This window comes from Zalophus californianus, chromosome 7 (genome assembly GCF_009762305.2).
Source record: "Zalophus californianus isolate mZalCal1 chromosome 7, mZalCal1.pri.v2, whole genome shotgun sequence".
NCBI lineage: Eukaryota > Metazoa > Chordata > Mammalia > Carnivora > Otariidae > Zalophus > Zalophus californianus.
The window spans coordinates 159172-301357 of record NC_045601.1 but is presented as its reverse complement, the minus strand read 5'-3'; the positions used below and the strand labels follow the sequence as shown (position 1 = coordinate 301357).

The 142186-nt window shown below is 47.8% G+C and overlaps 3 protein-coding genes and 1 long non-coding RNA gene across 10 annotated transcripts in view; 1 reads left to right on the top strand and 3 right to left on the bottom strand.

The window, feature by feature from the left end:
* DLL1 (delta like canonical Notch ligand 1) overlaps positions 1-8749 on the bottom strand; it is a 9016-nt gene extending 267 nt beyond the window's left edge. The window contains exons 1-11 of the mRNA XM_027603738.2: positions 7791-8749; positions 7289-7585; positions 6494-6554; positions 5998-6255; positions 3937-3997; positions 3306-3436; positions 3031-3200; positions 2703-2919; positions 835-1636; positions 543-660; positions 1-419 (exon numbers count right to left, since the gene is read on the bottom strand). The exon at positions 1-419 is cut by the window's left edge and continues 267 nt beyond it. Coding sequence (XP_027459539.1) covers positions 414-419; positions 543-660; positions 835-1636; positions 2703-2919; positions 3031-3200; positions 3306-3436; positions 3937-3997; positions 5998-6255; positions 6494-6554; positions 7289-7585; positions 7791-7844 — 2175 coding nt within the window. The 5' untranslated portion in view covers positions 7845-8749 and the 3' untranslated portion in view covers positions 1-413. The remainder of the gene's footprint in view (positions 420-542; positions 661-834; positions 1637-2702; positions 2920-3030; positions 3201-3305; positions 3437-3936; positions 3998-5997; positions 6256-6493; positions 6555-7288; positions 7586-7790) is intronic.
* A 14365-nt stretch (positions 8750-23114) lies between these two features.
* Positions 23115-122086, top strand: FAM120B (family with sequence similarity 120B). 7 transcript variants are annotated; one of them, XM_027602032.2, is made up of 11 exons: positions 23166-23233; positions 34047-35789; positions 42471-42651; positions 54255-54356; positions 61942-62114; positions 65749-65841; positions 92175-92381; positions 93747-93855; positions 95529-95621; positions 100009-100060; positions 120869-122086. In XM_027602032.2, exons 2-11 carry the CDS (start codon positions 34068-34070, stop codon positions 120879-120881), a joined length of 2745 nt encoding a protein of 914 aa, XP_027457833.2. In that variant the 5' UTR covers positions 23166-23233; positions 34047-34067; the 3' UTR covers positions 120882-122086. The 7 variants fall into 7 exon arrangements, 6 of the variants coding, with proteins under 6 accessions (XP_027457837.1, XP_027457833.2, XP_027457835.2 ...); XM_027602036.1 differs by lacking the exon at positions 34047-35789 and having other exon boundaries at positions 23115-23233; XM_027602034.2 differs by lacking the exon at positions 54255-54356.
* On the bottom strand, positions 84441-87618 carry LOC113926726. The gene is made up of 3 exons (XR_003521407.1): positions 87518-87618; positions 85218-85295; positions 84441-84654 (listed from the first exon to the last, which is right to left on the bottom strand). It is a non-coding gene; the product is annotated as an uncharacterized LOC113926726 (long non-coding RNA).
* On the bottom strand, positions 113849-114279 carry LOC118357184 (60S ribosomal protein L36a). The gene has a single exon (XM_035728510.1). It carries the CDS (start codon positions 114225-114227, stop codon positions 113907-113909), a length of 321 nt encoding a protein of 106 aa, XP_035584403.1. The 5' UTR covers positions 114228-114279; the 3' UTR covers positions 113849-113906.
* Positions 122087-142186: the final 20100 nt, after the last annotated feature.

Genomic DNA, 142186 nt, shown 5'->3' with positions numbered 1-142186 from the left:
AGAAAAAACACATTTTAGTATCAAAAAGGACGATAAAGGCAGTGTTTGTGATTCTAATTCAAGAAAAGACTGGCTCATCAGAATCCAAGATATACACTTCAGGCAGTGCATGCTTCTTATGCAGTAATTATGTCCATTCATTTAAATATATATTTTTTAAAAAGCAACTGTCCATAGTGCAATGGAAACATCCTAAAAGGCAGTGCAACAGGCCCCCTTGGACGCTGCCGAGCTGCAGCCCGCGCCGCGTCCCCGGCCGACCTCCGGGAGGGAACCGGCTCCGTCCGAATCGGTTCTCAGCAGCAGTCCGTGGGTCTCCCTTTCCTCTTTCAAGCAGCATCCGTTGGGGCATATATCCTTGGAATTTTATTTATTTTTAAGAGAAACGGGAATTTTGCCATATCACTTCCATTTTACACCTGGAGGGACCCACGAGACAGAACGGGAAGTTAGCTCCAGAGAGAGGTCAGCATCCTCCGGCCTCACCCGCTTCTGTCCCAACCAGCCCCAGAGAGCGGCAGTCCCTCGCCCCACACACTGACCTCAGTCGCTATGACACACTCATCCTTCTCCTCGGAGATGACGTACACCGACTGGTACTTTGTGTCTTTTGAAGCAGAGTACACAGAGTCCGGCCTCTTTCTTTCAGATGCTTCTCCGCTAGAAGGGAAAGAAGAGAGAACCACGATACACAGGAGAAAACAGTTCTGAAGATGACCAGCACCGGTGGCAGGACGCCCGTGGGCCCTCCTGCCCAGCCCACAGCACCCCAAGCGCTGGGCACCCACCCAGGCGGGCCTTCCCACGCAGCCCCTCCCGGCCCACCACACGCACCCCCTGAGCGTTGGGGCGCTCTTCTCCTCCCCTGCAGAGCCCTGGATCTGGCACTTGGTGTCCCGCTTGCTGTGAGGGTCCCTGACGGCAGCAGCAGCGTCACCCTTGAGGTCCTGCACCAGGTTATAGTCCACAGCAGGGTAGCGGGCCTTGAGGCCATTCTTATCAGCCCCGTGGTCCCCGTGGAAGTCGGCTTTCTTGTTGGTGTTCTTGATCTGCGTGGTGCCAAGGACGCTAATGGAGATGTCCTTCTCACGTTGGCAGTTGGCCAGGTTGTTCATGGTCTCTGTCTCCCCACGGCAGGGCTCCGCAGGGGGCCGGTCTTTCTGCAGCCTGAGCCGCACACAGACCACCACGGCAGCACAGCCCAGCAGCAGCATGAGGACCAGCACCACGCCGGCACAGACGGCCACCCAGGGGAAGGGCCCAGCCTGGCCCTCCACGTACTTCTCGGTGAGATCCACCACCACCGGGCCTGGGGGGGGCTCTGGGAGCAGGAACTGGCAGTTGGGGCCCCCGTAGCCCCGGGCACACTCACACAGGTAGCGCCGGTCCCTCTCGTGGCAGGTGGCCCCATTGTGGCAGGGTGCGTGCTCACACCTGCTGACGGGGGCACTGCAGTTCCTGCCTGTGTAGCCCGGGGGACAGGTGCAGGAGTACTCATTCACACCGTCCCGGCAGGTGCCCCCATTGGCACACGGGGAGGAGGCACAATCGTCCACGTTGTCTTCACAGTGCCTCCCGGAGAAGCCAGCCTGGCAGCGGCACAGGTAAGCGTCGCCAAGGTCCACACACTGTGCACCTGGAACACAGGACACATCTGTGTCTGCCCCTGTGTTACACCCCAGAGATGCAAGATAAGCCAGACCGCCTGTGGCCTGAACAGGGTGGTCGCTACTTCAAACACAAGCCCAGGGGGAGGCGTCTGGTCTAGCTCAAGAAACGGTGACTAAGACAGCTAGTATCTCTTGAGCAGTTATATTTCAGCAGCACTGTGCACAATGTTTTGGCTGTATTACTGCACTCACCTTCACAACATCCCACAAAAGGCCCAGTATGCCGATGAGGAAACAGAGCCTGAATGAGGCTGATGTGCTTGCCCATGGCTCCACAGTTAGTGAGAAGAGCAGGGTTGAAAACAGAAAGAAAAAGGAAGAAAGGAGGGAGTGGGAGAGACCTCTGTCTTTCCAAAGCCAAGTCTGCTAACCCTCCAGCTACTCTGCCTCTAAAATAAAGCGTCCGGTGCTTCTGATGGTTCCGTGGGTAGAAGCAAACAGGAGGCAAAGCCCGACCGCGCAGGGCTGCCACGCCTTCCATACAGCCCATGGAAAGCGAAGCTACAGTGGTTCTTCTCCATCAATTACCGTGGCCCAGCCTGTCTGGGGCCCAGCTTCGCTCCTCTACCCACTCACACAGTAGCAGGGGGCCCATCAACAGACCACACTTCCGCACACACAGACACACCAGACGGCGATGTTTGGGTAACAGAGCCCAGCCGGGCTTCCCTCCAGAAACAAAGAGGCTGGGTTGCCATTGGAGCACGATGTACTGAGTTATGGCCCAGACTCGGGCACCTGAGCTGCCGTATGACCTTGACAAGTCATCTCACCTCTCGGCCTCAGGCTTTCCCCGCAGAACGTGAGAATCCACACTCCTGCCTGCCTCTCTTGCTCCCTGAGCATTTCCAGACTCAAGGATAAAATTTCTGTGAAGAGTTTCTGACTGTTTAGTTGAAAGCCTCCATACACTCAGGGTAGCTTGCAAAATGAAGTGCTTGGTTTGAAAGTAAACGCATGTGCTTTCTAATGCGTTCTTATCAGTGCCGACCACTTTACAAAGTCTCAGAGCGGACAGGGCTGCCCTCCTACCATTAGAACAGGGTGAAGAGCTGCAGGGATCCACCTTCTTCTCACAGTTGAAGCCAGAGAAGCCCACGGGGCAGCGACAGGTGTAGCCTCCCTCGGGGTTGTCTGAGCACCGCCCCCCATTGAAGCAGGGGCCATCGGCACACGCCATGGCGCTGAGCTCACAGATTCTGCCGTAGAAGCCAGGCGGGCAGGTGCAAGAGTAGCTATTCTCAAGATCCTGTGTTGTGGAGAAGAGAAAGAGCTCTCAAACATTGCTCCGAGAGGCCCACATCATCCATATCAAACCCAGGCCCCCGTTCAACAGGAGGGCCCACTGTGGCTGGCTCACCGTGCAGCTGCCTCCGTTCCTGCAGGGGCTGGTGCCACACTCATCGATCTCTGTCTCACAGTTGGCCCCTGAGTAACCAGGCCGGCAAGAGCAGGTGTAGCTGCCCTGGCCCGTGTTAGTGCAGGTGGCTCCGTTCCTGCAGGGCTTGTGATGTGTGCAGTAGTTCAGGTCTGCGAGGGGCAGAGACAGGAGGAGAGGGCAAGTCCTGGGTTAAACTCAGGGTCCTCGATAAAGCCAGGGAAGCCCAGGGCTGCCAGATGGGGAGAGGGGCTCACCCTGGTTGCAGAAGAGGCCACCCCAGCCCTCCTGGCAGTTACACTGCCAAGGCTGCTGACAGGTGCCGTGGAGACAGCCTGGGTACCGGATGCACTGGTCACAGTACCGGCTCTGCCAACCCACTCTGCACCTAGGAAGACAGCAGGACAGTCAGGCGGACACTTGGCATCCCCAGGCTCACAGTGACACACCACCGACTCACAAGACACTGTCTTCCAGCAGCAGCAACGCTGCTGGCTCCCAAACGAGACAGAACACTGGAGTCTCCTTGGCTTTCCAACACCCCAAAGCCTCAGAGGGTCTGACTTCTGGGTATGAGGGCCCTGGGACAGCCTTTTCAGGGACTCCCCAGGTGGTCCTAATATGCCCAAACATTTGAGAATCCCTGAAGTGGACTCATTTTCTATGTCAGTTCCCCGCAAACTGCTCTCCGTAAGTTCCCATATCCCCTGAGGAGCTTAGGTGGCTGACACCCCACGACCCTACATGTTTCGATACATATACTAAGGAGAAACACCAGAATAGCAGCTCCAACCCAGCCAGTCAGCTAGTCTGACCAGCGCTATGTTACAAGTATTCTGGGTGTAAAAGGATAACCAGAAAAGGGAAAAAGCACTTTTGCACACTTACTTGCATTCCCCTGGCTTGTCACAAAACCCATGCTGCTCATCACATCCTGGCAAGCAGATTGCTACAAGCAAAGAGAGCACACAGGGTCAAGCCCCACCCCAAGTGGCTCCCCAACATCGCAGGGGTGGCTGCCACACGTGGGTGAGACAAAACTTGTGCAGCTCAACTGGTGAACCCAGCCAAGTTCATCTCCATCTGTGGAGTACTGAGGGTGCTGCCTAGAAACTGCGGACTCACTCCGCCCTGGGATGAGCATTCTTCTTAACACGGTGGCTCCAGGACAAAAGAGCACGGAAGCCCCCACCCCCACCCCACCCCCTTTTCTTCTGAGAGGGTCAGAAGTCCTTCCCCTCCTCCTCCCCCACTTCCCAATTCTATGCACAAAGCTCCACCTCTTAATACCCAGAAAGTGTGTGTGTAGATAAGGGTGGACAGCTGGTATGCAGAGTACCAGGGCAAGACAGCTGCTCCATTGTCTCCGCTCCCCCGGCAGCTGCCCCAGTGCAACAATACCGCCTCCCCCGCCCCCTCGCGCCCCCACACCCCCGGCGTGTACACACGCGCGCGCGCGCACGCACGCACACGCACAACAGACACACGCGCGCACACACACACACACACACACACACACACACACACACACACACACACAAACGCGCGCCCGCGCGCGCCCCCGTGCGCCCTTTCCACCAATGGGAGCTGGCGTGCGTTCCTGCCGCCTATCCCCAGAGAGATCTAATCGATGGCACGCGCTAGCTGGGGGGCGGGGAGAGACTCCAGTGTTTGAATAAGAAGGAAAAAGTTTAAGTTTATGGCTACCCCGCAGCGAAGAAGAGGAGGGAGGGGAGCACGGATGCAAGGCAGCAGGCAGGCCAGAGGTCCCCGCGGGGGTGGGGGCTGAGGTTGAGCTGGCTTCCTTCACTGGGTTGTGAAACTCATCAACAAGCTGCTCCGCAAGTTTCTAACACTACAGAGCCCGCTCGGGCCCAGGCGGAGCTCAGAACAATGACGCTGAAGGTGAAGACCTACCCTTGCCCCCAGGCACGGATCAAAACTGAGAAACTGCATCTCCCAGGCAAGTCCCTACCGAGAGGGACTAGAGGCTCACCTGCTACAGGGCAGGACAAGGAAAATTCCCAAAGGTTTCTGGGGAGCCCCAGGACCCACTCCACCCCTGACTAGAAGGAAACCTGATACCCAGGTGTGTGAAGCTTCAGCAGGCTGGAGAGAGAGGCCTACAAACCTGAACCGGGCCCAGGAGCCAGCGGAAACCTCAGGTCTCCTCCACTCTAGGGCCTGGCTTCCTGCAGCCTGGGCAGCCACCCTGCCTGCCTGGAGAATACCGAATAATGGGGCTGGCAGGGCCTATTTCATTTTTGTGAAGGTATTTCTCTGACAGGCAGGGTGCTGTGTGAGCACCCACCCAAACAGATGGGCACAGCGCCCAACACTGGCGGGTGGGCCCCTCCCCCTCCCCCTCCCCCTCCCCCTCCCCCTCCCCCTCCCCATGCAGCCCTGGCAGACCCAGGCCTCAACACACATTCTCTCCTGTCCACAGACCCCACAAGTGAAAATGTCAGTAATGATGTGTGTGCACCACACAGAATATTTGCAAATATGCTCACTCTTTGAAGAAGCCAAGCACACCAACTCTGGAGAGAAAAATGAAGCACTTTTCCAACAAGACACTGTCACAGCAAAGAGAACTGGTTTAAAGCATGCCCCCACACACATAAACTCTCCTCTCTGTTCCTCCCTTCCTTCCTCCCCTCCCTCTCCCTCAGGCTCACTTCCTGACCCCTGGCCCTGTCTCCAAAATCCTCCCTGATTAAGAAAGGCAGCTTCCCATAGCGGAAGTTAAAATGTCTGAGTTGACCCCAGCCCTGCCACTGGCTAGCTGTGAGGTCTTAGCAAGTTTCTCCAGCTCTCTGGCCTCGGTTTCCCCACCAGAGCCGTCCTGCAGCGCTGAAGTCCCAGGATCCCAGCAGCTCACAGAACACTCCCCCACTGCCCAGGAACTCCTGCCTGGAAGTGGGTCAGGGCAGGGAAGCAGGAACTCACGTTCAGTGCAGTACTGGCCTTTCCAGCCAGGGTTGCAGACTTTCTCCCCTCTCTCCCCGCAGGTGAAGTGGCCAAAGGCATCATCTCGGGGCCGGCAGAAGACAGAGCAGCCCTCCCCGTAGTAATGCTCATCACACACAAAGCGGTAGGAGTACTTGAGGTCTGTTCGGCCGCTGCTGTGCAGGTCCTGAGACCACTCCTCACCCACAGTCAGGTGCCTCTGCGTGGCCAGGCGGCTGATGAGTCTTTCTGGGTTTTCTGTAGGAAGAGGATGCTCCCATTGGTTCCTACTAAGAACCCAGAGGCTGGGGACACTGGGGGAGCGGAACTGATGTGTAATGCAAGGGCAGGAGGCCAAAGATCCTCCATCCTGAACCTCATGCAGGACTTTGCAGAATGAAAGGTATAGGAGCTTGTTTCTGGTGGAGATAGGAAATCAAATACATACTAACTGGGGAAGCAGTGAGTAGTTTGGGGGGTTTTGGTTTGTTTTTACCTGTTGTGAGGTCATCAGGAGAATCTGTGTGGAGAGCCTCAATGATCAGGGAAAAGGTGCCCTGGAAGAAAGGTTGGGGGAGCCATAAGATAAAGCAGAAATGTTTAAAAAACAAAACCAAAACTGAGGTAACTGGGGACAACCCAGTCATTAAGGGCCTCCCGTGCAGATCTGTGTGTGCAGTGTGTCCAGAGGGGGGTCTCTGTACAACTCCTGCCTGTTTTCACTTTCCTTAAGGAAATGGAAGAACTTTTTACAGAGTGGCTTCCTGACGTGTTTTTTCAGCCTGTTAGTACAGGATACCACGTTTAAAAAAAAAGAAAAGAAAAGAAAAAAGGCTGCGCAGGAGCAAAGGGCTGGAGGGGGTTGTCATCAGTCTCAGGGAGTGGGGGACTACACAGGGCTAGGGGTTGTCAGGCTAGCAGGGCAGCTCGACACCCAACCCGTCTAGGGACAGGGAAACGAGAACTCGCCCACGTGAAGGGGCTCATTCGACTTGGGGGCTAGCTACCGAGGCCGGATCCCGGAATGTCCCAGGTCCTCAGCCTCACGGCACACCGGATGTCATTCTTCTGCCGCCTGAGGGGCATTCCGGGCGTGGAGGCAAGGCTCTAGGCCTGGCCCCTTCTGCCGCCGCCCTGCAGACCAGGGCGCCCACCTGCCCTGGCCAAGCCCTCTGCAGACGCCTCCGGCGTCCCCGGACGGTTGCGCGCCACCACTAGGCCTGGAGCGGGGCTGACCCGCCGCCCGCTTCTCCCTCTCCTCCCCGCACCGCCCCCCAGGTGCATTGCTCACCGGCCAGGTGAAGCCGAAGGGGAAACGGATGGGGTTGCTAAAGGTGGGGTCGGCGCCGGCTCCATCGGGCAGGCTGAAAGAGTCGACGCCCAGCACCGGCGTGACAGCGCTGCCGTAGGTGCAGGGCGGCTCGGGAGACACGCTGGCCTGGTAGTGCTTGAGGCACACGCGGAAGAAGGTCCTGCAGGCGCACGGCGGCGGCCCCGCGCCCCCGCGGCAGCAGTTGCGGTTTCCCAGCAGCCCCTTCTTGTTGACGAACTCCTGCAGCTTCAGCTCGAACACGCCGGAGCTCCAGACCTGGGGGGAGGGGGGTAAGGACCGGGACGTGAGGGCGCGCGGAGCCCGCGCTCCGGGGTTCGCTTTCGGGTTGACAGCTTGCGTCGCTGGCCCTGCTCTCCACCGCTCTGCCCGCGCGCGGCCGGCGCCCCAGGTCCCCTCCGGGGTACCCCCACTGACAACCTACCTGACAGCAGGGCCCTGGAGACCCTACCTCACAACTTACCTGACACAGCAGGGCTGACACAACGGCGAGGGCTAGGGCGCACCGACGGCCCATGGTGCACCGCTGGACTCGCCCAATCTTCTGTGCCCCCCCTTTCTCGTCTTAAAACAGCAGGGAGTGCAAGGGGGTGGCCGTGCCCCAAGGAGCGTGGGCAGAAAAGCGCCGCCGCTTGGCCCCAGGCTGGGATAATCAGGACTTCTTTCTTCAAGACCTCGTCTTTCGGAGGCTGCGGTTCTGTAGATCCGCCCTTCGGTGGTGACGGTAACTCTGGGATGCACGAGAAAAAAGGCTCGCTCGGAGAGATGGCTAGTGGAGCGCAACTTTCGGTTTTCCTCCTCTTTCTTCCAATCCACGAGTAGGTAAGGGTCCTCTGCTTCCTGGTTTTGTCTCAAGCTTCTTTGAAGGAAAAAAAAAGGGGGGGAGAGAGAAAGCGTCCAGATATTCAGCTTAATTCCCAAAGAGCTGCCGAGGCTTCCTCCGAGTCCGATTAGAAAGCCGCGGTCTGGAAATCCCACCGGCGAGGCGATAATCCCGGGGCCCCAGCGGAGCGCGCGCAGGGACGCCCGGCGGCGGCGGGTGTGCGCGGCGCGCCCTGCGGCTCGGGCCCTTGTCACTCGGCGGCGGCGGTGGCGGTCGTTCCGGGAGCGTCCTGAACTCGTGTCCCCTGCGCCCCCGCGGAGACACGCGTCTTTCCGAAGAACCCAGCCGGTGCCATCCACGTAAACAGCACGGGGTCCGAGCGCAGGGTGGCGGGTGGCGGGTGGCGGGCGGAGGCGCTGCGCCACGGCTACGCGTCCTCTGCGCGCTCGGCCCGGCCGCTCTCCGCGGGTGCGCGCCGAGGTCTGCGCTCGCCGGCGCCGGCTGCCCTTATATCCAGCCGGCCGCCCGCATGGCTAATGAGATGCAAATGAGCAGCCCCCCAATCTGGCGAGAGCTGTCACAAAGGAGCCACTTTTCCAAACCCTCCTCTCAATGGATCGCCAAATGGTCAGTGAGCTGTAAAATGTGCAACCTCCTCCCCGCCCCCACACCTCCCCGCCCCCGGCCCTCCTCTGCCCCCGCCCCCAGCCCCCCCGCCTTCCTCCGCACCACACAAAACGCGCTCATTTACATTCCTGCAAAATGTTCGCCGCAAGAATCCTCTCCGCTCGCGAGGCGGGGGCCACCGCCCCGGCCCCTTGGCTCTCCCGCCGGCCACAGGCTCGCAGAGGCCCGCGGGGACGCGCGGGGACGCGCGGGGGCGGCGCTGCGCCTACAGCCCCGCCGAGTGCAGCCCGCCTGGAGCTGCCGGACGCGGCCTGGGAAACTCTCCCGGCTGCCGCGGCGTCCGCCCGCCGTCTCCCCGCGCGGGCCGTGTCCCGGGGTTTGGGGCGCCGGGGCAGCCCCTTCTCCAAGGCAGCCTCTTCCTCCGGAGGAGCCTCGGGGGGCGGGGGCCGGGGGCACGGTAGGAAAGGGGCGGGCGCGAGCAGAGGGCAGAGGGTGGCGAGCGCAGCGGCAGTTTTGGGAAGTTTGGGAAGGTGTGACACCGACAAGCCCTCACCGGCCGAGGACCGCGACTCTGCGTGCGGGAGCGCAGAGCCCGCATGCAGGGCAGGGCTGGGGGCGAGCGCGGCGCCCCCGGGGACCCCGGAGTCCCCGCGCCCACGGTGTCCCTGCATCGGTCCGAGGCCGCTGGTGGGGGCGGGGTCTGGGAAGCGATTCCCCCACCCCCACCCCCACCCCCAGCAGGGAGATCCCGACGCCTCAAACTAGTCCCCCCACCCTACCCCGCATACACACACACACGTCCTTCCCGAAGTGATTCTCGGCCACCACCACCTTTCCTGGGTGTCCAGCCCCTCTCTCCTGGGTATACCCCCTCGGCCTCCCTCCGCTTGGTAAAAAGTGAGTTTGGTGTGTGTCGTTCGCGTGGCTGTCATTAAGGCACTCTGTTATTGTGCGAGGCTGAATCAGTGGCTCTTTGTGCGCTCAGCTGTATGGTAATGCAGACCGCACCTGCTCCCCGCACAATGCCGAGAGAAAGAGCTCCCCTCCGCGCGCGCCGCGGCCTCTACAACAATGTCCGGCACATGTTCTAAAGACCCTCCAGCCCGGCCCCCCCAACCCGAAATCTTTACACAACCATCACCTTATTAGGTTTTTACACGTCCATCAGACACTAGAACTTTTGTTTTCATTTTTTTAAAGGGAAATGAGTTTATTGGGAGGGCTGAGTACACACGTATCACACAATGAATTATCTAAATTGCTCTCATGCTTTTGGGCTCAAGGCAGAATTAAGGTGGGGCATAGACTCCTACTCTGCCATCCAGCTTTATGCTGGCCACACTTCGAGGTCTCTTTCCCAACCCTGTCTGCTCTTCCTCAACCTCCCCCAACACCTATGGCAGCTTCGTTAGGATGGAAGGTGTGACTGTTGGAGTGGATGTCACTCTCTTTGTGGCACAGCCCCAGGGTGCCTGGCCACAATGGCCTCGCTGCAGGTGTGCTAAAGCCACCTTATTGGTGGGAGCTGGCACTGTCCTGGCAAAATGTGATTTTCATTGCAGCAGGTGTGGAGATCGCACAGTATCATGTCATGCACAGGAAGAGGGAAAATACCGAATAAAACCACTGTAAACAGCAACCTAAAAATCACTTGGTGAAGTCAGCCATGGCCATCCCTCTGGCTGTTAGGCAACAAGAACCTTGAATCTTTGGCTCACATATACCTGCAAAGTTTCTGGATTGACAGATCTGTACACTTCAGGTTTTCCACTGCTGCCTCATAGAGAAGCAAAGAATTAGTCAAAAGTAATGTGCAGGGTGAGGTGAGAAAGGCAGGCTTGGACTCCACCAGAACCCCCTACTGTTTGGTTCAGAACAAATGGAGACTTCAAAGGTACTGCACCCCCAGGATGGTGGCAATCCCAGTGTGGCCACCCTTTGCGGACTTTGTAAGGATGTGCTACATCCCCACAGGGCTGGGTCAGCATGAATCCTAATTTAATCTTGCCACCTAGTGTCAGCATCCTTTTTTCACTACGTCCATGTTTCCTCTGAAAGCTAATTTCTGAGAACTTTGCTCTGTACAGCATAGAAGCTGGTGTGTGTGTGTGTGTGTGTGAGAGAGAGAGAGAGAGAGAGAGAGAGGGAGAGAGATGGGGGAGGTGAGAGGGTTCCAGGAGCAGAGGAGCCACAAAAGAAGAAAGGAATGTGAGCTCTAAATCCTCTGTGCCTCTGAGACCAAGAGCAGATTTCAGTAAGAAATGAAATTTCAGGAACCTTTTAATTAGAAAATGGAAGTGGGAAACAGTCTCATTTGAATGCCTGTTTAGAAAACTGGAAATAAAAAGTTCCACGCGTAAGGGCTTAAACCTTGGGGGGAAAAGACTTGCCCCAAATCTTTAACAAACCCCCCTCAGTATCAAGTATTTGTTAAATTGACGTGGCACAGATTTCTCGATTACAGCGGCAAAGCGGAACTGAAAGGCATCGTAAAATCCATCAGAATCCTGCCCAAAGCGTTCATTCTTTTCCAACCTAATTTATGCCGCGCGATTCTGTGCTGGGGAAATCAAGCAGAAAGCCCCTTTCTTCCCCTTCGTCCTCTGTTCTTTCCTCTTCTTTCTTCCTCCCCTCTCCTCTCCTCTCCTCCTCCTCCCTCTCTCTCTCCCTCTTCCCCCACCTCATGCTGGTCCCTCTCCCCCTCTCCCTTTCAAAGCTGAGCTAACGGGAGACTGTTTAACTTCTGTGTTTCTGTAGGGGCCTGTTGTAGTTTAACTCCTGCACACCAGTAGCTGAGATGAACAAAGGAGAGACTCGAGGTCCAACTATTCATCCTTTCTTTGCACTTTAATTTTCATTGATTGGGAAGACAAGGGGAGCCCTTAGGGATTCAGGCTGAAGGGGGATGACACGCCTTTAGACGCCATCAGCCCCCTAGCCAGCCATCTGCTCAGAACCAAATGGCGTTTTTTCACTCCCTAACTGCATGTCTCTATACTCCCGCAACGAAGCACTCTGAACCCCCTAAATGCAGGAGGGAGCTTAAGCTAGAGTATGTTAAAAGGCTTGCCTCCACGTTGGCCCTAGCAGCCAGATTCCCTCCTCCCTGCACACCATAAATCCTTACCTTGCTCATTAGGAAAAAGCAGGAAACTTTCTTTTAAATACTTTTTGATTTCTCAGCAAATTTACTGTACAAAGTGAGGCTCATTAGGGCTTAGAAGGCACCCAATCCATCAGACACAGGAGAGGACAGAGAGATTTGCCGCCTGGTGGTGGTGTTTTATTTTTGCCAGGCTTGCATAGCTCATAGCCTAAATAACCCCAGTGGCTAGGGTAGGCTCAGGTTGTATGATCAGAACCATAGCCACAACAGCTACAGATAAGTTCTGTTTACTGGAGACCCTGACTGTTTTCCCCACTTTTATTAAGCCACTTGGGAATAAAAGCTCACAGCCTTCATTTTATAAATTTTATAAATTTAAATATGCCCATCCTCAGTAGTGGTATGACCAAATACTGGGGTCACCCAAAGCTGATTCAATCCCCTTTGCCCAAAGAAAGGTTCTATTCTCAAGGTATGTGTGGAGTGGGGGTTGTGGGTAGAGGGAGGAGGGTCAGGGCAGATTGCAAAAAAACAATGCCCAGAAGAGGCTGAAGACTCTAAGCTAGCCACAGGTTCGGTTTTCTGTGTAAACAAGTCTGGAGACTGGAGTGGTGTTTGTGTTTTCTTAGACCAACTGAATACTGTATACCCAACAGAGAGGTTCTCTTATTCCTAAGAAGAATTAAGGTCCTCGTTCTGAACAACAAAATAAAAAACTTCCAAGCAGCAAATCTGGTGTTGATCAAACAGGCCAGGTCACCTGAAGAAGAAAGGGGGTGGGAGGAGAGGCCTAAAACATGTTTATTAATCAGTATCACATCCTCCACCAATACACCCTAGTACCACCCCTTCTCCATCAGTCACAGTTTGGGAATCTTTTTTTTTAACCATGCAGTACCTATTACGGTACCATTGACTATATTCCCTGTCCAGTACCTTTCATCCCCCTGACTTATTCCACAGCCTCCCACAACAGTTTGGGAATCCCGAAGTGGTTACCATCGCAGGGGAATTGACCAGCTTGCTGTGAATATAGGAAGCTCTTCCAGAGATCTACAGTAAACCTCTATCTACGGTGTAGCTATTATGGATATTTACTTCTTATTTCTTAAGTTATCTTGAGGACTGCATCCCAGAGATACGTGAACATTTACAAGACACACACTGACCCCAATATCTGCACAGATTTGTTTAGCCTTGATGGAGCTATGTGTGGATCTCTCTAGTTGAAGATGCATGCTGAGCTAAGCCACCATTCAGCAGGGAAAAAGAAGCGGGCGCGGGCGCAGACCGGGCTTACATTTAGACACTGGAGGCTTCCCTGTTGCTGGGGAATACACACCACACCTCAAACCCAGTGAGGCCCCATCCCATAGCCTCCTCTGACCTCCTTGCCGGCAACCCCCTCAAAGCAGAGCTGGCCCCACAGACAGCCAGGACAGCAACTAGGGCCCCAGGTTCGTGTGGGGTGGGGTGGGGGGAGTGGCAGGAGGACAGAGCCCCAGCGGGAGAAGCAATGGCCCTGACAGTTTCTCAGAAAGCTTTCCTTTCTAAGCGCAGGCTGGGCCGCTGGAGACCCCGGGACGGTGGCCCGGCTTTCCCTGTGGGGCAGGGTCATGGCGTGTCATATAACCTTTCTTTTCTAATGGGGCCGGCGGCCGTGGCGCGGAAAGGGAGGAATGTCCCAACCCCACGTGGTTGGTTTGTTTCCTTTGGTTGTCGGGGTGCCGCGCACGGGGGACACCCCACCTCCGCGGGCGCGGGGGCGGCGGGTGGAGGCCGCAGGTCTGCAGCAAGTTGCAAAGGCATGTGCTGATTTGCATGAGAAAGGGCGAGTCGCGTGCTCAGCTGGCGGCCCCGGCGCAGATGACGGGTCCCCACCCCCCGCGCCGCTCCCCTCCCCCGCCCTGGGCCGCGGCCGCCGCTTCCCGAACCCGCGGATCATCTGCTCGGGCTGTCCCGCGCTCATCTCCATGACAAAGCGCGTGTTTACCTGGCCCAGCACCGGCGGGCACGCCTTTGTCCCGGATCGGATGACCGCGCAGCTGCTCCCGCCGCCGCGCGCCCGCCCCGAGTGGCCCCTCAGAACTTTGCAGCGATTGAGCGCGCCAGGACCGGGCGGGGGGCGTGGGGCCCGGGAGGGGCTGTGCCGGACGTTGGCGCAGTGCCGGAGGGCTTCCCAGAGGTGGTGGCGGCGCCGGGCCGGGCGATTGTTCCAAGCAGTGTCTGTGCGGGGTCGCAAGCGCCAGGCGGGCATGGATGTCACCACCCCCCCTCACCCCGAGCCACTGGCAGGTGCGGCGCGAGGGGGCGCAGGGCCACCCCGCGGACCCAGGTCGCCTTCGGGACGGTTCCACGCCAGCCGCGTCCCTGCAGCCGGGAAGGGGCCCTTGAGGCCACCCGAGGGTTGGCGGGGACCACGGGGTCTGCAGCGGGGCCTTGGCGCGCCCTTTGTGCACTCGCGGAGGGGTGCGGCCCTGGGATCCTAGACGCGGACGCCGGGAAGCGGGGCCAGGCCGGGAAGGCAGGCCGCTCCCTGTCACCTGCATTAATGCTCGGTCCCGGGCCCAGGCGTCGCACCTGGAAACTGCAGCCTAGGACTCTGCAGACAATGAGGAGAGCAAGAAAAGGCGTCGAGGGGCGCCCTCCGGCAGGGCCTCTCCCCAGGCCTTACTCTCCCAGGACGCGCCCCCGCCCAGGGAGGTCTCAGGCACCTGTCGCCTGGTCCCTGGGGCAGCCCGTCAATCACCCGGCCGGAGGGGGCGGGGGCGCGCGGGGGCTCGGCCCTGCGCCCCAAGGCTCTAAAACGGAGCCGCCGGGAAACGTGGTGCGGCCCCGGCCCTCAGCACAGAGCGTCGCCGCCGGACCCGCGCAGCCCGGGGCCGCGGCTGAGGAGCCCTGGGCGAGGCGCAGCTCTCGAGCACGCTGTCCTTCCCCGGCCTCCCCACCTCCCCTTTTCTGTGAGCATCTGCCCGGGGAAGAACAGATGTGGGCACCTGCGGTGACAGGCCGCATATGTTCCATCCTATTCACAGGCATTCAGACGTGGCCACAATGAGCAGCCTTTGTGCGCACAGTCACTAAATATATTAATCTGCACTCCCCAGAGCACCGGGCTGTTTAATTTTTCACTAGCAATAACATCTGATCTAATCCTTAAATCGGCTCCCAAAAGCCTGCCCTCCCGCCCTCCTTTTTTTTTTTTTTTTCCTCTTTTTCCCCACCCCCTCTCCCGAAAAACGTGTGAAGCTATTCAACCTTCCACCTGTTGCCTGCTGAACTGGGCGTGGGTTCTCGCAACATCTGATGTTGGTTCGGGCAGGGGGTGGGGGGTGGGTGAGAGCGACTGTGTGGGGGACGCTGTTGGGCCACATGGGCATAGCTTGGGTATGTTTATCAGAAGGAAAATAAACACAAAGTGCGGAGTGTGGCTCCCCAAATGTTGTGCAAACAAAGAACGATAATTATTAAACAGCTTCCAACCCAACCCAGCATACCCACCCTTTCTGTGGAAGCGCCCTTAAAAATGTACATGAAGTCCCCATTTATCTTTTTGTTTATTAAACTCTAGTGGTTATTATAAACACCGGTCAATAGGCCACACAGCCAAAAGGTAACATAAATCTCAGATGTAAGACTTAGATTTTTTAAGCAATTTTGTTGCATGACTCTTTTATCTTAGCATCCCTTATTCTGTTTTGATTTGTTTTCTGCCACAATGAGTCCTTTAGTGCCATTGTGGGTGTCACAATGCAGACGGACATCAGGCTGTGAATGAAGACAGAGGCAGTTTAAACAGACCGGGCTCTTTCTTCCCTTCCCGTCCATTGTGATACGAATGGGCCTTCTGCACTCGGCTGCTAGGAGACCGGCTTTGCAAAGCCCTACTCCAGCAAACGGGCTGGAGAGAAAGGGACCCCAATAAACAGCCTAAGTATTGGAGAAGAAAAAAAGAGGGGACAAATTTAGGCAAATGTCTTTTCACCTTCATATCGGCACATTTCTTAATCTCAAAATGTAAGGCATGCCTTCTTGAGCTGCATTCCTTGCTTTTCAAGAGTTTCCTCCCTGCGCACCATTAAATTATTAGTCCCTCCCCTGTGCCACCTCCCAGGAAACAGAATGGGGACAGCACTGGCGCTCCATCAAGGTTTGCTTTCAAAATACTATTTTCTTTCAAAATGGGAACAGGGCGGTGGCTGTTTATCAATCATTATCACTAATAACTAATGAGTGCAAAGTGCTTTCAAATGTATGCTGGTTGTTGCTGGTAGGTATGGAGGGGCATGATTGGTGAGTTTGGATTTTTTTTAGGAATAATAATAAACTTTTGCTTTCTTTTAATGGCAGTTGGAACTGTTCCTATTTACATTAGTAGGTTTATTGAGGCAAGAATTACAGCTGTTTTCAGGTTGTTAAGGGCCCAGTGTGTGTTATGAATGACCCACCAAAACCTTCATTTCTCAGTGGCTAGAACTAAGTCAAAGGCCACCACTGAACCAACCACAGTCAAGGCAAATGGGAAAACCAAGATTGGCTTATGGAAATCACAGTTCAGGGCTGGGGCCATGGTCAGACCCACTTGCCCAAAGCACATGGCATTTATTCATTTATTCATTCATGCACTCACCTGTCTTAGGGGCTGGAGGTCCAAAGTCACGTTAGACCTGCTTTCTGCCACTGTATGCGTTACACAGTGAACAGAGAAGTCTTTTATTTTCAGAAAGAGTTTGTATAGGATTAATATGTCTTCCCTAAATGTTTGATAGAATTCACCAATGAGGCTGCATGGGTCAGGAGTTTTCTTTGTTGGAAGGTTTTTACCTGGAAACTCAATTTAACAAATAAATATATGGTTTTATAAATAATATGGTTACTCAGATTTTCTTTCTTTTTTTTTTTAAGATTTTATTTATTTGACAGAGAGAGAGAGCACAGCAGGGGGAGCAGGAGAGGGAGAAGCAGGCTCCCCGCTGAGCAAGAAGCCTGATGTGGGACTCGATCCCAGGACCCCGGGATCATGACCCCAGCCAAAGGCAGTGGCTTAACCCACTGAGCCACCCAGGTGTCCCTCAGATTTTCTATTTCTTCTTTGGTCAGCCTCAGTCATTTGTTTGGTTCAAGGAATTTGTCCATCTTACCTAAAGTTCAAATAGTCTCCTTTTAACCCTTCAGTGTAAGTAAAATCTGTGGTCCCATCTTCCATCATTAGTATGGGTGATCTCTGTCTTCTCCTTTATTGTGGTCAATATGGCTATCGGTTCACCTGTTTCATTGACTTCATCAAAGAACCAGGCTTTTGTCTCACTGATTTTCTTTGCTGATCTAGGCAGAAAATCAGGGCAGTCACTGGGCTTGTTTTCCTCCCTTCAGGAATCTCCATCCTCTGCTTCCTGTTTCTACTGTCTGAAAATAGTAATTTCATATATTTTGTCTAGTTTTCTAGTTGTTTAAAGTGGAAGGACAAGTTCTGTAGGAATTACCCCTTCACGGGCAGAAGCTGAAACAGGATACTTTCAGCAGCAAGTAACAGAAAATCCTAATTCAACACTCGTACCTATAAGGAAAGGACATCTTCAAATAGAATTAAGAGGAGTAGTCTCAGTGTTAGTTCATTTTTGGCTCAACCACACTGTCCAGGCACAAGGAGCCCTCCATCTTTCTGCTCCACTGTTCTCAGATTATTGACCTAAATGTTGGGTTAGCTCCCTTCCGCCACTGCATGAAGGCTGCTGGGGCCCAGAATTCACAAGTAAACATAATGACCAGTAGAGGAAGAGGCACATTTTCTTTCTGTATGCCATTTTTACCAGCAGTAAAACACTTTGGTAATATTTAAGGTGGATCAACCATGTAGAAGTCAGTATGTTGTTATGGTTGTGGCTTTTTTCTTTCCCAATTTTTGGATGGTGAATTATTATTCAAATAAAACCACATCAACCCGGGGCACCTGGGTGGCTCGGTCAGTTGGGCATCTATCTTCAGCTCGGGTCATGACCCCAGGGTCCTGGGATCGAGCCCCGTCTTGGGCTCCTGCTCAGCAGGGAGCCTGCTTCTCCCTCTGCCTCTGCTCCCCCCTTGTGCTTGCTCTCTCTCTCTCTAGTGCTCTCTTTCTCTCTCTCTCTCTCTCAAATAACTAAAATCTTAAAAAAACACACACACACACAACCGCATCAACCCATGTTGTGGCATTCAAAGAAATTCAGTTCAGCATTCAATTAAAATTAAAACTAACTCCAAATAAATTTTGAAGGCTATTTGTTACCAAGAGAAACCTGCCCTAGTCCCGTCCTTCCCAAACTCATTTCATGCTCCATGTTTCTTCTCTTTCTCACAGTTGATGTGAAGTCTTTCTCTTCAACATTTTACTCTCCCTTAATTCCCTTCTCCCTACTTTCAACCTATGGTTTCTTTTTTCTTCTTTCCTTTCCTATTTTTCTCTTTTACATAAATCTGCCATCCCATTTTTAGATTCTCCCCCAAACTGATGTCTGTTCTCTCTCTCTCTTTCCTTCCTTCCTTCCTTCTTTCTTTCTTTGAGAGAGGGGCAGAAGGGGCAGAGGGAGAGAGAGAATCCCAAGCAGGGAGCCTGACGCGGGGTTCCATCTCACATGACCTCGAGATAATGACCTGAGCCAAAACCAAGAGTTGGACACATAAGTGAGCCACCCAGGTGCCCCTCAAGCTGATGTCTGATGTGCACAATAGGGCATGGGAAGCATTTATGTGTGGTGTCAAGCAGGAGGTGGGGAAAGGATGTGAATAATCACACATAACTTTTTTGCTTCTGTTACACTGATACCCATGTTCAACTTTTCTTCTAGTGCCCTGGAAAGGAGCCTGCAAAATAATCTTTGGCTTCTCCTTTCTTTCACTGTTGTGCACTGTGGTTGTAAAAAATTTTTAAAAGCCTATAGAATTTAGACAGATTTGAGTTTGAGTAATAATTGTGCCACTTACTACCACTTGTACTAGTTACTTAACAACTTTTTAAAACTTGAAGTTAAAATTTTTTTCTTTTATCAAAGTAATACAGATTTTTAAAATTCAAATGGTATTTCTAGGTTTATTTTTTTAGATTTATTTTAAAAAATAGCAATTGCCCATACCAAGCATTCCCATTTTCAATTCCTTCCTCTAACTTAACTCTTAGCTATTTTTAAAAAAATTTACTCTCATATTTCTTTTATTTAAAGATTTTATTTACTTATTTGACAGAGAGAGCACCAGCAGGGGTGGGGAAAGAGGGAGAAACAGGCTCCCCACTGAGCGGGGAGTCTGTGGGACTTGATCCCAGGACCCCAGGATCATGACCTGAGCTGAAGGTGGATGCTTAACCAACTGAGTCACCCAGGCGCCCCTACTCTTATATTTCTTAAAAAAGAGTCTCTAATGCTATGTCTGTCTTTTTCACTTGCATATATTGTCTATGGACTGCCCAGCTCTAGTGGATGAAGATTTAGCTCTTCCACTGGACTTCCTACACACACACTCTTATGAACACATATGTTTACCTCCCATTTTTTCAAAAAGTAATTAGAGTATTCATTTATATTAAATTACCATTCTGTATTTACCTTATTAAAACTATGTAATTATTCATAGCTGAAGCATATGCTGTGATTACATTTTCTTTTTTGTACAGTTTTTTGTCTTTACTGGATTCAACAATTGCCTAATTTATTTGCTTGTTGACTTTTCTATGTACCTATTGCTTACCATCACCAAACTCCAAAGATCTTCTTTTAAAATATTTAGACACATCAGATATTCCATGGGGCTCACCTTCCAGGAACTATGTCTCTGGGAGGCCTCCTGCTCCAAATTAAATGGCCTCTAGCTAGGACTCCTCCCCTCTCTCCTCACTTGGATTCCCTGCTACCCAAGCCCTAAATATTCCTCTTTCCTGACTTCTTAGTTTTGGAGAGTATCCTTCAGCAGGTTTCTGAATAAAGTATTTGGTAGATAATATTTTTGAGCTGCATACCTCAATATATCTTTATTCTACCCTCACACTTAACTAATATTTTGATTGAGAGAATTCCACTTTAGAATTATTTTCTTCAGAATTTTGAAGTTAAATCTCCATTGAATTTCAGCTTCCTGGGATTCCGTTGAGAAGTCCCATGCCCTTCTGAATTCCAAAACTTTAAATGTGACCTTTTTATTTTTCCCTATGGAAATGTTTAAGATCTTTTCTTTAACCCTGGTGTCCTGAAATCTCATGATGTGCCTTAGTGTGGATCATTTTAGGTTCATTGTGCTGGGCATTTGGCAGCACTTTTCTTTTTTTATTTCTTTTTTATTTATTTATTTATTTATTTATTTATTTATTTATTTATTTATTATGTTCAATTAGCCAGCATATAGTACATCATTAGTTTTTGAGGTAGTGTTCAACGATTCATTAGTTGTGTAGAACACTCAGTGCTCATCACCACACATGCCCTTCTTAATACCCCCTTCCCCTGAAACCCTCAGTTTGGTTCCCGGAGTCCACTGGCGCTCATCTCCACACGTGCCCTCCTTATTGCCCATCACCCAGTTACCCGTCCCTGCACCCCCTCCCTTTTGTGACCCTCAGTTTGGTTCCCGGAGTCCACTGGCAACCTTTTCAATCTGAGAACATGTCTCTTAGGTCTGGGAAGTTTTCTTGAATTACTTGTTGAGTAATTTCTTCTTCATTTTCTCTGTTCTCTTTCTTGTGATTCCTATTTTTCACATGTCAAACTTTAATCTTCTAATTTTCTTATGTTTTATCTTTCTCCATCTCTTATTCCTTTTGTTCTAATATCTGAGAGGTACCATCAGATTTATATTTTAACTTTTTTTTTTAAAGATTTTATTTATTTATTTGACAGAGAGACACAGCAAGAGAGGGAACACAAGCAGGGGGAGTGGCAGAGGGAGAAGCAGGCTTCCCAGTGAGCAGGGAGCCTGATGTGAGGCTCCATCCCAGGACCCTGGGATCACGACCTGAGCCGAAGGCAGACACTTAACAACTGAGCCACCCAGGCGCCCCTATACTTTAACTTTAAACTTTTTAAGTTTATCATTTCTTGTATAATTTTCAAGAGCTCTTATTTTTGGAATGTTCTTTTATATACCACTCTCTGTTTCTCTGATGAATATATTATCTTCAGAGACTGCAGATAATGTTTTTAATGTTTTTTTCCCCCTAGTTTGTTTTCTCCTTTGTTTCTGTCTTCCTCAAATGTCTGTTGATCCTTAGTCATGTGTATCTATTTAGGAGGGAGGCAGAGATGCTTATTGAAAGCTCTGTGAGGTAGATAAGACTGCCAAGTGGTGGTACTCACCCAAGCAGTCGGGGAGGGCTTTTGTTTGGCCTGTTGCCCTCTGCCTCCTCAGTGGGCTCTACACAGCCCGTAAGTGGTGTCCCTGCCTGCCCCTTGCACCGCCTCAGTTCCGACCTCCGTTTGTTTCCTAGGTGCTCCTTCTGCCTGCAAGACCTTCCTCTTCTAATTGTCTGAGATCCCACTTCCTTCCAGGCTCAGTTCACACGTTAGCTCCTTGCTACCTTCTTCGTCCAATGCTATAGACTTTACATGGTTTCACTTGTTTCCTAATAATGTATGTTAATCTTTCTTGCCTACCGCAACGTGTGCTCCTTAAGATTAGAGACCACTTCACATCCTTCTTGGTGTGGTACCCAACCAGTAGTAGGTGCTGAGCACTGTTGATTTTACTCAAATAAATAAATAAATAAATAAATAAAGTCAACAGGAAAGGAGAGCTTTGTATGCTGAGCAGAAAGACTCCTTCCCAAAACTATATGTGTGCTGTCACTTCAACTTGGTAATGCTTTCTGAGTGCTTGATCTGTCAAGTGCTTTGCAAGAGATTCTGAAGAGAACACTATTTGGTCATTTTACTTCAACTGAAGCCTCTCGCTCCCTGGTGCTTACAGCAACTCTACTGAGATATGTTGTGTGTACAGACAGGTTTTGAGATGCAGCTTAAATAAATTGGTATTATTAGTAATTTTACTTTGTCAGTAATTTACTTAAAAGTAGATTGGTTTAAAGCCTATTCTTCTGCCATCACACTTGGCTACCAGTGAGGGCAAAGGGTGTCGCTGCAGCTAGAGGACCAGGTGGTGGGTACAGTCTGGACTGCCTGATATCTGAGCCTAAGGGTGCATGTCCTGAACGTGAACTTTACCGACCTGAAAGCAGTTTCAGAAATAAAGTCGATATGGTGGCTTACAAGCAGAGTCCAAGCTCGTTAACATGAGACGGAGACACTGCATGACCAGGTGCTCCTGCTCACCATCCAGTTTTATCTGCCACCACTTCCTCACGACTACATTACAGTCACCGAAATTTCTCCAAAGCCTCATGCTTTTGCACCTGTCCTTGCTCATCCCAACTATCGCGCACTCCATTCAGACTGGAAAACCTGCCCAGTAAAAAAACGTGGACTGGAGGGTAATTATGATCATCATCACAGCAGCAATACCAACAAATGGCCAAAACGTGCGAAGTGCTTACTACGGGCCAAGCGCTCTGCTATAGCCTTTCTAAGCACTGCCTGGGAAGTCCCGTTATTGTCCCAACTTCCAGGTGAGGAAGCGGAGGGTACATTAAGAAACTTGCCCAGGGTCACACACCCCATTCCGTATTCCCACCACCTCTCCGCATGCCTCCCATGGAAATGGGCACATTCAGAGATGGTAACGGTTGCTACCCCACTTCCATTTTAGGAAAGCTAACCGCAAGAAATCCGAGGAGGATTTTCGTTTACATGAAAAAAGCCATGACCGCACGAAGGCAGGGCTTCGCTTTGCGCCGTTCGGACTTCGGAGGGTTCCGCAGAGCGCTCTGCTTTCGGACAGCGCGGGAACGGCCCACAGCCCTCCGGGACAGCCGCGCTCCAGGCGAGCCTGACCCTCTCCCGAGCCGGCCGCGGCGCTCCCCTGGGCCTCCGAAGAACTGGCTCCGGGGGCTCCGGGTCACCGTCGGCCCCCACACGCCCGCAGGCGAACAAGCCCGGGCCAGCCGCCCGCAAGCCACCCTCCAGCCGCCAGCGCAGCACCCCCGGGAAGGAGGGCAAGGAGGGCAAGGAGGCTGCGCCCTGCCGACGCCCACCAGAGGCCCGGGGACCACGCGACGCCGACCTCGCAAGCACCGCGCGATTTCCGAGGCAACGGGCGCGGCGCCTGCGCAGCTCGCTTCCCCGGCGCCTCGGGGCCCGACCACGCAGGCCCCGCCCCCCGCGCGGGGCGGTCCCGCGAGCGGAAGCGTTCGGAGCGGAAGCGGAAGTGCGCAGACGGCTGCGGCTGGGCCGAGGGCGGTGCGGGCGCGTCTGTGGCTGTGCTGGCGCATCTCTAGGTAGGGCCGGGCCTGGGGGACCAGCGCCGTCTGGGGCCGCTCTCGGCTTGCCGGGCTCGGCTCGGCTCGGCTCGGCTCGCTGCGCTCGCGGGTCTGCGCCGTCGCGGGTCCCAGGGCCCGGGTCCGAGCCGTCCGCGGCCCTGCCCGCCCGCAGCCCCGCCGCCCCGCTCCGGGCACCTGGGACACTCGCCGCCCACCGCCTTTCCCCTCCTGGCCCTCCGTCCTTGTCACCTCACTCCCTGGCCGGCGGGCCCCCACAGCTCTGCGCCTCGCTTCCTCCTCTTTGGCGTCATCTTGACCCTTCCCTTCCCTCCCCTCCCGAGATGGTGCCAGTTCCGGGGCCACTCTTCTCGGCTGCCCGGCCACACAGCTGGTGTGATCGTCCCCAAAGAGGCGTCCTCTCACCTCAGCACTCGCGGCTCAGAACTTGTGTGCCTTTCCCCCCAGCCATCCCTGGGCTGTCCTGAACTGGGGCTCCAGGGTCCTTGCGGAAAGGAGAAGACGGGGTTCGCTGGCGGCAGGGACCTTAGACCAGTGGAGGGGGAGCGGAGAGGTCAGGGAGGGTCCGGGAAGTTTCTGGGCAGGAGGGGGGATTTGAGCAGACTTTTAGAGAAGCAGGAGTTGGGAGGTGAAGGAAGGGCAAGAGGCCGTTCATTCCTGCAGAGGAAACCATGTTTGAGACCGTCTGAGGAAGTGGAGAAAAGACACATTGCTTAGAGATGGGAAAGGGCAGGAAGCTGTACAGAATTTGGGGCCAGGAGGTGATTGGGTCTTACCGTGAAGAGCGCCTGGCAGGTGTAGGATGATGGTGTGGGGTCAGTCTGTCTGTAGGTCATGAGCAGAGGGCTTTTGCAGTCCTGCAGGAAAGAAGTTTTAGAACTGGAAACCCGAATATAGTAGTGGAGAGAACTGGGAAAGACAGGAGATGTTGGTGTTTCTGATGACTTACAGATTTTTGGCTTGAGCATTTGAGGAAATGATTCAGAGAGTGAGAAAAGCTTGGGGAACAAGTCTGCAGCATCAGGTTCCTGACCGATCACGTATGACGTGTGTTGTTTGGTCTGCAGCAGTATTCCACAGTTTTCTCACGGGGCCTCACGTCTTACACGCTCTTTGACCCGTGCATGCGTAGACCTGGCTGCTAGGGGCTCCCCCCTCTGCAGCAGCACAGCCTGCACCCACTCCCTGTGTTCTGGTTTCCTCACCGCCCCATCTCTTGCCATCCCTAAGCTCTGCCATAGTGGTTTTCCCCAACCTTGTTCCTGTCGTCTCTGAATGCCACTTGTGCTCTTACTAGTAGTGTTCGTGGAGAGCACCGACAAGACCTTCGCTGGGCCAGGCCTCTCCCTGCTCACCTCTCTACGTACTATTTCTTGACCATCTTCTCACTTCGTGTCATTTTCAGCTACCTAATCTTGCAGACAAACGGAGATCTCTAATCACTTCTGGCCAGCTCTGTTCTCATCTGTAAAGGGACAAGACAGCAGTAGGTGACATCTGAGGGCACTTGTAGGTTTTCATATTCTGAGGTTCTGCCCCATCCCTGAACCTTAATCTGGGTGTCATTTATGGGGTAGATTTACTGTAAAGCTAATGAAGATCGGGCGTCAGGGTCCTTCCCTCTCATGAACCCCTTCCAAGGCACTGGGAAAGACCTCAGAGGTCTTCTGTTTATAATTTGTATTTTTTAAAAAGAAGGATCTCAAATGTGTAGATTTGAGGCCTTACACAACTTGGATCCCTATGAAACTGGCCATTTATCTCATCCTGCTGTCTTTGTATTTGCACTCTTGTCCTTCAGACCTACCCCTTCATGTGTGTGTTCATTATTGAGGCTTGGAGGGAAAATAGGAACGAGTGGAGCTGACCAAATTTCTGCTGTAACCTGGCTTTAGTTTGCCCTCAGGGACGGAGATGCCACAGATTGACATCTCAGTGCATTTGGCAGAACCTTTGCAACAATGTATGTATTGATTTATTTCACTGCTGGGTTCCTACCTCTTTCAAGAAAAGGTTAATGGTAAGAGGGAAAAGACCACTTAATTGAGGTCATAAAAGCAGCTCTTAATCGCCATAGAAGCTAGAGCTATACACTAGAAAATCAGAGGAATTCATTGCATGCTTTCTTTTATTAGTTTGAAAATGAGGCAACCCTAATGCCATCAGTTATTTTTATAAAGCATTATAACAGGTATAAATTTATTTTAATTTGCTTTCAGATATCTGTTTCTTTGTAAGGTGTTCTGTTGGAAAAATTTTCAGAGACTAAAAACATGTTATTTAAGGTTTAAGTTATTTATGTAAAGTAAGATATTTTTAAAGGATTTTGTAGTAGTAGTTTAAAATCTACCAAACTGAGAGGCAGATCATCATTTAAGTTTTACCAAAAAGGGAATCAGTGATCTATAAGGAGATTAAATGATTTGTCTTCAGTCACAAAGTAAATCAGAGCCATTGCCAACCAAAAAAACGAGCTCCTGAGCACCCTTTTCATTATAAACAAATATTACTCAGTAAGTGGGAATCCATTGCTTTTATTATAGAATGTTTACTGTAGTGTAGACTAAATTATTTTATCCATCCTTCAGCACGCCTGTCTAGCTGCAGAGTCCCACATGCACGGGAAGTTCCAAGAGAGTGTGCAGCAGTATGCTGTTCCTGTTCATGCTTTAGCCCAGAGGGTAGTAAGTTACTCTGAAGTCACTTACAACAAAACCACTGCCAACCAGGATAAGAGAAAAGTCTCTTTGAAACAGCGGAGTTTTCGGGATAGATGAGTTTTGGGTTTTTGCCCATTAAGCACCAAAATCCCCCATCTAGGATGGCAGTCTTTCTAAAATATATTATTTCCCTGCTTTCTTAATAGAATGTGCGGGATGTAGCATAAACTTTCTTTAATGACCTCAAGTAAACATTTTAAACATAATTTGTTATGTTGTGATGTAAACAGGGTGGGACTTGTTGAGGCACGGACAGCTGTTGCCCTGTTATTTGTTTGGAGTTTTTGTGTCTGTCAGGTTGTCTTAGTTTTCCTGTTCTTTTGCTTTCTCCTGGTCAGCTCTCAACAGTTCCTACTGCTCTTGGTGTCCATGTGCCTGCCTCAGATGCCCTTTCTATATTTTTCTCTACTGTGGATGTAGGAGCTCCTTGTTAGAGTGGAATAGAAAAGAGTCCATAGGTAATAAATAAGAGCCTGAAGAAGTTTCTTATGAATAAATTGTTTTAGCCTTAACTCATGAATTTACAGTGGATTCTTATCCTTGAATTCTGGATAAACGAAGCATAAATTTTACAGGCCTACATGCATCTTTATCCATGTTCAGTGAGTGACACTGGTTTTCACATTATGTGTCATTGTCCTTTAAGGGGTTTTGTAGAGCTTTGGAGAGTTAGGGAAAGGCCCAGTGTTCTGGATTGCCCCTTCGATCCTGATGATTCTGTGAGTACCCTTCCGACTGGGAGAACCTTCGGGAAGAAGAGCTCTCTGGACTAAGGACACCCACCGGACAGTTGTGCAGTGAGTGGTCTTTCTAGCACTGGAGGCAGCAGCAACCAGACTGCTCAGATGGGGCAGTTAGGTGGGGGTGGAGCCTAGTGAAAGGTACACGGGCTTTGGAGGCAAGTGGGTTCAGATCTGGGCGTCATTGTTAGTGTGTATGACCTCAGGCCGGTGTTCTAACGTAGCACACCCTGCTGGCTGCTGCCCAGCACCAGCTCTTTGGCCTTCTTTGCTGGTGCAGCATGGCATGTCTTTCATGAGTCTGAACAAACTGATCCTGGCCCAGTGGGACTAGAGATGGCTGCTGTGCGCCTTGTAGAGTAAGTGTACAATATCTCGCATTTTGACACACGGACACACTGCCAGACTTCCTTTTCTGACAGACCCTGTGCCTTTCACTCCCATTCTCAGGGCTCATTTCTTAGTCAGGGACTTTGGTTTATTGCTGTGTCCGTAGCTGTTAGCACAGGGCCTGGAGCAATTTACTGAGCAAATACGAGAATTTAGAACTCTTGTCTTTGGTAGGTGTGTGGGAGCCAGAAGAGGGTCTCTACCTCCTTTGTCTTTGCAATAGGAATGAGGACTCTGCATCCCTTAGGATTCTTCCAAAACAGAGGTTTGGATGTTGGGCAGCAGAACAAGCAGTGCCAACCAGAGCCCCTCATTCATCTCCAGTCTCGCCTCTCCACCCTCTCTCCACAGAGTCAGGGCAGTGTTTCTAAGATGTATGTGCTTTAGAGCCTTGACCAGTATCTCCTTTCCCCTGGGGTGAAGTCCAGATACAAGTGGGTGGCAGGCCCCTTCACTGTCTGGCCCTGGTGCATCCCCATCTCCTCGCTCTTCCCTTAAATCGGGGTTCTAGCCATACTGAGAGTTGGTGGGTTTTTTTTTTCCCTGTGCTTGTCCTCAAGCATTTATAATAAAATACACTTTTATAATATAAATAAAGTTGCAGGTTAAACTACTTAGTAGAACAGGTGTATGGTAAGCACCTTAGAAACATCCATTTACTGATAAAAAAGATATCTTACAGGCTTTAAAAATCCTCATTCCTTGTGACTCTTGTGCCTCCCATCTTGCCTGCCAACTCATCATCTCGCTCTGGCTGCACCTGTGCCCCCTGCTTTTTGTCAGGCTCACTTCCACTGCCCTTACTCAGGACAGCCATCGTGGACCCTGGGTCTGGGCTGGGTCTCCCTGCTGAGCATCCCCCCTGTCATCCCTCTCCCCCAGCTGCAGCTCTGCCCCAGTGACTATTGTGGGTTGAATGTTTTCCTGCTGGAGTGTGAGTGCAGGGCCCTGTGTCTTGGTCATTGCTAGTGTCTGCTCTTGTGAATGACCTAAAGGTACTTGCTAAAGGAGTAAACCAGATTCATGTTTAAACAAGATCACCTGGTATTGTTGAGGAGAACCGAGTATTAATGAACGGCAGCTACAAATGACATCCTGTTGAAGAAGAAAGGACCACCATGTGCTCTTACTTTGACTCAGCAGTTTCATATCTAAGATTTGTCCCAAGGAAATGCTCAGGACATACTCAAAGATTTATATACAGAGATGTGATACACACTTACGGCACTGTGTATCCATTAAAAATAACACTGCAGGAGAAGGTTAATACAGTGATTTGGGAATATATTCATGGTAAATTAAGACACAAAAGTAGATTACAGAAAGGACAAGAGTATCCCAGTTTTTAAAAACGAATAATAAAAATTAGAAATATGTACTCTGAAATTGTCGTTATCTTCGGAAGATGAGATTGTAAGTAGTTTCTTTTTTTTCCTTTGTGCTGTCTCTGAATTTTCTCCAAAGAGCATGGCTACTTTTAGAGACAAATTTTTATAAATAAATACATTCCTGATACTAAAGTAAACTAGCTTGAAAAATCATAAATACAGTAAAACCTCATAAAAACTTGTATGGCTTTTTTAAATTTTGAAGTAATTTAAGAATTTTGACTGGTGCTGGGCTGATTTTACTAAACTTCAGGCAACTGATGGCATGTTTTATGAATAAATTTGTAATATAAATGAAATTGCATCACAGTTTATGAAGTAGGTCTTATAAACCTCTCTAGAGATATGAAAAATGAAGCTTATAGAATAAAGTAACTTGCTCAAAATTTTACTGCTATTAGGTGGAGGTTAGAATTTGAACTCACTAGAGCCTTTCCGTATATCAGCTGTACTGTACTGCCGAGTTTCTGTCACTTCTTCCTAGGACACAGCTAAGAGGGGTCATCCTACCAAGTACGGAGTGTCTACATCAGCCATGCACCAGTTTTCTGAATCTTGGCATCAGTGGCCGTGGCCTGACTGTGTTCCAGAGGGTCCTCCAGAACATCCTGAGTCTGGACATCTACACCTAGACACACAATGTACATCATAATAGCTATATAGGCTTTCCATTTCTCATTTGAATAAGCTTCTTAGAGATGCAGTGTTGAAGAAGAAATATACTGACGCTTGCTAAAACAGTAACAGTAAACTTAAGACTGTTGCATGAGGGGAGAGAACTGGGGCTCAGCTTTGACGCCTGGGGATTTGTAGCCTGCCAGCAGAGGGAGGGGGTCCATGAGAACCAAGGGGATGAAGCCTTTGATCAGATCTTGAGGGTGACCATCTTATCAAGGGTAGGGGTTTTCTCCAGACAAACTCAGCAGGACTCGTGCTGAAACTGGATTCAGCCAGAATGTACATGGAAGCTCAAGGTTGAGGCCTAGTTGAGAGGAGGGCCCAGAGGACCCTGATTGAAATCTGGTCCAGGAGAGCGTCTTGTCAGTAGTTTAATGAGCCCTGGGTGGTGGTCCTCTGAGGCATATGGAGACCAACGCAGGTGGCAGCCACTCTTAGCTTACTCATTCACCGGGTCTCTGCATTCATAAATACTCAGGAAACACTCTGAGCTAACATGTTCCCATATGCTGGTGTGGGGTAAGCATTCATTTCTTGGGAGTTTTTAGTCCCTTGTCTTGCCTTGCTGTGTGAAGGGGTCCCGTACGGTTCTGTTTGTAGGGGAGTTAGTGGGGAGGCAGGGAAGAAGAGCAGGCCTCAGATGCTCCACCATCAAGCCACAGGAGGCCCTCCCTAAGGGCCCAGGTCCAGCCAGCGTGTTACCAGTGGAAGAAACATTATTTAATAAGACTTGTAAATGAAGCCAGGGAAAAGGACTGCATGTTTTTATGTTGTCACTGTCACATGGGCCATTGTTCAACAGAGTCACCCACGGCTGTTCTGTCTTCCGACCAAATGTAGCTCTCTGACTTTGCTGGTTACTCTTGATTAGAGCCCAGACCCTGATGTTACATGCTAATTTGTAGATTTTTTTTGTCTTGTAGAGATGCAAATTATTTCTGTCTGATAAAAATAAACCCAAAGGTTTTGATTTCATTCCTTTGTAGGACTTCAACCTGATTCGTCTCCAACTGAAAATAGCTTATTTCAGTCAACTACAGCTTTTCCAAGCCCTCGGAACTACCTCCCCATCTCGGTGGCTCCCTCGTTAATTTATGTGTGCATGGGTTGTGTTTTAGCTTTTGAAAATTATGTTTTAACACTGTCGTATGCTGGGTGTGCTTTAGGGTGGTCACTGCTGTTGCTACCGATTGTCTTGCAAACACTGCCCTCTGCACCCCCCTTCCATCTGTGGGCTGTCCATGAGTCCATTTGTCCCTGTGTCCAGAGGTACTTTGGCTCCTTCTGTCCGTGGCAGACAGGTTGATCTGTCTGCTGAGGCACAGCACTCTTCCTCTCTCTAAGTGTTCGTCAATTGAAAGGTTGTGAATAAGGGAGCTTTTGGACTTCTCTTTCCCCCTTTTCTGGTAACCCAGGATCTTGGGATTGGTCCAGCTGTATAGAAGGGAGCTTTTCCTAGGAGTGCGGCCCCTTCCAGCTGTGTGCTTGTGTGCCTGCTGGCTCCTCCTCCATAGACTTTCCTGCACTGAATGCTTTGTTTCCCAAACCAGTCTGTCAGCTACTTGATTCCTACTCTTTCTTTGCCTGCGGTTGGAGTCTGTAAACTTGTTGATTCCTGATTTCTCTTTATATACCTGCCCTTCAGTGCCTTCACTTATTCATTCATTCACAAGTACTTACTGGGCCCCTGCCATGCTGGACACAGTGCTGGGTCTTGGGGCTATGGCAGAGTGATGTCATTTGCCCTGAGGAGGCCCACATTAATGGAAGTGATTCCCAGATTCCATTTTGGGCAGTAAGACTCCTCCCTAATGAGACATCTGTTTTCTTTCTAAACAATAATTATCTAACTAATGAAAATTGTGTGTATATGTACATGTGTACATACGTATTTGCCATGATCTTTAAAACTACCTTTAAAGAATGAAAAACCTCAGTGGGGTTGACTCTTCAGCAATGTGGAAGTTAGGGGCACCGACCCCTTCACACAGCAAAAAATCCACAAATAACTTGTGACCCCTCAAAACTTAACAACTAATAGCCTGCTGTTGATGAGAAGCCTTGTTGATAACAGTCGATTGACACAGTTTGTGTGTTACATGTATTATATACTGTATTCTTACAATAAAATTGGCAGGAGAAAAGAAAATGTTATTAAAATCACAAGAAGGAGATAACGCATTTACAGTACTGTACTATATTTATTGAAAAAAATCCACGTGTAAGTGGACCCATGCAGTTCAAACCCATGTTGTTCAAGGGTTAACTGTATATGCTCTTAGCAATATTAAAAAAACCTTAAAATTGTTCAGGAAAGGTAAAACCCACAGAACTTACTTTTCTAGGCATTTCGTTGTACAACACACTGAGTGCATTGAGGGGTGGGTGGCGGGAGCACTGGACGCCTCGAAGTGCCGCAGTACCGGAAGGCATCATCCAGTGTCACAAGTTCCCAGGTCTTCGCTCATCCAAATTTGTTTTTGTAAATGCCATAGAAGAGCACATTGTAACGTAGCATTCCTGAAGTAATTTGTGATTCAAAATGTGAGAAATTGGCAGTGTGAAAGAGGAAAAACCAGTACATGTTTAATTATAATAGTGTGCTTTTCACTGCTGGGTGGGAAAGGAGAAAAACATTTGAATAAAATCAAAGCAGAGGCTGAGCTTGACTTCTCCCAAAATAAAGAGGAGAGTGTTTTGAGCAACTCAGTGTTGTCACTTGCAGTTTTAGTAGAAAAATGCTTGAAACAAAAATCCCTTTTTATTGGTGAGGGAAGGCAGCCAACCCAAATGTGGCAGAGCTGCTGCACAAATGGGAACCCACGTCTGTGTGGGAGCTGGGACTGAAGGCAGGTCCTATTTTGCTTCAGCTTTATCTTCACGTGTGTCTGTAGCCAGCCAGGGACTAGCGAGGAGGTGTCCCACTGGCCACTGGTGGGCTTGGTGGGCGGATATCCCCAGGCGCTGATGGTGAGCTCTGTCAGATGCTTGGCACCCACTGGGGAACCTGGGAAAGCAGTGGAGTCTCATCTCACCATAAAGAGTCCGAATCAGGAATATTTGCCTTTGGTCTGTTCATCATCAGTACACCCTGCAAGCCTGCTTTTTTCAAAGCTAGGCATAGAATAATGGCCTAGATAGAGTTTGTGAAGTCTAAGCATTGTTTTTTTAATCCACTTCGACCCGCCCTTCTTTGTGCTCTTCCATTCTCTCTCCAAACTTGTGCCAAACTGCTATGTTGGAATCTCATGAGGAAAACTGGCTTCAGAAATACAACGTCACCTTAGTAAACGTAGGATCCATACCCGGGGGCCCAAACTGTAGAACTACCTTAGAGTTGAAATAATCATGTTATGAAGTCCAGTTTCTGCTTCAAAAACTCATACCTTGGTAATGTTCCCAAGGTAAATCCTTTGCTAGTGATAGCTCTACAGTGGTTTGGGGTCTATGGATTTGTGTATTCCATTGTATTTAATAACAAGCAAGATTTCTCTAAAGTTCAACATAAATGTGTGAAATTTATGTCCACTCCATGTTTATGTATTTTCAATATTAATGGCTTTTAAGTAGATAACTTCAAATTTTTTTAAGGGGCCAGTGTCCATTAACAGGCAGTAAGTTCTTAAAAGATAGTCCTCTGTAAGGGTACCTTTTCTCAACGTAGTAAATTATTTACAGTTTGTTCATTTGTGAAATGGAGCTTACAGCTTTTTGCCTGTCAGAGTTGTTTTAAAGCCTGGAGATGTTGTGTCTTGAGTGCCCAGTGCTGTCTGGTGAGAAGCGCACATACCGTGAGGCCAGAGTCCTCATTCACGGATGTGTGTCAGCAGCTGATGTCTGCCTCCCTTAGCCCCAAGCCTGGAGAGGCTTCGTTTGTTCTCCTAGAGCTGTCTGTGTAATAAGGACTTTTTGTTTTTTATCAATGGACATGAAGCCCTGATGAGTCTTAAAACCAAAGTGAAAACCATAGGCCATTAAGATCAAAGACGTCATCATGGAATTTTTTCTGACCAATGACATCTAAAGTACTCTGCTTAGTTTTTTTTTTTTTCTTTCAGATTTTGAGTTCTAACTCTTTGAACTACCATGTTTCTGCATTGCAGAGTGGGCAGTTTTCCATTCAAAGTCAGTCAGTCACCAACTCAGATGTTACAGAAATTGGGCATTGTGAATCTTTATGTATTTTTCTTTTTGATACCTTTATTCAGGTATACTTGATAGATAGTAAACTGTACTTTTTTACAGTGTATAGTTTGACAAGGGTTAGCATGTCTTCACCTGTCCAACCATTACCGCAATTGAAGTAGTGAAGATACCCATCACCCCGAAAGTTTCCATTGTATAAACCCCTCCTGCCTGCCTCACACCAGACCACCGCTGCCTGCTCTCTGGTTCTACCGATCAGCCCCACTCTCAGTGAATTAGAATTTCATACAAATGGGTCCTATTGTGTGTATGCCTGTTTGGTCTACCTTTTTTCACTCAGCAAAATTATTCTGAGAAACATGGATATTGTATGTACCTATATATGTTTTAGGTTTTCAAAATTAACTTCTGAGTTCCTAGATGGGAAATAATACTTTTTTGAAAACTGTTGTCCTGTTTTTTAATTTGGTTGAGAAATCCCTTGAATAAGAGTCTTCATACGAATCTTAGCAGGTTGCTACACTGTGTGGCCCTCGTGAAGGTGGGCTTGGTGACTCGTGCTTGGGTAAAGTGCCTCTTTGTCTTCAGTGAAAGCTCTTTGGGCTCCTAACCAGTATGTCATGTTCCATATCTTATTAGTGACTAGAGTGTTTTGCAACTAGAGAGTGAATATTAAATATTGTCTGTGTTTGCTTTAAAAGGTGTATATCCAGTGGTAATGCCATAATTACTAATTTATTTTCCTTTCCAGATCCTTTCCAGGAGTTCAGTTATGGGTGTGAGAGGTTTGCAGGGGTTTGTGGGCAGTACCTGCCCACATATATGTACAGTAGTGAATTTCAAAGAACTGGCAGAACGCCACCGAAACAAGCACCCTGGAGGTACCCCTACCATTGTGGTTGACGCCATGTGTTGTCTCAGATACTGGTATACTCCTGAATCTTGGATCTGCGGCGGCCAGTGGCGGGAGTACTTTTCTGCTTTGCGGGATTTTGTTAAGACTTTTACAGCTGTTGGCATCAAGTTGGTATTCTTCTTTGATGGCATGGTGGAGCAGGCTAAGAGAGATGAATGGGTGAAACGAAGACTCAAGAACAACAGGGAGATCTCCAGGATTTTCCATTATATCAAGTCACACAAGGAGCAGCCAGGCAGGAACATGTTCTTCATCCCATCGGGGCTGGCCATCTTTACACGATTCGCTTTGAAGACTCTGGGTCAGGAAACCCTGTGTTCCTTACAGGAGGCCGACTATGAGGTGGCATCTTACGGCCTCCAGAATAACTGTCTGGGGGTTCTTGGAGAAGACACTGACTACTTAATTTATGATACTTGTCCCTACTTTTCAATTGGCGATCTCTGCCTGGAGAGTCTCAATACTGTCATGCTCTGTAGAGAGAAGCTCTGTGAGAGTCTGGGTATCAGCCTGGCAGACCTTCCTCTTCTGGCCTGCCTGCTTGGCAATGACATAATCCCAGAGGGCATGTTTGAAAGCTTTCGGTACAAATGCTTATCTTCCTATACCTCTGTAAAGGAGAACTTTGACAAAAAGGGTAATATTATCTTAGCTGTAGCAGACCATATATCTAAAGTTCTTCGCTTACATCAGGGTGAGAAAAAGCTAGAAGAGATGTTACCTTTGGGACCAAACAAAGCTCTTTTTTATAAGGGTGTGGCATCATATCTTTTGCCAGGACAGATATCTCCGTGGTTTTTCCAAAAACCCAAGGGTTTAATAACTTTGGACAAGCAGGTGGTATCCATGAATTCAGACCCTGAATCTGAGCAAGAAGTTCCCATGTGTACAGACCCTGAATCCAAGCAAGGAGTTCCCATGTGTACAGACCCTGAATCCAAGCAAGGAGTTCCCGTGTGTACAGACCCTGAATCCAAGCAAGGAGTTCTCATGTGTACAGACCCTGAATCCAAGCAAGGAGTTCCCGTGTGTACGGATCCTGAATGCAAGCAAGGAGTTCTCGTATGTACGGACCCTGAATCCAAGCAAGGAGTTCCCGTGTGTACAGACCCTGAATCCAAGCAAGGAGTTCCCATTTGTATAGATCAGGAATCCAAGCAAGGAGTTCCCATGTGTACAGACCCTGAATCCAAGCAAGGAGTTCCCATGTGTACAGACCCTGAATCCAAGCAAGGAGTTCCCATGTGTACAGACCCTGAATCCAAGCAAGGAGTTCCCATGTGTACAGATCCTGAATCCAAGCAAGGAGTTCCCATGTGTATAGATCCTGAATCCAAGCAAGGAGTTCCCGTGTGTATAGATCCTGAATCCAAGCAAGGAGTTCACTCTAAATCTAAGCAAGAAGTTCCCATGTGTACACACACTGAAATCAAGCAGAAGTTACCTCTAGGGGCAGATCCTGAATTTGAGCTAGAAGCACCCATGTGTACAGACCCTGCAGTTAAACAACAAGACCTCATGAATATGGAGCCTGAAGTCAAACAAGTAACCATGGTTTCAGACCCCGAAATCTTAAAGGTACGTAGATGTGCCGAGCCAAATCTGGGTGTCATGATTGGGAAAATGTATCAATCAATTATTGACTTCTTGTTGTAGTTCAGGCACTGTGGGGGACACACAACAGGGCCCTAGCAGTGTAGTTGAGAAGTATGACATACGCATTGGAAGCTCACATTGTAAAGTATGCTCGATATGGGTGCATGCCTGTCGTAAAAGAGAGCTCTTGGAATTTGAAGGAGTGATCGCTGTGGGTTAAATATAGAGAGATGTTCCTGAAGAGGTAGAAGTAGAGCCAGACCTTCATGGGAGCTGAAATTTATAACAAATAGACAAATATCTGTTGCCTTGGGGCACGAGGTAGAACAGTAGGCTGGAGTACGGGGTCTGAGGGGAGATAACAGGGAGAGAGGTTGGAAAACGTGGAGTGTAGCCAGATTGTGAAGATTATTAGATGCCCCACCAGGAGTTGGGACTTAATTCTGAAAGTGACAGAGAGTCCTTGAGGGTTTTTCTGGAGGGCTGTTTATGAACCACCTGTTATGTGTGAGGTTCTGTGCTAGGTGGGTTACACGCGTTACCTCTCACCCACAGGCCTTCTGTTGTCCCTAACAGGGTCCCCATCTTCCATCCAACTACACAAGGTACAAACCTGGGAATGCTCTCTCCTGTTTTTCATAACTATTCTCCCCCCGTCTTGTTACTTGTACCTGTCCAGTTAGTCTCCCACCCTAGTGTGAGCTGCCGCTTTTCTGGGTTACCCAGTAACTCTTAAACAATTCTTCTGTATAGACTTGTGCCCCTTCCAATCCACTTATCATGCTGCATGCAGAAATAAAGCCCTTTATTTGCGTTCATAACTCTTCAAAGAGTAGGAACAGTAACCCTGAGTAGACTACAGCCTGCCAGCACCTCACCACCTCTCCAGCTGGCCAGTCCCTAGTCTATCATGGCCCTCCTGGAAACCTCCCCTGCCCCTGTGCTAGTCTTTTCTGTAAAGCTGGGTGGTCACCCACTCAGAGATGGCCCCTGGCCATCCACTGTGTGGCACCTGCTGTGGTGCACACCTCCCTGGGATTTCGTGCTTGTGACAGTGCTGTGAGGGCAGGATCTTGTTTGTTTTTCTCACTGCTCAGCCCCTTTTGCCTGTCCCACTGTGTCTCACAGTAGCTGCTCACGAAGTCTTGAAGGCAGTATTCCCTTTCTCTTGTATCTTTAGGGCCTCTCCTTTAGTGACATCTTCCCTCCTTCCTGTACAACTACATGGGTGGTCCTGTCTTGAAAAGTTTCTCCCCTCTTTCTCTATTACATACATTGTAGCAGAGAAGCTAATTTACTAACATAAAAAATTACAGTCCTAAGGAGGATGTGGTACATACATTAAGAGAGTTACAGGTGAAAAAATATTAAGGGGTTAAAATTATCCTACCTGGAAGTGTCCTTAAGTGCTTCATAGAATGAAATGAATGTGGGTTAAAAATTGGAGGAAGGGCAGAATCAGAGCTCCAGGTGGAAGTGTGGTCAGACAGTCGGAAAGAAGGACGGGGCAGGGGCGGCCAGGTCTCAGCAGAGGACTAGACATCGCCTGAACAGACTCAAAGTCAGGAAGATGAACAGAGAAGAGCTACATCTAACTTGGCTTAAATTTATTTGGTTTTATTATGAGGTTGGATGTAGGAATGCTAGTTTAATATAGACCATGCAGAGATGATTCTCCACTGGTGACCAGAGGGTATTCTTCACCTTATTTCCCTTAATCATCACACAGTTCTGATCCTAGATGTGCTTGCCTCTGTCACCACATGAGGACATGGGTGTGGAAAGGCTAAATGACATGGTCTGCAATCACACAGCTAGTACTTGGCAGAGCCCGGGTTTGAACCCAGGCCTCTGCAAGTTTGACCCTTTATGAGATGGCATCTGCGTTCCCTGATGGCACGTGGAGGGCTGAGACAGTCATGGTCGGTAGCCTCGAATCATGAGCATGGAGGAATTTATCAGGAAGCCACCCTGCTCCTAGACTTATGCCTGGCTTCCAAGGTGGCACATGATGTAGACCTTGGAGCCACTCCAGCAGTTTGCCTGAAGGACAGGACAGGGAAAGACACACAGGCGGAGGAAGAGCAGAGCAAAAGGAGAGCATGCAGGGTGCCTCACTGCCTAGAGGAGGGCAGGGCCTGCTTTTCAGCTGGCCCAGGACTCCAGTCGAGCATGAGGCAGCATCACCCACCAGCATGCACAGTACCACTCTGGGCCCTCTGCTTTTTCTGTTTTGACCTGGCCCCACTGGTTCCCAACTCACACCCATTTCCCATTGGTGTATGGCCTTGCAGATGTCCTCTCTGGGCTTGGGCTCTTCACAAACCTTGACTTGCATTCGCCACACCAGTAGGACCCAATCTTGGCCTTTGCTCTTTTACTGGACACCCTGGTCATCTCACCCAATTTCCTGCAGAGAGTTCTGACAGATTGGGTGACACCACAAAGGGCAGCATGTGTATCATGAAAGAATTTAGGACTTAGTTTTTATACACATTGAGAAGGTATTAGATATCTTTAAGTAGGGGTGTGATGTGATCAGGTATTTGTTTTTTGAAACATTGGTTATACTGCAGAGAATGGACTCATGTGGCTGTTGCAGAAACCAAGGTGGAAGACAAAAGAGCTAGAATTAAGACAATGGCAAAGGGGAGGAAGAAACATTGAAAAGTAAGTCTTGCTGTGGAGGTAGGGGTCCTCCTGTGCTCTGGGATGGGTGTTGCCATGACTTAAGGATGGGCGAGGAAAGGTTTGACACAGAGGATAGCTATAGGGAAGACCATCTGATGCTTAGAAAACAGGCCTCAAGTCCATTACTCGGCAGGAGACAGACATCTGGAAGTCATGCGACTGGACGTGGTAATGGAAACCCTGCAAGGAGAAGATTGAGCCTTCTGAAAACATGCCCTGGGAGAGGGCTGGTCAGACAGGGAGGGGAATGAGGAGCGGTGACCCCAGCAGAAACCCAAGGAGGCAGGTTTCAAGAATGAGAGGAGCAATAGCGAGGACCGTCAGGTGCTGCGGAGTAAAGTAGAATTGGGGCTAGGTGGCTGTTAGGAGGGTTTCATGGCCTGAGAGCCACTGTCGCACAGGGGCCTGGTGGAGGTCAGATGGCCAGGGTTTGAGGAGTACCTTGGAGGCAAAGGCTGGAGCTGGGGAGTGCTGCTACTTCAGGAAGTTTGGCAGCGGAAGAGCCTTGGATGGGGAAGAGGGGAGGAGAGCGGTGGGAGGCCTGCCTGTAGGGGAAGTTGGGCCATTGTGGAAGGACAGATCACGTGTTGTCCACACTCTGACTCTCCCATTGATTGGACTTCACGATACCTTTGAAAACAGTTGCGTGAAGTGCCTTCGGTTCCCCTTACATTTTCCTTTAAAATTTGTTTGCAGTGGAGTCTTCTATCCCTATCAAATAGGTAACCCCAATTCCAACGTGTGTGTATTTCAACCCCACATAGTCCCCTAGAAACCCGTAGGTAGAAGGCTTTAGTGCACAGCAGTTATCCTGGGCACATACCACAGCCAGATATCTATGTTTTCTCCATAACAGAATATTTTGGAAAATCAGTTAAATTTTAAGCATAAATTATTTGGTTCCATAATGTTGGATAAACTGAATTATTATGTTAGAATTTTAGATTAGGTGAATATGTTAAGGTTTTTCCAAGTGTAGAGTGCTATATAGATCTATAGTTAAGAGCAGAGGTAAAAGGTGCTTATTAAATGATTCTGATCCCATTAGTGAATTAAAATTCTAATTGTAGAGAACTTACCCGAAAAACCCTGTATACACCCAGAAAACACATCAAATTCTGTACAGTTGCCAAAATTGAAGATTTCTTGGTAGGGCAAATATAATTTATTATAACTTTCTAGATAGATTTGTTAAAATACCATCTCTCTTGAAATGAAAAAGAGTCAGGTATGGAAGAGGGAATAGGAGAATAAGTCAGAAGCTATTTTGCCTCAAAAGGATCATAAAAAACATAACTATGATGTTTCTGATGGATTCAGTATCAAAAGGGGCACATAGAGAAATAGTTCACTTTCCAATGATCTTCCATTAGAGTATCAAATAACAGTCCTTTAAAAAATATTTTTTAACCTTACTGGCCTTAAAGTTGCTAGCTTGTCTGCCATCCTGCTTTCAAGACATTTCAGCAAGGAGATAGACATAACGTGTAGGCTCGTGACAGTGGCGACACTGGGGACCATGCACTATGTGCCAGGCCTCATGTGCAGAGCTCTCGTTAACCATTGTGTTGACCCCTTTAATCCTCAGGATAGTTCTGTGAGGTTGGCACTTTTATTAAACCTACTTTATATCTGAAGAAAGGGAGAAATAGAGTAAGACTCAATTCTACAGAAATGAATCAAAATAACTAGAACTACTTAAAAGTATATATAAATAGAACACCGATTTACAGAGTTTTTGACATTCCAGGTTGTCCTAACACCACATTTTTTTTTACAGATGAGAAAACTGAGGTTTATTTATTTTTTATGTGCATAAGTTATTTTATTTTTTAAATTTTATTTTATTATGTTATGTTAGTCACCATACATTACATCATTAGTTTTTGATGTAGTGATCCACGATTCATTGTTTTCGTATAACACCCAGTGCTCCATGCAGAGTGTGCCCTCTTTAATACCCATCACCGGGCTAACCCATCCCCCCACCCCCCTCCCCTCTAGAACTTTCAGTTTGTTTCTCAGAGTCCACAGTCTCTCTTGGTTCGTCTCCCCCTTCAATTTCTCCCCCCTTCATTTTTCCCTTCCTTCTCCTAATGTCCTCCACGCTGTTCCTTATGTTCCACAAATAAGCGAAACCATATGATAATTGACTTTCTCTGCTTGCCTTATTTCACTTAGCATCATCTCCTCCAGTCCCATCCATGTGGATGTAAAAGTTGGGTATTCAGCCTTTCTGATGGCTGAGTAATATTCCATTGTATATATGGACCACCTCTTCTTTACCCATTCATCTGTTGAAGGGCATCTTGGCTCCTCCCACAGTTTGCCTATTGCGGACACTGCTGCTATGAACATTGGGGTTCAGGTGCCCCTTCTTTTCACTACATCTGTGTCTTTGGGGTAAATACCCAGGAGTGCAATTGCTGGGTCATAGCGTAGTTCTATTTTTAATTTTTTGAGGCACCTCCACACTGTTTTCCAAAGTGGCCATACCAACTTGCATTCCCACCAATAGTAACACCACTTTTTTTTTTTAAAGATTTTATTTATTTATTTGACACAGAGAGAAGGAGATAGAGAGAGCACAAGCGGGGAAGTGGCAGGCAGGGAGAGGGAGAGGGAGAAGCAGGCTCTCTGCTGAGCAAGGAGCCCGATGTGGGACTCGATCCCAGGACCCTGGGATCATGAGCTGAGCCGAAGGCAGCCGCTTAACCGACTGAGCCACCCAGGCGCCCCAGTAACACCACATTTTAAATGCCTTTTGTGGCAGACTGTTTGGATTGAATTTTGAGTAGTAATCTGGGTAAATCACTTCCTACACTAATAAGAATGTTCTTCACAGAAAAAATAAAACCTGTGTGTAGGTTATTATAGGCCTCTGATCTTAGCACTTTTTTTTTTTAAAGATTTTATTTATTTATTTGAGAGAGAGCATAAAGCAGGCAGAGGGAGAGGGAGAAGCAGACTCCCCGCTGAGCAGGAAGCCCGATGCACAGGGCTTGATCCCAGAACCCCGGAGATCATGACCTGAGCCGAAGGCAGAGGCTTAACTGAGCCCCCCAGGTGCCCCTTAGCTCCTCTTTTTAAGGAGAAAGTGGAATGCAGCCCTGTGCCTCATCACCTACCTTGTGCCAACATTGCTGGTTGCAAGGCAGAAACGGGGTGTGCAGCACATGTGTTTTGCTCAGTAAGGAATTACTGAACAGGTGAATGTGACACAGATTCTGATCCCAGGGAAGTTTAGTTGACTAGGGGAGATCAGACCAGGTAACTATCGGGTAAATGTGGGATGAGCCCCATTAGGCGAGGGGAGGTGAGTTCTGGTTGGGAGCAGAAGACAGGGTGGGTGGTGAGCCCTGACGAGAGAGGAGCTTATGAAGTGGGAGGGTAGGAAGGCCCTGAGGGGGTACCTTTCCTGGATCCCAAGTGAAGATGGAGAAGGATCGAGTGTTCCTGAGGAGCAGTGAAGGTGTACTGTTGTGACTGGTTTCTGTGAGGTGGATTGGTATCATGGGAAGAGCACGTTGGGGCCTTGAGTGTTAGGGTGAAGATCGTGGTAGTCATTCAGATGCTTTGAGGAGGGCAGTGACTGGACCTATTTCTAAGAAGACAGGGTGTTGATGCTGTGGAGGGTTAGGGTTGGAGAGGGGGGAAGTGGGTTAGGTTCCGTCAGAGTCTTTCATAGTGATGCTTCTCATCGGGCGGACAAAATTCCGAGATGCCGCAGAAGTCAGTGTGGTAAGTCTGGTAGGCGGTTGGCGATTGGAGGTGCAGGAGTAATTGACAGTTTGGAGCCTAGAAATGCCAAGGAGAGGAAACAATGCCAGCCCGATGTCATGAGTTTGAGGGACCATCACTCCATTTCTGAGTGCCTAAAAACACTGGCATGGGATAAAAAGGGTTGGTTTTTTCTTGAAGATTACTGTTTTGTTTTCAAGGAGAAAGCAATTGTATTTCAATTTTGCACAGGTTGCTCGAGCACAGCACGTCCAGGCAGAGAGCTACCTGGTGTACAACATCATGAGCAGCGGAGAGATTGAGTGCAGTAACACGTTGGAGGACGCCCTCGACCAAGCTCTGCCCAGCCAGGCTTTTGTTTACCGCCCAGTGCGGCAGCGCGTTTACTCCCTCTTACTGGGGGACGGCAGAGGTGAGCTTGTTGGTCTCTCTTAGCAACGGTGCTATTTGGAGTTGGATTCTGAGAAACAGACCAAATGAAGTAGAATGCATTCTTTCAGGACACGGATACAATTAAAAAGGGTTTTGTTTCTCTGTAAAATCTGTAATTGAGAATACCACTCACATCTGTACAAGATTAAGGGTAAATGCCATGGGACATCTCTATCTAATTAGCAAACAGTTGATCAGTATTCATTAAAAGAAGAGTGCATTGTTTTTATAAAATGTTATACTTTTATTCCTTAAAAGGATTTGTGTTTTCTGAAAAATGTGAAAACCCTTTCCTTCTGCAGGAGTGTAGGGTATGTTTATTATTAGAAGACAATGTCTACTTATTCTTCTTCCAAATGTGATTTTCATAAAATAATTCCATAAAATCTAGTACATCATATTTTAAAGTATAAACAAAATTTTCCTTTAGAGCGTTTGTATTTAGGTTTTTCCCATCTATATTTTCCTTGTGCAATAACAGCAAGCATGTAGGGAGAGGACTGTCAGTGGCCAGAGCAGGAAAGTTGGGGGGCCTTCATCACCAGTTGGAAAATGAATTAGGCCCTGCTGCTCTCTTTTCAGGGGAGTTGGGGGGCATTGAGGGTAGAGAAGAGCGCTTCATAGTAGAGACTAGTGATGCTTCACACATGCAGATACCTCTTGGGTGAGGTCCTGCTCGCCTGCAACTGGCCTCCTGGGACACTGGTCTGACTTGAGAGCAAACAGGGCCGCACACACTCTGACTGGGACGGACACAGAAGCAGTAAGATCCCGAAGAAAGGGTGTCTGCGGTCCTTTTGCCTAAACTCCGTTATTTCCGGACGTACCAATATTGGTATTAAGATCACTCTGTTCTTCCGGAAAGTAAGCATTTCTTAACTTACAGGTGGTGATAGAATCCTCCGGTTAAAATGCTGTCATGATTCTTTGCTTTGGCAGGGTGTGGAGTGGCAAGGTTCTTCGAATCCAGTTTTTATTGGATTCTCGGCATGTACTGCCTTTTCCCACATGTGCTGCCAGAATCCAGAGGCTTATGTGCCCTAAGGAAGACATGAGAAAGATGTTTACACCAACTGAAAAACAGAAACAAAAGAACCTATGGAATAAACTTTGGGACCAGATAGTATTTAAATAATATTTTTCTATTTCTTTTTCTTATGTGGTTCTCTTTCCATATTCTTTCTTCACACAAGTGATTTCACATTGATTCTAATGATTAAAAAAAAGACATCTTAATCATGAAAAAAATTTTACATTGTATAGTATTTGCCTGGAATTGTTTTTATTTTTTATTTTTTAAATTTTTTTAAAAGATTTTATTTATTATAGAGAGAGAGAGAGAGCATGAGTGGGGGCGGGGGAGAGGGAGAAGCAGGCTCCCCACTGAGCAAGGAGCCCCATGTGGGATTCGATCCCAGGACCCCGGGATCATGAACTGAGCTAAAGGCAGACGCTTCACCGACTGAGCCACCCAGGCGCCCCTGCCTAGAATTGTTTTTAGAGTAGCTTATTAAATGAAGTCCAAATATATGAACTTTACTAACTTAAATTTCATACTTTGTTAATGCAGATTATTTACAGCCATATTGGTAACTTGATTACTTAACCACAATAACAGGAATAATTACTCAAATTGAACTTGTCTTCACAATTGATCTTTACTCTCTTCTTTTTCAATTTTTTGGCTTTCTCCATGAAGTTTACATTTTTAGGATGTGAACATAAAATGCTGCTATTGCTGGTTTACTTGTGGTGGTAATGAGGCATATTTTGCGTTGCTTGCTTGGCTTAGCTTATGATCCATGTGTCCTTGAAAATGATGTATGTTTACAGTTGCTGTTCTAACGTGGCAGTTGGGTTGACAGGGCTGTTCAAGTCTTCTCCCCATCTCCTTTTGACTTGTAATTAGTTCTGGAGAGAAGAGTGTTGAAGTCTGCAGGTGCTCTTGTGGATGTTTTTATTTATTCCCTCAGTTCTGTTAGTTTGTGCTTCAGATATTTTTGAAGTTCCATTGTTAGGTGCATATACATTGAAAATTGTCCTGTTTCTTAATGAATTGACCCTTTTAACATTATGAAATTTCCCTTTAAAAAAAAAAATCTGGTGATAGTCCTCGTCTTGAAGTTGGCCTTGTCTGACACTAACGTATGCACTCCAGTTTTCTTAAGATTAGTGTTTGCGTTGTGTATCTTTCTTCTGTCCTTTTACTTTTAACTATTTCTTTATACTTAATGTATGTCTCTTTTAAGCAGCATATCCAGTTTGACCATCTTTCTTTTATTTAATTAATTTTTTTTCTCAAGGCCCCAGTGTGGGGCTTGAACTCAGCTACCCTGAGATCAAGAGTCAGACTCTTAACCAGCTGAGCCACCGAGGTGCCCCTGATAATCTTTCTTTTAATTTAGTCTTTAGATTACTTACATTCAATGTAATTATTGACATGATTGGGTTTAAGTCTTTCATTTTGCCCTTTGCTCCGTTTTTTTCCTTTATTTTCTCCTTTTCTGACTTCTTTTGGACTAATTGAATAATTCTTAGTATTTTGTTTTATGTCCTCTTTTGGATTATTAGATTTACCTGTTTTTTTGTTTTTTTTTTTTTTAGTGGTTCCTCGAGGGTTAATAATGTACATCTTTAAGTTACCACAGTTTGCCTTCAAATAGTATTATAACCACGTTGTGTGTGATGCATTGTAGCTGCGAACTTTCATTTTCCCATCATTTTTGCTATTGTTGTGTATTTTTTAAACTTTTAATTTTGAAGTAATTACACACTCATGGGAGTTGCAAAAACAGTCCATAGGCTTTCCTGTACCCTTGCCCCGGGCCCCCGCACAGACGACGTCTTGGGTAATAAAATACAGTGTCAGAGCCATAAATTAACATTAGTGCAGTTTTATTAACTAGATTACGGCTCTTAATCAGCTTCATCATTTTCTACATTCACTCATTTATTTGTGTGTGTGTGTGTAGTTTTATGTATTCTATTCGATGTCAAGATACAGAATTGGTCCATCCCCACGAAGGAGCTCTCTCATGCTGCCCCTTTGTGTCCTGCCCTCCGGCCCTGTCCCCTGTTCCCTACTGGTTTGTCCTCGATCTCTGTAACTTGATTTCTGCAAAAATGTTACATACATGTTTGGTCATGTCAAGAATGTTACATACGTGTAATTTTTTGATAGTATGCATATGTTTTAAATCCCATAATATTCTTATTTTTACTTTAAACCAGGGGCTGGCAAACTTTTTCTGTGAAGGGCCAGATGATAATAAATATTTTAGGCTTTGAGGGCCCCTCTTGTCTGTGTAACAAGTACACTCTGCTGTTGCAGTGTAGACACGTCTCTGTCTGTCACAGGAGCGAGGCTGTGTCTCAGTAAAGCTTAATTTCCTTTTCCTATGTCACAATTCCCATGAATTTTATATAATCTTCCTGTGTCACAGAATATTCTTTTGATAATTTTCTAATCATTTAAAATAACGTGAAAAGCATTATAGCTTTCAGACTGTATAGCACAAGAAAGTCAGACTTGGCCCATTGGATATCATTTTCCAACCATTAATTTAACCAATCAGCTGCCTTTTAGAGGAGTTTACAAATGAGAAGGCTTTGGAGTGCACCCTTGCTGGCGCTCTCCATTTCTTTGTGTAGATCCAAATGTCCTTTGGTATCATCTTTCTTCATTTAGAGAACTTGCTTTTACGTTTCTTATGGTGCTCATTTTATTTCCTTATTTTTTTTCCCTGAAAATATCTTTATTTCAGAAGTGTAATTTTGCTGTATATAGAATTTTAGGTATTTTTATTTTTTGTTCAGCACTGTAAAGATGTTGTTATGTTGTCTCTAGCTTGTATTGGCTGTCACGTGGTGACCGTGGTCCTTCTTACTGTTGTTCCCCATCTGTAACAAGTGTTTTTCCCTCCAGCTGTCCATAAGGTTTTTCTCTTGAGCGCTGGTTTTTAGTAATTTGTTTAAGCTGAGCTTTGGAGTGATATACTCAATGTTTATTCTGCTTGGGATTCCTGAGCTTCTTGGACCAATGAGTTTACATTTCCTATCAAATTTGGGGAAAAAGTGAATTTTATTTCATCAAACATTGTCTCCTCTCTCTATTGCTTTCCCCTCTCACTCTGGGCCTCCCAGTTCCATGCTTGACTTATTGCTCATGGTGCCCATTATGCACCCTGGCTTGCTTTAAGCCTCTTTTCTCTGTGCTTCAGTTTGGGTAGTTCCTGTTGCTCTTATTTCAAGTTTATTGAACCTTTCTTCTGCAACATCTAATCTGCTATTAACCCATCCAGTGAAATGTTTGTTTTAGATATTGTGTTTTTCAGCTGTTTTTTGTTTTTTTTTTTTTAATCTTCCATCCCCTGCCCCCATCTTCATGTTTGCCTTTAAATCCTTAAATTTATGCACAGGACCTGTTTTCAAGTTCTTGTCCACTAATTCCATCAGCTCCATCATTTCTGGGCCTGTGTCTGTTGATTGACTTTTTCTTCTTGTAAGGGGGCCATGTGTTTCTGCTTATTATCCTTATGTATTTCTGCTTATTTCCATGTCCACTGTGTTTTGATTGTAGCCTAGAAGAGTTTGGATCTCTGAAGGGTATTGACTGTGTTCTATCAGGCACTTAAATTTACCAGATCCTTTCAGGGCTTGCCTTAAGCTTTATTAGACTTGGTCTGAGAGGACTTTCACTCTAGAGCTGGAATGGCCCTGCTCCCGAGGCTTGGCCTTCCTGGGCTGTGCCCTGAGTGCTAGGTGTCTAATGAGGGTCTCTGCACATTGGTTGGTAGGACTCTGATGTTGTGGAGCTCTGTAGGGTCCGCTGGTTGCTCGGCGGGGCTGGTCTGTAGTTGTCCTGTCCAGCCTCCCTGAGTTTTGCCCTGGACATGTTAGAGCTCACTTCTCAACTAGGACCTCAAGGGCACCTCTGTGCAGATTTTGGAAGCTCCTTTCTGCACAGTGCCAGTGCTGGTGTTCTGTGCTACAGTCCCTTGACTGTTATCACAGTCTTGATCTGCAGACTTTGCTTGTCTCAGAGACTTTCTTGTTCTGGTAGGGCTCTTGCTCCCTAGGCTGCAGTCTGCATAGTGCCTCTGTCCAACTCAACAATGCGGTGGCTACAGAAATTTGTCCAGAAATAGAGGTGTTGGTGGGAAGACTGGTCAGGCAGCTCTGCCCCCATCTTGGCCATCTCCCACCCTACTCCGCCCCTGCTGCAGCCCCTGCTCTCTGCCAACCCCCATGTGTGGGAGGCCCTCACACCGGGTGTGACCGTTTTACACCCAAGTGGTCCCATTTACTTGCATTGCTCTAGAAACTGTATCCATGTTGACAAATACAACTTGTATTTTTTCTGGCTCAGGCCATTCTTCTGATCAATTCTATTTGTCCCTTATGAACTTAAAAACTAACTCCCCCCGAACTAACTGCTTCCTCCCTATTTCTTCATCAAAAGTCAGTTCTTCTCTGAAAGAACCATGTGCTTTTCATTCATAGCTTATCACAGTTTGTTTATGTGCTTGTTTGATGTCCCTTGTCCCCACTGGCTGTAAGCTGAACTAGCAGAGATTAGTCAGTTCCAGTATTTCCATTTAGCAAAGCTTTCCTCAGGAAAGGGTAACTATAACAGTTGAATTGCAGACACAGGAGGAAGAGCGATGATCTGTCAAGTCCTGAGAGGTGAGCAGCCTTCTCCGAGCCCAGCCTGACTGACAAGTGGGAACTACTTGTTTAAAGTGAGGTTTTTTTTTAGAATCAAAGGTGTCTTTAACTCCGCGGGTGTAGACCCTGAGTCCTAGAACCAGGCTCTTACACTTGCACCGCTGTAGACACTGGAGGTCTGAGCCAGAAGGCACTGGCACTGGACTAATCCACTGGTGCTCCAGAGTCCCTCATTACGGGTACACGTTGGAGGGCTCGTCTGATGATGTTGGAGTGGTTGGCTGGCCACACTCCCACGTGTATTTTGTCTAGAGGCATGTGCGCTATTTCGATGGCCGGGTGGTGTCACGGCCCAGTGAGGGGAGAATCTCTCCAGTCATCCCCCCTCAGCCCACCTTGCCTTCACAACAGTGCTTACTTTACTTCAGATCCTAACTCTGTCTCCTCATGAAAATCTTAGCTTCCTGTGTCACCGTGAAGCCGTGTACATTTTAGGAAAGAGGAAAAAAACTGGGAAGATGCCGAAGTGTATCCTGCTCTTCTCCTTTACGTCGGTGCAGTTAGCAGGGCTGGGGGCGCCGGTGCGCACAGGCGGCTGTCCGCAGGTTGTGCTCTCGTCCTGCCCGCCGTTCCCTCGGTGACACTCGGGGGCCCTCACGCAGCCGGGTGAGCCTGGTGGTCTCATGCTTGTGTGCGTTGCGGTCCAGTTGTGTGGCGCCTTCACAAAGCGCCTGCAGGCCATCAGCACATCAAGATCCGAGATAAGTCCATAGAAAAACATATGTGTGGGGAGTCTTTTAATATTTTTCAGGACTAAGGCCACATATAAATACAGATTAAACCAGCCATATAAAAATACTACAGAACCATAAGGACAAATATTGTTCTTTAAAAGCCTGAGGGATGGTTTATTAAACTTAAAAATCCCAGCAACTGAGTGATTGTAATTGACGACTTCTCCTCACTCTCGCCTTGCCTGCCCCGAGAGCACACCCACAGACCCTCCCGGCCCCTCCAGGCCAAGTGAGAGTGGTCAGCATAGGCTAGGTGGAGTTTTCGTGGGGGAGGGGCTGCAAGTGTGGACAGTTTCCCAACTTTGCTCCTGGAGAACATGTCTTTGTTACATACAGAAGATTGTACAGAGTGGATCGATATGTCTGTCCTTTGGGAATAACAGAAGACCAAATTTGATTATGTCATTTTCCCATTTTCTATATAAAACGTTACAGCTTGAAGGGAGTTAAACTAGCAAAGAACTTTTCTCAAGTTCTTTACTCCTTTGAACGTAGAGCCTAGCATATTGAAAGTTTGAGAAAATCAGCCTTTTCTTTTAGGAATTGCCAAACGCAGTTTTCCTCTTTTCTTTTTCTTGATTTTTAGGCATTTAAGATTATTTCATTCTAATTCAGATGAACCAAATTGTTGCAAAGTGCATGCCAGGTTAAAACCTTTGATATTTTGTTTTTCCTATTTAGGCAGTTTTATTTTTAATTTTTTAAATTTTTATTTAAAGTATAGTTGACATACAATATTATATTCATTTCAGGTGTACAACTTGGTGATTCGACATTTGTATAAATTACAAAACTCGCACCATATTAAGTATGGTTACCATCTGTCACCATACAAACCTACTCCAGTATTATTGACTACATTCCCTATGCTGTACTTTTATCTCCATGCCTTGGTTATTTTATTACTGGAAATCGGTACCTCTTAATCCCCTTCCCCTATTTTCTTTTTCTTTTCTTTTTTTTTTTTTTAAAGATTTTATTTATTTGACAGAGAGAGACACAGCCAGAGAGAGAGCACAAGCAGGGGGAGTGGGAGAGGGAGAAGCAGGCTCCCCACTGAGCAGGGAGCCCGATGCGGGGCACGAACCCAGGACCCTGGGATCATGACCTGAGCCGAAGGCAGACGCTTAACGGACTGAGCCACCCAGGCTCCCCACCTTCCCCTATTTTCATCCATTGTCCCACCACCCTTGTCTCTGGCAACCAGCACTTTCTTCTGTGTATTTATGAGTATGTTTCTGTTTGTTCATTTGTTTTGTTTTTTAGATTCCGCATATAAGTGAAAATATATGGTATTTGTCTGGCTTATTTCACTTAGCATAAGACCCTTGAGGTCCATCCATGTTGTTGCAAAATTTCATTCTTTTTTATGGCTGACTGATACTCCTGTGTGTGTATGTGTGTCAGCTCTTTATCCGTCCATCAGTCGATGGACACTTGGGCTGCTTCCGTATCTTGGCTATTGTAAATAATGCTGCAGCAAACATAGGGGTGCGTATATCTTTTCCAAATTTGTGTTTTCATTTTCTTCAGGTAAATGCCCAGAAATGTTCATGTGGTAATTCTATTTTTAATTTTGTGAGGAACCTCCATACTGTTTTCCAGAGTGAGTGGCTGCACCAGCTTGCATTCCCACCAACAGTGCACGAGGGCTCCCCTTTCTCCACATCCTCCCAACACCTGTTGTTTCGTGTGTTGTTAATTTTAGCCATTCTGACAGGTGTGAGGTGATATCTCACTGTGGTTTTGATTTGCATTTCCCTGATGATGAGTGATGTTGAGCCTCTTCAGTGTCTGTTGGCCATCTGGGGATGTCTTCTTTGGAGACATGTCTGTTCGGGTCCTGTGCCCATTTTTTATCAGATTGCTTGTTTTTTTGGTGTTGAGTTATATAAGTTCTTTATATATTTTGGATACTAATCCCTTATTGGATATGTCATTTGCAAATATCTTCTTCCATTCACTAGGTTACCTTTTGTTTTTTTGATGATTTCCTTTGCTGGGCAGAAGCTTTTTATTTATTTAAAGATTTATTCATTTATTTGAGAGAGAGAGCAAGAGCGAGAGAGAGCATGAGCAGGGGGAGGGGCAGAGGGAGAAGCAGACTCCTCGCTGAGCAGGGAGCCTGATGTGGGTCTTGATCCTGGGACCCAGGATCATGACCTGAGCTTAAGGCAGGAGCTTTGACCAACAGAGCCACCCAGGTGCCCCGGGCAGAAGCTTTTTAGTTTGATGACGTCCCAATAGTTTATTTTTGCTTTTTCTGCCTTTGCTTTTGTTGCCTCAGGAGATAAATCCAAAAACAATATTGCTTAGACCAATGTCCAAGAGTTTATTGCCTCTGTTTTCTTTAAGGAGTTTTATAGAAAAACCTCTGAAATTATGTGGTATCCCAGAGAATAGGCTAAACTCTAGAATTTTTCGGCAATATCTGTTTATTTTAAGAGGATCTCAGGTAACACTTTGCAGCTAGCTCTGGGTTTTGAAGGACTGGTAAGTTTGTGTCTGTAGGAGCGGCAGTTTGGATTAAAAGTGAAAATGCTGCCATCTGAATATTTGGATTTGGAAAAGTCATTATCCAGACTATTAAACTTATTCTTTGTAAGTGTTCACACATTTTCTAGCCACTGTGTACTGCCCTTTTACCCTCCCGTGGCAGAGGAAGGAAGTGAGGGCACACTGAGGGTGCCCATGTTGCCCAGCAGCTCACAAGGGGGAGGGCAGAGTGCCAGAGAACCTGCAGACCCTGCATAGTGACCTAGCACCTTTCCCTGCCCTGCACCTCAAGAAAATACTCATCTTTCATATCTCCGTCATTTCCTGCATCCTTACCCATAAGTTCAGATAAAATTTCATTTAGGGAGTAAAAATTCCAGTCAGCAGGTCGGTTTTACCTTTCATCCTCTGGCTAGTTAGTTGATTTCTTATGTGATAAAAATTACAGGTTTTCATATTCAAGTCTCTGTTAGTCAGTAGCTGTTAGGTACTGCATTTTAAGCAGCAGGTGCACTCTTGTTCTGTGACTGTGTTGTGTGGTCCTTGAAACTCATTGGAATTAAGTCAGTCACCTTAAAAGCAAAAACTTTTGTTCTGTTGTTAATTAGGAGAAACTGTAGTTAATATGGACTTAACCCTCACTGGTCTAAATGGTGGAGAAAAGAAGGAATTTGCTATCTGTGCTGATGTAAATTTTGGAGAAAGGGGAAGTTGGTGTCCATGCTGGTCTTCAGCCCAGTGTGTCCCTTGCGCAGAAGCGGGGTTTGTAGATCCTGGTGAGGTGGTCTCAGTGGGCAGCTCTTTCTTCCGAGGTTGTAGCGGAATAACTGACTAGTGTGTGGCATTGCCTTTGGCATATTTGTCCAAAAACTGACTGCTCTAGGTCTTAGTAGGAAATCTACCTGGTATTGTCTAACAAACAGTAGCAGTGCCTTCTTCCTAACATTATTCAGAACTAAAGCTCTGAGAAGTCAACCCCAGGCCCCGGGGTTTAGAGGTTTAGAACAGTTTCAGTTGAAAGATGGTATAAAATGCGGTTTTGTAAATGTTTCAGTGATTTCCTAGGGAGGCAGCTGGCTGGCTGGTGGAGAGCTATCATCCGTGAGGTACGCAACCTAGTGAGGTCTGTCTTTGGGCATGAGAGAATGCTCTCCTTTCAGAAATAGCAACTTAAAACACCATTCACTCAGCAGGCTGTTCTTTAGTGTAATGAATACCTATAGGCCAAGAGGATCACATAGTGGATGTTGCTGTTGTTTTTAACAAGTACAAGAATACTTCTCAGAATTTTCTTTCTTTTTCTTTTTGTGTGTGTGAAATTTAGGTTAATGTGTTCATTAAACTTAGGGTTAACAGGCGTCTGCCCTGGGCCTCATGCTATAGGGACTGAGACTGTGAAGAGGTCTCAGTTCTGGTACCAGGAGCTCAGTCAGGTGGTCAGTGAGGGGAGTAAGTAAGCATGTGCAGTGTCAGCAGAAGTGCCCAAGTGGACAGCACGGAAGTCTGGGCATGGAGAGAAGCGGGCCTGGAGTGCGTGGAGGGAAGGGATTCTGGGCCAAGGAGGTGAGAAAAGGCATGGTGAGTTTGAGGATGTGAGGTACTCCAGCCGAGGAGCAGGATGGGAGCCAGAGCCAGGTTCCCTGGGGACCCAGCCCAAACAGTGCATATCCTGCGGACTGGCGAGGCGAGACTCAGGGGCCCTCCAGTCACTGTGTGCGGGTCTAGGAGAGGGTGCTGGGTCAAGCAGCGTGCAGTGGGGTGGGAGTGGGGGAGCTTGGCATGCTCCCAGGTCTGCACTCTGAGGCTGGTACAGTGGGCTGCTGTTGCGGGATCTTAAATTAGGACCAGCAGCCTGGTCAGGTTTTCATTGTAAAACAGCAAAAACCCAAAAGCTCGAATTTACGTGGAAAATGCCTTGGATGGGGTGAGTCGGAAGATGGTCTAAACAGGGCTGGGCCCGTGTGGGGTAGGAAGCCAGGTCCCAAAGGGCCCGGGGGTGGTCTTGAGTGCCCTGGGGGAGGGGAGGCAGGGGTTTGGGTGCTGGAGAGATGGCAGCCTGATGACCCCAAGCTAGGTGAGCATGGTGGGTAGGAGAGCCACCTTCCATCTTTGCTCACTGAGTAGATAGAATGGAAGAGAAACTGAATCTTTAATAGCAATTAACAATCCAACATACAGAAATGCCTTTGTTCTAGATTATCCCTACTAGCTTTTTGAATTGTCTAATGTCATAATAGTCTTGATGGTTACACAAAACAGTGAATTAAAGAAAGGACTGTCCTAGTACCGGTCTTCCCTAAGTGTTGTGTGCAGCAGTGTGAGAGCCCAGGAGGAAGGACGTCGTAGGAGCCACATAGGCGGGGATCTCTGTCCCCCGTTACTGTTTACTGACCTGGGTTGCCCTGCCGTCTCCCCATCCCAGAGGTCGTTGCTCTTGTTGAAGTGAGATCAGAGGGTAGGGGTCTGACTGTTGGGCCTGAGGCCCCTCTTAGTGTCCTTGGATGTGAGACCTCACCGTACTCACCGCCTTGCAGTTGGCCCCCAGTGGAGCTGGGTCTGTTACCGTCAGCCTGGTGATGAATGTTGGTAGTCATGTGCATCTATTGATCCTGCTATCTTTACTCAGATGGCACCAGCACCTGCCCCACTGTCAAGGAGTGGTTTGTGTACTCTGGGAACCCACTGAGGCACCCGGACCTCGTCAGGCCTCTGCAGATGAACATTCCAGGTACAGACAGTTTTGGTTTCAATAAATCACTCATTTGTTCACCATATGATACAAGTCCAACAATGGATCCATTGTGGAGACATGTTTTTTCAGAACTGCACATATACTAATTTTCATGTCAACCCTGGGCCCACAAGGAATGTACCTGTCTATTAACGTTCTGAAACAGCAAAGGAATGGGCCTTTGTTCCACAGGTGGACCCTGGGCCAGTCTGCTGTCTGCTCTGCCTCACTCCGCCTGGGCCCTTATTCAAGGTCTACATCAGGGGAGAGCAAGGCCAAGAGGAGTACAGCTGTGGGCCCAAGCCCGTTGCCGCCTGACCCCAGGGCCCAGTGCCTCGACTTCGCTCAGTAATTGTCTGCCAAATCAACAGGGTTGGATTCTTGATACTCTGCTCGAGTCAGTTCTCCTTCCTACTACTGAGAGTATGTTTTGATGAACTGGAAAGGGAAGATAAAGGAAAGTTATTTCAGCTGGAAAAATAAGTTTTCTCTTCATGAGTGTTATCTTAAAACCTATAAGGGGAGGGAACAAAAAACAAAGTTCACCTAAAAATTAGCTGAAGTCCTTTGTCCTTTGTTCCTGCGAGTTCTTAGTATTTGAAAAAAGTCAAGAATTTGAGTGGGGGGTAGTGTTGTACATAAAGGCAGGTTAAAGATGAGGAGGGTGGTGAGGGTTTATTTTTAGTGTTCCTTGCCATTGTTTCAGAGGACAAGTATTTTTCTAAAACTTTGATATTCCATTTTTGTATGCGTTAAATTCTCTCCTGCCACTGTTGTTCCCATCATGCAAGTCTGCAGTTTACCAAATAAGGGTGTGAGCACTGCAAAATAATTTTCTTAAAAATGGAATTGTATTGGGAGAGGTGAGGAAAGTTACTATAGGGAATATTTCCTTATTCTCTCAGCCAGTGATATATTCAAACCTAAAAAGGTATTTATCAAAAAAAAAAAAAAATGAAGATGAATTAACATCTGTTTATACAGCAAGAGATATTTTTAAAGGATAGCCAAAATAATTTTTCAGAAATGTTTTATTATATATGTGATTTCTATCTTATTGTATCTTTCCAAAAATAATATGAAGAGGGATTATAGTTTTCTTCATGGTTTGAATTAAAGAGACCGTTTGGCTCATCATCATATTATGAGTTAGTTTTAAAGGCCACTCCTTGAAATGTTTTCATGAACTCTGGCAGCCATATCATGATCACAGAGACGACTTCTGGGGCTTAAGCAAGCCTCCTCCTTGGCACTACCGGACCCACAAAGTTCTGCGTGTGGCTGCGCGGGCTGCATGTCGGGGCTGGGCTCCAGAAGAGCTTGCATGCAGGGCTTCCATCACTGGAAGACTCGAGTGGAATCCTGAGCTTTTGGTGCTGATAATTTACATGAATGACTCTTTGTTTGTGCTTATGTTAATAAAGATATGAAAATGACAGGATTTTAATATTTAAATACTTTATCCATGAGGAAAAATGCCAGATGGTTTTTCAACTAAAATGGAGACAGACCGTCCTGTTTGTGTCACGGGCATTTTCCATTGCTCAGGCAGCGTGTGCTGAAAACCGTGGCGTCCTCTGACGCCTGCCGTCCATACACCTGTCTCAGGAAACCTGATGCGCACAGGTGCCTCGGCCCGGGTGCAAAAGGCCCTTGTTGCATCATGGGAGCTGTTGTTCCCACGTGAGGCCAGCGGTCCTGTCGGTAGAAGGGGCGTCACCTCAGGACACAAATCTGATTTTCTTGTTCTCCTGAGAGAGTTTCAAGCAGGTTGATTTCATAAATGGTGTGTTTCCAGTGAGTCTCCTGATAGAGTGGCCAGAGTGTTCTTTTTAAAAAGGGCTTTCTTCTAACAGCACATGTGATTTAGCTTGCTTTCTTAAATAGTAGAAATGTAGAAACAGAAATCACAGATATTTTTCACAAAATGGAAAGGAAACACAGGGGAGCAGAAAAATTACAGATTACCTAACAATTAGGAGGGAGAAAGAATTAAAATTGACCAGGCAAGGAGCAGAAAAGTAAACTTCATTACTGGCGTATTTTATCACATCCCTGTGTCCACTCTGTGCTCCCATCTGTGGGTGCACACGCCGCTTACAGATACACGTCCGGATGTGCGCACTCGTGAGCTGTAAGCTGCCGTGCATGTGTCTCATCTGTGTGCGTGGGTGCTCTTGCGTCTCTCACCTCACCAGTGTCCTGAGACGCGATGTTTTCGACGATGCAAGAAGGTTGTACCTGGAAATTGGGCTTCCTTTCCCCAGACACAGCTCTTGAAGGGCCCTCGAGTTGTACACATACGTGCTTGTTTATTCTCAGCACACACAGCCCCTCTCTTCCTCCTTCCTCACTTACTGGGGCTCTGCCTGTTGTGGAGTGAGTCTTGGACCAAACCAAGGCAGGCATGTGGAATAGCGTCTTCTCCCCCAGAGTTGGAGGTTCTTCTTCAGACGGAGCAGAAGTGGTTCTTCCTCTCCTCAGTGTCAGTTTTCTTGTCATCATAAGCATTCCCTCGTTTCAGAGACCTAAGACAGCTAATTAGCCGTATATTTCTCAGCTTTATGAGGGTGTTTGACTCACCAAAATCTTGCAGGTCGTCTCAGAAGACTCTTACAGCCTGAAGTGAGACGAAGTGATACCTTTCCTGAAAAGAAGGTGCCATGTTTGACCCAGGCCTTCATTTGCTGGGGCTGTTGTGGTGGAGCTTTCTTCTGTGTGCTCTCAACAGTCTGTGTATGGATGTGTACACACGTGTACAGGTCTAGAGAGTCTTGTCAGGTCCTAGCAGTTTCTGTGGGTGGTAGATCCAAGTCCCCAACTGCTGCCCAGGTGCACGAACGCACACGTGACGAGATGATGACGTGACCGCCCGCCTCCTGACCCACCCACCTGACATCATGGGTCAAGAGAAATGGCTTCAAAACCTCAATGCCGGTTTTCTTTCCATTTGTAAAAATAATCTGAAGATTTTTCAAATAACTGTGTTACAAATACACATTTGAGTCACAAGCCAACAGTTGAATTTCACTTTTTAGAGCCACATTCACTGTATTTGGATTCATTAGGAGGAGTGGCATAACAGTGTCATTTTGCAAGCATGAAATGAGACATTCATCCCTGTACACTTAGAGCTTAATATATCGAGATATCAATGCATTCTCCTCTGTTTGTACCTGAATGAAATTTTTTTTTTTTTTGCTTATAATAAATAGGCTCTTGAAGTTTACCCAGCCAGAGTGAAGATTCAGTTTGGAAGCGTGGAGTTGTCAGGGTTTTTAATTTTGTTTTCTTTTGGCCAGGAATGCTCTAGTAAACGAGAGAATGCTAAGTAAAATATTCATTTAAATAAAACTTATGAACTAAAGCTTTCACAGGTAAACTTGAGACATAAGATACATGCACGTTAATTTCGAGAACTCTTCACCAGTCATGTCCTGACAGTGGACACAAGCCAGACAGGTGGGTGGTTTTTCTCACCCCAGCAGTGTGCAAGGGAAACAGTCATCAGATTAACTCTAAAACCCAACTATTGAAATATGTATTTCCATATAAAAAGCATACAGAATTGCTATGGTCTTTATTCACTCACTTCTGTTTATTGTTGCAAAAACACAAACAGAAACATTACTTTATTGCTTTGTTACTTATGAGGTGCATACAGCAACCCTCTGCCAGGGGTGGATCCTCCAGGTATCTCTTGAGAAGGGCCTCAGAGATGTCATTCACAGAAGTGACTTCCTTCCCTGCCCCTCTGCTCCTCCATCTGTGGGCTCAGGTCCCCCAGAAGGATCCTAGGCTTTCCTGTCCATCTGGTCACACAAAATCTTTTTCCAAGGTATGTAATTAGGTTTTTGAAGCCAGTGTGTTTTAGATGTGATGCTGGTTGGTGACCTAGAGATGAGATCGATTGTGTAGGTCTGTGGCTCTTTGAAACATCTCAGCTGCCCCTGGCGCTCTGGGGGAGTATAGGGGCCGTCCTTTCTGGCAAAGTCTTATTGATCCCCAGGAGCAAGGGGTGTCTGGGGGGGGGGGGGGGAAGAGAGGAGCTCTGAGCTGATCTGCCTTCCAATTCCGATCAAAACAGGTTTCTTTTCTTTATTTTGAATTTTTCTTAAAGATTTCTGTATTTCACAGACAGAGCACAAGCAGGGGAGGGGGAGAAGCAGGCTTCCCTCAGAGCAGGAAGCCCGATGTGGGACTCGATCCCAGGACCCTGGGACCATGACCTGAGCCGAAGGCAGATGCTTAACGACTGAGCCACCCAGGCGCCCCAAAATAGGTTTCTTTTAAGCTGAAATTACTAACGGTGTTCTTGGTGTTAGGTAGGCTCAGCCCTCTTGGGTTATTAACACCACGTTTAAAAACCATTTCATCTAGGGGCGCCCGGGTGGCTCAGTCATTAAGCATCTGCCTTCGGCTCAGGTCATGATCCAGGGGTCCTGGGATGGAGCCCCACACTGGGCTCCCTGCTCAGTGGAGAGCCTGCTTCTCCCTCTCCCGTTCCCCCTGCTTGTGTTCCCTCTCTCACTGTGTCTCTCTCTGTCAAATAAATAAATAAAATCTTAAAAAAAATAAAATAAAAACCACTTCGTCTAGAGTGAGTTTACCAGTGGAAGAGAACTAATCTAAATGATCCTTCAAAGAAGTTCACACCTTCTGGCTTAAGATGATGAAATCTATCAACTGAGAAGTAAATCTCCGTGGACGGTACTTAGGAAGAGAACCATCCTTATAATTAAGGCCATTATGAAGGATCGTCAGAGGGTCTCTGTGCAGCCTAGCAAGTACTACGTGTGACAGAAAATGACAACAACCCAAGAATATGTTGTCTTGTATTGAAGGCAAAAATCCTCAGTTTCTGGAGAAGGCTGCAGAGGTGTCTTGTCTCTTCTAGTAATATGCATACAGGTGCTCAGTACCGAGTTCTTGACTAAATAAATTATTGATTGAATTTAGGATTGAAATTCTCTGATTAAATTAGAGATTTTTGAAGATGTGGTTTTTCAAACTGGTGGTTTTCTCTGATCTATTTTATCATTAGCCCTCAAGAACCAATTTCTTTATTATTGGCGAGAGTTATTCTTTTCTTGTCTGTGTAAATGATTTCTTAGCTGTTTTGTGGAAGAATATTGAGTGGTATTCAAACTCTGCCTGTGTCCGAACCACCTGGAGAGCATGTTACAACAGATTGCTGCTCCCTGACCCCTGGAGTTCGATTAGTGGGTCTGGGGTGCGGCCTGAGAATTTGCAATTCTTTTTTCTTCTTTTTTTAAGATTTATTTAATTATTTTAGAGAGAGTGCACACAAATGAGCACAAATGGGGGAGGAATAGAGGGAGAGAATGTTCAGCTAGACCCCACCCCCCCACCACCGCTGAGCACGGAGCCCAATGTGGGGCTCAGTGCAGGGCTCAATCCCACACCCCATGAAATCTCAACCTGGGCTGAAACTCTAGAGTCGGATGTCCAAAGAACTGAGCCACTCAGGCGCTCCAAGAATTTGCAATTCTAACAAATTCCCAGATGATACCAAGGCCAGGAGTGATGGCCACCAGCATGTCACTGTTCGTTCAGGATATCACGTGTTTGTTGCTGCCACCGTACTTGACTCTCAGTATATCTCATGAATCTCATTCTTTTTTTATTAAACTCTTCTGTGTAAGCAAATGAAGTGCAAGGTGTACAGTCTTTCCACTCTCCATCCCCACACACTCTAATGGGGACTTGGCCTCTCAGCTGTGTGCATAGATGTTGTATATGCATTGAAAAAAGGACTAGAAGCTATATTTTAAAGTATGGCTATATGTGGGTGGTGGGATTATAAATGTTTTTATTTTCTTATGCCTTTTTTTCCTTAGTTTTTTATAGTGCGTGACTTTTAGAGTTAGAAAAATTGTTTGTCAACTACTTGAGTATATTTAAGATAACTGTGATAATGGGACATTCATCACTTACCTTCAATCAGGGCTTGGCAGCCGTCTATATTTTAGGCTTTGGGGGCATTGTGATCCCTGCTGCAGCGGCCCAGCTCTGCACTTGGACTGCACGGGGGGCCACAGACAGCACACAAATGAGCCTGGTGCCGTTGTGCTAACACTTTATTTAGGGACGTTGAAACTGGCATTTCACATACTTTTCTCACATTGTGAAGTACTATTTTTCTTTTGATTTTTTTTCAATCATTTAAACATGTGAAAACCATTCTTAGTTTATAGGCCTACAGAAACAGGCAGCGAGCTGGATTCAGCCCATGGGCTACAGTTTGCTGACCCTACAAGATGATGATTTTTCTGAAAATATGTGTTTCTAAGAAGTCATGGCTGACCCTTGTGAAGATCTTGGAATGATATCTCCATCTTGTTAACTGGTGCCATAGATTTGTTTTTTGCCACTTGTCTTCACTATTTTCTTTCTTTCAAGAGAAAAATGATTTTTTTTCTCTCCAAAATAAATAATGAAAAAATTTTTTGATGGAGGAAACACTTCAGCCATTTCAGAAATGCAAATGACTTTTGCTGTGTTGTTTCACTTTCAGTGGTGGGAGATATATGGTCAAGAATATTAAATGATACTGTGAGAAATGGAGAAAAAATGGAAAAAGAGGAGAGCTGCTTCTATGAGTCCTTTAATTCTGATACCGTGTGGTTGCTGAGTTTTGTTCCATAGTAGACATGTGGGACAGTCAGACCTCCGCCGTCCTGGCTCTTGAGGCGTTGACCCTGCAGAAATCACAGCTGCCATCTGTAGCGGGACCTGGCTTGTCCCGGGACTGGTCTGTGTCTGTGGGTGCTGGCAGGACCCCCCACTTTTCCTCCAGACTCCCGGGGCCATGTGTTGTGATTTAAGGAAATGAGGAAGGGTTGTTTTTTTTGTTTTTTTTTAACTTTAGTAACTTAAATGTGTATATGAAACATAGAAATGAAACACTAGAAATTACATTTTGGGAATTTCTTTTGTTTGACAGTTTTAGGGACATGACGTCCAAAGCGTGGGGTCCAGAGTTGCCCTGCATCCAAGCCTCTAGGTTGTGCAGTGCAGACTCCTGGTCATCATACCTGGTAAAGCGGGCTTTCTGCATGCAGAACCCGGGACAGTGCATTTTTTACAGTCTCTGCAGTGGGTTCTTTTTACGCTGAAGTTTGAAAACTGCTGGTCGAGGGGAATAAGAGAGTAAGCTAACAGGGGAGGTGGCGGTCTTTGCACCAGCATATTCCACTGTGGCCGTGTTCTTTCGCACACTCAGAGACAGGGCCTTTTAAACATACTCTGAAAAGCATTCTTAGCAATGGCAGAATGCAGCACAGGTAGGAAAAAAGCCCTAGTTTCCCTCAAAACATAGTCCTTAAGAAAAAGAATGTTCTCAATGAAGTACATATATACTGGCCTTTGAGGGTTTGTTTCTTTTACCAGGTAGGTTTGTTCATGTTTACTTTCTAGTCCTTTACACCTTAAAGCCCAAGGGTGTCAGAAAGAGAAGTTGTTAGTGTCTTTTATTCTTCTATTATATTTCTGTAAGAAGCATGTTATAACTTGCTGGTACAAAGAATAATGGTAAATGGACTTTTTTTTTTTTAACCAGGGGGAACACCTAATTTGAAATTATTGTGGCTGAACCAAGAGCCAGGAATACAAGGCCGGCGCTTGGATGCCCTCCTAGGCTGTTTCGACCTTTCCTCCTCAAGAGAAGAGCTGCAGGCGGTAGAAAACCCCTTTAAAGCGTTGTGCTGCCTCTTGATCTACCTCTTTGTGCAGGTAACCTCAGCTCCTCGTTCTAGGTCCTGCATTGGCTCCTCGCTCCTGCCCTTGCCTTTTGTGAGGTGTGGCGCTCTGGGGTCTGGCCGTGGGCCTGTCCCCATGTCATGCTGTCTAATATCTGCCCCATGAGCATGAGTCCCTTGCAGCTGTGTTCCCTGTCGGCACACGTGTTAGACGCTCGTCTGTGTCAGACATAGAGGCTCGTAATGCATGTAAGTGTAGTAGAGGCGTGGGACACCGTGCAGGTTTGCTTCTGCTTTCCAAGCACTTTGAACCATGTAGTGCCTCCCCTGGTGCCATCACCGTCCAGGAGGTTGGTCCTGTCGGGGGTCCAGTGTTGTGGTGAGAAGGCCTGGTGCTTCTGGCCGACGCCTTCCAACGTCACTGCTCTAGCAGACGTTTACTGAGACTTCCCTTCACGTCTCAGTCTAAGACAAGGTAATGGGTACCTCCTGGGGTTATTGGGGTGTCGCACTGTGGAAAATACGAAACGTGCTTCGCAGAGGGGCCCCATGATAAGTCTGCTAGGGTCATCATCGTCACGGCCTGTGTCTTCCTTGCCTGATTAAACCAGGGGTTGGAAGCCTCACATGAGGAATGCAGTGCCAGGCCCTGATTGATGTCCCTCAACAAGTTAGGCAGTTTCTGTTTCATTAGTTTTACACTTAGGTTATGTGTGAAAATTATAAAGGCCCATGAAAGTATTTGTCTTTTTAACAGGTGCCCGTGTGCAGGGTAATGTTTGGAAACCTCAGCAAAAGAAGGGCCAAATCACCCCCTCTTCCAGCCTCTTTCCTCCCACTTCTTTCCTTGGCTGTATTATTTTTAAATGATTTTGTCTCACATTTGTCACAACGACAATAAAAGAAAAAGTCCTTTGCAATCACGTCTCTGTTGTTTTTAGCCCATCTGGGCCTCCTGTCCTCTCGACACCTTTGGGCTGCCTTCTGCTGTAGCCTCTGTATGTGCTGGATCTTGGGACTCGTTTGGCATAAACATCAAATTTTCATTTGCCTGGAATAGAGAGTTAGGTGACTGTTTCTCAGGCCTGAATTCACTTTATGAATTATTGATTGTCTTTAAGAAACTCACTCTTACCGTGGAATTACATTTCAAGGGAGCTTTATAATGATTCGTCTTTTCCTCTTCTAAATTGTTCTTTTGGCTCTGCCAGTTTATAGCTAGTTCTGCATTTTGCATTTTGTAAAAATGTGGTATATATAGCTAAATAACTCTTAAGAGATTTTATTGCTTCAATATTGGTTTCACAAGCACCAGTGTAAACTTTAGTTTTTGCTTTCCTATTTTGAGTAGAACATTTTGTTATTGGTACCAGACTTAGCAATATAACTGAATAGAGGATGGATTTTTAAGTGTAAAACTGCCTTTCTTTTGATACCATTTACTAAATATGCAAGCATGTATCAGTTAATGTTTTCTGTCCAGTGTTCGTTAGTCTCCAGGTGGCCGAGATAGGGCCGTCATGGGGATTGGGAATGGTGAATAACCAAGAGCTGAGGTTTCTCCTCCAGAAAAATAAGTGTGTTTTCTTCTGAATACTGTCTGCATGCATATGAACAGTCACTGCTTGGACACACATTTTGAATTGCTCTTTCCAGTAAGAGGGTTGTTGAACCTGTTGACAGTCGCTCATCACAGCTCTGTGCTTGCCACTTGTGCAGGTGACTTGTCAGTTACAAAAATCCGTGTCGAGACCACAGAACAGCAGCTTTCCATCTCCAATATCTCTATACACCTGAAGCAAGACAAGCGTCAGGAGGAAAATTTCCACCTTCACCTTCTTTCTGCTCACACTAATGGTTACCTTTCAGTAAAAATCTCTTTAGTGTGAGTCAGCATAAGGCAGACATATGATGTTGGTTTGACTTAAAGAGCATATTTAAATTGGAGCTTTTTGAAACCGAAAAACAGTGAATCAACACATCAGTGGCATCTCTGAGATTAAGAAGGAACTGTAATATTCACAGGGTTAATATTCTCTTAGGGTTTCATAAGGCTAAAAAGATAAATTTATGAAAATCTTACACTTTTCTGTGGTTAAGCTTAAGTTAGATGTTTCATTGTGCGACGTGGGGTACAGAACCTGTAGAGAAACGAAATGCTCTCATAACCTCCAAGTCAATAACAACAACACTTTTTACTGAAAGCTTATCTGAGAACATTCTCTGGAAGGGTAAGTGTACATCATAGGAAGTGTACGTAGTTTTTATAATCTCTAGTTGAGCAAATGCTTTAAATAGTAATATCTGTTCTGTAAAACCCTAAAAAAGCACCCTCTGTGGTGGTTTAGACTGTTAACTGCGGAGGCGGGCTACCTGTGAAAGCAATGGTACGTGAGATAGTTTTCTTTTCTCGTAAGTTGGTGTTTTAAAATCAGCCTTCTTCAAAAGTTGCTAATGGCAAGAAGTAGAATTACATTGCAACAAACCCAGTCTAAATGGAGAGAGATGGGGTTTATGGAATAAAAAAACGTGTTCTCTGCTTGGTTTTGCTTCTGTAGACTGGGGTCTTTTTTCTTGGTCATGAGTACTACACATCTGTGGACTTTTTTGTTATTCCCTGAAATAGTTACAGCTGTCATTTATACAAAGGCAATAAGTACCTCAGAATGGAGCAGGGCAGGGTAGTGACGGGGTTGGTGCCTTCCGCAGGGTGGAGTTGATGAATGCCAGAAGTATTTGCTTTTCCAGGAGAGGTCAGTGGGTCCTGGCCGTGGAGAGCAGGAGTCCCCAGTGAATGAACTGTCTTTCTGGTTTATGGTGGCGTCATTTTTATTAGGAGTAAACATTAGCCACTTTTATCACTGAGGAAGAATCAAAATTCTTACTCATAGGTTTGTGGTTGTCATCCTGATTTTTTCCCTTCAAGCCTTTACTTGCCACAGAACGTATTCCTCTATAGAAAGAAGTTCTCGTATTCTTATGATGGCGGTGGAAACACTGAGCAAGGGAACTGCAGTGCTTTTCTCTGGCTGGCAGAATTTGGTGGCTGAGCTGGAAAAGTCACCACCCCCTAACCTGGGAGAGGTGGTTCCCTAGAGCAGCCCGCTGTCCATGGTGCTCCCCGGCCCTGTCCTCATTCCCATCATTTTCTCGAGACCCAGAGTTTTCCCGTCTGTCTCTCCAAATCCCTGCCCTCCTTGTTCTTGCTCACACTTTGGTTGGACCCCTTGATTCCACAGAAGATCGGAGGGTCTCATATGTGGGGGTCCTGAGATATGAGTATGCAGGTTTCATCAGGGCTGGCAAAGGTGGAAGCTTATCCCAGCCTTGATCACCCCAGCTCATGCTGCAAACCCCTAAGTTACCAGCTGTGGGAATTGGTGCCCAAAACAGTCACCTGTGTTGCTCTAAGACTCAGGCCTGGTTGTGGCTCATGGCCCCTCCCAAGCATTCTAGAGCTTCCCCCCTTGCTGCAGAGTGACCAGGGCCCTGTCCAGCTTGGCCCTGGGCATCATGGACTGTGGGATCTGGACAAAGAGGCCCCGCTGACCTCCGCCTCTGCCTCGTCTACTGCCCCCAGTGCGTGCCTGTCTTTAGTCATTGAATCCACGTGCACAGTGTTGGATTTTTCCCAGAGCTGATGCTGCTTCTCTCTCTCTCCCTTTCAGGTGGACACTCTTTGCCTGGAGGATCTGCATGCTTTTATTGCTCAGGCCTTGTGCCTCCAAGGAAAGTCAACTGTGCAGCTTGCAGACTTGCAGGTACTGGCCTGATTGATTGTCACAGTTCTGGAGACCCCCTGCCTGCCCAGCCATTCCTCCTGTTGTGTTTTTTTAAGTTGTGGTTGGTGTTTCACAGAAAAGGTATGAAGGCATCTATAATCAGGGTGTTTTTATGCTGCTGTGGTGTGGCTTCATCTCTCACAGCAGAGCCCAGGGTCCTCCCAGGTTAGTGAAGTTCAAGCAGAGCTGTGGACAGATGGCGTCCCATGTTCCAGGGAAGTGGCCCTCTAGACCTCAGTCTCAGCTGGGTCACGTGCTCACAAGAGCTGCCTGATTCCAGCGCTGGGAAATGTGTCGTTCTTAATCCTGTCTCAGTATTGTAGTAACATGAGGACACGAGTCGGTTTGATCCCTGATAAGCCTTGCTAACTTTGGGAAAACAGGACGCCTTTTTCTGGTGTTCGTGATTTTGGCCCATACACATCCTGTCTTGCCTGTTTTGTCCATGGGCCTGGCCTCCCAGACGTCAGGGACTTGCTCTTAGGGGCCTGGGCCATGTCCCACCTGCCCTGTGTCCTCTCCCAGTGCCTTGCTGGTGGAGTGTTTAGTAAATGGAGATCATGCGCCCGTGTTGCTCTCATTCAGATGTTGCCACTCACAGGCGTTTTATTCCTTTAATTTCATGAACAAGCCGTTGGCCGCTGAGCCTGGCTCCTCTCCTCTCTGGCCACACCCCGTTGGGTCCCATAGCTGTTTTGTAGAGGAAAATCTGAGGTCAGGTCAGTTGTTGGTGGGAACTGAAGACTTTGCTTTATAAATGCCATTGGATAATGATGAGTTTTATCCGCAGATTCTAGTTAATTGAATTAATTTTCACTTGTCTTTCTAGTGAAAAAAAAACTAATAAATTTAATTTATGAACAACTTTTAATCTAATCCCAGAACTCTTCCGTACCACGTTAACTCCATGAACTAATTCTCATAGCAGCCCAATTAAATACAGTCAGGCTGTGTGTGTGTGTGTGTGTGTGTGTGTGTGTGTGTGTGTGTGTGTGTGTGTGTGTGAGCAGTTTCAAGTTATATTTAGAGGTGGATTTTTTCCTCCTTTTGGCAAGACACAATTTTAAAAAGTGAATTTTGGGTTATTACTAGGTTAATGCTAATTCTTTTTTTATTGAGGTATAATTGACACACATTATATAAGTTTCAGGTGTTCAACAATGATTCAATATTTGTATATATTGTGAAATAATCACCACAGCAAGTCTAGTTAGTATCTGTCAGCACCCATAGTTACAGAATTTTTTCTTGTGATGAGAACTTTTAAGATTTATGCTCTTAGCAAGAAGGGCCTAAATCTTAGCATAAAAGTTGCTCTTAACAACTTTCAGGTATGCAACACAGTATTATTAACCGTGGTCTCCACATCCTGTGGCTTATTAATGTTATGCACTGGACTGGATGTGTATGGGCCAAAAATCACAAAGGAGTCTGTACCTTCTGACTCCTTCCCCCATTTTAGTCACCCCCTATCTCCAGTGACCACCAGTATTTGTACAGTATTTGTCTTTCTTTCTCTGACTTACTTCACTGGCATAATGCCCTCAAGGTCCATCCACGTTACCACAAATGGCAAAATTTCACTTTCTTTTTTTTATGCCTGAATAATACTGCATTGTGTAGATATGTCACATCTTTTTATTTTTTATTTTATTTATTTATTTTTTTTTTTTTTTAAGATTTTGTTTATTTGCTAGAGAGAGAGAGAGAGAGTGACAGCACAAGCAGGGGAAGGGGCAGGCAGAGGGAGAAGCAGGGTCCCCGTCGAGCAAGGAGCCCGATGTGGGACTCAGTCCCAGGACCCTGGAATCATGACCTGAGCCAAAGGCAGACGCTTAACCGACTGAGCCACCCAGGCGTCCTGTCACCTCTTTTTAATGTATTCATCAGTTGATGGACACCTAAGGTGTTTTCATGTCTTGTCTGTTGTGCGTAATGCTGCCTCAAACAGGGGCTGCACATACCTCACAAGATGGTGATTTAACTTCCTTCAGATATATCCCCAGAAGTTGGATTGCTGGATTTTAGGGTAGCTCCATTTTTAGTTTTTTTGAGGAGCCTCCATCCTCATTTCCGGAGTAGCTGCCCCAGCTTGCATTCCTACCAGCAGCGCAAAAAGGTTTCCGTTTCTCCGCATCCTGGCCAATACTTACCTTTTGCCTAATGATGGCCCTCCTAAGTAAGTGTGGGAAATTAGTTGACCATATACGCGTGAGTTTACTTTTGAGCTCTCTCTATTCTGTTCCATTGATTTTCGTGTCTGTTTTTATGCTAATATTACACTGTTTTGATTACAATAGCTTTGTAATACAGTTTGAAATCAGGGAGCGTGACGCCTCCAGCTCTGTTCTTTCTCAGGACTGTCTGGCTATTCAGAGCCTTTTGTGGTTCCATACACATTTTAGGATTGTTTGTTCTATTTCTATGAAAAGTGCCATAGGAATTTTTGTAGAGATCACATTGATGCTGTAGATTGCTTTGGATAGTATGGACATTTTAACAATATTTGTTCTTCCAACCCATGAGCATGGAATATCTTTCATTTGTTTGCATCATCTTCACTTTCTTTCATCAGTGTTTTATAATTTTCAGAGTGCAGGTCTTTCACGTCCCTGGTTAAATTTATTCCTACCTATCTTATTCTTTTTGATGCAATTGTAAATGAGATTGTTGTCTTAATTGCTCAGATAGTTCCTTATTAGTGTATAGAAATGCAACAGATTGGGACGCCTGGGTGGCTCAGTTGGTTAAGCATCTGCCTTCAGCTCGGGTCCTGATCTCAGGGTCCTGGGATCGAGTCCCATTTTGGGCTCCCTGCTCAGCGGGAAGCCTGCTTCTCCCTCTCCTCTGCTGCCTCCCCTGCTTGTGCTCTGTCTCTCTGACAAATAAAGAAAATCTTTAATAATAGTAATAAACCTTAAAAAAGAAATGCAAAAGATTTCATGTATTGATGTATCCTGTAACTTTATTGAATTCATTTATTAGTTCTGACCATTTTTTGGTAGAGTCTTAAGGGTTTTCTATGTATAGTATCATGTCCTTGGAAGATAGTGGCAGTTTTACTTCTTCCTTTCAGTTTGGATGCCTCTTCTTTCTCTTCCTTGCCTGATTGCTGTGGCTAGGACTTCCAGTCCTGTGTTGGATAAGAGTGGTGAGAGTGGACGTTCTTGTCCTGTTCCTGACCTTAGGGAGGAAGCTCTCAGCTTTTCACCATTGAGGATGTTAGCTGATTGCACTGAGTATGAACAACTGAGTATGAACAACACAATTTTTAAAAAGTGAATTTTCAGTTATCAGTAGGTTAATAAAACTCTTACTAGGTTATAGCCGAGCTGTGTGGCCCCCCCGGCAGCCTGCGGTGCTGCTACCGTGGGCCCATCTGTCCCTTGACTCTCACCTGCCTCCTCTCTCCAGTCCTAGTAAAACTAAGCAGACAGACAGAAGGAGGAGGGGACTTGGAGGTGGTGCTGTCTCCGGCCTCAGTGTACAGTGTGGGCAGCAGAGCAAGGTGGGGTTCGGGGTTCTCGCACTTGGTAGCTGCACGACATTGAACAAGTTCTTGTGAACATACAGCAGAACATAACTTCTCTCTTTCATAAACATGAGGGGACGTCTTCTATGCTTGCTGACGGGATGGAGGGTGGCACCGTGTGGGATGTTCTCTGTCTCTGTGGAAATCGAGGCCATGATCCCATCCCCCCCGTGTCATTGGCAGAGCCAAAGTGGGATCGGCTCTTGACACCCAACCAGTGGTCTTTGCTGTGAGACAGTGCTTTTCTGGGAGGAGGGGGCCTGAGGGAAAGCGCGAGGTAAAAGCGGACCCCAGCAGGAGCACGCCTTGTTGTGTCCTCTCGCGTAGGCCCCACGCTTGCCAGTCTGGCAGATGCCGGCAGACGGGTGCCTTCCACAGGCTGGAGCTTCTCCAGCAGAAGTGGGGTCTGTACCGGCTGTTACTGACATTGGTTCCCTGGGAGGCCTGTAACTGGGCAGCTCATGTTCTCCTCACCAGAGCCCTGTGGAGAGTGTCCCAAGGAGGATGTGGGTTTTTACCAGCAGTGGGACTGAAAACAGATGCAATTTCAGAGGCCTCTTGGCTGTCCTGGTTGATTGGATTGGTTGTGGTGATGCCGTGAGGCAGGGAGGGGAGGGGCAGGGTCCCCCCAGGGTCTCCCTCCACTCCCGCTTTCGAGGAGCAACTCATCTGGGACTTAGCTGTGGCTTTGGGTCCAGACCCTTATCTTCACCATAAGCTGCAGGTGAGCTTGGTGTCCCTGCTCACTGGTGCTCGTGGGGAATTTTTAAAATGCCCAGCATTATTTTTCTTGTCCCAGCAGCTCAAATACAGCTTTAAAATGGTATACAGGTTTACATTTTTATTAAAAATCCAGGTGATTGGATTATTATGTACAGATTATATCCCATACTATATATACACACATACTCATTTACAGACATAGAAGTCTGCTATCTATGATAAAGAATACGAGAACTCTTAATCTGCAACAGTTCTGTAAGAAAAGAAAGATGAAGGGAAGCAGGATTAGCTGTAACTAAGGAAAGACAGAGACAGCTACTTTCATCGCACACCGAGGGCAGCCACACGGGTGACAGGGGACGCTGGCCCCTCAGTGCCGGAACACGTGCGAGGAGCTGAGCCGTGCGCAGGGAGTAAGACTGTCTGTCTTCCGGGCTGGAGCCGTGTCCTCTCTGAAAGCTGGTATGTGCTTGCTCTTTTCCTGCTTGTGTGTGTGACTGTCCGTAAGTGCGTTCTAGGGGACCCAGTCTGTTCATGGTGCTTCACGTAGCTCATGGGGCCCTTTGATACTTGGCTTGTGCAGCCCCTGTGAGAACACACACAGAGAAGGGGGTGCACACAGGATGAGGGTGGGATGTCTGCATGGTTAGGTGGGAAAGCCAGCTAAGCAGTACACTGAGTCACACAGTGAACAAGCAACCCGTGAAGCTTGGGTGCTCGCATCTGTTGAGTTTAAGACAAGCTTGCAAGGGTAGAGGGATAGTCATGTGCCATGAGGTGTCCATGGCGTGTGGCAGGGGGAGCCCGGGGCGCCCAGATCCCCGGTTCCTGATGCGGGCATGCATGTACTTGTCTAGGCATGTGCAGGGTTAGCATCAGCTTCCTCACTCACCCAGTGGTGTTTTGTCAGGCGCGGGTGCATGCCCAGAGCATTTTGCAAAGTCCTCTAGAAAATAAGAGGTACTGGGGTTGTCACCCTGCTACTGCTGAGCCAAATAGGGTGCCCAGGAAGCAGACCGGTGCCTGCTCTCAGAACCTTTGTCTCCCCCCACCCCACCCCACCCTGAGCAGGGCAGTTCCTTTACATCCCTCTTGGCGCTCTTTTTGGGCAGAGCCAAAGGAACCATCGTAGTCTCTTTGCTCATCAGTTTCTCTGCTGTGTTAGGTCCCCCCTCCTGGCTCTGACTCCAGCCTCCTCTCAGATGGAAGGCTCCCCATGTTTAGAACATTCTAGATTTCTCTGTGAGGAGAGACTAGGGGAGTCAAGGACTTGGGGAGCAGTGTCTGAGCGCCCGAGCAGCATCTGCAGAGCCACCTTCTCTGGTACTCATCACCACTCATTGGAAAGTGCTTGGTCATCTTTGATGGGGAGATAAAAGGAAAGAAATATGAGTTAATGGAAGGAAAATTCTATTATGAAATCCAAGCTATACCCCCTCAGAGAGTGACGTGTTGTAAGCATCACATTTCATTGCCGCTGTGAGGACTTTTCAGGATCTACTGGACGCATGGTTCTTGGGGCACACTCGCTGTGGTGGTGTCAGTGTGCACCGTGGGTCAGACCTCATACCAGCCCCCCCGGCATGGTGCGCATGCGGGGAGCACCCCCGGCACGGTGCATGCGTGGGGAGCATGGATTGGTCCCTGGTGGACAGGGAGTCTCAGACGGGTGAGTTGTGTGCACGGTCCTGGAGCGTGAAGGTTAGTCAGTGTCCATGCCAGCAGCAGCTTCTGGTTGAAATATCCCCCAGAGGCCTCAGGCAGGACCTGACTTCGTTACGACTTTGCTTGTTCTGGGCACTCACTACCTGAGTGGCACCTCCACTAAGACGGCGGTTCCCACCAGCTGAGCGTGGCACTCACGGTGACGGTCCATCATCGTGGCCCCTCCGCACCACACTCTCCGTCCCTTTCTTTCAGGGTCTCTGTTGTGTGAGTTAGAACAGCCAGCCACCCTTACCTCCAAGACTCTTAATAGTCTGAGTCTTCATGAACTCCTGGTGCAGCATGTAGGTTTTCAGCTTCCATACTTTAATCATTTAAGTTGTGAAAACGTAGAAATAATTTGGAAGAGTTTCCTTAAGATGGCTCTACTGTCCACAGCAGGTGCCAGTGCCACCCTTTGCCCTGGGGCTTCCCAGCGAGGCCTGTCTTCTCCGCCAGGGCCTGGAGCCCATGCCCTCTGCCCTTGCTGGGGGTTTGCTGTGCTCATTGGCTCCTCCCTCTGTCTTGTCTTCAGCTTCATCTTCTGACTTTAACTTGGTCTCTTTGACTGACTCTGTCCTCTAGTGGATAAAGTCAGGTGCCCTCCGCTGGAAAATACCGAAAACTTCTGCGGTGAACATTTCCAGCCCGTCGCTTGCTGCAGGATGGAGCTGCACGTTTGCTCGGTCTGCTCCCCGCCTCGCCTCTGGCCCTCCAGTAGAGTCGTGCCTACAGGGCATGAGGTCCCCGAAGCAAAGGTTAGAAAGCACTCGGCCGTCAGCCCCACCGGGCAGCGGGCCTTGTGCTGCCTTCTCTCCCACTCTGAGCCTGAGATGCACCGCTTCCTTATCTTTGCTAGGAAGCAGTCCCTTTTCACGTTCTAGACTTCTTCCACATACACTTCCGGAGCCTCACTCTGGCATGCCAGCGTTGGTAGCTGGGGAGTGGAGCCCAGGGCAAAAGCTGTCGTGCTGGGGACCTCAGTGGGAGAGCTGCATGTCCTGTGTGGGGGTTTCGTGATCTTCTTCCTCTGCGAGATGAGGGCCTCCCTGGACGGAGAGACAGTGCTTTTTTCCCGTTTGCTTTCTAGTGCCCAGCACCCTACCGACATGACTAGAGCCTGCTTGATTCAGCAAAGTGGTTGTGCAGGTGCGGCCCTTGTGGGGAAGCCCCCTTTACAAAGCCCCCTCTGGCTCTGACACATCTCCATGGAACTCCAGCAGAGCTGAAGAGGCGGCTATGGCGCGTGGTCTGCCCTGGGCTGTCCTCTTCAGGTAACTGGCGACTTACAACTTAACCGCTGTGGCTTGTAGTCTCTGGTGGGTGAGCCAGAGTCATGGAAGCCACAGCTCCTATGCGCACGTGGGCGTGGGTGATTGTGGAATGGTTTGGGATTCACGTGATTAGCTCCTGGCTTGAAAAGCAAAGCTAGGACCCTACAGCTTACAGCATCAAAGCAAGGAAGTAGAGGGTAGAGCAGGAGTGGCAGAGAAGGTGGACGCAGGAGAGAGGGCTCCGTGTCCGTCCCGTTTCTGCCTCATTTGCTGGGAAGGCCAACACCACACCATTACCTATCTCCCGCGGCTCCTACCTGGTGCCCGTTCATGTGGAGTTGAATGCATATATTTGTTTTTGTGAAGCTCTTCACACTCTGCAGCCATTTGGATCTTCTGAGACTAAAATGTGATCAGCCAAAGCTAATGGGAGACTTCCGTCTTGATGTTTACATCTGAATGGAGACAGGGATTCAGGTTGAACGTCAGAACTCGCCAGTGGTGGCAGACCAAAGAGATGTCCACTTCCCGGCCTTCTAGACTGTTCCTCCTGCACGAGGTCTTCGTCACTCATTCTCGGCTCGTCTTGTATGGGAGACATTTGTTTCCACAACTAAATTGTAGGCTCTGGGAGGCTGGGACTGTATCTTATTGTTTGTAATCTCCAGCAGCTAGCTTAAAACAGTGCCCAGTAAAGGCTTGGTGAAGTGCCTCATGGCAGTGATTAAGGATTTTTGTGGAGCAGATCTACAACATGTAATTCTATCTATGCATTTCTTGTATTTTAATATGAGGCCATGTCATCTTGCTGGAGCACTGTCTGATGTTTAACCAGTAGAATATGAATAAAGAAATACGGCATTTTAGCATTTCTGCAGGCAGTTTTCTGATTCTGAGTTGGATCTTGGACTTCATCCTTTGATCTGTTCCTTGTTTTCCAAATAATGTCCATCTGAAAAAAGTTTGTAAGCAGTGTTTTAAATGATAGCAGGTGCCAAACCATGAACCCACGGAGGAAAGAATCCCCAAAGATGAGGGCCTTGATGTGTCTGTTTATGAAACGCAGGCCTCCTCGGAGGGAGCCCAGGTCAGGGAGCTGCCGGTGGACCTGGGAGGGAGAGCAGGGTGGGCCGGGATTAAGGGGAAACAAGCGCACTCACCGCCCCCATCAGAACCTCAGAGCATCTTCACTGTGTAGTTCCCGAGCACGTTCTTCTGTGGTCACCGTTTGTTGGAGTGACTTGTGACAGACTCGGCAATACTGCCCAGAAGTAAAATGGTGACTGATAAATCCAAGGACCTGTTTCCAGCAAAGGAGCAGGAAATTTCTTGCTTTGGTAATGGTGATGATCCATCTCTGGGAAGAATGTAGCCTAAATCAGTTAAGGAAAAATAAGTAAATAAAGGGTAGGTTCAGTGAAGTGCTACCATTTGGTGATATATTAAGAGCCCAGATTGTTAAGATAAAATAAAGCCTCTCCACGACTGTTAGGGAGTGGCACTAAATTACTTTTGTTGGGGAAGAGGTTCTGACCTGCTGAAGGTAAGGTACACTCACAGGATGAGACCTGCAGTCTGATGGGCTCATTGTGGGTGGTGGGAGCTGCCTGCACTCTTGCACGAAGGGGCTGATGAGCCGCCACTCACCAGGCTTCTTACCAGAGTCAGCACTTGCCTTAAAATAGAGGGTTTTGTGGACTTGGAAAGGGGAGGTTAAGAGTGGTGTCTGCCTGGGGGTGATCTGTGCTCCATGTGACGGGTGGTACGGGGCAGGGCGTGGGGGACAGAGGTGCACACAGCAGCCTGCATGGCTCCTGGCCACCTGCACCTGTTGGGAAGCCCATTCACTGTTCCCCAGAGAAGAGTGTGGGTGCCTGGGTGGAGCTCCGAGAGCCAGGGTGCTTGCGGCTTCCACATGGAGCGCCTCGGCCTGGGACCGAAGCTGGAGTGCGAGCTTGCTGAAAAGTCAACAACCAGGGTGAGGAGTATCCTCGAATTGCAGGGTTTTGAAAAAACATTTTACACACACAGGTAACTCATGAAACTGAGTCCATAAAATGAACAGTGTTGCCGGGCCTCTCCTCTTGGGGCGTGGTTGCTGTGGATGTGTGTCGGAGTATGGAGTTCTCACAGGTCATTCGCTCCCCCCGACCCTGGGTGAGCAAGCGTGCGACTCCAGCTGTTCTCACTTCCATCAGGAGAGTATCCAAAAGTTGGTCTATAAACCTGGACTAAGCCACTGTTAAGCTTGTTATTTTGACAATTCTGATTTTAAGCAGGAGTTGTTTTTTAGGTTATAGGGAAGCTGTAAAGCTTACTGTATATTTAAATTTAAAATCAGTCTGTGCCGTCGACTCTCCAGATCACGTCTTTATCCTGCCAATGAAACTTGAAATGCACTCACTCTGCCAAAAGCTCATGCCCAGCCTTAGCCAACTGCAGCCCTTAGGCCAGATCTGGCCCGTCACCTGTTTTTGAATGGCCTGGGAGCTCAGAACAAGGTCTACATTTTTAACTGGTTAGGAGAAAAGTCTCATTTCATAACATGTGGTAATGATAGGAAATTCAGATTTTGGTGTCTAAAGTAAAGTTCACACCATGACAGCAGAGTCGAGAGCTGTGACAGACACCGTTAGGCCCCCCAGACCAGAAGTAAGTCCCTCTGGCCCTTTGCAGAAAAGCCTGCTGGCCCCAGGCTTAAATGAGCAGGCAAGTCTGCAGGCTTTTCTGTGAGAAGGAAAGTCACTGGACAGTGCATCTCTTGAGGACAGAGACCATTCCACTGCTGTTTGTGCTGGGCCTAGAACACACTCTGAGGAGTAATGATGGTAATAATACCTTGCCAAAATAGGGTGGTTTGTGTTTGGTTTGTTTTCGGTTTTTTTTTGTTTTTTTTTGTTTTTTTTAGAGAAATTAGGAGGGCTTCATAAATATTATACAGTTAATTTTTACAGCATTCCTTTGAGGAAAACAAAAGTCCTGTCTTGTTATGTTGTTAGAGAAATGAAGACAAAGATTGGTGTCTTGGCTTAGGCGCCTTGAAGGGGCTGGTGAGGATGCACTGCTCTGGAGTCTAGCCCACCCGTGATGACGTCCGGATTTGGGGTCTTGGTTGGGGGGGAGTCAGTGATGGTGGCTTGTTCCTTGTTGGATCCTCTGTGTCGCCTGCTGGGTGCTGTACGAATGTCAAATGCTCGGTAAGTTTTAATACTGAAGATGATGTCGTCTGCTGGAGCCGGAAGGAATGGGACCCTGGAAGTGGTGCAGGCAGGCTCCGGCAACAGGCTGCAGTCTGAGGGTGGTTTGCCCGAGGTCAGGGCACCAGTGCGTGCCGCTTCCACGTTGAGAAAGCTAGAGCTCCAAGAGATAAACCACAAGTCGTCATGCTTCGTGCCGTCTCCCCAGACAGCCTCCCATGTGAAGAGTAGACACCGCATGTGTAGAAGCAAATGTAGAAATCTTCCATTAAAAATCTTTAGTCAGTATTGCCACTGCTGGCGAACCATCACTTTCCAAATCAAACCCTTTAAATTCTGGTGTAAAATAAAGATGCTTCAGGGATATGCTGAGATCACACTGTTATAGCACATCGAAATAAAGCCCATGGACCAATGTTTTACTGCTTACACAGCCCAAGAAAAACAGCATTGTGTAAATGTGTGTTAAAAGAGATATTTAGAAAAATGCTTTTATAATTAGGCACTCGAAAAGTTAATGAATGAATGAATAGTAGATGTAGAGTCTATTCAAACTGCTAGTAGACTTTTAAAGTTGACCTCTAAGCACAGAAGATGACGATGGACTCCCCAGATGGAGTAAAGGGGATCAACATGCCAAGAAAACAGGTGCAGACCTGGTCTGAGCCTCAGTCTTATCCGTGCGCACACATAGGACTTGGAAGTGCTCTTCCCCAGCGTCTGCAGGCAGAAGGTCATCGTGCGCCTGGGAGGAAGAGAGGATGCTCTCTGGGGCCCAGCTGCCCCTCCCAAATCTGACAGCTGATGCCCGTGTCACTTCCTGTGCCTGTGGCCCTGTGATCCTGGTTACACGTGTCACACTGTGTGTCCCCGGTGTGAGATTTGGAGGATATGAGCTCCAGTGAGCAGGCACATTGTGGAGGAACAGGAGAGGGCTCTCGTGACACTGGAGAGTTGCAGGCCACCGCCTGACCCGGGCATGACTCTGGTGCCTTTCCTGTGCTTTGTCCCTTGCACTTAGCAGAGCCCTGAGAGAAGTCCTCGAGGCCCACAACTACCCTCCAAGTTGTTCTGGGAACCACATTCAGTGAGGACACGTTGGTCTTGCTCAGGATAGCAGGTGGGATGCCTCGTGGAAGTTCTCAGGGGCGCTCTCTGACTCCAGAACGATTCATGTGCCCTGCCGGATGCCCCACAGCTGACTTGCCTTTGAGGAAGAGAGTGGCATGAGTCACCTGCAGAGTTGAAGCATAGAGCATGGCAGGCCAGACCTGGGCCCCTGCCTCCTTTGTCAGTGACGCTGCTTGGTGCGCAGCCTTGCTTGTCTGCCCATGTAGCGTCCGCCAGTGCTGGCGGGTGGCCTCGGGGTGGAGCCTGGTTGCTGGCCATGGGTCTACACAGACGCTCACGCCAGCAGCGCCCAGAGGAGGCTCCTGTGTGCGTTCGGGTACCATTCGCAGCTGTGGAGCTTCAGATCGAAAAGCTGTGTGCAGGTTTGGGCTTCAGTCCCCTCCCTTTGTCCTCTGCTGTCGCTGCACTTCTCCCTGGGACTTTGAAACTAGCCTCTGGCCTCCCCTCTGCCCGTCGCTTGCAGCTGGGGCAGAGGCGAAGGACTGGCGCCTGGAGGTTTCACGCTGGGCCGTGGCCTCACTGCCTCCTCTGTAAGCCTTCCACAAAGGGATCCCTTTCCCCACTGGAAGGACCTGCACTTGCTCCTCGATACCCACATGTGGCCGTTACCTGCGTGCCACGGGACGCCTCACCGGTGTCCCCAGATCTGCTTCAGGGCCCGTCCCCTTCCTCTCCCTCTGAGCATCCCTTGTCTTCTGCTTGAGGACGCCTGTCCCCTCTCCTGGGGTTTGCGCTCCTCAGGACCACACACTTGGCCTCACTCACACTTGTATCTTCTCTGGTACCTGCACTTTCTGGCAATTTAGCAGGTCCTCAGCTAGTGTTATTTCCATGAATGGAAATATATCCACAGTTACTTGAGGGTGGAAACAGAATCTTTTATAACTTTGATAGAATCTTTGCATTGTCAGTACTCAGATGTTGATTTGCTTAATACTTTCATCAGTCGCTGTATTTATGTTTAGGCTAGAGTGCTTGTAGAAGTATTCTGCCTTCATGAATAAGACTCTTCAAATAAAATTTATTTTTCTGTAGCAGAAACAAATCTCAGGATATGATTTCCACCTTACTTTTCTTTTTCAAACCCCCTTCCACAGGTTGGCAGGAGTGCACCAGGGCTTGGGGGGAAGGGTGTCCCTGAGATGTCATTGTCGCACTCTCTCTACCCCTGGCCCCCTGCTGCTCCCACACCCACAGGGCGTGGGTGTCAGGTAGAGCTCATGCACTGCTGAGGGTGCGGGGGCCGTCTGGGCCCCTCTTCTTCGTGACCCAGGGGGTCCCGTCTCCTCGCTCTTGTGCCGACGCTTCATGCCTGTGGTAGATCGGAGCCTCTGAAGTTCTCCCAGGGACCAGACTTAGGAAAGTCAGGAGCCAGAACTTGATGATTTTACTCTGTTGCTCAAGTGTATTGATTGTGGGATGTCTTAGGTGAATTATGGCTAATAGTTCAAATATTATGTCACTAGTTTCTTGCAAAGATTAGTCTTTTTATCATTCTTTTAAACCTGGTTCTTTCTGTCATTTTACACTTGTGAGCAGAATCATATAATCTCGTGGTGGTTGTGGGTCTGATGGGGTTGCCGCAGAGGCAGACGTGCTGCCCTGATGTGCGATGCTCTAGGAGGGGCAACAGGTGGCAGTTTGGCTGAGCCCATCTTTGGAGCCGTAGGATGGTGTGGGATGCCCTGCAGGCTCCATGGCTCAGTCTGGAGAGGGGACGGGGTGAGCAGAGTGGTCAGTGGTGTTCTTGCCCGTGGCAGCAGGAGGCCGCGCCGCAGGACGCTCACGTGCTGTGTGGTTCCCATAATGGTTTCCTCAGGCACCTGAATGTGTTCCCGTCGACACAGCTCTACACTCAGTTGTGCTTTCTCTCCTGTTCTCTGCTCTTGGGTCCCTTCCATAAGCCGTCAGAAAACATAGAGAAGTTGTTCTTCTTGTCTGCTGTACATGATGGTCAGTTCTGAACCTCAGGTGCGTGTCAGGAGGGCAGCACGTGAGAACGGTTGGGCCCGAGCCAGGTGGAGCTTCGAGCCCCCAGACCTGCTGACACCCGCACTCCTAGGATAGCAGCTCAGCAGGGTGGAGAGAGTATTTCTCTGCAGGTTGCGTCCAGGGTGCTGCCGCCAGCCAGACCCTGTGCACGAGAGCCCTGGGGCCCCGAGCACCTGCTGTCCTGCTCTGTCCTGCTCCTCTGTGCAGACGTCTGTGCACGTCCAGAGAGCACCTCTCACACAGTGATGGGACACGAACGTGGCCCCGGATGTGAATGTACGTGACATCTCAAGACAGGCACCGTGGAAGGGTTGGCCCTGCTGCTGTCCCCAGCACAGCGTTCATTCTTCCCACCCCTGCCCTGTGCATTGGGGGAAGCAGGCAGTCTCCATGTATCCTCATTTGTTTACATGTAAACTCAACAACTATTTTTATTCTTTTTATTGAACCATAACTATAGTTTCAAGTGTATAGTCAACAACTGTTTTCAAAGTCCCGCCGTGTGCACGGTGAGTGGCCTTGGTGACAGGTGTCACCACGCACAGTGACAAGCCTGACACACTGAACCTTCTCTGGGTTCTCAGAGGCTCCCATGTGGGTCAGGCAGACCTGGCCGTGTTTCCAGGACCTGCCAACTGTCCCAACTCAGGAGGGCCGAGGAACAGCTGGGCGTGAGTGGATCCTGCACCTGCCTGTTGAGGTTCACGCAGTGCCCCTGAGGGTTACTTTGTACAATTATGCCTCACTGCAACCAGGGGACCTTACCAGTGAGCATAGAACCTCTGAAATCTGACCTCCAAACTTCCGTTTCTTGTCGTTTTGTTTACTAGTGCTCTCCTCACCCTGTTTGGGATTCCACGTGCTCATGGGACAGTTGCTCTGGTGAAGCCCTAGCTGAAGCTGAGTTTAAGTTGGCTCAAGGGCTGCAGCTTGCCAAGAATGGTAGTTTTTGTTCCATTTAAATGCATTTTGCATAACTGCCAATAAGCCCCAGTTAATGGACCTTCTTTGGCATTAAGACGAACACCATTCAGTTGAGCTGTTTACCGTTCAGTATTTCCCGTGAAGCTTTGGAACATTGGTACTGGTTTTTCCAGTTTCTGAGTCCCCATCAGATGCTTCATCATGTGGGCAGGAATCTTGGAGGGCTCGGCTCATCCTTTTCTTAATTCCAAAGCACCTAACTATTTCTAAAATATGGGTTGCTTGTCTTTGGTAAAGCTGCACCTGTTAGCCTCATGGAATTGGTTCCTGCTCACCGGTGACTCCGAGCCTCGAGCCAGACCCAGCTTTCTGCCATGCCGACTGGGGGTCCCCCGGGTCTCCCCTCAGTGCCACTTCTTTGGGGGAGAAGAAGAGCTGCTATTGAATTTCTCTTGCTAGAAGATAACCTCAGAGCTTCAGATGTCAGTCCTATAGCCTATGAACATGCTCTGCTTTCCCCTGAACCCAGTTAGCATAAATTCGTGGTTTTCTCTGTTCACTGAGTGACAGGGGAATTGATCTTGGTCATCAAGCTTCCACAAGCCCCAGTCTCTCCATTCTGTTTTCTGAGTGTCTTCAGCCAGCCTCTTCCTTAACAGACTTGTCAAGGAGGAAAGTTATGGTCTGTTCTCTGAAACCTTACATTATAATTAGAAAAGTAAAATCACAAGGTGGACATGGCTGAGAAATACTATTTTCTGTCTCCCGGACACAGAGAAGTGCAGGGAAAACACCTAACATGAGCACATTGCTAGGAATGCATGTGGTGTTTGCCCAGTCGAGTGAACTAGCCAAGGGTCTCAGGCCCCAGCACCAGCGCTACCTGTACCTCCAAGTGCTGTGTGCCCCTTGATCTCCCGGGGTTTTCTACCCTTGCTTATATTTAGAGCCAGGGAGGGCGGGGGGCGCCTGGGCGACTCTGTCAGTTGGGCGTCCGACTCTTGATTTTGGCTCAGGTCGTGGTCTTGGGATCATGAGATCGAGCCCTGTGTTGGCTCCATGCTGAGTGTGGAGTCTGCTTGGGATTCTCTGTCTCCCTCTGCCCCTCCCTCCCTTCCAAAAAAAAGAGAGAGCGTGCATGGTGGAGTTGGGGGGTGGGGGGAGAAGAAAGCTATGTTTAGGAAACTGAATTAATGGCCCCACAGTTTCTTGAACTAAAAGTTCCCTAAAGCACTGGCGATGTCACTCCATCCTGTGACCCCAGGACAGCATAACTGGGCTCGAGACCAGATTCCTGCATTGGTGGTTTCACCTGCTTTGGCGTGGTTACATGTTCACTTCTCCGGGGTGGGGCAGTGAAGGGTGAGTTACTTGGAAGCTGTGAGATGGGGCACAGCATGACCAATGTAGCTCACCTGAGCCTAAAGGGGGAAGTCAGTATATTGAGGAAGTGGGGTGAACCAGGGGGGCCCCCAGGGGCTCCGTTCCAGCTACTCACTTTGCCTGAGGTGGGACGCATTTCCTCAGTGGCACCACCAGGACCTGACAGGTTCCCGACTGTCGCTGACAGGGCCACTGGGGATGGTGTTCGTAGCTGAGGCTTTGTTTTCACTTAAAGAAAATGCCGACTCTGAGTTCAGCACATTCTAACGTCATTTAGGGTTGTTTATTTTTCAAGAGCAAATGTTCTGGTTCCCATCCGTCAGTGCATAGTGCCGTGTGTCTGGACAGTGGGACCGAGTGGTCTCCGGGAGGAACTCTGCCGGATAGCACCGTGTTACCTTTCCTCTCCTCTGTCCTTGCAGCACATCGTGACTTTTCAAGCAGTTAGAGAGCTTTGCTTTTGAAGGGCTTTTGGAGGACATGAGTAGGTCATGTTCTGGTGTAAATTCTGTCTTTATTCCGTTATACTTCAGTTCCTTGAGGGCAGGACCTACACGTCCGCAGTGCATGTGCAACTCATGAGCACCCAGCGAGACCACTGGGCCCCGCAGAAGGTACACGATGGTTCACAGTCCCTTGGCTGGAATGGCGGACTCCCAGCTTTGGCTCTTCCTGCAGCAGCTGCGGTACCTGGGCCACTCCTGAGCTGCACTTAAGCTGTTAGTGTGGAGCCTGTCCACTGTGTGGCCATTGCTGTGAGCAGTGCCCCGGCTTGGAGTTTGCTATTTCAGCATCACTCCAAACGGGGAGCTCACTGTGGAGCACTCATCGCGTGCACACATATGGACAGCAGGGTCTAGGTTCTAGGTGGTTCTAGATAGTTCTAGAATGGCAGCTGGTACACAGCTGTCAGGAGTGTGCGCTGGTCTTAACAGCGTGCGCCTTGGCCTGGGCCTACTGTGGCCTCGCGTGTATGGACCCACAGCGTGCCCTGTGTCACATGGCACGTACACAGGAAGGCCATGATTGTGTCCTTGTACATGAGCATCATGCTGTGACATGGAGTCAGCCCACTCCCCTAATAGAGACCCTCTGCCCGTCCGTTTGAAGGGCATCAGCAGTTGATGGAGAAGTAAATACACTGTATATGATGTTCTGGTATTTAAGCAGCAGACTCACTCATTCAGTAGCAATCAGAACGCTGACTCTGTCAGACCTGTCCTGGGTGCTCAGGAAAGGGAAGGAGGTGATCCCAGGAGGGTGGGTTCAGCGGGAGTGTGACTGTGGTGAGCAGGCCTCCTGGGGTGGGAGGGCATTCCTGTCCCCTTCTCCTCCAGGCATTTGCCCCTGGGCTGGAATTTGATGGAACTGAGGTGAGAATAGGGTAAGGACAGGAGTGCCTCAGAAGGGAGCAGAGAAATTAGCTGGGGGTTCATTGTGCAGCTTAGAGACTGAGAAGGTGGCTCTGGTCACAGCTGGGACTCCCCTGCATGTGTGTGTGTGGGGGGCCCCCGGCAGCAGAGTGACAGGCAGCCCTCCGAGGGCCACATGTGCCGGTCCAAACAGGTCACAGAGTGGGGACGGACTGGGTCTGGCGAGGGGCCTAGCACAAGGGTGCGGGGGCTGCCACAGGAAGGTGAGACGTGTCCAGGAGGCAGGCTTGGTAGGGTTCAGGGAATGCTTACAGGCCGAGGTGGAGGACCCAGGTGTGGGGATCCCATCTTCCTAGTTTGGGTGTCCGAGGTGAGACATAAAGAGCTCAGTTTGGGGAGGGTCCCATGTGCGATGTGTGTCTGGACAGTGGGTCCTACAAGCCGGAAGCTTGGGGAGAGTTGGCATTGGAGCTGGATTTGGGAAACATGAACCCATTGGGATTGTAGCAAAAGGAAGTCAGCTAGGAGTCCTGAGAACACCCTCATGAAGGATGGCAGAGAGCTTGGAGAGGAGGCGGGTGCGTAAGGGGCAGAGCGCCCAAGCACGGCGGGGCCGTCCGGAGAAAGGGTGAGGACATTCATGTTGGACTTGAACCTAGAGCAGCTTCTGAAGAGAAGCGGGGCAGCACTGAGGCCAGAGAGGGTGAGACACCCCTCCCGTCAGGGGTGCCTGGAGGGGTGGGGAACATGGGGAGGGAGAGGGACGGGGGCTGTTCACAGGGGGACAGTGTGGCTGTGGGCACCCCAGGGAGGAGAAGGAAGTTTCCTACTTCAGTACCACCTGCTGTGTGCGCCGTCTCTCAGGGCTCACGTGGCATTTCCTGAGCCCTCACGCCAGAGGGCATGGCCCGTTCTGGGCAGCAGAGAAAGCCCTGAGAACAGAACAGTTAACCTCGAAAGTTGGAATCCAAAGGGACGTGATTGTGTTTGAGAAATGAAATTATCTACACATCCAGCCCTTCAAGACACTGACTTTATTTCTGGTTTATTGTGTTTTTCTTGGTTTAGAGTTTATTTTTAGCACCTGATAATTAAAACTGTGCTAGCGGTTCCAAAAGTGCCCATGTCTGTTGGTGGGAGTACCCTCAATGAACACACTTGGCAAACCCTCCTGCAAAGACTGCCTGAGTATAAGGAAAGCAAGTGCCGGTCTCAGGCTTATGGCCTGTCTATTTAAAGTGCTCACCTGCCACCGCGCGTGTTTATTTTTGTCATGCCCAGAATTGCTGGTGTACATGGGATATAATTGTAAGGATTCTTGAAATGAGAGTGTATGGACTGGAACAGGAAAAAATACATCTTTATTTTCACCAACTTCTAACTGAAATTCATCCTTTCCTTTACAAGAGAGTCCACAAATCCTAGTAATAATAGCAGCAGCTGTGGCCATGTCACCAGTAGGGATCACGGAGGATCCGATGTCACCTCACAGTTGGAGAGATCCGTGTGTGTCCTTTCCTGTCATCCTTGTCTCCAGATTAGTTACTACACCCGCTGCCCTATTATTTAAAGATATACAAAGAAGTGGGTAAATTCCTATATCATAAATTTATGATTTTTTAGGGGCACCTGGGTGGCTCAGTTGTTGAGCGTCTGCCTTCGGCTCAGGTCATGGTCCCAGGGTCCTGCGATCGAGCCCCGCATCGGGCTCCCTGCTCTGCGGGAAGCCTGCTTCTCCCTCTCCCACTCCCCCTGCTTGTGTTCCCTCTCTCTGTGTCTCTGTCAAATAAATAAAATCTTTAAAAAAAAAAAAATTTTTTTTTAAACTGTACTTCATTATAATTAATTCTTTTATAAGCCTATTATTTTATTGTATCTATTTAATGTTATTCAGAGAAAGAATCCATAGGTTTCACTAGACTGCCACAAATATTTATGATATGAAAATGTTGAGACCCCTGGCTGAGGAGACAAAGTGTGCTGGGGCTGCCTTCAGGAGTGGGAGACTGAGGTAGTCCAGATGGATTTTCATGTTGAAAACAAAAGAGAAAACCTAAAAAATATGTTTAAAAAAAATAAATCTCTTAAGTATCAGATGGCTAAAAGGGTCATAAAGAATTACAGAGTCAAGACTGTAGAAAACAGAAGTCCGGGAAGGTTAGCCAAGCATTGGGCACCACTTTTGCTCCAGCGTGTTTGCCTGGTAAGAAAGGAGAAAACATAATTGGCCACAGTCAGGAGTAGACAGGGTGTCGCCGCAGACCCTGCGAAGAGCACAGGGGTCAACAGAAAGCTTTGCGCACACACAAATTTGCACACACACAAATTCAGCCACTTAGATGTAGTGGACTAGATCCCCCCAAAGCACAAGTGGCTGCAATCCACCCATTATCTAATAGATTTTAGACAGCTAGATCACCGTTAAGGAAGTTTCATTCATAGTTTTTTTTTTTTAAACTCTCCAGAATACACCTGTAACCCGGTTGGTTTCCCTGGATCATTTATCAGCATTCAAAGAATTAATGCCAATTCTACACATTGTCTTCCAGAAAATATAAGAAGATGAGACCAGTATTACCCTGATACCAAAACCACATAAATGAATTACAAAAAAAAGAACATGTCAGGCCAGTGTCCCTCATGAACATAGATACAGAAATCCTTAACAAAATGTTAGCAGATCAAACCAAGCAGTATGTAAAAAGTATACACCATGACCAAGTGGGATTGTTCATTGCCGGGATGCATGGCTGATTCAGAATTCAAAAACCTGTCTATGTAATTCTCTCATTGGCTAATGAGGAAAAATCACAGGATCATATCAGGTATTCGGAAAAAAACATTTCACAAAATTCAGTACCCATTCGTGATGAAACCTCAAAGAATAGGAATAGAAGGGGCCTTCTTCAGCTCGATAAAGAATATCTCCAAAATCCCCTGCAGCTGACATCATGCATACCAGAGAAAGGCTGCATGCCTCCCCCTGAGGCGGAGACTAAGGCCGGTATATCTGCTCGCACCACCCCTCTCGAGAGCACGGAGCCAGCAGGTGTGGCCTGTGCCCTGAGGCAGGGAAAGGAACTAAAAGGCCTGCAGATCACCAAGGGACAGAAGAGGGACAGAAAGACGGTCCCAGTTTGCAGATGACATGATTCTCTAGAATCACAGATAATCCCAAGGAATCCATCACAAAACTCCTAGAGCTAGTAAGTGTTCAGCAAGATCTCAGGCTGAAGATCAACGTAAAAACAAACAAAAAGACCACAATTGCATCTCTATATATTAAGCTTAAAAGATAACACCACTAAAATTGTTCCACAAAAATGAATTACCAAGGTATAACCTAACAGACAGGTATAGTATCTGTGTGCCGAGAATTACAAAGTGCTGGGGAAGGGAGTCGGAAGAAGCTTGAGTTCATGGACAGACAGACACGTCGTGCTCACGGACTCCCAAGTCTCTACACAATGGAGAGGTCCCTTCTCTCCAAACCGATGGACAATTCCTAGCAAAACCCCAGCAAGGATTTTTGGTTGCTGCTGATATGACAAGATTATTCTAAAATTTGTATGGAAGAGCAGAAGTAGTAAAATACAGCCAAAACAGTTCTGAAGAGAAGGAATGACACGGGAGGAATAATGCTGGTTAATATGGCTGATAATGTAGCTTGTTACGGAACTAATCGAGACTGGATTGGCCGAGGGTCGGACACACGCGTCAGTGGGACGGAGGCAGAGGACCGCACGGGTTCCGCCCCCCGATTTTGATGAAGCACAGAAGTCTTGTCAACAGGTGGTGCTGGAGCAGTTGCACAATCACAGACAAAAAAAGGACTCTTAACCTTGCCACTCATGCAAAAGATTAACTTAAGTAGAACACCCAGCTAAATGCAAAATGTACCACTGTAGAACTTCTGGGTAAAAAATAGAAAACTTTGGAATCTAGGGCTACGTAAAGGGTTCTTAGGTTTCACATCAAAAGCATGATCCATAAAAGAAAAAAAGTAGTAAGTTGGACTTCATCAAAATTAAAAACATTTGGTCTGTAAAAATGAGGAAACAACAAGCTACTGAATGGGAGAAAATATTTGCCAACATGTCTGACAAAGGTCTTGTAAGTAGAAAATATAAGGAGTCTCAAAACTCAGTAGTAAAAACCAAACAGTCCGCTTAAAAAGTGGGCAAAAGACGTAAACAGACATTTCACTGAAAAAGATGTTTGGCAAACAAGCATGTGGAAGGTTGTTCAGCGTTCATTAAAGCTGTGGTGAGGGGCCGGGTGCAGAGCAGCCCAGACCGCACCCCGTGACAGCGGCAGGCCCCTCGAGGAGGATGGGTGCTTGCACACCAGTCTCCTACGCGGCGGTGGGAGCGCTTTGGCTATAGGTGCGTCAGCTCCCTAGGAAGCTAAGCATGCACTTACCGCATGCCTCAACAGTCCCCCTCCTGGGCCTTTTTCCCGCGGAAGTGAAGACTTCTGCTCACCCCAGACCTGGACGTGAGCGTTCCCAGCAGCTGCACATGTGACAGCAGGAGCTGGGAACAAGAACAATGTCTTTAACTAGGCAAACGCTCACACCAGCTGGCCCGTCCACACTGTGGGGTGGGGCCAGCCATGAGAGGGAGGGCCCGACACACACAGCAGCATGAGCAGATCTCAGGGGGTTGTGCTGAATGAGGAAGCCAGTCCCCACACGGCTACACTCCCAGAATGCCACGGTTGGAGAGATGGAGGCTGGGGCAGGGCATGGCTCTGCACAAGGGAGGCTCCGTATCTGACGGTGGTAGTGATGGTTAGCCAGGTGGTGTGTGTGACATCACACATGTCCGTGCATGTGGAAGGACCCGTCTCCTGGTCTTGATGCTGCACTGTGGAATGTAGGATGTTAGCACTGCGGGGGATGAGGGTGCATCTGTGGGACCTTCCATACAACCTTTGCAGCTTCCTGTGGATCTGTTGTCATTGCAAAATAAGAAACCCGAACCAACCACGTGCTGCCTACGAGACACACGTCTAAGGTGGAGAGACGCCAGGATGCTGGAAGATGAGGGCAAGGTGCACTGTGCACTCACCCTAAGGAGCCGGTTGTGACTAGATGAGAAAAAGTGGACTTCCAGTGGGGATCCTCACTAGAGAGAGGGTGATGGTCAGCACCAGGAGCGTGCCAGTGACTCTCTAACTGGGTCAAGTGTGCATGGGCAGCTTCAGAAATATTTGAAACGAAGATTGGCAGGATGGCAAAGAGAAACCCTACTGTGGCAGACTTGAGAACAGGGCTCAGCACACAATGGCCCTGTGGGCCAAATCCAGCCCACAGCCTGTTTTTGTACCGTCCTGCAAGCTAAGAATGGTTTTTATATTTTTAAAGTGTTGTTTCTAAAAAAGAAGAACATTCAACAGAGACTATACAAGGCCAGCAAAGCCTGGCATATTAACTGTCCTGTGTGGCTGAGTCGCTTAAGTGTCCGACTCTTGGTTTTGGCTCAGGTCATGGTGAGAGGAGTCAGCATGGAGACTGCTTGAGAGTCTCCCTCACCCTCTGCCCTTCTCCTCACTCATTTGCTCGCTCACTCTCTAAAATAAAGAAAACAATTTTTTAGGGGCACCTGGGTGGCTCAGTCGTTAAGCGTCTGCCTTCAGCTTAGGTCATGATCCCAGGGTCCTGGGATCGAGCCCCGCATCGGGCTCCCTGCTCTGCGAGAAGACTGCCTCTCCCTCTCCCACTCCCCCTGCTTGTGTTCCCTCTCTCGCTGTGTCTCTCTCTGTCAAATAAATAAAATCTTAAAAAAAAAAAAAAAAAAAACTTTTTTGAAAAGAGAGAATCAGAGGATATTAGGAACCACACTATACCAGTAAATTTGGATGGTTAGGTAAAATGAACATATTCCTTGAAAAACAACATAATAAGACTGAAATGAGAAGATAGAGAATCTAAATGGTTATAAATCTACTGAACACATTGACTCTGAAGGAAAATGCAAATCCCAATGGCTCCTGGCCAACAGCCCTAAACTTCAGGAAGAAGCAGCATCAGGGTTATTAATCCAGCTTGTCTTAACAAATCCAGCAAAACCTTGGTACCAAAGACAGAGAACACATGAAAATTAGAGGCCATTCTGTTTCATGAAAATAAATTCAAAACTTCCAGACAAAAGTTAGCAGATTGAATCTGGCAATACATAAAATTGATAGAAAGTCGATTTAACATTTGAAAACCAGTGTGATTCGGTATAACACAATAAATAAGAAAAAGTGTATGTTTTTGTTAATGGGTGCAGAAAAACTATATGGTTAAATTCAGTACTTGTTCATGATAAAAACTCTCAGTAAACTCAGACTAGAAGGCAACTTCCTTAATGTAGCAAAGATTAAAATCTATAGCAGAAATTATACTTAATGGTGCAATATTGAAGGATTTTCCTCTCGAGTGGGAGTGAGTCAGGGGTACCTTCTTTCAGCACTTCTGTTGAACTGGGAGCCTTGGCAAGAAGAGCAGTCTGAGGAAAGAAAGAAAAGGCGTAGGGTTTAGAAGAAATAAAACTTATCATCATTGACAGATGGCATGATTGTATAAGTGGAAAATCATGTCTACAGAGCACAGCCCTTAGAATTAGTAACCAGACTTAACAGGTGCTAGATACAGAGTCAGCATATACAACCCAAATGTATTCTATAGAACAATAGCAAGTAAAAATAACCCTGCAGTTTTTTTTTATGTTTACACTAACAGCAAAGAAAGAACATGAAACAGCAAAAAACAAAAATCTATACAAAATCTCTCCAAGACAGGCACAACATTTCTGAAAGAATCTACCTTAAAGAAGACTCCCCACTTAAAGTTGTCCGTGATCCCCAGAGTCACGCATAGAATCCCAACATTCGCTGTGGAAAGCCCGTGTGTGGTGCGTGCGCTAGGACAGCGAGGGCAGCCCTGCTGCTCACAGTGTGATGAGCCTCACGAAGAGTGTCCCCCGAAGAAGCCAGAGACAGCAGGACACACGCTGCCTGATTGGTTCCTGTAAATTCACAAGCGTGTAAAACCAGCTACAGTTGGAGTGGTTAGAGCTTACTTTTCGGGGGCAGTGAGGGTGACAGGGAGGCCAGCAGGGGCTTCTGTGATACTAGCAGCATGTGCTTTGTGGCCTAAGTGGTGGTTGCACGGTTCGTGAAAATTCACGTGGTGCACATGGGATCCATGCTTTGGGGCTGGTATACCTCCTTTATAATTTACTTTAAAACAGACAGGTAGGTACAGAAGTGATGAACACAAGACAGGAACAAGAATTGATTCCATTACAGAAAAATCTACCAAATTAGAGACGTGCCCCCAGCGCGCGGAAAAAATACGTCACATCTGTTATCAGGGCGCCTTTCCCACAGGCTGGTCTGACACCGAGTAGTCACTGTGGTCTGAGCGCTGGGGCAAGGGCCCACAGTGATGGGGCCGGGGTGGGGAAGCTCAGGGCTGCTTGAAGTTTGCAAGGAGGAGGTAGAGAAGATGGGACCTTCTGGAGTCCAGTTATCCCGTGGTGCATTGTCCAGACAGGAGGGCTGAGCCACACGTGACCCTGAGCCCTAGGACGGGGCAGTTCTAGACAGTGACAGCACATGTATAGTTGGGGAAGTGCAAGAGCTCGATGCACAGTGAGGTGGCAGAGAGTGCTGCAGGGCCAGAGGTGGGGCACGGAGCATGATGGGGAGCGGCCAGCCAGCACAGGCCTCACCTGCAGGTGCCTGCAGAGCAGAAGGAGTGAGGACATCCACTTCTCATCAGTCAGCTCCCCCTCAGCCTCACAAACCTGTTTCGTGGTTGCCCTTTTTAGGACAGTATAAGAAGCTGTGCTGTACAACAAACACACTTTCATTAAACCTGGGGGGCTCAGTCAGTGAAGTGTCTGCCTTGGGCTCAGCTCATAATCCCAGAGTCCTGGGATCGAGTCCCATGTCAGGCTTCCTGCTCAGCGGGGAGCCTGCTTCTCCCTCTGCCCGCCGCTCCCCCTGCTCATGCTCTCTCGAGCTCTCTAAATAAGTAAAGTCTTTAATAAAAAAACAAAACAAACCTTAGATTAACTCTGGGATAATCACAGTTCATGATTACTTTTTTTTTTTTTTTTTGAGAGAGAGAGCACAAAAGGGAAGAGGGGCAGAGGGAGAAGCCGACTCACTGCTGAGCAGGGAGCCTGATGTGGGACTCGATCCCGGGACTCCAGGATCATGACCTGAGCCGAAGGCAGTCGCTTAACCAATTGAGCCACCCAGGCGCCCTCATGATAACTTTCTTTAAATGATGATCAGTTTTATTTTAAGTGAAGTGAACCCTTACTTATAAAGGGGATAAAACGTCTGTGACTTCTTTCATGGTTTATTTTGGTTTTGTAAACTGTATTGGATATGCAGTGACATTTAAAATAGCCACTATTTAATTTGAGCCGTGGTGGTCAGCCAGACACCGAGAGATTCGGTGGACACATGCTAGGTTATCCGTTCACATGTGGGCAGTCAGCATGGGCCCCACATCCCAGAAGCGGACATGGCTCTGTCCACGCACAGTGAGAATGTGTGATGTCAGGGTAGATTTGACAACAAAAAGAAATACTTTATATTTGCATGACTTAATTTGTAAAACGTTATCCACTCATCAGCCCTCTGAGATAATTAATACTTTAATTAGAACAACTGAGTGTGCTTTTTAAGAATACAGTGAGCTCATCAGTATCTCAAACAGTACTCTCTTGGCTTCTCTTCCTTTGCTTTGCTTTTAAAGAAAGTTTTTCCAGGTACACCTGAAGCAGATGAACTTGCAGTATTTTCCTGGTGGACTGCAACTTTGACATGTGAAGGGGCAGTTCTGAGTTGTACACACAGGCCTGGGCAAATGTCTGGGGTGTGCACGGTGCATGTGCACATGAGCGTGCACACTCGTGATGCAGCTGCCCCTCATGTCCCCGTGGTCAGCGGCGCTCCCCGAGGGGGCTGGTGGGCACAGCACCAGGTGGCTGCCATGCGGCGCCGAGGTACAGCGTGTCTACATCCCCGTGTGCATGACTCCTCCTTTTCGTTCTCTGTCTGCACCCCACAGCTTGATTACATCGACCCCCGAGCTGTGCAGCTTGGCTCCCTCCTGGTCCGCGGCCTCACCACTCTGGTCTTGGTCAACAGCGCGTGCGGCTTCCCCTGGAGGATGAGTGACTTCATGCCCTGGAATGTATTTGACGGGAAGCTGTTTCATCAGAAGTACCTGCAGGCGGAGAAAGGGTATACCGTGGAGGCTCTCGTGGAACAAAATGTGAGTTCACGGTTTCTTCACGTTCACGGACAGTAGGTTTGAGGTCAGGTGCCCAAATGCATCCTAATGCTCAGAGTCCTTGGCCAGACATGAGTTCTCTCTGTCCCAGCAAACAGTCTCCCAGAAACATCCCAGTGGAGGATGGACATGTTCCCAGACTTTGAAATTTTACCCAGTTTACACTCACTGTTGATTACATGGTTGAAATTACTGCTCTTTTGATAGATGGTTGCATTATTCCAGGAAGGCAGAAACACAGGTTGGGAGGCCGAAAGCTTCAGCGTCAGCATATCCCATAGCTTCTCACAAAATACTGCCATAGGGCTTGAGTCCCCAAACTCCTGCTGAGGGATGGCAGGGAGCACCCCACCCAGTCCACCACGGCCCCCTCTTGAAGTGCTTTCTCTCCCTTACCCTTCCTGAATCAAGAAGGAATGTTTCCCCAGAGGTGCCTTTGCAGACATCAGACTAATTCAATAGGAACAATGACCATGTATTTACTTGAAAATATCCCCTGAAGGCTGCTGGTTTAGTTGGGGTTGTTGGCTATGCGATGTCCAGGCTCCATGATTCTTGGGCGGTTTCCAAGGAAGGCTCCCGCCAAGCTCACTTGGAGCATGCTGTAATAGCTGCAAGTATGCGCGAGACCCTGCGGCCCGCAGAGCAGTCACCATCCATGAGAAAAAAGCATCCTGAGCTTCACATCAGACAGAAAACATTCAGAGAGAAACAAAAACCAAACAAAAACCCAGGGTGTCCTTTGGGATTTAGGAGCAGCTAGTATTGTGTGTAGACAGCGGCAGGGTCATGAGGGAGGGTGTTGCTCAGATCGGGCTTGTCCCCGTGTTCGGGAGTGGGGAAGGGTCAGAGCAGAGCAGACTGCAGTCACCACCTGCAAAGCCCCAGTTGTGGCCCCGTGTCTGATGTTCTGGCCACGGACAGGGTGACCTCAGGTTCAGGCAGGTGGGGCCACGTGTCAGCAGTAAATGAAGTGGCCCGGAGGGGCAGGTCCATCCCTTGCCCCGCGGCTGCTGCTTCTGAAGTGTCACCACTTGAGGGGCTGAGGACCCAGATGACCGGCCCAGGTTTGTTTGGAAGGACTGTGTGGTCGTGGCCCAGATGTCACCACAGAACTCGGAGATCTTTTGGAAGTGACTGTTTAACCTGCAGAAGACCAGAAGGGATGTAGCACTAATGTTATTTCCCTGGGGACTCAGGAGAATGTCAGTTTTCTGAGAACCTCTTGTTTAGTTTCAGTGTTGAAGGAAACACTCACCCAGTGTCCTTGGACCCCATGGCCACTGTTGTGTCTCCTGAGTGCATGCACAGGCCTGCCACTGCTCACGCCGTCTGCTCTGTTTGTAGAGGTCCCGGCTGACCAAGTTCCACACACTGAAGTCGGTCGTGTGCAAGGCGTGCGTGAAGGAGAACAGACGCATCATCAGCAGGCAGCTTTGGCGCTCACACCAGCCAGGTGGGCATGGCATCACGGGCCCCCACCCCTGCCGGGGCTGGCCTTACAATGCAGGACAGCCCGGGAGGTTGGGATGCGATGCAGACTGACCACGCTTGCTGCTACCTAGCAGTTTCAGTTCTGGTCCCTTTAGGAAAAGTGTCTCCCAGAGGGCACCCCTGCTCATCCTATGCCGCAGAACTCCCCCGTGGGCTCTCTTTCTTCTCGTAATAAAATTTAGCATAGAAAACAAAAGGAAATAGAAATAACCTTTATTCTGTCAAGAGCACAAATGTGGACAGGTAATGTGTGTTTGCACTATTTTTCTGTGCTTTTATCTCTTCGTGATGATCTCCTGTGCGATTGTGCATCCTGCTTGTCCATACTCCCCTCCGACAGTGGTGTGCGTGCGTATGCTTAGTACTCCAGCTCGGAAGTGGCTTCCATTTTTTCCCATTTTATGTACATTATTTCCTTAAAACAGAGCACCATAGTTTGCAAACTACAGGTCAACATGCAGTCAAATTTAGATAAATGTTGCCAACTTGTTTTCTAAAAACCTTCACCTCTACACCTTCACCAGTGATGAGGAGCTTCTGTTGCGTTCACCAGTTAACTAACATGTGAGATGAAACAGTGTATCTTATTGACCGGATGATTCTTTATTCCGGAAGTTGGCTGTCTTAGAGATCAGCTTGTTGATGAGTTGGATTATTTCACATCCTCCTTTGTTAGGGTCTGTGCCTCTCACTGTAGCAGCTCCCTCTCTCTCCTTGGAGGAGTTAGAGAACGCCCCCTGATTCCTACCCCCCACACTGTCTTCGGGGGCTCTGCTGGCCATTGGCCGTGCAGGTCTCATTCTGAGAGACAGTTTGGGGCCTGCCTGGAGAGGAGAGTTGCGGGGTAGGAGCGGGGCTCCCTCCCTGCTTCCCGGGGTCACAGGCTCCCACCTCATCCTGCCCTTTTGTCTGCCCTTTAGTTTTCTCCCGCCAACTGAGGGTAGGCAGGGTTTGAGACCCCAGAGCAAGAGCTTGTTCCTTGCAAAATGGATGTGCAGCACTCTGCCTCTGTTGCCTGTGCCCAAACTGGGCTGGCGGCCTGTCCTGCGTGCCCAGTGCCTCGGGTTCCTGAGCAGAAGCTGCAGGCAGCAGAATGCAGGCTGCTTTCAGCTGGCAGGAGCTTAGTCGGACTTTGTCATGTTAAATTCTAGTGGAGACCAAGGGGTAGAAGGTGTCAGAGCTCAGGAATGTCAGAGAGGAAACTTGAGGGTGGTTAAGTGTGTGGAGAGTCGAGGGGAGCGCACACCGTGGTCTGGCTCTCAGAGTCCCGGGACCCCTGCTCACCCAGAGCCTGAGCGCTGGCGGCGTACAGAGTCGGGCCCTTGCCCTCGGGAGGCAGGGTCAGTCAGAACTGACGACCACGGGCCCTGCTCTGGCCCAGCGTCCTCCAGGCTGCTTGTCTGTCACCTGCACGGGTCCCCTCTGGGGGAGCATGTTCAAATTCAGACGTGCACCCTCCCATTCCAGCTGTGGCCCCTCGGTCCACATTTTTCATGGGCTTTTCCTGTGATTTAAGGAAACCGAAGCTTGAGAACTGTGGACCTGGTGCCGCCTTGCTACCCTCTTAGATGTAATGTGTCACTTGGGGTTAGGCCTGTGGTAGCCTCCTAACGTGCTGATCACGTGTCCCCACAGGCAGGTGGGGGAGGCAGGGATCTGGCTCCCACAGGACGAGCTCCGGGTACAGCCGGGCAGGCCAAGGACAGCACTGGAGGGACCAGGGACCAGGTAAGAGGCCAGCGGCCATGGACTGCTCGCGATGCTGTTGTCTTGGCACCATGCTTCTGCTGATACTCTAATTTCATTGCTGAGTGAAGTAGAGGCAGAATTTCCAAGCTCCGTGCTGGTCTATCTCTGCTCCTTGCCACTCTGTTTTCTGTCAATCCATTCATCTGTTCAAGACCCTATTTTTTATGATTTATTCAAAGAAAGGCTCTTGTAAAGTTTTCATGCAATGCATCCCTCTAATGAAAAAAGAGTATTTTGATATGTTCTGTGATTTGGCTTTTGTATACATAAGACCCTTTTGGGTGATCAAGGAAATAAAATGAATTCTTTACTTCTTGGGTGTGTAGTACAGATGTCTGGTTTTCATGCATAAAGCTGAATTTAATGCATAGTAATTTACATTTTAAATACAGAGAAAACCTCATCAGTATTTAAATTCAAAATTCCTTAGTTTTCAAAGCCTAACTGTAGAGACTTTTATATTACCTAAATTTACAATTTTATCCTTGCAAATACATACAAACCTTTAATTTAATTTAGTTTTTTGCAAGCCCTGAAACGTGTAGAGATTTCACAGAGTACTCACATTATTACCCTAAAGCACAGCGAGTCTTTGTCATTAAGCAAAGCTGCGTGTCTCGGTCGCCCTGTGTGGTGGCCACTGCATCTCCTCACTTGGGATGTTGCTACAGGGAATCTGAGCCTCTCCCGGTCGGTTGCCTCTTGTTCTGGCAGAAATCTGGGTGTCCACTCTAATGCCCAGCCCTGGGGGACAGAGAAGAGCTCTGTAAGATTTACAGCTGCTGTAGGTGTCCCTGCAGAGTCCACCTAGCCAGTCCTGACACCACTGTCACCTGAAGCTCCTCAACGGTCAACCCGGGGCGCGGAGCAGCGCCCCCCCATTCCCACCTCGTCCAGCACAGACACGCGGTGACTCCACCCAGATCTGAGTGTTGCTAGCTCAGCCTAAATTAGATGAGGGCAAATCCCTTCCCCATCCCCTCAAGCATTTTTGAGATTGCTTTTAATGTAGAAGGAGCTGTGGTTTATTGAACTAAACTGCAAAAGGGAACCCAGAGGCCACAAGAGGGTTTGTCAGCTTACCTTGAATCATACTGCGACAGCCATTGCTGTGGGTTCGCATCCACACGGTGAGTGGGTATCTGAGAGGGCGGCCTCGGGGTGCCTAAGGGAGGGGCGTGCGCAGAAGGCAGGGCCCCAGGGAGCCGTGTGTGGCTGGAAGGGTCAATGGGAGGGAGGCTCATGGGAGGTAAAGTTGGGCAGACAGCAAAGGAGCAGACCTTCCAGGGCCTCACAGCATTGGTCAGAGCCCTGGAGTTCACTCCAAACAAGATACTCCATGTATCCGTTCTGAGTAGGTATTCCCGTAGTCACCAGCCCGCCCCGTAGAGCTCAGAGCCCGCACACCTTCAATACAAAGCTACTATTTTGTAATACTAACAGGGTTTGAATTTAGGTACCAATACTGTGTTTGAAATATAAGCGTGTGATGGGCGCAGAGTCGGGTCCCAGCTCTGTCTATCTGGATATCCCATCCCAGGTATGTTTAAGTAGCAGGACCCTGGGCACCTGTCACCCTTGAAGCTGCGGTGTCAGACACCTACGACCCTGGCCCCTCTAGGTGAGGATTAGAAGGCACCCACCTAGCTCAGGAAAGCAGGGTGAGGGAAGGCATGCTGGACATCTTTCAGGCAGCCTGGCACGACGGGGCGTGCATAATCCTCCCTGTGTTTCCTCTAAGCAGATGACAAAGTCCTCCCCAGGGTCCCTGCTGTCGCTGGTGTAGGAAATGGTAACATTCCTCTTAATTCTCTCTGGCCTGGGCTTGTCTCCTTTTCTTCCTGCTGGGTCTCAGGAATTCAGGAAACCTGAGACAATACAAAGTCAGGGTGGGGAGGGCTGCAGGTTAAGCCTGGCAACGGGTGGGAGAGAGACCACGAGTCTCGGGGAGGTGAGCACATCAGCTGTGGCCCTTGGCCAGGGTGTGTGCCTGTGGTGGCGCACGCAGCCAGCACGTATGCATGCATGCCTCCCCTTAGACGCTCCCTAGACTGTGCTCCTTGCCACGTCAGCAGCATCCAGCCTGGGCAGCCTTTGGTGTCCTGCCAGCTCTGAGTCCTGGGGTTCCAGGCAAGCCAGGTGCAGTGGCCCCGCTGGGTCCTTGAATTCGAGCCTCTCAGAGCAGTGAGTGTTGGAGGTGTCTTCATATGTCTGCTCTTTCCCGGAGGAAGCTTGCTGCAGTGGGTTCTCACAGGCAGGACCCACCACTCACCAGTGACCTGACCTGAGCAGATGACAGAGCCTCCAGGCGTTCCCTCATGTACATGACCACCCGAAATTTCAGGGAACATTTGGAACGCTTAGGATGTTTGTCAGACTGGGTGCGAGGCCTAGAGAAGCATGTCTTCCGTCTTCTGTTCTGGTTATGTAGAAGCAAGGAGACCATAACAGATGCAACAGCCAGAGCCTGACGCTTTCCCAGGTGTCCTGGTTTGCAGGAAATCCCTCCTCAGGGGATAGGACCACGGTGGTCACACGGAAGACGGGACGGTGGTGCAGGAGGGCTCGGGGCTGAAACCCATGCCCTGCGAGACCTCAGGTCAAAGGCAAAATTGCAGTGGTGAGTGCTGAGTTAGGATCAGGTTTCAGAATTTGGGGTGGGCATGCAGGCTTCGGGAGCAGTCGCTGGTGTCGTCAGGTGCATGTGGCGACAGATGGCAGTTAGGCCGTGTTGGGCACCGCAGAACACGCAGACTTGTGGAACCACTTGCCGACCACCTGAACTAATGTAACATCGTGTCAGCTGCACTCAAAAAATTAAAAGAAAAAAGAATTTGGGCATGGAGGTGCAAGAAATTAAAAGTCTCTGGCAAGACCGTAGTTAAGCAAGGACAGTATGTATCATTTGCGTTTTGTCTCACATGGAAAAATGTTCACAAAAGTTTCATTGGCAGTGCCAATATGTTATCTAATTTCAGATATCTCTGTATGAGATACGTGTTCACACACACTCACATACAGTCTTTTATTAGAACTGGAACATTGTTTAAGGTCAGGAGATCCACTTTTTCAGTTTCATCACTGTGATAGAATTCCATCATTTTTACTTGGCCCACACACGTTTGCGGGCTTATGTCCACCTTTGAAATCCTATTTTAGTATTTTTTAGAGATATGTAAGTAGTCTAAGTAGAAAGTTGTCAAGACAGAGTTAACAGACAGAATTCTTTGTTTACGTCAAACTGAAAATGCCGCAGAATGAGTGTATTGAATCACTGTGAGACAGTCCGAGAGGAGGAGGAGGAGGAGGAGGAGTGGCGGGCGTGCTGCCCCCGGGAGCCCGGCCCACGTCGGCCAGGCAGGGAAGGGCCAGAGGCAGCAGCCTCCCTGTGAAGCATGTGCTTCCTGGCCTGTGAACTGGGGAGAGGACCCAGGACCAGCAGAGGTGACAACCTCCCTGCCTCCCTGGGGCCGGGAACTTCAAAGTCTCTACAGTGAGAACATCTTAACCTCCTTCTTGCTGTTGGTGAGAAATGATGTGTTAAATTCCACAGTCAGTAGCAAATCACATTTGCTTGTGATTTCTTCAGATTTTCACTTGTCGGTGGTAATTCTGGGCTGTTGTAAAACTGTCTCTGATCATCTGTGGTAACAAGGTGGGGCCTGGAAACCTCGCTGTGGCCTTGCTGTGACCCTCTCCCACCATGCAGCCCTTGGCCAAAGCCCCTGCCAGCCTCCCACTTGCCGGAGCGGCTGGGCCACAAAGGCTGCCCTCGGCGGGAGAGGCGCGGGCATCATCAGTCAAGCAGAAGCATGGAAAGCTTTGTAGGAAAAGTGTTATTTTCTGAATGTGAAAACAACCACCTATTTTACTGGCAGGTTGGCTCCCTTCCGGTTCTCGCCCAACACTCCCTGTGTCGCGGGAGGTGAAAAGTGGCCAGCTACACGGGGACGGGGGTCTCTGCACTCAGCTGTAGAAAGAGCCACACATTGCTTTCTCCACCCTTGGCCAAGTGTCCTGTGAGCCATCTGCACATGCAGATGCATTTCCCAGTGTCACTGGCAGTGGAGGCTGTCTGTACACCGTGCAGGTGCTTGGAACTGGCATTTGGAGGAGCAGTTGGGACACTGCTTCCTTCTATCAGCAGAGCCACCTCTTAATTAATTGTTTCCTACTCTAATGGAATAATTGTGCAACAAACTTTTAGTGACAGTGGCCACAACAGAAAAGAGAATGAAGTGCTGTCCTCCAAATACAACTCAGCATGTTGTTTTTATACATGCTTAGAAATGTGCGGTTTTTTTCTCTTTGAATTTTAGAGAAACGTAATTAACTGAGTTTTGGTTTTCATATCTCTTTGGTGCAGGAAATAGACAGTATGAGCCTGACCATTGGAGAAGACATTCATCCTCTTCTGGGTAAGTGCACCACTTACATTCTCGGAATAAATCAGTTTTATCAAAGATGGAAGTAAAGCATCTGTCTTTATAACATAAATCTTTCATATCAGTTGCTAAACTTTAAAAGAATTCAGATGTTAAATCCTGACATGGGGCTAAGTTAACTTGGTTTGCAGATAAAAAAGCAGATAAATTTGCTTCTTCTCGAAAAAGGGTGGAGAGAAAGAGATGGGGAGTCTGGCCTTAAAGCCCAGGGACACCCTTGAGAGTGAAGCTCTCAGAACAGCATTGCAGTTGTCCTTGGGAAGAGAGTGGCCTGTGGGGTCTAGACCTAGTTTTTCATGAAAAGGAAAATCAGCCTTTTTGGTGACTTCTCCCTCGTATCCTATAAAAAAGTGCTCTCTTGACTTATTTTCAGAGGTTGTGGTCCCAAACAGTTGTTAACACCTTCACCCTTACTTCTCCATCTGTGTCTATAAGGGGTGGTTGATTTTTTTTTTAGTGAGTTGGAATCTTACTCTGTCCTGCTTTTTTTTAATTTAACACTGGATTGTAAAGATTGTAAGGATTGGAGACATGATACCCTATGTATTCCAAGAATTGTTTCTAGTTATTAATACAGAAAAACCTTCCTGGCGGGAGAGCCAGCTCTGCACCGAGGGCCTGGCCCTGCCTGGGAATCATAATGGTGTGTGGCCCACGGGTCTGTTCCTGCCAAATCCTCCTTTCCATTTCACTTTTGCCAGGCTCCAGCTCAGAGTTCCTGACAACAGTGCATGAGAGGCAGGCCTGGGCCCAGCCGACAAATACCAGGCATCAGACGGGAGGCCTGTAGGGGTGTAGGGGGAGGAGGCAGTCGTTCAGTCTCAGGAAGCTTAATTTATGATGCCACTAATGAGGGGTTCATTTGTTGCTCTATCGGAGCACTGAACAGCACTTATTTTTAAAAAATGTTCTAGATACTCCAAGTTTCATGGAAGAATTCTCAGATAATTTAAGAATTGTAATTTCAAGGCCAGAATTGTACTGAACTCAACCTCTGGGGTATCGATAATGGAAAGAAATCTAGATTCAGAGGTTAGAAGACACACCCTGCATTAGTGGCCTGTTCTGCACCACATGCCGTGGCTCTGGAGGTTCCCAGCATTCTCAGATAATGCTCACACGTGTTCCCCAGAAGACACGGCCAGTTGTTGCTGTCTGTAAAAACAAAATAAGCCCTAAGCATATTCACAGTCCAGTTTGCATATTGCCCCTGATGAATTACCCTAACAGCTCAAGTATGCAGAGCGCCTGGCTTTGTCTGACCTTAAAATCCCATCTAGTATTTACCAAAACAGGGGTACAGTCTCTAGGTGTTCTAATACTTGTAGGTTTTGGGGTGCCTCGGTGGCTCAGTTGTTAAGCAACTGCCTTTGGCTCAGGTCATGATCCCAGGGTCCTGGGATCGAGCCCCACATCGGGCTCCCTGCTCCGCAGGAAGCCTGCTTCTCCCTCTCCCACTTCCCCTGCTTGTGTTCCCTCTCTTACTGTGTCTCTCTCTGTCAAAGAAATAAATAAATAAAATCTAAAAAAAAAATACTTGTAGGTTTTACATTTGAAACATCCACACTACTTCCTGCAAGGCCTTCTGAAGGACATTTGCATATCTAGTTACTTTCCATGCAGCTTTTGTAGGACCTACAACCTGATTCCCCAACTTTAGAAATAGATTTGTTTCATTCCACTTACGGTGTTTCCTGTCAACATTCTATTCCTTTCATTTCTGCTCTTTTGAAACCACTGTTGCTTCCAGAAGTTTCATTTCTTTGCTGCTTATTTTTATAACTTTGAAATAAATTTCTCATCCCTTAGACGAAAAGAGTAGACCTCCATGAAAATTGTTTTCCCCCTTTATAATATCTGAACTCCAACTTGTCAGTAAAATATTTGTAGTCATTAACAAGCTTAAGTAAGTCATTAAGTATGTACAGTCTCTTATATTTGAAAAGCCAATGCAATAAGTTTCTGTAATCTTGTTGTTGCATAAGTTAGTTACCTCTGCAGCCTAATCTTCTGAAATGTCCATGTATCAATTTAAAAATGAAAATAAAATAATATATTTATCACTCATAATTAAATATTTCATATTTCTTTGATTATTTGGAAGACATTTCATGATCTAATACATTGGGATCTTTGGGAAGAAAAAGGGTGTTGAATTTTGTCAAATGCTATTTCTCCATCAACTGAGATGGTCATAGGCTTTTTTTATCCTTCATTCTGTTAATTTGTTGTGTCATGTTGATTGATCTGCATATGTTGAACCATCCTTGCTTCCAAGGGATAAATACCACTGATCATGGTGTATGATGTTTTTAATGTTCTGTTGAATTTGGTTTGCTAGTATTTTGTCAAGGATTTTTGCGTTATTGTTCATCAGGGCTACTGGCCTCTAGTTTTCTTAGAGTGTCCTTGTCTCGTTTTGATATGATGAGGGAATGCTGGCCTCATAAAATGAGCTTGGAAGTGTTCCTTCTCCTTCAGTTTTTTGGAAGAGTTTGAGAAGGATTGGCATTAATTCTTAAAATGTTTGGTAGAATTCACCAGCAAAGCCATCTGGTCCTGGACTTTTATTTGTTGGGAGGTTTTTAATTACTGATTCAGTCTCCTTTCTCATTGATTGGTCTGTTCAGATTATCTGTCTCATCATGATTCAGTCTTGGTAGCCTTGTATGTCTCTAGGACTTTATCCATTTCTTCTAGGTCATCCAGTTGTTGGCGTGTAAGTGTATAGTTGTCACTTCTGTAGTATCAGTTTTAATTTCTTTCTTTATAATTTGATTTGAGCCATCTGTCTTTTTCTCTTGGGTAGTCTAGCTAAAGGTTTGTCAATTTTGTGTATCTTTTCAAAAAACCAATTTCGTTTCATTTATCTTTCTTTATTATCTTTCTTGTCTCATTTATTATATCTTTAATCTTTGTTATTTCCTTCTTTCTGCTATCTTTGGGCTTAGTATGTTCTTTTTCTAGTTCCTTGAGCTGTAAAGTTAGGTTGTTTATTTGAGATGTTTCTTTCTTCTAATGTAGGCATTTATTGCTATAAACATCCCTGTTAGAACTGCTTTGGTTGCATCCTATTATTTTTGCATCCCATTAGGTTTTGTACGTTGTGTTCTATTTTTGTTTGTATCAAGATACCTTTTGATTTCTTCCTTGACCTATTGGTTGTTCACAAATATGTTGTTTAATTTCTACAGATTTGTAAATTTTCCACTTTTCTTCTTCTTACGGGTTTCAAGTTTCACACCATTGGGATCAGAAACTATACTTGATATAATTTCAATCTTGTTAAGTTAGGGGGGTGAGGGACAGAGAGAGAGGGAGAGAATCTTAAGCAGACTCCACGCCCAGCATGGAGCCCAGTGAGGGGCTCAGTCTCATGACCCTGAGATCATGACCTGAGTCGGAATCAAGAGTTGGATCCCTAACCAGCTGAGCCACCCAGGCACCCCTCAACCTTGTTAAATTTTTAAGACTTGCTTTATAACCTAATGTACAATCTATTCTGAGGAATATTCTTGTGTGCTTGAGAAGAGTGTGTTTTCCTCTGTTATTATAGATGTCTGTTGGGTCCATCTGGTTTAAAGTGCAGTTCAAGTCCAGTGTGTCTTTATTGCTTTGTTGTTTGGATGATACACCCATTGTTGAAAGTGGGGTATTAGATTCCCCTGCTATTATTATATTGCTATCTACTTCTCCCTTTAGTTTTGTTAATATTTTCTTTATATGTTTACAAACTTTATCATCTTTTCATTATAAAAGGTGTCAACAAAGTAAGTATAAAAGGAGTGTATCTCAACAAATGCCACGTATGACCAACCCATAGCTAGCATCATATACAATGGTGAAATATTGACAGCTCTTTCTCTAAGATCAGGAACAAGAGCAAGATGCCCACTCTCACTACTTCTGTGCAGCATAGTACTGGAAATTCTAGCCATGGCAATTGGGCAAGAAAAAGAAATAAAAGGCATCCAAATTGAAAAGGAGGAAGTAAGATCTGTTTGATGACATGATCTCATATGTAGAAAATCCTAAAGACTCCATCAGAAAACTTTTGGGACTATTAAATGAATTCAGTCAAGTTGCAGGATACAAGCTCAAATTTAAAAAAAAAAAAAATCAGTTGCATTTCTATACACCAACAACAGACTATCCAAAAAAGTAATTAAGAAAATAATTTTAATTATAATAGCATTAAAAAGAATGAAATATTTGTAAATAAATTTAACCAAGGAGGTGAAAGATCTGTATAATGAAAACTATGAAACACCGATGAAAGAAATTGAAGACATAAATAAATGGAAAGATATTTTGTAAAATGTTCATAGATTGGAAGAATATTGTTAAAATATCCATACTACCCAAAGCAATCCACAGGCTCAGTACAATCCCTATCAAAATTTTAATGGCGTTTTTCACAGAAATGGGACAAACAATCCTAAAATTTGTATAGAACCACAAAATACCCCGAAAACCCAAAGCAATCTTAAGAAAGAACAACAGAGCTAAAGTTGTCACATTTCTTGACTTCAAACTGTATTACAAGGCTAAAGTAATCAAAATAATGTGGTACTTGCACAAAAATAGACTCATAGATCAATGGAACAGAATAGAGAGCCCAAAAATAAAACCTCATATGTAGTGGTCAGTTAATCTTCAACAGGGGCTCCAAGAATACACAATGAAGAAAGGAACAGTCTCTTCAATAAATAATGTTGGGAAAACTGAATATCCACATGCATAAGAATGAAATTGGACCCTAAACTTACACAAAAATGGATTAAAGACTTTAACATAAGACCTAAAACTGTAAAACTCCCGTAAGAGAATATAGGGAATAACCTCCTTGACATCGGTCTTAGAAATGATGTTTTGGATATGACCCCAAAAGCACAGGCAATAAAAGCAAAAATATACAAGTGGGACCACATCAAAGTGAAAAGCTTCTGCATAGCAAAGGAACAGTGAACAAAATGAAAAGGCAACCTATAGAATGGGAGAAAATATTTTCAAACCATATATCTATCTGATAAGAGGTTAATATCTAAAATATAAAAGGAACTATTGTAACTCAATAGTAAAAGAAAATAAAAAACCAAATAACCCAATTGAAAAAGGAGCAAAGGAACTTGAATAGACAATTCTTCAAAGAAGGCTTACAGATGACAAACAGGTACATGAAAAGGTGCTCAATGTCACTAATCATCAGGGAAATGCAAATCAAAACCACAGTGATACATTACCCCGTACCTGTTAGAATGACCATCATCAAAAAGACAAGAGACAAGAAGCATTGATGAGGATGTGGAGAAAAAGGACTTCTTGTGCACCATTGATGGAATGTAAATTGGTGCACACTGTGGAGAACACTATGGCAGTTCCTCAAAAATTAAAAATGGAACTACCATATGGTCTAGCAGTCCTACTCTGGGTATGTATACCTAATGAAAAGGAAATCAGTGTCTCGAAGAAATATCTGCACTCTAATGTTCATTGCAGCATTATTCACAGTAGCCAGTGTGGAAACAACCTAAGTGTCATCAACAGATGAACAGATAAAGAAATTGTGGTAGATATACACAAATAATATCCAGCCATAAAAAAGAAGGAAATCTTGCCATTTGTGACAGTGGGGATGATCTTAGAGGACGCTATGCTAAGTGAATCAAGCCAGACACAGAAAGACAAACATTTAACGGTATCACTTATATGTGGAATCTGAAAAAGTCGAACTTAGAGAAACAGTAGCTAGGGGCTCCGAGGTTGAGGAAATGGGGAAATGTTGGTCAAAGTGTACAAATGTTCAGTTACAAGGTGAATAAATTCTAGATACCTAATGTACAGCATGATAACTATGCTAAAAATAATGTGTACTTGGAATTTGGTGAGTGGGTCTTGAGTGTTCTCACTACACACACACACAAATGGTAATTATGTTAAGTGATAGAAATGTTAGATTAATAGTGGTAATCATTACACAAGGTATAGTTATATCAAAACACCTTAAATATATTCAGGTCTTTATTTGTCAATCATACTTCAATAAAACTGGTGAAAAAAAAACAAAAACAAAAAGAGGGCACCTACGTGGCTCAGTCAGTTAAGTGTCTGCCTTCAACTCAGGTCATGATCCCAGGGTCCTGGGATTGAGCCCCAAATCGGGCTCCCTGCTTGGCAGGGAGTCTGCTTCTCCCTCTCCATCTGCCCCTCCCCGCCCATTTGTGCGCTCTCTCTCTCTCTCTTGCTCTCTCAAAATAAATAAAATTTTTAAAGAAACAAGAAAGAAAAAGAGAGGAGCCTGGAATTGAGACATGTATAAAACAGATGCATAAGCATCAGACTGACTAACAGTGGTTGTCTTTGGGGTGGGGATGAAATTACAAGAGACTGGTCATTTCCTGCATTTCTGTTTTGTTAAGAAAGACAGTTATTTGAATTGGAAAAAAAAATTATTTGAGAGGGACCCAAAGACACAGAAAATTTTTTCTTTATTCAACATTCTCTTGGCCAGAAGTCCTGATTGATTCCATATACGGTGTATAGGATTGGAACTGCCTGCTTGTGCAGACTGAGAGCTGTGGAGTTGCTGGGGGTTGTCATGTTACCTTCTAACATGGGGTCACCATCTCCCCTGCTCCTCTCACCGGTCAGTTCCCACTGCACACCAGAGTACTGACCACTCCACTTCTCATTGTATGCAGATTTTCGGTCCTTTTAATTTTTACCATCTGTGGTCAAAAAAGAACAACACGTAGTTTAATTTAGTTTGCATTTCTCTGAGTATTAGTGGAGCTTATTTCTTTCATATACTTACTGGCCATTTGTAATTCTCTCTGTGAACTACTTATTCATATGCTTGGCTAAATTTTTCTTGGGTGATTTTTTATATTGATTTGGCCTTTTTTCAATATTATGGGTATTAAATCTTTGGTGTTCATCTCTGTGGCAGATATTTCCTTCTTCCTGGCTTCCTCATTTTGGAATTCATTATTCACATAGAAACCTAGGCATCATCCTTGATGTTTCCATTTCCCCAAGTCCTGACAGTCTGTTGGGAACAATGATGTGTGGAACCACAAAAGACCAAATCATATCTGGAATTCACACTCTTCTTAATATGTCCACTGCTGCCACCATAGTCCATGCCTCCATCACCCCTCTCACTGTGACTTCTGAAGCTCCATATATATGGACAGTGAAGCCCCCTCTGCCTTCAGTAGCCTCTTCTCTGGCTGTCCCTTTACCTCGCTCTGGCAAACCTGGCAGTCCCATAATTTAGCTGTTGCTTCTGTACCTTCGTGTTCCTCATTCCTGCTTCCAGACTGTTCTAGTAGTAAGTAGAACTACCTAATGAACTATCCCAAGCCTTAGTGTTGTAAAACAAACATCTGGTATGCTCACAGACTCTCAGTCAGAGCAGGCACAGCTTGTCTCTGCTCCATTGCGTCTGGGCCCACCTGGGAAACCTGAAGTCATACAAAGTCCTAGTCATTCACATTTCTGGCTTATGCTCCTCTTGGCCAGGGGCCTCAGTTTCTGTCCACATGAGCTTCTCCATTAGTCCACGGGGACTAGTTTGGGCTTCTTCCCAGCATGGTAGCTGGATACCCAAGAGCTAAACACCCAGGCTGAGGCCATGTCACTGTTTGTAACCTAGCCTCACAAGTCATTCATCAGCTCTGCTGCCCTATTCTGTTCATCAAGGCAGCCAAAAGGGCCAGTCCGAATTCAGGTGAACATGAAGTATACTTTCCTCTTGACAGGGGAAGGGGGGGCCTCCACAAGAGCATAGGAGACTAAATATATTCCTGTGGCCATTTTTTGGAAAGTACTAAAACTACAGACTTTAAATCTCCTGTCATCCAACCCTACCACCTACCCTGCCATCGTCCTTCAGATTCTTCAAGATTTTGGCTCCTGGCTCCCTGGCACTCTTCCCACCGTGTGTCTTGTAATAATTTTTGGTGATTTCAATAGCCTGTAGATAGTCCTTCCCTGATAACAATTCCTTGACCTGCCATTCCAGCAATGGGGTCTTTCACCTTCACCTTATCATTCCCAGTAGCTCAGCCACTCCATAACTTGTTTCAAACACACTCCAGCCACACAGCTCACTGTGTACAGATCCAGGTGATTCTTTGGTCAGATCAGAACTGCCCAGTCCATTGGTCCAACCTGCCCTTCATTGGGCCTCACACTTCTTATACACCCCTTCTTCCTTGTCCTCCCATAACTGTTTATCTTCTATGGTCAGTGATCAAAGTGACTTCCTTGTTTATACTCTTGATGGCTTTGCCTTTCTCATTTTACTGTGTTTATGTGGTAAAACCACAAACCCAGGTTAAATCCAATCCTCTGCATTTGGGATGTGGCTAGAGAAAGACCCACAGTCATGCTTACTAGTCCCAGCTTAAGTTCATGCTCCCTGCCCAGTGGTCATCCTCCATTCTTTGCTGCTGTCCAGGTGCTGCACCAGCCCTCCATCCCTAGCCTTCCAGCACTTCCTCCTTATCCATAGTCACAGCTGACAGCTTTGCTTTCTGTACATTCCTTTAGCCACATTTGTTCTCCCCCAAGTATCTATGCGCCATCTAGATTCATAACCAAATACCATGAGAAGTGGACAAATCCATAATAACAGAGGTAATATCTATTCTTTCACCTACTCATATGGACAGACTGACTATGCTTTTAGCCTGGGCCAGGCACAGCTGTACTCAGCTCTCTCTCCATCATCTGCTCAGTGTCACTGCTGACTCACAGATCCTTTACAAAAGAAAATGGGTATGGTCTAGCAAAATGAGCACTTCACCTAACATGAATACATGAGCTGTAAGAAGCAGTGTTGAACAAAGAAATTAATAAAATATCATTATTGCTAAACAGTTACTAACTGTAAGAAAACAAATATGCAGAAACAATTGACTAAATTGTTGACTAAAATTGACTAAAATCCCAGATCATCACAAGAAAAGTGATGAGTGTTTCTGGGAAATAAGATAAAAAGAAAAATAAAGACAAACTAAATTTCTTATCTTGCTTTAGAGAGGGAATAGAATTGTAATAAATCTTGATGTTTTTAGAAAAATATAAGTTTATGTGTGTGTAAAATGTAGGGATATGTGCTGGAAGAAGGTGGTGATTGATGGTTGGATGGATTAAGTAGGTGGATGGATGGATGGATGAATAGATGATAAATACGTGAGTGTCTATCATATCCTTTATGCACCTGGTATCATAAATCAAAATGATAAGCAAAATGCAAGGAGAAATAGACCCAGTGATAGGGAGTATTAATTAACACATATCTGTGAGAAATGAAGAGATCAAATGGACCAGAAATAGTGACATACATTTGAACAATCCTTTAACAAGCTTATTCTGATAGAAATATACAGAACAATAAATGCCCTTTTGTTTATGTTATCTTCCACAAATGGACAGTTCAAAAATCTAACCATGTGTTAGGCTACAGAGTAAATCTCAACCAATTTAGTGAAAAGTAGAAATCACATACGCTGTATTTTCTGTACACAAGAAGATAACTAGAAATCAACAGAAAAATAAAAAGCAAAAATCTTTCCACTTGGAAATTAATCCATTATTCTAAATATTGAGGAAATCAAAATCATTTTCAGAAAGCATAACAACAGTACTATATTAAAAAAATAAATGGGTGGGCAGTTACGTCAGGGAAGACAGGGTATAAGAAGCACCAGGAATCTATCTCTCCATCTAGACAACACTTCTACTGTCAGAAACTGTTTAAAGGAGCTATTTTGGAACAGTATGGAGCCTGAAGACTTGCAGCTTCCAGAAGATAGCTTGACTGGTAAGCTGTGGTTAATTCCCATCATTTTTGGCTGCCCATCCTCCAGCCCCATGGCAGACAGCCATGCACACATTCCTCGGGTACCTTGCTGGAGCCAGGGTGAACAATGAGGACCTTGGCCAAATATCAGGCTCTTGTGTAGTAGTGGTTGCTGTTTTTGATTGCTGAGATGCAAGCATAGAGGCTGGCCACCATTGTTTCAACCTCCACTGGCTGAAGTGGCTTTCATAGCATTGAATGGGGCAACACATGTGAGTGGGTACCCCCCAACTTCTTGCTTTTGTGGGAGCCAGACACTTAAAAATCAGGACATTCAAACACAAGTGCACATGCAGGGGAATTTAAAAAGCCAATGCGTGGACAGGGAAAAATGGAGGCTCAGGAAAGGTGTGAGAAGACCTTAGGCTTTCCCCTCAGGCTGGTCTCCAGCAGACACACAACAACAAACAGCAAACACTAGGAGATGGGGAGAATCTGATTTCCAGAGGTAGAACAGTATGATTCAATTTTTATGATGTCCAGTTTGCAACAACAACAAAAAAATCACAAGGCTTACAAAGAAATGTGTAAGTGTGGCCCACTCAGAAGGACAAAATAAGTGGACAGAAGCTGCCCCTGAAGAAGCCCAGATGTCATATTTAATAGACAAGACTTAAAGATCCTCAAAGAGCTAAAAGAAGACACGGACAAAGGAAAACAAGGAACAAACTGAGAATATCAAGAGATATAAAGAAATAAAGATTACAGAAAGAACCAAGAAGGTATCTGAAGCTGAAAAGTATAATGACTGAAATGAAATCTTCTCTAGAGGGGTTCAAAAGCAGGTTTGAGCAGGCAGAGAAAGAATCTGTGAACTTGAAGATGGGGCAATTGAAGTTATTAAGCCTGAGAAAAAGAACGATGAATGAAGAAAAGTGAACAGAGTTTTAGGGACTTGCGTGGTACTAGCAAACAAACCAGCATATGCACTGTGGGAGTCCCAGAATGAGAAGAAAGAGGTAAAAAAGAATATTTGAAGGAACAATGGCTGGAAACTTGCCAAATTTGATGAAAGACATGAACCTACAAATTCAGGAAGCTCAACAAACTAGAATAAACTCAACCCACACCAAAATACATCATAATCAAACTGGTAAGGGCCAGAGACAAACAGAGAATCTTGAAAGCAGCAAGAGAGAAGTAACTCATCAGATACAAGAGATCCTCAATAAGCTTATCACCAGTTTCTCATCCAAAACCTCAGAGGCCAGAAGGCAGTGGGTTGATATACTCAAAATGCTGAAAGGAAAAAACTGTCCACCAAAAATTCAATATCTGGCCAAACTGTCCTTCAAAAATGAGGGAGACAGTTTACGGATCACTCAGAGTCAGTGCTACAGACCTGTACCTTGCTCCTGTGACTTCCCTGCTGTCTGCCCCACTCGGCCGCACGATGCTGGTGGACCTCAGCAAGTGGTCCAGGCCTTTGAGCCTCACCATAGAGAGAGGCTGGCATGTCCACTACCCCCCAGTGTGATACACACTCTGGCTCCTTTAAAGAGCAGTACTGGAAAAAGCAATAGGGAGTCACTTTGGGGTTAAGGCATGGCCATCTAGATGAGCTGCAGGGCTGGGTGAGAGGTTGTCAGAAATTCCAAGTCTGTGCCTGCTAAAGTGGTCATTCTTCATCTGTGTAAGAAAAGCTAATCTGGAGTTGTGAAATGTTGTGTTAATTTTACTGTTTGCTTATAGTTGAATAAAAATAAAAACATACGGATGAAAAAAAATGAGAGGGAAATAAGGACATTCCCTGATAAATGTAAGCTAAGGTGAAGGAGGTCATTACCACAAGACCTGCCATGCAAGACTTGCTGAATGGAGAGCTTCAGGATGAAATGAAAAGACACTGAACCAAACTCCAAAGCCTCCAAAGACAGAACAAGATGAATGCATGGGCAATTACAAAGCCAGTATTGTAATTTTGGTTTATTACTACATCTTTTATTTTCTACATGATTTAAAAGACGAACACATAAAAATTCAGTTATTAATATATCTTACTGGGCATACAGTTTATAAAAATGCAAAGTGTGACTTAAGTCACAGGACAGCCTGGAGCTATATCAGAGCAGAGTTTTGTTTTGTTTTTTAAATTTTTTATTTAAATTCAATTTAATTAACATATAGTATATTACTGGTTTCAGAGGTAGAATTCAGTGATTCATCAGTTGCATACAACACCCAGTGCTCCTTACAACAAGTGTCCTTCTTAATGCCCATCATCCAGTTACCCCATCCCCCCACCGCTCTCCCCTCCAGCAACCCTGTTTGTTTCCTATAGTTAAGTCTCTTATGGTTTGCCTCCCTCTCTGATTTCATTTTATTTTTTTCCTCCCTTCCCCTATGTTCATCTGTTTTGTGTCTTAAATTCCACATATAAGTAAAATCATACGGTATTTGTCTTTCTCTGATTGACTTATTTCACTTAGCATCATACCCTCTAGTTCCATCCATGTCCTTGCAAATGGCAAGATTTCATTCTTTTTGATGGCTGAGTTATATTCCATTATATATTTATAAACAATTTTCTTCATCCGTTCATCTGTCGATGGACATCTTGGCTACATATTTTGGCTATTGTGGACATTGCTGCTATAAACATTGGGGTGCATGTGCCCCTTCCAATCACTGTGTTTGTATTATTTAGATAAATACCTAGTAGTGCAGTTGCTGGGTCATAGGGTAGCTATATTTTTAACCTTTTGAGGAACCTCAGAGCAGAGTTTTTGTATGCTATTGCAATTAAGTTATTGGTTAACTCAACTTAGACCGTTAGAACTTTAAGGTGTTAGATGTAATCCCCACAGTAAACACAAAGATAATAGCTATAAAATATATATACACAGAGAAGGAAATGAGAAGAGAATTAAAATGTGTCTCTACAAAACAAACAAAATCCAAAAAAAAAAAAAAAAACACAGTTAAACACAAAAGAAGACAGTAATGGATGAAATGAAGGACAAAAAGCTCTAGAGCACATAGAAAGCACAGCAAAGTAGCAGAAGTCCCTACTTATCAGTAATTACTTTAAACTTAAATTTATTAAACTCTCCAGTCAAAAGACAGAGATTGGCAGAACAGATTTTTTAAAAATCTGACATGCTGTTTATGAGAGATTCACTTTAGATCCACAGATACAAGTAGGTTGCACATGAAAGGAGATAAGCAATATGCCTGATAGAGTTCAAAATAATGGTCATAAAGATGCTCACTGGAGGGGTACCTGGGTGGCTCAGTCGTTCAGCGTCTGCCTTTGACTCAGGTCATGATTCCAGGGTCCTGGGATCGAGCCCCGTATCGGGCTCTCTGCTCAGCTGGAAGCCTGCTTCTCCCTCTCCCACTCCCCCTGCTTGTGTTCCCTCTCTCTGTGTCTCTCTCTCTTTCTCTCTGTCAAATAAATAAAAATCTTTAAAAAAAATGCTCACTGGACTGCAGAGAAGAATGGATGAACTCTGTGAGAACTTTAACAAAGAGATAGAAAATATAAAAACATATCAGAGTTGAAGAATACTATAACTGAAATTAAAAACAGGGAATCAGCTGTAGATTGGAAGATGCAGAACAGATCAGCAATCTGGAAGACAAGGTGATAGAAGTTGAAGAGAAAGAAAAAGGAATTTTAAAATGAGGATAGGTAAAGGGATCTCTTGGACAACATCAAGCAAATAAACATTTACATTATAGGGGTCCCAGAAGGAAAAGAGAGTGAGAAAGGGGCAGAAAAATTATTTAAAGAAATAATTAAAAATTTCCCTGGGGAAGGAAACAGACATACAGGTTCAGGAATCATAGAGTTCCTAACAGGAGGCCCACACTACAACGCATAATAAGTAAAATGTCAAATATTAAAGATAAAGAGAATTTTATTTATTTTTTTTTTTTTTTTTTTATGAAGTGAACATAACCTCATGATTTTATTGTCTTCGTAATATTAACAAAATATGAAGCTTAGAACTGGATCACTTGGCCCTTTCTCTTCTTATCTCCTCCCAGTTCAAAATGCTTGCATCTCTTAATAGCCAGCATTCTCTTAGATCTGCAATTGGGCTCAACACATTCAAGCCTCAGCACAATCTTCTTTGTAGTTTTAGCCTTTTTCCGGAAAATCGGCTTAGTCTGCCCGCCATAGCCACTCTGCTTCCTGTCATAACGCCGCTTTCCCTGGGCATAAAGAGAATCTTTGCCCTTCTTGTACTGTGTCACTTTGTGGGGCTGGTGCTTGCCACACTTCTTGCAGAAAGTCCGGCGGGTTTTAGGAACGTTCACCATGTTTGCGAGAGCGCTATCGGCACGGAAAGAAAGCAAGATAAAGAGAATTTTAAAAGCAGCAAGAGAAGCAACTAGTTGCATACTAGGGAAAGCCCATAAGACTGTCAGCTGATTTTTCAGCAGAAATTTTGCAGGCCAGAAGAGAGTGGCATGATCTGTTCAAAGTGCTGAGAAGAAAAAAATGGCAGCCAAAAATCCTGTATCCAACAGGCTATCATTTAGAATAGAAGAAGAGATAGGGTTTCCCAGACAAACCAAAGTTAAAGGAGTCCATCACCACTAAACTGGCCTTACAAGAAATATTAAAGGGACTTCTTTAAGTGGAAAGTAAACAGCCATAATTAGAAGCGAGAAAATTATGAAAGGAAAGGGGACTCACAAAAATACGTAAAATATGACAACATATACATAAATCATGGAGGAGGAATAAAAATGAAGTTCTTTTAGAATGTGCTTGAATGTAAGTAACTATCGACGCAGTATAGACTGCTGTATGCCGAGGGTGCGTATGTGAACCTTGTGGAGTAACTATCGACGCAATATAGACTGCTGTATGCCGAGGGTGCTGTATGTGAACCTTGTGGAGTAACTATCGACGCAGTATAGACTGCTGTATGCCGAGGGTGCGTATGTGAACCTTGTGGAGTAACTATCGACGCAGTATAGACTGCTGTATGCCGAGGGTGCGTATGTGAACCTTGTGGAGTAACTATCGACGCAGTATAGACTGCTGTATGCCGAGGGTGCGTATGTGAACCTTGTGGAGTAACTATCGACGCAGTATAGACTGCTGTATGCCGAGGGTGCGTATGTGAACCTTGTGGAGTAACTATCGACGCAGTATAGACTGCTGTATGCCGAGGGTGCGTATGTGAACCTTGTGGAGTAACTATCGACGCAGTATAGACTGCTGTATGCCGAGGGTGCTGTATGTGAACCTTGTGGAGTAACTATCGACGCAGTATAGACTGCTGTATGCCGAGGGTGCTGTATGTGAACCTTGTGGTAACTGCAAACCAAAAGTGTATAGTAGATACACAAAAAATAAAGATAAAAACAAGAATAACACTAAACAGTACAGTCATCAATCACAAGGAAAGAGAGCAAGAGAAGAAGGACCAGAGAACACCTACAAAACAACGTGAAAACAATTGACAAAATGGCAATGAGTACATACACGTGTACACATAATTAAATAAATGTAGATGGTCTAAATACTCCTATTAAAAGACACAAAGTGATGGAATGAATAAAATGGATAAAAATGAGACCCATCTATATGCTACGTACAAGAGGCTCACTTCCGATCTAAAGACACATGCAGACTGAAGGGATGGATAAAGATATTCCATGAGAATGGAAGTGAAAAAAAAAAAAACTTTGGGGTAGCAATACTTGGAAAAAATTGACTTTAAAACGAGGACTATAACAAGAAACAGAGGAAGGACATTACATAATGATAAATGGATAATCCAACAAGAGGATGTAACAGTTGGAAACGTGTATACAGCCAACATTGGAGCGCCTAAATACATAAAGCAAATACTCACACATGAAGAGAGAAATTGACAGTAATTCAATAATGTAGGGGGCTTTAACACCCCACTTACATCATGGAGAGATCATCCAGGCAGAAAATAAGGAAACATTTCTTTGAATGATACATTAGACCAGATGGACAGATAAATACAGAACATTTCATCCAAGAACAGCAAAATACATATTCTTTTCAGTGCACGTGGAACATTCTCCAGGATAGATCACATGTTAGGCTATAAGACAAGTCTCAATAAATTTTAAAATATTAAAGATCATGTCAAGCATCCTTTCCAACCACAATGGTATGAAACTAGATATCAATTACAAGGAAAAAAACTGGAAAACACAAACGTGAGGCTAAACAACAGGCTACTGAACAACCAATGAGTCAACAAAAAAAAAGGAAATAAAAAAACACATGGAGACAAATGAAAAATGAAAACATAATGGTCCAATGTCTTTGGGATGTGGCAAAAGCAATTCTAAGAGGGAAATTTATAGCAATACAGGCCCACCTCAAGAAACATGGAAAATCAATGTAACCTAACACCTAAAGGAACTAGAAAAGGAAGAACAAAGCCCAAGCTTAGTAGAAGGTAAGAAATAATAAAGATCAGAGTGGAAATGAATGAAATAGAGACCAAAAAAAAACAACAACAAAACAGAAAAGATCAATGGAACTGAGAGCTCGTTCTTTGAAGAGAGAACCTTTGGCCAGATTTATCAAGAAAAAGAGAGGACCCAAATAAACCCAGAAATGAAATAGAAGTAATGACTGACACCATGAAAATACAAAGGATTATAAGGGAATACTATAAAAAATTATATGCCAACAAATTGGACAACTTAGAAGAAATGGTTACATTCCTAGTAACATAAATCTTCCACATTGAATCAGAAAGAAAGAAAATCTGAACAGACCAATTACTAGTAACAAAATTGAATTGGTAATCCGAAAAACTCCAATTAAACAAAAGTGTGGGACCAGATGAATTCACAGATGAATTCTACCAATCATTTAAAGAAGAGTTAATACCTGTTCTCAGACTATTCCAAAAAATAGAATAGGAAAGAGAGCTTTCAGATACATTTTATGCATCCAGCATTACCCTTACAACAAAACCAAAGATGTTACAAAAAAAACTATAGGCCAGTATTCCTGATTAACATAACTGCAAAAATTCTCAACAAGATATTAGCAAACTGAATTCAACAATACATTAAAAGGATCGTTATCCACAATCAAGTGGGATTTATTTCGGGGATGCAAGGGTGGTTCAATATCCACAAATCAGTAAACACAACATATCACATTAACAAACAAAAAACAAAAATCATAGGATCATCTCACTAGATGCAGAAAAAAGCATTTGACAACATTCAACATCTGGTCATGATAAAAACAAAGTGTTTGGGAAACATTAACATAATAAAGGCCATATGTGACAAATCCACTGCTAAAATATCATACTCAGTGGTGAAAAACAGAGCTTTTCTGCTAAAATCAAGAACAAGACAGGGATAGAAAAACAATAGGGAAAATCAATGAAATCTGGAGTTGGTTCTTTGAAAAGATAGGAAAATTGAGAAACCTTTGGCTAGACAAAAAGAGAAGATAGAGATAAATTCAAAAATATAAGTGAGGACATTGCAACTGACTTGACAGAGATAAAAAGGATTATAAGAGCATACTGTGAAAAATTGTATGTCAGTCTAGAAGAAATGGGCAAATTCCTGAAAAGTATTAATAACCTAAACTGACTCAAGAAAAGATAGAAAGTCTCAGTAGACTTATAGCAGGTAATGAGACTGAATCAGTAATCAGAAACCTCCAGCAAAGAAAAGTCTTGGACCAGATTGCTTCTCTGTGGATTCTACCAAATATTTAAAGAAGAATTGACACCAGTCCTCCTCAAATTTAAAATAATAATAATAATAATTAAACCAAATACTTCTTAATTCAGTGAGGCCAGAATTTCCCTGATACCAACGCCAGATAAGAATATCACAAGAAAATTATAAACCAGTGTCTTTTGTGAGTGTAGATGCAAAAATCTTCAACAAAATATTAAAAAATTGAATCTGATATAATATTAAAAGGATTATTCATAGGATCCAAGGGGGATCTATTCCAGGAATGAAAGGGTGGTTCAACATTATTAGAACGAAGGGGCAGTCACATGACCATCTCAATTGATTCAGTAAAGACATTTGACAAAATCCAACATTCTTTCGTAATAAAAACTCTTAGAAGACTAGGGATAGAGGTAAAATTCCTCAACATGATAAAGGGTATTTATGAAAAACCCATAGCTAATATCATACTTAATGGTGAGAGATGAGAAGCTTCCCCCCCTAAGATCAGGAAAAGATGCCCAGTTTCACCACTACTATTCAACATTGTACTGGCATTCTAGCTAGAGCAACTTGATAAGAATAAGAAGTAAAAGGCATCCAAATTGAAAAGGAAGATGTAAAGCTGTCTCTAGGCATGCATGTCATGATCCTATATGTAGAAAATCCCAAACACTCCACAGGAAAGCTACTAGAGCTAATAAATTCAGCAGAGCTTCAGAATTTAAGGTCAACAGACAAAAATCATCTGTGTTCTATACACCAGCAACGAGGAGTCAGAAAAGGAAATTAAGAAAGCAGTCCCATTCATAAGAGCATCTTGGTAAAATTTATTCCTATTTAAGGTGGGGTCGGGGGAGACTGGATATCCCATGCAAAAGAATGAAGTTGGACCTTTACATATACCAAAATTGACTGAAAATGGGCTGAATACCTAGACTCAAGGGCTGCAAATATAAAACTTTAAATAAAGAGTTGAGAAAATCTTTATGGCATTGGATTTGGCAAAGTCCTCATGGATAGGACACCAAAAAGCATAGGAAGCAGAAGAAAAAATAGATAAATTAGACTTTGTCAAAATTAAGAATTTTGGTACATTAAAGGATAATATCAAGAAAGTGAAAAGACAGGGTTATTAATAATAACCCCCACAACTTGACAACAAAAAGATAACACGGCTTGCATAGGTTTTTCTATAAAGAAGGTGTGTATATGGCCAGGAAGCACATGAGAAGATGCTACACATCATTAGTCATCAGGGAAATGCAAGTCGAAACTACGAGGTACCACTTCACACCTACCAGGAAGACACAGCTATTCCACTCCTAGGTATATACCCCAAAAAACTAAAAGCGGGGATTCAGATATTTGTACACCAGTGTTCATAATATCATTATCCACAGCACTCAGCAGATGGGAACAACCCCAGTGTCCCATCGGCAAATAAATAGCTCCTTGCTGGACAGCCTCTGCAGACAGGCTGGCTGCATCCCTGAGGAAGTCAGTGAGGCGGGTCCTGGGAATGGCCTCAGGAGCGGCTGTCCCCATGGCCCAGCCTCTGTGCACCTGGCCTCATGGAGAGCCTCCCAGAGAGCCCCCACCCAGAGGGCGGCGCAGGGCACCACCCAAGCCAGCCCACACCAGCAGCCTTCCTGTTTCCAGCACACCCGGCCACCTGGAGGATGGCGACACAAAGCTGGTTCCTATCTTTCAGATCTGGAACCTTCCTCCAGTGATTTCTTCTGTGATATACTTCCTTCCGTTCTGTCTGCTGTTAACTTGTCGCAGAAGTTAAACACCATATTCCAGCCCTGTAATTGACCTACATTTTCTCTCCTAGTATCTTTTTGTGGGAGATGTCATCAGCTTTCTCTCCCATTCTTTCCGGTCTTTAATTTTGCTGTTTCTGAATTCTGAGAGGTCAGATATCTCTTTTTTATAGCATACTCTTCGTTGTTTTGTGATCGCAACATTTCTTTTGCATCTCAGGAAATCAATTATACCAGTAGTTTTATTTTGTTTTTTCCTTTCCTTCATAGACTCTTCATCCACGTTTCTCTTTCTGTGTGTTTGTTTTGGTCCTTGTTTTTGTTTTAGATTTTTTTTTCCCTACATGGCTGGTAATTCTTGAGGGCAGATTGTGTTAATGAGTCAGGTATTGAAAAGGCCATTGGAAGCCTGTGCCCCGGGTGGGACTTTGAGCCACGGGATCCTTCGTGCTCCTTCCTTGCTCTTTCACTCCCGATCCGGGGAAGAGTCTTCCTGCTCTTCCTGAAGACACCGAGGGAATGACATGGTTAAGAAACTCTGGGGGAGCCCTGAGCGACCACTTGAAACTGGGGTGTGGGAAGCAGTACACAAGGGCCCTGGAATGATCGAGTTCAGATTTCAGTGCCATTAACTTGGGTAGGAAATAGGAGGGGAGGAGAGCAAGTGTGGAGAAGCTTTAACTTTTGGCTGCATTGTGGTTGGGGTGCCGTGCTGGCTGTGGCTCAGCTTCTGCTCTGTGGCCTGGGACAGCGCACCTGAGGGGTGACGTCACTCCCCCCGAGTCAGTGAGAGGGTGCATACGCACACACGCAGCATCTCACATCAGGCAAACCCGCAATGAGCACATGCTGCATGGCATCGGCAGCAGTGGGCGCTTGTCATCAGGGGGGTGCGAGCAGGAGCTGCAGTGGGCAGGGCCAGCGTCTGTCAGCACATTGTAGGGACCCAGGCACAGACCCTGGGCACTAACCCTACCACCTGTGAGAAAGGGGGATCTATGCAAGAGCCACTCGAGGGGTCTGGAGCGGCCAGTAGCACAGTGCCCTGTGTCCTGGGGAGGGGCATTCAGAAGGAGGGCAGTGGGCAACTTCCAGAGCTGTTGAGGCAGGAATGACCCCCAGAATATGGAGGATGCTGGCCCTCAGGGCCACGGGAGTCAGCTCGTAGTAAGCACTCAGTAGGTGGCGTCAGGATGGGTATGGGTGCCTCTGGCTGCAGCTGTGACATTTGGTTCTAACAACTAGGAAGTCCACAGCAATGGCCACCATTCTCCATTCAGTAAGGCTGTGTCCTCAACTCATTATAGAATTGGGCAGGATACACATACATGAAACACCTGTCTCCTCTCCCAGACCCACAAGGAAGCTGTGCATGGGCACGCACACCCCAGCCGCTCTGGCCAGGCCTGCCCTCCTCCCCACGGGCTGGCTTACAGGATGCGCTTGGCAGGGAGGCTCATGCTGTCACTTGTGTTGCAGGTGGTCCAACTGATGCCCGCCTGCTGGAACAGGACAGACCCTCACGGTCAGAGGAAGAATGGTTTTAAAGTGTGGACACTGAGCCTAAAGCTCTAAACCTCTAAATCTCTTGCTTCTCTCCAACCAAGACATAGGATAAGATAACTCAGTATTTTACCCACTCAGCGGCACTCGATACAGATGTGTGAGTGAGGTGACTTGGATGTGTTGTGTGTGAACTCTGCTCCACTGTCATTTACATCGGCACCAGAGCAGGTCAGCTTCTGGAAACCAGGCAGCCAGGCAAGGCTGAGGGCATATGGGAAACCGCCTTCCCCTGCCTAGACGTGTTGCTGCGGTTCCACCCCAACCACAGGGATCATCCCTGATTGCTGCCTGTAAACGTGTAGACCTGCGCAGAGAGAACGGAGAAGCCATGAATACCTGCGTCAGCCGGGGCTGCGGCAGCTCCCGAGGAAGCAGAGCCTGGCGCAGGGTTCACGCGTCTTCGAGCAGCTGCCCTTGAGTCCCTCATGCTTGAGTTAAAAATGCGAGTTACAGCAAAGTTATTTTCCGAGCGGTCCGCCCAGGCCTGGGACGCGCAGGCCCGAGTGAAAGTTCACAGTGGCTCAGGAGTGCTGCATGGGTGAGTGGGAACGGTTTGGGGTTACTTACCATTTTGTTCCAGGGAATATCTTGGGACCACCCACGTGTAAAGGACACGTGCAGGATCTGAGAACAAGCAGCACCTGGAGTCCAGTGACTCATGCAGGACTGAGACTCGCGGCCTTGTCACATGCTTGGTTCTGCACACAAAGGAACCGCGGCCACTGGACAGACGGTCTGATTGGGCTTATCCGCTCTCCTTTTGTGTTGTGATGCTGATCTGTATCACGAGTTTTTCTGCTATTGGAACAAGAAATGAAGACCCACTTCTTTGCTCCTGTTTTTCATTTGGACCTATTGTTAAAGTTCTACAGCTGGAAAAACCTCAGGCACCCGGTGATGTCCAGCCAGGTTTCGGTGGGTTCTGCACCGGCACCTTCACATCAGGGGTTAGCAATTGTAAGTCTGTGTACACCCTTGGAAAAAAAGTAATTCCCGTGTCAGTCTGCTACTGTTATTCCAAAGCTATTTAAATATGTGCAAATGTGCGTTAGAGTCCTTATGCTCAGAGCTCTTTCTAACACAGCTTTCATTCCAAGATGTCATATAAATAAATGAAACAAGATAATGAAACAAGTCGTGTTGTTTCCACGGTGCCCATAGCTCCCGGTGCGCTGGCCAGCCCTATGCTCGGGAAGAGAGGTCCATACGAGATGGGGGCCGGTCAGAATCCTCTCCTCGGAGCAGCAGAATCCGCTGCTCCACCAGCGTCCACAGGAGGGACAGATGCTGGGCGGAGGGCAGAGGGCAGAGGCCCTCCCCATCCCTGTCACCCTTGGTGAGAGTGCACCCCTTCCTTGAACTTGCAGAGCATCTGGTATGGCTGAGCCCATGGTGGCGTCCGATGTGCCCCCCTGGCACACCACTGGCCGCCTGCCAGGCATCTCCGAAGAGGGACTTGATTTCCAGAGGGACATCTGCCTTACCCATGAATTTTTGCAGCAAGAATGACTTCATGTATTATGTAGTTGAAAAGAAACAATGATGGCCAGTGACCACGGTGATATCTCGGGTAAAGTGTGTATTTATAAAGTACTGAGCTCTTGGATTTTATGAGGCTCAGCACCCAAAGGGCTGGACATGTTCATTTTTTTCCCCATCCTTTGAACTTTGTGTTTAAAATTTCAGGCCCTTTCGGGCACCTGCCACAACTTAGGAAGAAAAATAAGTCAGTAGCACCAGCATTTCCTGACTGTCACAAAAAAGAAAAAAAAATACACAAAGGGAAAAAAAAAGCCTATGTTGTGTGTGTGGTGAGCTCTTGTGTTGTGAGCTGTTGGAGCCCAGCTGACCGCATGTGCGTGTCGATTGTGTTCATTTGTCCATGGCCATGCGGGAGCTGGGCTTGCAGGCTGGTGGAGGAGAGGGCTTGCCGCTGACCCTCACCCCTGTCCTCGGGAAGCTGCAGCTCCATGTGGGGAGAGGGGAGCCTGGCCTATTCCCCTCCGGGAAGCCAGGAGCCCTGGTGTTTGTCACCTCCTCTTGTTTGATGCTGAGTGGGTCACCCTGGGGCATGAGCTGCGTCCGCACCATTGGCCTCCCTGTTACTGGAGTAAAAGCTGTGACGTGTGCCTTTTCCTTGTTGGCTTCTGTAGAGTCTTCAGGAAGAGCTCGAGGACTGGGGGGCTAGCATTTCAGACTTGACCCTGAAATGTGGTCAAACAGTAGGTTGTTCTCTTTTACCTCATCTTTTTTTTTTTTTTTAAAGATTTTATTTATTTACTTTAGCAAGAGAGAGAGAGAAAGCCCATGCACGAGGGTGCAAGAGAGGAGCCGGGGAAAGGCACAAGCAGATTCCCCATTAAGTATGAAGCCCGTCATGGGGCTCGATCTCACGACCCTGAGATCGTGACCTGAGCTGAAACCAAGAGTCAGACTCTCAACTGACAGCCCCCCAGGCGCCCCTCTTTTCCCTCCTCTTGAGCCAAGTACACAAGAAGGTCCTAAATTATTAGAAAGGCTACTCATCCAAATCCCCTTCAGTGTCTGGTGACGCCTGAGGCCTTGGGCCTGTGTCCCTGTCCCCCCAGCAGCCATCCTCACTCGCAGCCATTGATCCAGGCAGCCTGTGGGCACAACGCTCTCCCCACCTGCCGACACAGCCCCGGTTTCAAGCTCCGTGTGGTTCTGAAAACCACTGCAGGAATGTGATTTCTCTCATCATGGCGGCTTTATTAAATGTTAGATAAAAACTAAAAAGTTAACTCTAACCTTCTCTATTCGGCCGCCATCTGAACTAAAAAAGACAAGAAACAGCCATTCGAAACAGATTGATCTTCACTTGTTTGTGATTTCCCCAGAAGCCCCTTTCAAAGGCCTGGGGAGGCTTAGGTTGGAGACCCTGTGGGACACCTGATGAGTCCTGGAGATCCCTCGTGGTGCCTGCGACCAGGCCTGGGTGGGGCTGGCATATCTCCCCCCCCCGCCCCCAGTGGCCCCTCAGCCAGGAGATAAAGCTGAGGGCAAGCATGACCTGGCCCGCAGGACCTCCAAGGGCATGTTGGCCACTGCTTCACGCTAAGGCACAGACATCCATGTGCCCTTCATCTCAAATGGGGTGTCTGCATTGGGGGGCCATCAAATCTTAATAGTTTTCAATGAAACCGAACAGAGTAATCCAGGGAAGGAACGTCGCTGGGAAGATTTGGGTGACTGTAGGTTTTCTCACTGGCTGTTTGTGCACTTTGTCTTTTCATCCCATTTTGCATGAGACAAATTGAGTACCAGGAGCAGAACTGCCTGAGCTCTGCTCCTGATGCTCATTCAGCCTCTCGGCGTCTTAGCCTCTGGTTAGCCTCCGATCTGTAAGTTCCTATAAAATGGTCTGAGTCACATGCTCTCTTGTCTTGGTCCCTGTAGCTTTAAAATACAGGAAAAGCACATAGTTCTATTAAATTAAGCCACCAATCTGTTTATTGAACCGAATGCTTCAAGCCACAGCCCTTAACGAACAATCTAAATCAAGATTAAAGCCTGTCATGTGTGAGGGGACATTAGGAGAGACTGAGCCACGGAAATAAGCTTGGAACCTTCTTGAGCTGATTCCACCCTCGAGTCCCAGACAGCGGAGCAGGTGACAAGCCACTGTGCTCTTGGGGACACCTGAGTCCATGAGGAAGGGGGAAGCTGTGCCAAGGAAACAGTTGCGGTGGCTGAGGGGCGTCTGGAAGGTGCCGGTTAGGGTTACAGTTTTATTTTGTTATGAAAACGTTTCCCGAAGAGTCAGACTCTTACGTTGTCCTCACAAACCTTCTTCCCTCGCTTTTTTTTTTTTTTTTTTTTGCACATTTCCTTCTCTCAGTTTGACCTTCCTGACTTGAGACACTTTACCTCGGCTCTGGAGGTTCGGCCGGCAGCCCCCGCGAGAATGTTGGTGGCACATCATGGTGAGCGGGCTGTTGGACGTGTGTTCCTGAGCCTGAGTGCACAGATGTCTTAGTAGTGACTTCCTTGACCCGCTTGGGTCATGAATGGTTTCCCTTCACAAAGAGGCAGCGATCACTGTGCGACAAACCTCGCCAGCCACGTGGACTCTGCCAAATGTGTAAGGACAGAAATTAGTCGCGGAAACCATGGTTTTTTACCCGGAAGCCACATTACTCTTTCAGGAGCAGTTCGCACTCTTCTGGCCTTAGATCCCTTCCCACTTAAAAATTATTGAGGATTCCTTTTTACTGTATTGAAAATTTTAAGTGAGAGAAGTTTTAAATATGTATTTATTTTAAAATAACAGTATACCAACTACAGATTAACATTTTTTATTCAAAAAGCCCTTATTTCCCCCTGGAAAAAACTAGGAGTAGCCGTGTATTACTTTTGCAAATCTGTTTAATGTCTGGTTTTATTAAAGACAGCCAGACCCTCCGGCGTGCCTCTGCGTTCATCTGTCTTGGCTGAAGTACAGAGGAAGACCCGTCCTCACAGGCCTTCAGATGGAAGGGACGGAGTCACTCTCAGAGCTGTGTGGATGATCTGTTTGCGCCTCACAGCTCAGCAGGCGCAGCGCCAGATCTGGAAGCACGTCGAGCATGAGCATCTCCCCGCTCTTGGGTTCCCCTCCCTTGGTCCGTCTTGCTCTGTGGAAGGATTTTTCCCTCTGCACAGTTGTGGGACACGCTTTGGTCACTTGGACAGCCCTGGTTGTCCAGCAGAGCCATGAGGGTCTTGTAAACACTCCTCGTGGGCGACCAGAGGTTAGCTGCGTTCATGCCAGTGCGGGCGTTCTGCAGATGTGTAAACTCTCATGACAGACACCAGCTGAAAGGAACGAATAGGTCTGGAGACCCTGCTGCCAAGGCCTCACCTATAAATGGGGGAAGAGGACTCTGGCACCTTTTCTGCGCCGAGGTTACCGTGGAGGCAGAGATGCCTGATCCCTGGAACAGCCTTGGGAACCAGAAGGAAGGGGCGAGTGGGCAGAGGTGCCCAGGAGCCTCAGGACGACGTGGAGGAGGGTGGGGAGCCCCACGTGTGCCAGCAGTCACTCTGTGGGCTGCACTCCTGGCATGGCGTCTGCCTGAGGGCCTGCTGTGTCCAGGTCTGGCCACCCAGAGTGTGCTCTGGAGTCGGGCGGCTGGGCCAGGCCCACCCTAGTGCTGGGACGGAACATGCTTAGCCGAAACTGAATGGAGGAAGGGTGGCATGTGCCGTGACCTGGCAGACGGGCCATGAGGGCAGCACACAGGGAAGAGCGGATGCAGGACCTGACCCTTGCGCCTCTGATGCCCACAGTGTCTGGGCTGGACTGTGCACTCCTGCGGTGTGGGAGAGGCTGTCCTCGCAACAGGAGGAGCCGGGTTGGAGGTGAACAGGCTGGTGGTCGCCACAGAGAGCCCCCTCGGTTCCCGAGCTCGCTCAGAAACCTGGCGGGCATCCGCTGCTGTGTCCAGATGCTGGGAAGACACTTGCCTTTGAAAGCCTGTAGTCAGGTTGTGTGCATCAGCCGTGCACATTCCTTGCGTCTGCTACGGTGCAGCAAGGCTTTCGATAAATTATTACAGATCTTGTCTACTCAGAACGTGATTTTTGGGGTTGTGACACTGACTAGCAGTTTGGATTTGAGTCTGCAAGGCGTGCAGGTTCTATCTGGGCGTCTCCCCTCTGTGCAGATGGCCTCTGCCAGGTGAGCGTCCCTCCTGCGGGACGTGGTCAGAGCAGCCCAGGGCCCCCCAGGTGACGAGGGAATGGAAAGCACCAGAACCCAGAGCAAGGAGTGGGGGAAGAGCAGATGTCAAGTAGCAACGGGAGGAAGTCTCAGTTGTAAAAATCATAGAAATGAAAAATAAAATGAACTTTCATTTTTTCTAAAAAGGCAGCCATCCTGTGATGTTTTCCTTTAGTTTCTTTGTTTTTCTCTTTGCCCTCACGGGACATGCCACCATCCAAACTCAGACCTTTGATGGACCCTAAAAAGGGTCAAATTAAGATCCTAAAATGTGAGGGATTCAGAGGCAGTAGATTCAAAACTGTAGCCAACTTCAAACATTTATACAGGTAAAAAAATTAATCATTAAAGAAGCAGATCAGTGCTGATGACCTAACCCTAACTCCTGCTCACTGCATGTTTCGGGAGACCTTGCCCTCGGGCAGGGCTGAAAACCGGGGTCCAGACCCGGTGATGGAGCTGCGGCCCTTCCCCTGGTGGTCGGGGGGCAGCGAGCACAGGGCCCAGTGCCCAGGGACCAGCCTGCGTGACGTGTATGGGTCGCTGAGGCTGAGGGGCCCACTGCAGCACCCCTGCTGTGGGGGTTAGCCTCCGCGTGGGACTGTGTGGGACTGCATGTGCACACGTGTGTGCGGGCAGATGGGCAGCAGGTGCTTGGGCTTCCAGGGTTCTGGGACACAGTGCAGCCGCCAGCACAGTGAGCCAGGGGTTCTCCGGCCTCATGGAGACACCTTCCCTCCCCACACACTGCTGACTTCAAGCATTTTGTGTAAATCACTTTTACTAGGAGTTAATTTTGGTAAATTGCCTGTTTTTTTTTTTTTTACAAACTCTAATAATGAAAACAAACCAATAAAAAGCAAGAATATGCTTTTAAATTCAAAAGTTTACTAAATGTCATGTAGCCCAACAATATCGATGGGGCTTTCAGACACAAGTCGTCGGCTCAAGGCCCCTGATTCCCTAACCCTGTTTTGAGCTCACTTGCGCTCCCTCTGTGTCTGTCTCTCTCCCTCTGTGTGTCTGTGTCTCTGTCACTCCAGGGACCGTAGATTGCCTTGTCTTTACGTAAAATAAACTTGACCCTTGCGCTTCCTAGCCAGTTGTCCCCCAGACCCCATTTCTCACCTCTGGCCTAGGCAGAGGGTTATATCCAGCGGGTGCCCAGGGGTGGCCTGGAGGAGCCGGGGTACAGGCTGGCCCCTGCCACCCAAGTGGGCCCCTCTCGTACGAACCCGGCACGGCCCAGAGCAGGGTGTCCTCAGGTGTCTGCCCCATCATGTGGGCCTGGCACCCCAGTGTAAGTGCGAGTGGGCACGGCCGGGCCCAGAGCTCTGTGCAGATCCTGCCCTTGGCACAGGCCCCGGGCCCACCAGAGGCAGTTGTCGGGGCAGCGGTGGGCCTGCCTCCTGCCACGTGGCCAGGGAAGAGAACCCACGCATCAGAGCCAGACAGAAGAGGTCACCCCGTTGTGCTGTGTCCTGGCTAACACAGCCACGACACTCTTGGGGACCCGGGGAAATATGCGCAGGAATCCACGCATTGGCTTTGAAATGCTCTCGGGCCCCAAAGCTCACTATTTTCTGTGACCACTTGTGCATCACAGACCAGTTCAGGTTGAGGTAGAGAGGAGGCCAAGGGCATGGCACTCCGTGTCCCCGGGGGTCCCGTGCAGGCAGCATCCCCAGGCTGCTCGGCGTTCTCCTGGTCAGCACCCACTTGTGCCGGCTGGCATTCGCTCAGGAAAAGTGAACTCACTTTAAAGCTAGCTGAGAAGAAAAAACACAATTGGAGAATTAATCGTGTGCCAAGTAACCGCGATACGTTCCGAAGCCAGATAAGGGTGATGGATGGAAAGGCAGCCTCCTGGGGCCGCACGTCCTGCAGGGCGAAGGGTGCCCGGCGCAGACCCCGCCTCTCCTGCAGGCTACCTCTCCTCAGACGGCGCTTGGGGACGGCAGGGCCCCGCGGCTCAGGCTGGAGGAGAGCAGCAGAGACCAGAGAGCCACGCAGTTTCGGCCCCTGCCTGGCACAGCCCCTGCGCATCCTGCTAATTTGGAAAGAGCAGTGTGACTCTGGGAGGACAGGGAGCTGTAGGCCTCATGGCGGCGCTTCAAGAAGGCAGCCCCTCCCCCCATGACACTCATTCACTGCTGCACTGGGACCCCGCCAGACACTGGGACCGCGGGGGTGAGCTCCCCGAGGAGGCAGGGTCTGTCTTCATTTGGTCTCCCATGAAAACTGTCCGCAGAAGACATCAAGGAAGGCCTTCTGGCAGGAAAGAGGTAAATGTGCAGCCCATTGACCTGCGTCTCAGGGGGAAGTCATCACCTGGAAGCGTCTTGACAAAGTGCTGCTGGCCTGGAAGTTACTCTCACTAAAGCCGCAGAACAGCCTTCCCAGGGACAGCCATTGGCATTTCAGCGCCAGTTTTCGTTAATTTGTGTACACAGGTTTTATCTGGTCTTTTAACTCCACCTGAAGCTTAGTGTTTAAAATGATACAGCCCTCAGCAGTCACAGGGTCACACCTTCTCAGGGACTTCTGGGAACCCCTTCAGTCGCTCGTCCACTCATTCACATTTACTGAACAACTACTGTATGCCCGGCGCCGGGGCTGCAGCAAATGAGACCACGCCACCCGCTGACCCCCCGCCAGCCTGAGAAGGCCAGTGTCTGGGGGAGGTGGGAGGGCATCATGCAGGCAGGGGTCTTGTGGACGGCTCCTGGCTCGTCACGGTGACGTGATGGCAAGCTCAGGCCCTGCACATTCGGGGCCGTGACAATTGTTAGGAAACCAAAGACCAAATATGTTGTTCTAGAACAAAAGAAAGGCTCCCTACCTGACTCTTGGGTCTTACGTGATTTATGTCAAGGACATTGATTCAGTGTTTCTTGAGCACCTAATGTATGCACTCGACTCACTCCACACCTATAAAAGTGTTTGATATCGTTCCTGAAAATTCCAAAGTCCAAAAAAGAAAGTTTGAGATAATGGCATTCTGAGTTCTGAGCAGCAGAAAGACTATTAAATAACATTCTGAACATCGACATTTCCCACCTTCACTTAGTTATTGTGCAACAAGACAGGTTGATGCCCTGAAACGTGGGTCCTCCACCCCTGGGAGTAGAAGCAGCGTGGCACCCCCACAAGCCCCCAGACACAGCAGCCTTCTGTCCGTCCACACGGTCATCCAGACGACATGGATGGACACTGGGGGGCACTCACCGTGTCCATTCCCCGGGCAGCCTCTGTGATGACCAAGTTCCAGGCCTATGTCCTGCTTCCCTGGAGGGCTCCCAGGTGGGGGTGCTCCGCCTTGGAGGGTAGGGGGTGTTTGGCATTTGAGACACTCAGCTATTAAATGACAGAAGGCTCTCCAAAGGCCACCTCCACATCCTGCAGCTCCACAAGGCCACCCTGCCAGGCCCTGAAGACTGAGACCAATGGAGACAAGCAAAAAGATAAATCATCCTCCACACACACCTTGGAACCCTTAGTTCTTCCTGTAGAGTCTTAGAAGACCCATCAGCCCGAGACATAGTTGACTCCAAATAAAATTTCCGTGTGACCATTCTGTTCTGTGGGCTTGGTTCTCAAAGCGCACGTGGAGAAAAGCTGTGTTCTGTATCTCCGCACCCCCACCGCGGTGGCCCCAGAGTGCAGTCCACTCTTTATCACCCGGCAGGGCCGAGCTGCTTCATAAAGTGACCACGGGTGCCTAAGGGGACAGGCCAGAGGAGGTGGGCTTCCTGGGCTGCTGCATCCTCCAGGGCCCTGCAGACCACAGAGCATTAGTCTTCCGGGCCCAGTGGAGAGCGAATCACTGCTAACCAGCTCCACAGAGGGCAGGACACCCCAGACAGCCCCTACCTGCTGTCCTGCCCACCAAAAACAGGAGAGGCCCCAGGGTCACAGGATATCCCCGCCCGCTTGCCACCATGAACTGAATGCCACAGTCATTGGCTTCATCCATAAAATGTACTTAGGCACACATGTTTCCTCGAAGACCCTTGCAGATCCGTGGAGAGACACGGCCTGTCCCCTTGCATGTTCCTCTGGTACTGGCTTCCCCGGGAGTGATGCAGACATGGACGTCTTAACACAAGTGGCCTCAGAGAAAACACCCAGAGGGACCATGCCCTGGCCCCTCTGAGCTCTTCCATGTTGGTAAATCCAGAGAGCAGAGAGGAGGCCCTCCGCCCATCAGCGCAGGGTAGACACCTGGCAGGTGGCACTGGGGGCAGCCTCCAAAGGAAGGCAGGCCTTTGTTTTTAAACAAATTGAGTTTGTCTCTCCTGATTTGTTACGGAAAGGACAACTATTGAGACCCCTGTCGGATCACTTTCCAGCTGGCTGGGAGACTTCTGGAGTGTTTGGCCTAGAGGCAGTTTGGAAGGTAGCTCCAGGGGGCTCCCCGCAGGGCAGCTGAGGACTGGGGCCCATCAACCCAGGCAGACTCAGCTGAGGACATTCCCCGAAGGAACAGGCCCCGGAGAGCCAGATCCACGCTGGTGTTGAGCACCAGTGAACAGTGAGTTAGTGAGACCTGGTGAACTAGGCGGACCCGGCAGCCGGCAGGCCAAGAGCAGAGCTGTAGCTGGACAGGGGGGCGCTGCCTGACGCACACTCGCTGCAGGTGGAGAAATGCTCCTGGCCTGCAGACCCTGCAGAAATGAGCCAGGGGTGCCCTGATTCAGGAGACTGTCCACAGGAGAGAGTGTGCCTGGCTCGCCAGGTGGTGGCACAGCCCCAGGGCGGGACTCCTCTCCCAGGCCTGGCCACACACAGCCAGCCTGCCCTGCCTCCATGACCGTGAGGCCCCAGCCCACAACACCTGTTCTGCCCTGGCCGCTTGGCTGGCCTCAGGAAGCCCGGGGCATCTCCAGGATCTGCGGTCACACGGCCGGTCTGTTAGCCTTGGAGCCTGAGATTTAAACCTCACTTCAAGGGAGCAAACCAGATGCAGAGACTAAAATGAGCTTGCTGCCCCAGAGTCTGATCACTGGCCAACAGGCGGCCAGTGACCTTGAGTCCGAGAGTCACATTTTCACCACTCAGCCCACCTCTCTGGGCCCTGTGTCTGCCCCCACCCCTGACAATGCCCCAGACGTTTGATTTCTTCTGTAAAAGCCCCAGAAACCAAAGCAGGCGCTGCAGACGCCCCGGCGGCAACCACCCCTGCGGCAGCAGGGCTGTTAATCAGGGTCCTCGAGGAGCATCACTGACGCCCCACCAGCCGTGGGCCCTGGCAGCCCAGCTTCGCCTGGTAAGGTGGAGCCCTGAGCTGCACAGCCCAGTGGCCCTGCGCCCTCCACGGACAGCACAGCGCCAGCAAGAGGCAGAGGGGACACGTCGCCTGCCCGAGAGCCCTGCCCACCCTCCATCTGTGCCCGTGTCAGGGCTTATGGAGCATATGCTGCCTGTTGCTCACTGACCATCTGCTCCCGAGCTGATGAAGTGTCCCCGTTACCATGGCAACAGAGTCCTTGATTGGCGGTGGCACCGCAAACATTCCCTGCTCAGGTTTCTCTTTTATCTGTGCTCCGGAATGGTGCTGGGGGAGGGGCGGGCCTGGGGCTGGGGGAGGGGCAGGGCGGACTTGGGGAGGGAGCGGGACTGAGGGGCAGGTTCCTCTACGTCTCCCTTTCTCCCTGCCCTCCTGCTGCCTCTGCAGCACTCTCCCAGCGCTGGGCTGGCCTCCCCCCGCCCTGTGAGCAGGTGGAGTTGGGCGTTCAGCTGACAAATCTGGGGGGCTGGGTAGGGTTGCTGTCACAGCCCCATAAGGACCCTGACCCTGGGCCCAGGCTCTTTCCCTGTACCAGGAGGCTTCCCCGGGGCGTGCGGCTGTGGTCCTCTGCTTCCTGCTTGGTGACCATCCCCAAAGCAGGCAATGTCTCCTCCACTGAAGCATCAGGCGCCGGCCAAGGGATGAGAGGTCTAGGGCAAGACGGAACTTTTGCTGAGTCCTGGGAATTGGATGCCGCAAAGTCAGATTCCACTTGTCCCTCTAGATCTCAGTGCGGTAACCAGTGTCAGCGGGAAGAGCCACCTCCCTGGTCAGGGCTGAGACTCTGGGCCTGCCTTCTCTTTGGGTCTGGACTGGGGGCGCTGCCTGCCAGCACAGAGACGCCATCGCACGTGGAGGCTGTGCCAGGCTCTGGAGCCCTCACAAGCAAGGGACCGTGCCACGTTCTGTGCCGAGAGAGCATGTCAGTCTCAGCCACAGATTCACTGGAAAGCCAGTGTTCTTGCGGGGTCGTGTGAGCTGAGGAGGAGCCACCTCTCGGAACACAGTGAGCCCATCACAGTGAAAGCTCATCAGGCCCAGCTAAGCCTTTCCCATTCCCAGAAGAATGAAGGCTCCAGACTGCCATGGCTCTCTCTGCCCCCAGGATTTCACGAAATTCCCTTTAAGGGTTCATCTGTGGCTAAATTTGAGAACATGAACCCCCCCTTGAATCACAGAGGCTGGTGTCACTGCCCTGGTCTTGGTGCCCCCCACACCGTCATTTTATCGGCATGGCCTCTCCCGAGCTCAGCGGTGGCCCTTGCCCCTCCCCACAGCCACAGGCCCACCTGGGGTTACCTGCCCTCAACCTTAACTGGAGTCCTCCTCCCAACCCCCCCTCCAAAACTCCAATCACACCAACTTCTCTGAGGCCCCATCCATGAGCACGTGTGTGTGCATGTGTTTGTGTGTGCAGGTGTCCACGTGTGTGTCCGTGCACACATGGGTGTCCGTGTGCGTGTCGTGTGCACATGCATCTGTGGGTGTCATGTGCATGTGTACCTGTGTGCGTTCCATGTGCACATGTGTCCGTGTGGGTGTCATATGCATGTGGGTGTCATGTGCACGTGTCCGTGTGCCTTCCATGTGCACGAGTGTGTCCACGTGGGTGTCCATGTACACATGTGTCCATGTGGGTGTCATGTGCATTCCATGAGCAGTGCCCTCCTGGTGCTTGTCCAGCAGGCAGTCCCTCCCTGTCTTGTAGGAATCTGAGCTCCATAAAGCAAGCACTTTGTTGTTTATTAAATTACATTTTACTTTGTCATTCATTATTGTAGCTCATGAGCATTAAATAATGTTTTAAATACAATTAAAACCTGGCCTCCAACCAACTTCAAAATTAACCAACAAACATGTGCTGGGCACCAAGTGGGTGCAAGAGCAAATCAAACTTGGAATTTTACCAAAAACAAAACTCTTACTATTAGTCTGTATTATCTCAACTGAAATTAAAATATAAATTTCTCCCTAAGTATCATTCATCTTCTCATTTCCAACAGATGCACATAAAAGACCCGTTTCCAGCTTACTTGGGCAGAGTGGAAAATACCGACTTCTGGCTGTACCACCTCCCTGTCTGCTCCAAACATAGAAAAAGGAAGCTTCCATCGTTTATTATTGAATCTGAATTGAAATTCAGTGTTCTGTTTCTTTCAGGTGTACAACATATCGTTTCAAGCTTCCACTGTGTTTTAGGGAAGCAAGCATAACTTTCACAACAAAGAAATCAGTAAATAAACCACCAACTAATCTAATGTATAAATAGCACTGTGAAAATCCTAAATAAATTCTTAGCAAACATAATCTAGTGGTGTGTTAAAAGGATTATATACTGTGACAAGTGTTTTTTCCAGTGTAGCAGGAACAGCTCAATATCAGATCTATTGATATAAACCACCATTTAATAGAACAAAAGGGAAGAATATGATTACCTCCATAGATGCTGACAAAACATTGGGTGAATTCAACGTTCACTCTCTTTTTAAAATGTTCCTGATAAAATAGAAATCGATGAATATTTCTTTAACATCATCAGTGATGTGTCCCAACCTGAAAGTTACGTGGTTGGCGAGCGCTGGGAACACTCCCACTGACTTTGGCGTATTGAAGCCACGGAGAAGACTGACGACCCCGCGTGCGCTTCGACACGGCGTCAGTGTGCCCGGCCCAATGTAGTCGAGAGAGAGGACACGGAAGTACAAAGAGAAAGAGAGAATTATGTGGATTATTTTATCGTATGTCTGGGAGACCCTAGAAAAGCAACTGAAACAAATGTACAAAAGTGTGAGAGAATGTGGCAAGGTGTATAAAATCAGAAATAAGAACCACCAGGAAATACCCTAGAAGGAAAGACTCTTTATCAACAAAAGGCCCAGCACGGACAAGTGTGGTGAGGAGGAAACGTGGATGCTCCGTAGCAAGGAAGCTCGGCCGTGCCTCTGGAGGGCCTGCACGGCCGGGCGGCAGGCAGCCACATGCTCGACCAGATGCTGTCAGAGGACACCCATCTCTGCAAAGCTGAGCTGCACAAAGAGTGCAATCCCAATTAAAATGTTAACTCTTTTGGGGGGCACCTGGGTGGCTCCATCCGTGAAGCATCTGACCCTTGACTTCCACTCAGGTCATGATCTCGGGGTCGTGAGAGTGAGCTGTGCGCTGGGCTCCCTGCTCAGCATGGAGTCTGCTGGAGGTTCTGCCCCTCCCCCCACTCACTCCCTGTCTCTCTCTCTCTATCTAAAATAAATGAAATCTTTTTAAAAATGTTAACTCGTTTTCTAAAAATCTAGACAGGCTAAACGTAAATTTGTGTGAGAAAAGAAACAGGAATAGGCAGGACAAACGTAGAAGAAGTCACATCAGATGTTAAAGCATCATGAAATTATAAAGTAATCCTACTGGCAAATGAATAAGTAGGAAATCTATACATGGACCCAAAATACTTGCAAATTATTGGGTAAAAGCATTTAAATCATTGGGGAAACATAATTTTTCTATAATGATATTGAGATACGTGGCCAGATATCTAGGAAAACTATAAAGCTGACTTTACACATCATCAGATTGATGCCAGACGGGTCAAAGATTTAAATACCAATGAAAAGCAACAAAAGTGTGCTAAAGACGACATGGGAGAGCCTGTTTCATGTATTGAAATACGGGAGCCCTGACTATAACACAAAACCCAGAAGCCGTAAACATATATTAATAATTAATAATATTAATAGATGTGATTATGTAAGAGTTAAAAAGTTCTGCATGGAATAAAAACACCACTGTGAGCCGATCGAAAGAACGATAAGCTGGAAAAAGTATCTGTAACTTGTATCAGAAACAGAGTAGTTTCCCTAATATTTAAATCGGTAAGAAAGAGACTGCTAACCCAGTAAGGCAGACAAGGTGCAGGGCACCATCAGAGAGCTCCCTGAGCAGGAATTGTCAGTTGCTCCTAAACAATGCCCAATGCCACTCAGAGCGGCCCAGCAACCATATCACCTACTGGGTCAGGCTGAGTGTGTCCAGCTTTTGGTGGTATATAGAATCCATCCTTTCTGAAGGGAAGAAACAGAATTTTGATATCCATCAAAATTACAAATGCTTTGAACATTTGGGCTCGCAGTTCGATTTCTATGACTTTATTCTGCAGATAGTCACACGTATGTGGAATGACACTTATACGGTTGTTCATGGCGTTTCCATACACACCGGGAAGTTGAAGTGCCCACCAACAGAGCACTAGTTCTAGAATTCTGCTGGGCCCACACAGCAGATACATGCTGCCAGGCACATGGCCTTCGGCCAGGATCTTGCTGTTCACCATTCTTCCTTCATTCCTTTGTCTACAGCTACTGTCGCTCATGAAGCACCAGTCATGTGCCAACCCTGCTGAACAGAACACCACCACACACTCCCTCTGGACCTTGGAGCTCAACACAGTGGTCCTCAAACCTCCTCACCCCAAGAGTCTGACCCCCATGCACACTGTTGTTCTGTTAGGACCCAGGTATGAAGGGCTAGGCTGGGCTGGCCAGGAGAAGTCAAAGGACCCGGTTTGGGGCAGGTGTGAGTGGGCCCAGAGCTTTGTGAGCCCAGAGCCAGGGCCCCTCTCCGTGACAGCAGGACAAACCGAGGCAGGGTTGTCGAACCAGAGACTCCGTCACGGCTGAGCGGGGGACCTGTGGGGGCCCTGAGCAGCCCCGCGGTGGGCGGTACCCAGAAGCGGCCCGAGGTCCTTCTGGCCTCACCTTCCAGTGGTCAGCAGAGGTCACTCCCCGAGAGGCGCCGGCGTCACCTCGAGACACGGCCTGCCGTGTGAGCAGAAAGCCCCAACCCCTGAAACAAAGGCTCTTTTCCCTGGTTTTCCTGTTGGAGCCCCAGCCTTGAGACACAGACGGGGGTGCTCATGCCGGAGGCTGCTCCTGGCTTTTTCCCTTCCCTTGGGCTGCTGAGCGCTGCTAGGGGCCTCACGCTGCCCAGCGTCCAAGGTCTGAGGCCCAAGTGAGAGGTCTGAACATGTGGTCCTTGGGGCCCCAACCTCGGTGGCGGGCGAGCAGTCCTCACCACTGTTGAGCACAAGTCCCTTGGGTGCCCCCGCTGCAGAGGGCAAGGGAGCAGGGCCACCAGCCCCTAACGTCCTGCTGCGACCTTGGCTGCGAGGGAGGACACACCACGGCCACAGGCTCCTGGACATGAGTTGGCCTTCATGGGGTGCAGGGGAAGCCCCTGTTGAGCCACCTGCACGAGGGGCGTGGAGCCCACCACCCAGCCCCAAAGGAAGCAAGGATGGCACTTGCGTACCCAGGCAGGGTCTGGTTTGTTCTTAACGGAAGTCAGCATCTGGGGCCCACGACGTGACCTCACTGCAGAGACAAAGCCGAGCTCTGCTCACAGACTCACTCTGGAAGCACCACCCCCTCCCAACAGGCCCCAAAGGAGGACGGGAAAATGTAGTCCGAGGTCCCATCGGTTCTATTCAAAATGGCTCTTACAAGTTGTACTGAACTGTAATTAGCTTTCTCTGGTTTTATGGAAACAATCTCAGCCAACCACGGACAAGCTGCCTCTGGCCCAGAGGAGTGTGCGAGTGGCAGGGATTACGGCAGAGTGGGGCCGCTGCCCTGGGAGAAGCATCTCTTCCTTCTTTACTTCTCGGCACAGATCTGAGAGTGGGGCGGTTTGTCTCCCTGTGGATTAATTCCCGGAGAAAACACTGCAATTCAAAAACAACAGCTTTATGTCCCTTTTTCATATTTACAAAGTGAAAAACCCTCAGTGCATTTCCTGGCAACTTGTTCAAGACCACTATGCTCTCCGTGCATTGCATTAGGATTCAGACTCGGCTAAGGGGCACAACCCCCTCCTGGCAGTGGGCGGGGGTCTGAGAGCGTGTGAGCGAGAGCGAGATGCTGTGTGAAGTCGAGGCGTTCTGCCCCACGTGGAGCACGGTGCTCTGCCTTTCAACCCGAGAGGCGGCAGCTTATCTGCACCTTTCTGGAAACACATTCCACAGCATGAAGAGTCAGTGGGTCGTGTGGGAAGAGTTCACTCGGGAAAGATGTGGCAGTCAGACCTTTGTTGTGGAATGAACTCAACGTGAACACAGTCAAAGGTGCTGGAACTAGGGACGCAGTTCACAATGGGATTTCTGGTTCTGGGAGGCCCCCTGATGCGGAGTTGGGTATGTGGCTGGCACGTCCCCTCCCTGGGACTCAAGTCCCATCCCCGGCACATGCAGGCCCCAGCTGGGCCCAGCCCGGCCTCAGAGGACGCACGGAGCAGGGCAGACCTTGTCTTGTTTTGCCTGGGGCCGGGGGCACAGAGCTGAAACCTGCCTCTGGTGACCAGGTTGGCGGGTGGCCCTCTCTTCACCCTCTCCCAGCCTGACCCCCTCTCTCCTGCAAAGCCTGGCGCACATTTCTCACTGTGTATTCTTCCAGATCTGAGAAGAACTCATGGCTTTACAAAGTGGCAGGTGAAGGAAAGTGTCACAGCCTTTGTAATTTTGGAATATCTACGACATGCGGAAAACCACAATCTCTAAAATGAAGCACGTTTACTTTTTTATCCCGGGTGCCTTGTTTCCATGGGGATAGCATAGTGTTCTGACTTAAAGATAAGCATTGGCTCCAGAAGCTTCCACCTGTGGCTGGGAGCTCCATCCTGTTGCTAGGCAACTCCCTGCTGGGTGTCGTTCCCTGGCAGTGCCCAACTGCCCCACCCAATTCTAGAATTTGCCCCCCAGTATAGTTGTTCTGTTTTGGCTGTATGATCATGATTAGGATCATTTTTAATTTCTGGACTAAATGAAACAGATGCTTCTCAGTAAGTGTTTTTGGTAAACCCCTGGAGGATCTGCCCTGTGATCATGAGTGCTGAGTGTGCTCATGGGGATGAGGAATGTTCCTGGGTGTCCCGGGTGTGGGTGGGGAACAGCCCAGGCCACCTGTCTCAGCCTTTGCCTCCACCAGGCTGAGGGGGTCCTGCCCCCAAGGCCGACTGCCTCTGTGTCCTCATGGGAGAGCCTGGGATCCCTTGACCTAACCTGTCCATCCTTTACCTCCCTCCAAGATGCACACACACGTGCACACACACATGCATCACACAGCCCCCTTGTATGCATGCAGGCACACGCAGACACTTGCCCCAGGCCCACAGCTGGAAGCAGCTTCCTGGGTGCATGGCTTCTCACTGCTCTTGACCTGTTTCCCTCCTGTGGCTTCTCCTTTGAGCCCTTGGCTGAGGGACGGGGATGCTGCATTAATTCCTCCACTGTGTGCCCTCCTCCAGCTCCTGTCCGGAACTTTCCTTGCCACTTGGTTCCTGCACCAGCAGGCTCCATGGCTCCAGCCCTGGTGGTGGACTCTGCCACCATCCAAGCATGGACCCTCTGGCCCAGGCCATCTAGCCACTGATGCCCTCGTGCTCTGGGCCCCCCAGACCTTGCACACCCGTGTCCCCTATCCCTGCAAAGCCTTTGGCTCCAAGCCTGTTCCTGTGTTGGGTTGCTGGGAGGGAACCTGGCGAGACATAGCCTCACTGCCTCTACAGGATGCCCCTAGCTGTGCCCCTGTCCAGGTCAGAACAGACACAGCTGTCAGGGCCCAAGGGTAGTCTTGGACGTAGGTCCAGTCCCTGCACGGAGTGGGACCTTCAGCCCAGTATGCCTGCCCACAGCACGGTGCTGGCAGTTACACTATGCTGTTACACTGTGTGGTGGAGACCACCACCTGCTTCTTTCAGAAGACCCTGTGTTCTCTCCTAGCTCCACATGCCTCAGGGTGCAAAAGGTCCCCAGGGGTACAGTGGGACATGCACCGGGATTTTGGAACTGATGGCTTGCGCAGATGACAGAAGAAGAGCATGTGAGTCAAGGCAGCGCATCTCACACGCTGAGTGCAACAGACATTAGGAGCAAGGTCGATGAAGGAAGAGACTTTTAGAAGACGGAAGGACAGAACCAACCAGGAGGGCTGGGAAGCAGAGCCTCCGGCTCCTGCCGAGAGGTCGAGGCCAGAGCACAGTGGCCCTGGAGTGCCTCCTGCAGGGACCTGGGTGACATGGCCTGGCTGCACAGGGACAGGTGGCCCTTCCACCTGGGGTCCTGTCTAGGCTTCGAGACTGTGTGTGCCTGTGTGTGTGTGTGTGTGTGTGTGTGCGTGTGCATCTGTGCTGTGTGCGTTCTAGTGTGTGAGTGTGCATGTGAGTGTGCACCTGTGCTGTGCGTGTACATGTGTGTGCGTGTGAGTGTGCACCTGTGCTGCCTGTGCACGTATGTGTGCATGTGAGTGTGCATCTGTGCTGTGCGTGCGCATGTGCGGGAGTGTGCATGTGAGTGTGCACGTGTGCGTGCGTGTGAGTGTGCACCTGTGCTGTGCGTGCACGTATGTGTGCATGTGAGTGTGCATCTGTGCTGTGCGTGCGTATGTGCGGGAGTGTGCATGTGAGTGTGCATCTGCGCTGTCCGTGTACGTGTGTGCACGTGAGTGTGCATCTGTGCTGTGTGTGTGCATGTGCGTGTGCATGTGAGTGTATCTGTGCTGTGCGTGTACGTGTGTGCATGTGAGTGTGCATCTGTGTTGTGATGTGCTCGTGTGCGTGTGTGTCCGTGAGTGTGCGTGCGAGTGTGCGTCTGTGCTGTGCGTGTGCGTGTGCACGTGTACGTGTGTGTGTGCACCTGTGAGTGTGCCTGTGAATCTATACCTCTGTGTGCCTTGCGTTAATGTGTGTGTGTGCATGTGTGCCTGTGCATGAGTGTGCACCTGTGTGCGGGTGTATGTGGGGTGTGCTCGTATCTGTGTGTGCATGAGTGTGCACCTATGTGTGTATGTGTGCATGCCTGTGTGTGCACCTGTGAGTGTGTGTGCATGTGTGCCTGTGTGTGTGTATTAATTAGACGTTTCAACAGCTGCTACTGATACAAGTGTCCATTGGGCGCTTCTGCAGCAGGCGTCGGGTAGCTGCCTGGCCGGCCACTGCTTTGCCCACCTCTCCTCTCTTTCCCTCCACTCAGCTCAGGCAGAACCCAAACTCTCGGGGCCACTGTGGTCCTCCGCTCCACTGCAGGAGTCCCTGTGACTCTGGGCGATGCACGGTCCCTGCCCTCTTCCAAGAGGGAGTGGGAGGACCATGGGTCTGGAAGGAGGCAGAGGGGGCGTGGGGCTCTGCATGCAGCTGGTGCCCCTTATGCAGGCATCACCACCCAGCTCGGCTTGTCCTGAGCAGTATACAGGGCAGGGCAGGACAGGGCCAGGCACCCCTCCTCGCCTCCAGCCAGGGGCTCTGATGTCCTTCCCCTGGTGATGTCATCACTGCCCACCTATGGGCCCTTTGGGCACCAGCAACAGTTCCTTTACTTTTTTGTAAACAAGGAGCCCCACAAGGCTCTGGAAAGTGGATTCTCCTAAACCTGGGGGAAGGAGTGGGGGCTTTGGCCCCTGGGCAGTGAGCGCAGGCTCAGCCAGAGCCCTGCCGACACTTGTCTTGCCCCCAGCTGACTGGAGGCAGAGATGCAGGGTTGGAGGAGAAAGCCACCAGACCAAGACCCTGCCTACACCAGCCCACTTGCTTTCTTCTAAAAAGACTTGGTTGGTGTATTTTGCTTGAAACAGGGGTATTATTTGTGACCCAAACTTGGATGCTTCGCTGATTACTTAATTCAGCCCCCCTTCGGCCACATTTCCTTGAGCACTTCTAAAAGGGTTAAATAAAACACTCAGGACCCCGTGAGTGGATCTCAGATTTTGTGCACAGAGCCACAGGTGCTGGGCCCTGCCCCGGGTTCAGCACCAGGTGGGCCTGAGAACCTGCATTTCTAACAAGCTCTAAAAAGCTGCAGGTGCTGTGTCCAGGGACCCCACTGTGAGAAACCCAGACTACATCGCAATGACGGTGGGCATCAATCTGAGAACTCATTAAAGGCACATGGGGCATCTCAGCCCAGTTTAAACCCAGGGGGGCAAGAAGGCACTGGTTACCAGGTAGACCCAAACTGCCCAGCATCTGTGAGCATGCTACCTGGGGACCTGGTACAGGAGGTCAGTTTCCTGCTGATGCTGGCCCCCATGAGCCACAGAGGTGTGGATGGCACAGCTGAGCATCTTAGGGGCCCTGCCCTCCCTGATGTCAGCTACTCCCTCGGGAGCCTGCTCTAGGCTCCAAGGAGGGGAGTCAGGAACTTTGCCCATCCTGCTGGGCCTCTGGGAGAAACAGGTTTTCTTGG

Bases quoted from the DNA above. Each gene is read 5' to 3' on its own strand.
- FAM120B (XM_027602032.2), top strand. From the start codon at position 34,068: ATGGGTGTGAGAGGTTTGCAGGGGTTTGTGGGCAGTACCTGCCCACAT. The intron at 42,652-54,254 runs GTGAGCTTGTTG...ATCTTTACTCAG, and splicing joins CTTACTGGGGGACGGCAGAG to ATGGCACCAGCACCTGCCCC. The intron at 92,382-93,746 runs GTGAGTTCACGG...CTCTGTTTGTAG, and splicing joins AGGCTCTCGTGGAACAAAAT to AGGTCCCGGCTGACCAAGTT.
- LOC118357184 (XM_035728510.1), bottom strand. From the start codon at position 114,227: ATGGTGAACGTTCCTAAAACCCGCCGGACTTTCTGCAAGAAGTGTGGC.